Raw genomic sequence first — 121,896 nt, forward strand, 5'->3', positions numbered from 1 at the left:
AGGGTTTGAAAGAACTGTGGTTCAGCTACAGAAATCAAGGCAGAACTTAAAGACATAAAACGTATTAAAGTTGACTATAACACATCTATAATCACAGAGAAGGGCATCAACAAACCTGATCTTATTGAACTAGATGAGCTGCATGTTGATTTACCAATATTATCTTAAGAGGCATTGTTGGAGCTATAGGCATTACTGGACAAACCACCGTGTAAACAAATGGTAAGTGTATTCTGGCCACTGATAATTAGTATCAGTATTGCCTTTATACTGCATGAAATGCATCATTAATATGTTGTAATGCTACTGTGTAGAATATAAATAAACCTCAAATTGTAGAAAGCACGGAGAAAAACAAATTTCCTAATATTTTTCGGCCTGTGCAGTTACGAGATCGATGAGTTCACGTAACCAAGTTGATATTGATTTATCTCGTATCTTATCGGACACTAAATTGTAGTCAAAGACTGTTTCCTAGCTTGCCTTTAGACAGTAAAACCTTTCTACTTGCTCAACGCGAGGACATCTAAATTAAGCATTTAGCTGAAAAGGCCCCAAGTGATTTCATGACATTTGTAGTATACCTGTTGGTTTCTTTTTCCAATCTGATATTTTTATGTGAAAAGGCTCCCGCCGATAAGGATTGGAGGGTACGAAAATTGTATTTTAAATTTAAGATAGGCGTCATAGTAAGCATCACCATTGCTTTAACCCAAAATATGACCACGTCACACTAAAGATTGTATTAATTATCATAGAGTTCATGGTGTTGCTTATTGTACAATCAATCAAAAGAATCTTCAATGTATTATTTTACATTTAACATATTTTTAGATCGTAAAACTAGCGCTCATTGGCGGAAAAGATTGCAATTAGACAACCAAATGCATTGGACTGTCTTCTCAAGCCAGCTGTGGCAAGACAGTTTAATTGAACTGGGGCAAAGGAAAAGAAGGAGCTTCGAAAACTAATTTTAATGAAAGTGATAATAGGAGGTTTAGAGAAGAGCATTAAAATGGTACCCTTTTACGCCAACATTATATTGCAACAATTTCATCAGAAAAATACTTTTTGCAGGTTACAGTAACTATAGGACACAATAAATATTCACAAATAAATATTTATATACTGGGTCAAAAAACAATGTGGTCAAGTAAAATATTTTAAGACAATTTGATTTGTCCTATTTTTAACAGGAGCAATTCGAAAAAATCCTAAATTAAATGATTCCACAAATGAGGATGTAATTGAGGCAGTAAAGACATATCTGTACAATTCTAGAGAAAAGGAGGTGGCAGAAAAGACAGACAGTCAAAGCAAATTGTTGTCCTTGACCTAAGTAACATTGTAGACTAATTGTGTTTATATTTACATACACTAATGTACTTTTATTTCATATGTTCGATTTGTATATTTAAAAAAGTCATTGTGTAGGATACAGCCATTTACCTACAGAAAAAGCATACACGATGACTATGGCACAACTGGAAGAAAGATCTGAGAATACTGTACATCATACAGAAAGCAATAGACTGGCCCAAAATAAAGACAGGAGATGCTGAATTATGTGATAATATTATATATTCAATGTAATTAATACAACTCTTTAGGTTGCTGGTTAAATACTAAAAGTAAAGTGGTACAATTCTTGAAAGTACAAAACATAACATGAACATAATGACGATGACGTCATTTCTTATCAAAAGCATTCACCTTACTTCGCTCGCATCACGTCAATATGCACAAACTGTTATCGTTATAGTTGAAGATTTGAAGAATAATTATAATTGTTTGTTAATTGAACGTTTGTGTGATTGATTCTGTTGATGGCACCCTTTGCTGATTCCTAATACTTACAGGACCCATTATGGTTCTTGGGTGCAACAACAACAGAATCACAATATTTTATTTAGGAATATGGCCCTCATATGGGATTTATATGAGCTAAATGGGCTTTCCCATATGGTACCCATATGATTATTGGGTTAAAAAAAATTGGAATCATATGGTACCCACCCATAAGTTGTACCAAGTTGTACAGTACCATTTGGGCTTGGTACATGGAAGTCGTTCAAACCATGCCATTGGAGACCAATGGTCATCATTCAAACCAACAAAATTAGATCTTGCTCCACGTGCGTGTGCCTGCTGTGATGAAACATTAATAATTCATCTCCTGTGTATTCTAGATAACAGTTAAATCCAGGACATTCACGTCATCTCATGATGGTATCACTGAAATTGTAAAAGGTCTAAGAAAACCCATGCAAACAATAAAAGAATTTTTTAAGTGGAAACACCAGAATACAGTAAATTTATGAGCAGTTCATATTATAATGAATACCAACTCTGAAGAGGAACAGATGACATACCTGGATGATGATGAAAAAAAAGGGAAGCTATTACAGAGTCATTGAGTAGGATACAGCCATTTACCTACAGAAAAACATACGCGATGACTATGGCACAACTAGAAGAGAGATCTGGTGAATGTATTGCCAGTGAATACTGTACATCATACAGAAAGCAATAAACTGGCCCAAAATAAAGGAAGGAGATGCTGAAGCTTTGAATGAGAAAGAGAGAAATATTTTTAAGAGAGAAACATTTAAATTTATCAGATGAATAGATGAAACATGTATAATACCATCATCACGAACGCTAAACATATCGCACTTAAGACTTCTCCAATCAGAGAGATTATTGTCTATGCATACCAAAGTGTACATAGACTTACTTAGTCTCTTGATCATTGTCAGATTCGGATAGAGCTCTTTGCTACAGGATATCAAAGTCTAGACGAAGAAGGTTTCCACACCACGTCAAACATCTTCTCTTTAATATAACTGTGCTCCACTTTTCCTTGTTTGTGCTGTGTATTCTTATTCATTATAATCTTTATAAGCTGTGCTGCCATATTTTAATGAAATTGATTCTTTTATAATAATGCAATGTTTTTACTTGATATATTGTATAGAATTGGTTGTGCGTGTTGTAAAGTGATAATTATGTGATAATATTATATTCAATGGAATAATACAACTCTTTATAATTAGATTGCTGGTTAAATACTAAAAGTAAAGTGGTACAACTTGAGTACAAAACATGAACATAATAAATGAGACGTCATTTCTTATCAAGAGCATTCCATTACTTTGCTCGCATCACGCGAATATGCACAAACAATTATCGATATAGTTGAAGATTAAAGAATATAATTGTTTGTTAATCGTATCTTTGTTTGTGTGATTCCTGAATACTCCCATTTTAAGAACTTCAAGCAAGGGTATGTCAAACCATTCATGCATTGAAAATCATTTTTCTTATGTTTTTCAGCCATTAATATCAAAATGAGTGGGTAACAGACTTGTGTGTTAGTTGGCTTTCATTCTATTAATTCCATCCATGCCACTTTTATTAATTTCTTTAGGGTTTGAAAGAACTGTGGTTCAGCTACAGAAATCAAGGCAGAACTTAAAGACATAAAACGTATTAAAGTTGACTATAACACATCTATAATCACAGAGAAGGGCATCAACAAACCTGATCTTATTGAACTAGATGAGCTGCCTGTTGATTTACCAATATTATCTTAAGAGGCATTGTTGGAGCTATAGGCATTACTGGACAAACCACCGTGTAAACAAATGGTAAGTGTATTCTGGCCACTGATAATTAGTATCAGTATTGCCTTTATACTGCATGAAATGCATCATTAATATGTTGTAATGCTACTGTGTAGAATATAAATAAACCTCAAATTGTAGAAAGCACGGAGAAAAACAAATTTTCTAATATTTTTCGGCCTGTGCAGTTACGAGATCGATGAGTTCACGTAACCAAGTTGATATTGATTTATCTCGTATCTTATCGGACACTAAATTGTAGTCAAAGACTGTTTCCTAGCTTGCCTTTAGACAGTAAAACCTTTCTACTTGCTCAACGCGAGGACATCTAAATTAAGCATTTAGCTGAAAAGGCCCCAAGTGATTTCATGACATTTGTAGTATACCTGTTGGTTTCTTTTTCCAATCTGATATTTTTATGTGAAAAGGCTCCCGCCGATAAGGATTGGAGGGTACGAAAATTGTATTTTAAATTTAAGATAGGCGTCATAGTAAGCATCACCATTGCTTTAACCCAAAATATGACCACGTCACACTAAAGATTGTATTAATTATCATAGAGTTCATGGTGTTGCATATTGTACAATCAATCAAAAGAATCTTCAATGTATTATTTTACATTTAACATATTTTTAGATCGTAAAACTAGCGCTCATTGGCGGAAAAGATTGCAATTAGACAACCAAATGCATTAGACTGTCTTCTCAAGCCAGCTGTGGCAAGACAGTTTAATTGAACTAGGGCAAAGGAAAAGAAGGAGCTTCGAAAACTAATTTTAATGAAAGTGATAATAGGAGGTTTAGAGAAGAGCATTAAAATGGTACCCTTTTACGCCAACATTATATTGCAACAATTTCATCAGAAAAATACTTTTTGCAGGTTACAGTAACTATAGGACACAATAAATATTCACAAATAAATATTTATATACTGGGTCAAAAAACAATGTGGTCAAGTAAAATATTTTAAGACAATTTGATTTGTCCTATTTTTAACAGGAGCAATTCGAAAAAAATCCTAAATTAAATGATTCCACAAATGAGGATGTAATTGAGGCAGTAAAGACATATCTGTACAATTCTAGAGAAAAGGAGGTGGCAGAAAAGACAGACAGTCAAAGCAAATTGTTGTCCTTGACCTAAGTAACATTGTAGACTAATTGTGTTTATATTTACATACACTAATGTACTTTTATTTCATATGTTCGATTTGTATATTTAAAAAAGTCATTGTGTAGGATACAGCCATTTACCTACAGAAAAAGCATACACGATGACTATGGCACAACTGGAAGAAAGATCTGAGAATACTGTACATCATACAGAAAGCAATAGACTGGCCCAAAATAAAGACAGGAGATGCTGAATTATGTGATAATATTATATATTCAATGTAATTAATACAACTCTTTAGGTTGCTGGTTAAATACTAAAAGTAAAGTGGTACAATTCTTGAAAGTACAAAACATAACATGAACATAATGACGATGACGTCATTTCTTATCAAAAGCATTCACATTACTTCGCTCGCATCACGTCAATATGCACAAACTGTTATCGTTATAGTTGAAGATTGAAGAATAATTATAATTGTTTGTTAATTGAACGTTTGTGTGATTGATTCTGTTGATGGCACCCTTTGCTGATTCCTAATACTTACAGGACCCATTATGGTTCTTGGGTGCAACAACAACAGAATCACAATATTTTATTTAGGAATATGGCCCTCATATGGGATTTATATGAGCTAAATGGGCTTTCCCATATGGTACCCATATGATTATTGGGTTAAAAAAAATTGGAATCATATGGTACCCACCCATAAGTTGTACCAAGTTGTACAGTACCATTTGGGCTTGGTACATGGAAGTCGTTCAAACCATGCCATTGGAGACCAATGGTCATCATTCAAATCAACAAAATTAGATCTTGCTCCACGTGCGTGTGCCTGCTGTGATGAAACATTAATAATTCATCTCCTGTGTATTCTAGATAACAGTTAAATCCAGGACATTCACGTCATCTCATGATGGTATCACTGAAATTGTAAAAGGTCTAAGAAAACCCATGCAAACAATAAAAGAATTTTTTAAGTGGAAACACCAGAATACTGTAAATTTATGAGCAGTTCATATTATAATGAATACCAACTCTGAAGAGGAACAGATGACATACATTTAACATATTTTTAGATCGTAAAAAGTGATAATAGGTAGGTTTAGAGAAGAGCATTAAAATGGTACCCTTTTACGCCAACATTATATTACAACAATTTAAAAACACAATAACTATTCATAACACCGTGCTGTCCTGTTTAGAGATTATTGTCTATGCATACCAAAGTGTACATTTACTAGTCTCTTGATCCTTGTCAGATTTGAATAAAGCACCTTGCTACAGGATATCAGAGTCTAGACGAAGATTTCCACACAATGCTGTCAGTATTGTGTTTGTGCCAAAAGAGTGAGGAATATTGCTAACCAAAAATGGGTAACCAGCAATGAACGGAAAAACGTGGTGGGGCAAGAAGGAATCCACAATACAACAATCTTTCGGGCCGAATAAAGACCACATTACTAGATTTTAAAAAAAAAAGTACCTACAAGATGAACAAAATGTATTTAAGCAAGAAATTGGCAAACAGATGTTCAATATCAATACTATGGAATTTTTATCTTTCATTCGGAAATCCACGGAAAGATGTACTTGTTTGTTCCTTTTGTGTGAAGAAAAAAAGAAAAATAACAACTGGTCCATTTTGTGGGTTTAGCGGGTGGGAAAAATTGGAAAGATAACAATGGAAATTGCTGTATTTTATATGCCAGGATATGACGGTACTCGCGTGAAATTGTCCAATTGCCAGATTGGAAAGAAATAGTGGTTACTACTGAATACTACCCTGATGAGACCAGTGGCTCAAAGCCTAGAACGTCCAAGACAACCTCTGTTACCAATACCAGTTCAATCAGTACAAGCAACTTCTGTTACCAAGACCAGTTCAATCAGTACAAATTTACACTCTTTAATATCAATTAAAAGGGGTAGCAATATTCACAGAACAATTACCCAACCTATTAATTGAAGATAGGACCAGAGATGTGCAGCACATATTAAGTTGTAGCAATTCCTACAGTTTTTGACGATAGTTCGAAATCTTGGAAGAAGTGCACAAAAACTGATGTTGAACCTGCAAAGAGAGTGTCAGACACCAGCAAGTGGATTTAAAGAACTGAAAGAACAATTCAAAAATGTGTTCTCTGGTGACCCTTTATTGGATTTTTATCAGAGAATACAAATACAGGGCAAATTCTTATTCATTATAATCTTTATAAGCTGTGCTGCCATATTTAATGAAAATGATTCATTTATAATAATGCAATGTTTTTTCTTTATATATTGTATAGAATTGGTTGTGCAGGTTTTAAAGTAATTATGTGATAATATTATATTCAATGTAATTAATACAACTCTTTATAATTAGGTTGCTGGTTAAATACTAACAGTAAAGTGGTACAACTTGAGTACAAAACATAACATGAGCATAATTTTGAAACGAAATAAAAGCATTCACATTACTTCACTCGCATCACGTGGATATGCACGAACAGTTATTGAGTGAATACTGTACATCATACAGAAAGCAATAGACTGGCCCAAAATAAAGGCAGGAGATACTGAAGCTTTGAATAAGAAAGAGAGAAATATTTTCAATAGAGAAACAATTAAAATTATCACATGAATAGATAAAAAACATGATCTCTGAATATAGCGCACTCCAATCAGAGAGATTATTGTCTATGCATACCAAAGTGTACATAGACTTACTTAGTCTCTTGATCATTGTCAGATTCGGATAGAGCTCTTTGCTACAGGATATCAGAGTCTAGACGAAGAAGGTTTCCACACCATGTCAAGCGTCTTCTCTTTAATATAACTCTGCTCCACCTTTTCTTGTTTGTGTATTAATTACAAATTAAAAGGTTATGAAAAGGTAAAGATTTTAATCTGAGGTTTTCTTATTTTTCTTTTAGGCAACAAACCAAGAGGGATATGGGATTGAAGTAAGACTTTACTGTCAATATTGTGTGTTTGTGCCAAAAGAGTGAGGAATATTGCTAACCAAGAATGGGTAACCAGCAATGAACGGAAAAACGTGGTGGGGCAAGAAGGAATCCCCAATACAACAATCTTTCGGGCCGAATAAAGTCCACATTAGTAGATTTAGGGTGTAATAACTCCATACAGAAAGTACCTACAAGATGAACAAAATGTATTTAAGCAAGAAATTGGCAAATAGATGTTCAATATCAATACTATGGAATTTTTACCTTTCATTCGGAAACCCACGGAAAGATGTACTTGTATGTTCCTTTTGTGTGAATAAAAAAAGAAAAATAACAACTGGTCCATTTTGTGGGTTTAGCGGGTGGGAAAAATTGGAAAGATAACAATGGAAATTGCTGTATTTTATATGCCAGGATATGACGGTACTCGCGTGAAATTGTCCAATTGCCAGATTGGAGAGAAATAGTGGTTACTACTGTACACTACCCTGATGAGACCAGTGGCTCAAAGCCTAGAACGTCCAAGCCAAACTCTGTTACCAAGACCAGTTCAATCAGTACAAATTTACACTCTTTAATATCAATTAAAAGGGGTAGCAATATTCACAGAACAATCACCCAACCTACTGATTGAAGATTGGACCAGAGATGTGCAGCACATATTAAGTTGTAGCAATTCCTACAGTTTTTGACAATAGTTCGAAATCTTGGAAGAATTGCACAAAAACTTATGTTGAACCTGCAAAGAGAGTGTCAGACACCAGCAAGTGGATTTAAAGAACTGAAAGAACAATTCAAAAATGTGTTCTCTGGTGACCCTTATTGGATTTTTATCAGAGAATACAAATACAGGGCAAATTCTTATTCATTATAATCTTTATAAGCTGTGCTGCCATATTTAATGAAAATGATTCATTTATAATAATGCAATGTTTTTTCTTTATATATTGTATAGAATTGGTTGTGCAGGTTTTAAAGTAATTATGTGATAATATTATATTCAATGTAATTAATACAACTCTTTATAATTAGGTTGCTGGTTAAATACTAACAGTAAAGTGGTACAACTTGAGTACAAAACATAACATGAGCATAATTTTGAAACGAAATAAAAGCATTCACATTACTTCACTCGCATCACGTGGATATGCACGAACAGTTATTGAGTGAATACTGTACATCATACAGAAAGCAATAGACTGGCCCAAAATAAAGGCAGGAGATACTGAAGCTTTGAATAAGAAAGAGAGAAATATTTTCAATAGAGAAACATTTAAAATTATCACATGAATAGATAAAAAACATGATCTCTGAATATAGCGCACTCCAATCAGAGAGATTATTGTCTATGCATACCAAAGTGTACATAGACTTACTTAGTCTCTTGATCATTGTCAGATTCGGATAGAGCTCTTTGCTACAGGATATCAGAGTCTAGACGAAGAAGGTTTCCACACCATGTCAAGCGTCTTCTCTTTAATATAACTCTGCTCCACCTTTTCTTGTTTGTGTATTAATTAAAAATTAAAAGGTTATGAAAAGGTAAAGATTTTAATCTGAGGTTTTCTTATTTTTCTTTTAGGCAACAAACCAAGAGGAATATGGGATTGAAGTAAGACTTTACTGTCAATATTGTGTGTTTGTGCCAAAAGAGTGAGGAATATTGCTAACCAAGAATGGGTAACCAGCAATGAACGGAAAAACGTGGTGGGGCAAGAAGGAATCCCCAATACAACAATCTTTCGGGCCGAATAAAGTCCACATTAGTAGATTTAGGGTGTAATAACTCCATACAGAAAGTACCTACAAGATGAACAAAATGTATTTAAGCAAGAAATTGGCAAATAGATGTTCAATATCAATACTATGGAATTTTTACCTTTCATTCGGAAACCCACGGAAAGATGTACTTGTATGTTCCTTTTGTGTGAATAAAAAAAGAAAAATAACAACTGGTCCATTTTGTGGGTTTAGCGGGTGGGAAAAATTGGAAAGATAACAATGGAAATTGCTGTATTTTATATGCCAGGATATGACGGTACTCGTGTGAAATTGTCCAATTGCCAGATTGGAGAGAAATAGTGGTTACTACTGTACACTACCCTGATGAGACCAGTGGCTCAAAGCCTAGAACGTCCAAGCCAACCTCTGTTACCAAGACCAGTTCAATCAGTACAAGCAACTTCTGTTACCAAGACCAGTTCAATCAGTACAAATTTACACTCTTTAATATCAATTAAAAGGGGTAGCAATATTCACAGAACAATCACCCAACCTACTGATTGAAGATTGGACCAGAGATGTGCAGCACATATTAAGTTGTAGCAATTCCTACAGTTTTTGACAATAGTTCGAAATCTTGGAAGAATTGCACAAAAACTTATGTTGAACCTGCAAAGAGAGTGTCAAACACCAGCAAGTGGATTTAAAGAACTGAAAGAACAATTCAAAAATGTGTTCTCTGGTGACCCTTATTGGATTTTTATCACAGAATACAAATACAGGGCAAATTCTTATTCATTATAATCTTTATAAGCTGTGCTGCCATATTTAATGAAAATGATTCATTTATAATAATGCAATGTTTTTTCTTTATATATTGTATAGAATTGGTTGTGCAGGTTTTAAAGTAATTATGTGATAATATTATATTCAATGCAATTAATACAACTCTTTATAATTAGGTTGCTGGTTAAATACTAACAGTAAAGTGGTACAACTTGAGTACAAAACATAACATGAGCATAATTTTGAAACGAAATAAAAGCATTCACATTACTTCACTCGCATCACGTGGATATTGAGTGAATACTGTACATCATACAGAAAGCAATAGACTGGCCCAAAATAAAGGCAGGAGATACTGAAGCTTTGAATAAGAAAGAGAGAAATATTTTCAATAGAGAAACATTTAAAATTATCACATGAATAGATAAAAAACATGATCTCTGAATATAGCGCACTCCAATCAGAGAGATTATTGTCTATGCATACCAAAGTGTACATAGACTTACTTAGTCTCTTGATCATTGTCAGATTCGGATAGAGCTCTTTGCTACAGGATATCAGAGTCTAGACGAAGAAGGTTTCCACACCATGTCAAGCGTCTTCTCTTTAATATAACTCTGCTCCACCTTTTCTTGTTTGTGTATTAATTACAAATAAAAAGGTTATGAAAAGGTAAAGATTTTAATCTTAGGTTTTCTTATTTTTCTTTTAGGCAACAAACCAAGAGGGATATGGGATTGAAGTAAGACTTTACTGTCAATATTGTGTGTTTGTGCCAAAAGAGTGAGGAATATTGCTAACCAAGAATGGGTAACCAGCAATGAACGGAAAAACGTGGTGGGGCAAGAAGGAATCCCCAATACAACAATCTTTCGGGCCGAATAAAGTCCACATTAGTAGATTTAGGGTGTAATAACTCCATACAGAAAGTACCTACAAGATGAACAAAATGTATTTAAGCAAGAAATTGGCAAATAGATGTTCAATATCAATACTATGGAATTTTTACCTTTCATTCGGAAACCCACGGAAAGATGTACTTGTATGTTCCTTTTGTGTGAATAAAAAAAGAAAAATAACAACTGGTCCATTTTGTGGGTTTAGCGGGTGGGAAAAATTGGAAAGATAACAATGGAAATTGCTGTATTTTATATGCCAGGATATGACGGTACTCGCGTGAAATTGTCCAATTGCCAGATTGGAGAGAAATAGTGGTTACTACTGTACACACCCTGATGAGACCAGTGGCTCAAAGCCTAGAACGTCCAAGCCAACCTCTGTTACCAAGACCAGTTCAATCAGTACAAGCAACTTCTGTTACCAAGACCAGTTCAATCAGTACAAATTTACACTCTTTAATATCAATTAAAAGGGGTAGCAATATTCACAGAACAATCACCCAACCTATTGATTGAAGATTGGACCAGAGATGTGCAGCACATATTAAGTTGTAGCAATTCCTACAGTTTTTGACAATAGTTCGAAATCTTGGAAGAATTGCACAAAAACTGATGTTGAACCTGCAAAGAGAGTGTCAGACACCAGCAAGTGGATTTAAAGAACTGAAAGTACAATTCAAAAATGTGTTCTCTGGTGACCCTTTATTGGATTTTTATCAGAGAATACAAATACAGGGCAAATTCTTATTCATTATAATCTTTATAAGCTGTGCTGCCATATTTAATGAAAATGATTCATTTATAATAATGCAATATTTTTCTTTATATATTGTATAGAATTGGTTGTGCGTGTTGTAAAGTAATTATCTGATAATATAATATTCAATGTAATTAATACAACTCTTTATAATTAGGTTGCTGGTTAAATACTAAGAGTAAAGTGGTACAACTTGAGTACAAAACATAACATGAGCATAATTTTGAAACGAAATAAAAGCATTCACATTACTTTACTCGCATCACGCGGATATGCACGAACAGTTATTGAGTGAATACTGTACATCATACAGAAAGCAATAGACTGGCCCAAAATAAAGGCAGGAGATACTGAAGCTTTGAATAAGAAAGAGAGAAATATTTTCAATAGAGAAACATCAAAAATTATCAGATGAATAGATAAAAAACATGAACTCTGAATATAGCGCACTCCAATCAGAGCGATTATTGTCTATGCATACCAAAGTGTACATAGACTTACTTAGTCTCTTGATCCTTGTCAGATTCGGATAGAGCTCTTCGCTACAGGATATCAGAGTCTAGACGAAGAAGGTTTCCACACCATGTCAAGCCTCTTCTCTTTAATATAACTCTTCTCCACCTTTCCTTGTTTGTGTATTAATTACAAATTAAAAGGTTATGAAAAGGTAAAGATTTTAATCTTTGGTTTTCTTATTTTTCTTTTAGGCAACAAACCAAGAGGGATATGGGATTGAAGTAAGACTTTACTGTCAATATTGTGTCCCAGAATGAAAAAACATGGTGGGGCAAGAAGGAATCCCTTAATACAACAATCTTTTGGGCAGAATAAAGCCAACATTAGTAGATTTAGGGCGTAATAACTCCATACAGAAAGTACCTACCAGGTGAACAAAATGTACCAGCAACAAATGGGCAAATAGATGTTCAATATCAATACTATGGAATTGTTATGACATCCATGCCATCAACCTTTCATTCGGAAACCCATGGAAAGATGTACATGTATGTTCCTTTTGTGTGAAGAAAAAAAAGTAAAATTAGAACCACAGGAAACCCAGAAGTTAAACGAGAATTGACAACTGAATTAATTCATCACAAAATGAGAGCAAACAAATTATAATCTCTACTGAAGGACATTTATGATGTAACAGTGTTTACAGTGTCATTCGACTTCATGCTAAATAAGGCACTTCCGAAATATCCGATCGGTAAGCTTACTATGCAAGGCTTGGCATCATTGCTCATTGACTAGGTTAGCTTACATGACACATAAATTCTTTATCGAGGTTTCCATAACAACTAGCTCATTGTGTGGGTTTAGCGGGTGGGAAAATTGGATAGATAATTAAATTTACAATGGAAAATTTGCTGTATATAATATGACAGGATATGGCGGTACTTGTGAAATTGTCCGACCAAAAAAATCCCCATATTGGAGAGAAATAGTGGTTACTATACTCTCCTTATGAGACCAGTGTCTCAAAGTCTAGAAACTCCAAGTCAACCTCTGTTACCAAGACCAGTTCAATCAGTACAAATTTACACCCTAGCATATCAATTAAAAGGGGTACCAATATTCACAGGACAATCATCTAACCTAATGATTGAGGATTGGACAAGAGATGTGCAGCACATATTAAGTTGTATAGGAACCTACAGTTTTTGACGATAGTTTAAAATCTTGGAGGAACTGAAAAAGAACTAGTTGCTGCATCGTTGTCAAAAACCACATCGAAGCAATATACAGCTAACTGGAAATGCTTAGCTTTACACGGTTTAAAAACACCAAATCACAGCCTGTCGCTACCAGAAAACGGGCATGCCATTATTAGGCAGTACGTTACATATCTTCATACACAAGGGCTTGCGCCAAGTACCATAAGGACATACCTCAGTGCTGTATCATTCATGCACAATATCAATCTATTTGAAGACCCTACAGCATTTTGTTTAAAAATTCATTTATCAGCTCTCAAGAATATTTTAGATTAGTAATTTAGTGCATCGTTTTGTTTAAAAAAATTATTATCTGTATACCAATAACGTAAATTTGACATTATTGGTAATAATAAGCATACTCCAAGTAGGAAAAGAAAGTTTTGTGGTAACAGGTATACAAAATTATCAAATGTTCCTGTTGGATAGCCAGAGGAACTACAGCCTGCGCCATCTTCTGCATCAGCCAAAAAATTGAAGAATGCCTGAAGAATGTGACATATCAACTTAAGAAGGTTTAACAGGATTCTTATTTATAACAATAGAAATCCTAACTGTCCTTATAAACCAATGTTCATCATAGGGATTTACAATTAGACATGGCAACGATATCAAGCGCGGGCTTGCCCAACAGTTAGATGTTCAGTGTAATTCATGCTGTTACAAAGACACATTTTATAACAGTGGAAAGGTTGGCACAACAGGTGTATTTGAAGTGAACATGCGCATTGTTATGGCATTCTGCAACATTTCTAAAGGATTTGAGGCCCTGAAATCATTTTGCGGCATTATGAATATGCCAAAATGTCCTCAAGATCATAATACTACCTTGTGACAAAACTTTTAAGTGCATTTAATTACCAGGCTACTGAAAGCATAAAGGAAGCTGGCAGTGATGTCCGTAAACAAGGAAAACAAAGTGCAATATCTGTAGCTGGTACATGGCAGCGACGTGGCCGGCATCATAACAATTCTATCTATTCTTACTGGCAAGGTTCTTGATGTATATGTAATGTCAAAAAAATGTAAAAGCTGTGAAACATGGGAAAAACGGACAAGAACACAATAAAATACTAACAGTGGGCAGCTAATTACAAATGCCCAGTCAACCATAAGGGTAGCTCCGGATCGATGGAACCTGCTGGCGCCAAAGAGATGTTCCATATGTCAGAATCATTAAATGGACTGCAGTATACAGAATATATTGGAGATGGGGAGTAATTTGGCAGCGGGCAAACAAAACAGTGGAATTGGCCACAAATTGGGCAGTTTGCAACTTCAATGATGGGAGGGGGATATCGATATTAAAAATGTTAACTCCTTGAACATTATCCCTGGCAGTTACACCAACCGATTTGTCACAAAACTGGACAATAAGCGGTCAACTATGGCAAATCGCGCTTCTTCGACGCCAGTCAAAAAGCGTCGAAAGCAACTAAGGGCAATTAAAAAGGGCTTTGCTGACAAAAATGCAGAGAAAGAAGGTGTAACCTACTTAGCTGGTGCATTCTAAACCATTATTCTTAGAAGTTTTCCATACAAATTATTGATAAACTACATTTGCATCTGTATTAGACTACTTTATAAACTAAAACGTGTGATTTCTCAGTTTCATAAATACTATAGCTCCTACTTGTCTGAAATTTGCTGAGTATCTTCCCAGTATATGTATAGAGGGCTAAAATAATTCAAATTGTTCAATTCATTAAGAAATTATTGCTTTATGAATACGTAATTAGGCAGGTCAATTTTATTTTTTTTATTTATAGAAGAATAATTTTGTTCTGTTACATGTGTTTAATTCAATTTAGTTCAGGACCTGTATCTTTAAAAGAGCTTTAAAATGATATATTGTATGACCACTTTCCATTAGCCAATATTTATTTATATTAAAAAAACCAGTATGCAAATTACGGTAATTAATTATGAATATATAATTAGCTAATTTGCATATATTATAATTATTATTGTTCCATTTTACTTGTTCTTTCAATAAATCCAAAAATCTTTGAAAAAAAGTAAAAATTGTGGATTTTTTTTCTCTGTACTGTAATACCTTAACTATCTTTATTGTAATGATAGATGCAATACATGCCAAATGAATGAGAGGAAAAGCAATTGCTCAATTATTTGCTGTCCGTATTTACAGTATCTCTACACATGCTTTTACTAAATAAATGTTATATTTAAACCCGGTTTCCAAAATGAATTTTTAACATGCTGTAAAGACAGAGTTGGATAAAAGTAAACTAATAATTAATGAATGTTTATGAGTTGAATAGAACAATCTTTGATTAAATAGAACATACAATCATTCAACAAAAGAACTATTGTCGCGAGGTGTTTTCCAGATTAATCATACGATCAAAACGAAGAAGTACTGATGAAGAACTCAATCTGTGGCGACTGTAGAATGGACCAGAGACCTGACTTTCTTCAACTTTTAAATGTTGTTGATGTTGAGATACTAAACTAATGCTTTTTAATTGTAGAATTGCACTGTAAACCCTCTGTTGTCAGTGATTCATAAAATTACCTGGTGCAGACAGCCCTGTGTCTGACTGCATGTTATAGTGCTTTCTCGCTGTAGAAAACACCCCAGGTTAGGTCACCATTATCAATTATCTGCACTTTCTTTTTCCAAACATCCAACCAATCATCTACAAACGCTTGGTCAAATTCCTGAAAAAAAATGAAGTAGTATTTCAAGGTCCACCACAAGGTTGGGTCTGAGGTAAGAACATTGATGAATTTATCATGTTAGCAAATTAAAACTTACTTTTAAAAGGCTTTCTTTTTTGTTTACAAAACTGATATTTTCTTTGACAGCACACTCACGAAAAATGTCATGCTTAACCTGAACATCATTATTGACAAAACCAGCATCTTTGATCAGCTATAGAGATAAATAGATAAATGAAATTTATGATATTTGTATAAGTTTGACCACGAAGGTATCGTAGGTGGCATATGTTGGTAGAGCAGACACAAGCATGTGAATTGAGATGCCATCAGAGTGTGACTAAAGCTGCCCTCAAGAGTGTGACTTGAGGTCATGGTGTGTTACTTAGCCACAAGGTGCCAGATAAGGTGGAAGAAAAGTAACCAAAATTGGAAACAAAAACCACCAAGATAGAAGAGCGGCCAAGTTACAATAAAGGAGTTAACTGGGTTGCCTTGTTATTATATCATCTGTTAAAAGGTAAATTAGATACCAATCTTGTTCTTACTTGTCCATATGTGGGTGGTGTTATAAGAAACCAGACATTTGCCCTTTTTTCCATATAAGCTTGCATAAGGTCAGAAAATTGTTCATTCTCAGTTTTACAGTAATCAGTGATCAGCAGTTTTCCACCAGGCTTCAGCCATTTCTAGAAAAAAACATTCACACAATCGATAGATAAAGAAAAGGGTATAAACACATTAAAATACACAAACAGCGAAAATACAGTATACTCTCTTGTTTTGTTTTATATTTAGGCAAATTGCCAAGGATAACTAAAGGCGAATTCATTCACTATCCTTCTTAAAAGTGACAATCCTGTTCACAAGACAAACATACACAAGATGCTCCACATTAACAAAGTCTTATTACAAGTCTCTATGAGTGGAGTTGTAATTTGTCATTAGAAAAAATCTTGACATGACAGGACTTGAATCCATGATACTTGGAATGGTAGCCAAGCCACAACTCCACTCCGCCATTTTTTTAATGTTTGCGCGAAACAAAAGCTTGCATATTCATATTTTCAATTGTATACATACAAGAAATTTCTTGAATAGGTCTTTCTTTCTAACAATGTGAAGAATGACATCTTTGCTATAAATAGCATCAAAATATCCTTCTGGAAATTCTCGTCGTTCAATATCACACACTTCCAACTCAATCTAAAAAATTAGTAAAGCAATAAATATAATTCAATTGTCAGTTATGTGAGAGAACACAGCGAAATGTTACATGGATCAGCATACTCCTTCTGTTTTTTAGTGTACTATTATTATTAAGGTGTTTAGCATACAAACATACACCGTATGTACACAGGGTTACATCCTATTCAAATGAGAAGGCAGTGAGAGTAAAGCTCGACTAATGATACAATCAATATGACACAATTCATTCCTCAATATGATCCTGATCCAGAATTACTCTCTGAAATGTCATACAGAACATTCATTTATTTAAGCCATTCCCATATGCCTAAAAAGATGGCTTTAGGAACACTTGCACCTTCTTCCCTCACCATTTCTGCTGCCAATGCCAATCTGAAGCGTGGTTTCTAGAACTCATAGTGTTTTTATTTTTTATCACAAGAAATATTATTATAAACGAAAATGAAATCTATTTGCAAATTTTTACGGGATTTAATTCAGTAAGTGCAGAAACATTCTGCATGAGAGGCCAATATAGCAGTTTAAGGTAAACATTCTGCATGAGTGGCCTTAATAGCAGTGTAAGGTAAACATTCTGCATGAGTGGCCAATATAGCAGTTTAAGGTAAACATTCTTACATTCAAATCTTGTAGCTTTTCAGTTGCTTCTGCTGCTGCGTTAATCATGTTAGATGATATGTCAACTCCAATCATGTGCGTCTTGTATTTCTAAATAAAGCACAACAAATATTGTGAACAACATTATCAAACAATTATATATGTCATATATATATATATATATATATATATATATATATATATATATATAATAAAGGTCTGTCTACACTATCAAAATTGATGTGTCAAAAAATGTGATGTGCCTATACAGTTGAACCTCTGTAAGCAGTCACCTCCCGTAAGCAGTCACCTCCCGTAAGCAGCCACCTCCCTTAACGGCCTTACCTTTGCAGTTTGTATCAAAGGTCCACCAGCACCACATCCAACGTCCAGTACCCTTTGACCTGGCTGAAGGTTAAGCTTTTTAAGACATTCCTAAAATGAAAAAAAAAAAAACAATGCTGAAACTTGGTGAAAATAAAAGAGTTACATTTTGATGAAAATTAGATGGCAGAAGTCACAAGGCATTCCATAGGTACTAATTGCCAGTGATCATTCAACCATGAGCATAACATAAAACAAAGCTATGTAGAATTAAAAATGAATTTATCCGAAAATTAAAGTATTTAGAATAGCAATAAGTTCAAAATTATTGTAATTAAACAATAATAAAAATAGTTACATGCAAACACAAACAAAAACTAAACTCACTTCTGTTACGTCTGCTCCACCAGTGCTAATAAACCCAGGATCACCCTCACGACTAAAGACTTTATCAAAGATGCGTAAAATCTTTGTGGTGTAAGTTCTGTCGTTAAGAACATCTTGCAAACTGTCAAGACGTCTGTCTAGCTTAGGATCCAATAGAACCTTCTTGAATACGCTGCTGTAGAGCATGTGATTATCCTAAAAATAAACAAGGAGTAATATTATGAGATGCGTGTACACTATTTTTCTCGTTCCTATATTTTTTTCTGCTTTCATAGACTTTATACTTAATAATATATACCCTTCAGAATTGCCTTTGTATAATAAGGCTTAGTAAATATATAAAGTATACTGCAATTTAAACAAACAGTGATGTTTGGCAGTTTATAATACCAACTTGTAATGCCATTTTATATTTATCACAGATGATGGTGATGAAGTTGCAGTATAGAAGTCAAGGTATAAGAATAGTATGTTTATGCTACGAAATAAAAAGTTTGTAGAATGTTGGTCTAGGTGAAATCTACAAGTTTGGAGTAGGTGTCTGGTCTTGATGGTACAGTACACAATTTTATGTCGGTGATGTATTTCACAAAATAGCTTGTGAGATCAGCCAAATTTAATTTCATCATGCAAATCAAATAACAATGGGTGTTTTTCAAGGAAGACTAGAGAGATAATGATTTTGTCAGGTAGTAAGAATAACTTATAATATCAATAAATTTAACTCACCTCATATTTTTCTATTGTTCGTGATGCCACAAAAACAAATCCAAAAGACTTTACTGATGGTGTTGATTTAAGAACTTTGTCAACACTGTAGGTAGTTGGCTCAGGTTGATTCTCTAAAGCTAAAATGCAAATAGTTATTACAATTTAGATTTAGTTTCAATTGTAATCCCACCACACACACTTTTATTAAGTGATTAAAATTAATGATAAACTTTATTTCAGCAATAAAAACTCAGAAAGAAGAAAGTGACATAAACATATAGGAGATCAAATACAAATATATTCCCAATTAAGTCAATTAAGTGGAATCTAATAAGAAGTGAAAATAATTGAAAAAAACTCCACAGTACAGTTAGTATATTCAGGGTTTACAACTCCCTGGTATATTGATGTACATCTCTAAGATGTGACCAAATAGCAAATTAAATTAATTTTATCGGATTACGAATATGAATACTAATATTTCACTGAATACTATGTTGAATAGTCACATTAAATGTTAGAAACAATAAATCAGGAATTGTATGACAATTGTTCTCAAACTATATACTGTACTTTGTTTTGTGTGGTTTAATAAACAACAGTTTGCATTATGATCCATTTTTCAAGTTTATTATATGCGCCCTTATATAGATTTTACTCCAAATCTGTCATCTTTTTTTTCATTAGGGGCCTTCCATATCTACAGTATCACAAATGTAAATCCATTGTACAAAGAAAAGGTATGAAAAGTACAATAATTGGGTCAATAGGGGAAGATTTAATAATAATTATAGTATTATGCTGTTTAATGGTAAATGCTAGTACACCACAATATATCTATCTATAAATAATAGCACTAAGCCAAAATGTGTTCCTCTATCTCCTCCTAAACCGCACGTCCGATACCAGGACCGTTCGAGCTGGGGCACATTTTAATTCCCTTTTATCAATTAGTCTCTATTAGAACGGAAAATCCTCGGCCGTTTCCCCGCTAGCAAAATCAATTCAGCATGCAATATACAATTAACAATTAAAAAAAGTGTCACTCATGCAATTGGCGACCATGCTGTACTGAATTATTTTGAACATAAATCCTGAACAGGATGGAGGTATACCGTAGTTCCCCGGGTATAATCCCACCCCCCTTGTACGTGAAATTTGCCCGAATTTGGGAGGTGGGACTATACCCGGGGATTTCCCGCTGCATGAACTGAAAATGATATTTCTTCTAGCTACGATTTAGGCTATCTAAAAGCTATATTCCGATGTAGGCCTAGCAATTAGACGGCCAGGCCATCTAGGCCTAGGCGGCCTAATTGGTCTTACCTGTGCTATGCCTACCGTATAGATTTTCCCCGAGATTTCTACTTAAAAAATACCCTAAAATGTGATCTAGGCCTAGCTTCCTAAATCGACATGAACTCGATCGATACATGTTCACTCACACGCTCGAGCTCTCTGTGTAAATCGCATGTTGTTGCATGTGACACAAACTCTACTGTGCACAAGCTGGTCGGTATAGAGGGCGGTGTTTTTTTTTACGGTAATCAAGCATGCACAGTAGTGTAAACAACAAGAAAGAATGTACACGACGGCGAAAGGATGTACAGAACGTGACGATCGGGGCCTTAAGGTTGTATTCAACTTAACAATGTTTGATGAGTTTTAAGTCAGCCAAATTCAGAGAAATCACTATTTTTTTGGTGAGAAATTGACGTCGGCCTAGCTAGCTACAGTAAGCCTAGGCCCACCTCTGGCCTAAAGTAAAATTATACACTGGGACTTTGCCCGGGGATATGCTTGCGTGTGAAGGTAATCGTAAAGTCGGGGGTGGGATTATACCCGAGGTGGGATTATACCCGAGGAACTACGGTAGTAATCTCATGCCCAATTATTTATTAAAAAATACAAGATAATACCTATCAATCTATAGTAAGTACAATATTTATAAGTTTGAATAGTAAACAGACAGGCCGAGCAACAACTGGTGCTCACCAGGGTTTGGCAAGGGCGTATCCCCACACTTCGGTTTAGCTTTTTTCCTCGGTTTCTACTTTATGATCAGCGCTTAGAAAGGTTTCACAACCTACAGCGCTTTATTAATTCGTGATACTATAATGTAAATACTCTGCGTACTATTTGTTGGACTCTCACAATGACGCGCCATATACACTATCCATTTCAATGCACTTAATTTATCATGGTGCCCGTCCATTGGACGTCTACCTGCTAGTATCTAGTATTGATATTGAATAGGGCTACGTACATTCATCAATTTGAGCACATTTGGTTACAAGCATAACATAGCCATCAGGAAGAAGACAAGACAAACACACTGAAGCAAACTCAGCATCAATTACTCCATTATAGAGAACAAGCGAACAGCTACATGAAACAAAGCAACAATTAGTACAGGTTTGTGTCAAATTATAACATTAATACAGAGAAAATGCAGTGACAAGACATGGAACAAATTAGTATTTAAGGAATGTGTCAAAAGTTAAATAGATATTCCAGAGAACAGGTGAACAGCTACATGAATAAAAAAAAACAAATAGTATTTAAGGATTTGTGTCAAGGTCAAATTATAAACTACATAGAGCAGTAAAGGTATGTGTCAAAGGTTAAATTAAAGAAATAAAAAACTGTATGAAACAAAAAAGTTAAGGTACTTAAAATTATCAATTACAGAAAGATGATACACATTCATGTATTTAAATAAATCATGGATTTATAAACATGTAACTTTTTCTTTTATAATATATACCTTAGGTTATTTATGTCTTCTGTCTTTATACACTCCACTTCACAGTGCTGAATACTGTCTATAGCAGTAGTCGATGATTTGCCATTGTCAAGTACTAGCAATTTGTCAGCTCTATTACTAACCGTGCTTAAAAGATCTCTAAAAAAAGTTTAATTGTTTATTGGTCAGCTACAAGATAAGCCTACTTTACTATAGAATTAATAAGGTCATTAATTAACAGAAAATAATGACCAGAGAAAATATGAATATGAGTTAGTGTTTACAGACCGACCGAAATTGCTGAAAGTGATTTTAAAAACATTTTTAAAAACATTAATATTTGCCTCCAATATATCCAATGTCAAAATAAAGAAAGAATATGAATATGAATTGAGAAAAATGTAACCATCGACTTGAGGATGTGTGTTATCTTAAAGACCATATGTCAATTGTTTTTCTAGCCAGTACTAACTACCTATTATTTTTTAAGCTTTATTCAGTTTATTGCAATTATTCAGCAAGCTTCTTTTTTTAAACAAACGCCGCTCGACATTTTAAAATGAATCATTGTTTTTTCTTCAGATATTTTTATGATTAATAAAAAGATGTGGTTTAATCACAAAAGTACATACAAATCAAAGATAGTTCTTTAATTATGATTCACATGCCCATTTAAAAATGGTCAATTTTGAACTTTAATGTGCTGTGTGTGTGTGACCTCAACATGTTGGCATGCAACTGAATACCCTCTAGAGACAACGTGACTTCACGAAAATTCTTCCCAGTCTGTTGATTCGCGTCAACCAATCAAAGGGCGAGAATCCAAAATCGTTAACCGTGAGCCCTAATAGACTCTCTTTTCCCAGACGTATTTGGGTTCAGCAGCTGGGATCTATAAATTATAGTCGAGTTTACAAAGTCATAAAACTGTCAGCCTTAGATACTATAACTGCTGCTTGCTTTAGCTTATGAATGAGTAGTCCTCATGGGACGTAGCTGGCTAGAGCTGCAGCATGAAAAATGTTATTATGAACTTGAACTTGAAGTGAAGATAGGCCTAACTAGGCTTAAGAGGTAAACACTTACTTGTTAATTCCATCAATACAAACAATTAAAGCACTGCCACCCACGAAGTCTCCCGGCAGAAGTGAAATCAAATTTTTAGGGCTCTGTCAAAAAAAACAAAAAACATTTTTTTTAAATATGACAACACTTCATTTAAATTAAAATTATACACAAAAGCAATCAAATTGATTCCCTTCTAAAAAGTGTCCCTGAACTACTACCACTACTACTACCAGGTCTAGGCACAGTCGTCTAGGCTAGGTCAGTTAGGCTAGGCCTAGCATTGCCCTTGGGCCTTAAGTTAGCCTTTTGAGGGCAGGAATGACTCTCTCTGGGCCACTCACATCACTCACTAATAATAACACTAACAGTACCACGCCCCACCCACCTCGTGTAGGTACGTTTGGCGGCCGCCCGTTTGGCTATTACGAGTTACTTATATAGGCCTAGGACAAGTACCAAAGTTGTAAAGCCTAAAGCATTATCAAACCAAATACAATAATAACTGACCATTTTAGGTGCTACACAAGACATGTTAATTCAGAATTTAGTAGACTATAAAGACTAAACTTTTGCTACACCGTCCGTCGTCTCCACTTCGTGTACTTTTTTGTTTGTTTGTTGTTAAAATGTTAATCCTAAAGTTGGTGGCGCTGTTCCTAAATACATTCTAAGTTTTTAGTAGCGTGCTTAGTCGCTTGCAACGCGACTCTATAATATCTCCATGTCGGTCGGTCGTTATTTTCACAGTGGATATTAATACTTGGAGGCAAATATAAATGTTTTAACACATTTTTTTAACATTAATTTTTGTTAACACTTTAAGCAATTTCGGTCGATAGGCAAAACACTAAATGTCGGTAAACACTTACAAATTTGCGCACACGATTGCAGCCATGTATATGGCCTTGTTTCTAAATCCTTCTTCTGATAGGAAAAAAACAATTACGTCACATTAACAAACCATCCTGCCATAAACAGACAAAAATGGAAACAAATTGTGGAAAGCATAATGTTGGAAGACGGAAAACATTAAGAAGGAGAAAAAGATAATGAATAATTATTAGTCTATAAAACTACATTCTTATTACAAATTAAAATAAATATCAATTAAACCCAGCCCCCCCAAAAAATAACATTTCTCTGTTAACAACAACTGGTAATAAGAAAGAGTGGAGTAGACAACAGATGCAGAAAACTAAAGACTTTATTACTATTATCATTAATAATTATAACTCTTTTTTAATAGCAGTATATGTATTTCATTAAGGAGGGAAAAGATATGAAATTAGTCCCGACATAGATAAACAAATGTATGGGACTAGGTTACATTTAAAAAGATTTATAAAACTCGTAGATATTGTTCTTCTTTTTTCTGCCTTTTGACTGGTTCAATGGTTAGTTTCGTCATTTTTAAACATTAATGCGAATAGTAGGTCTATTATACCCTATTGATGATTTTATGCAATTTGCTTGTACATTCTATTCGTTATTAACTATTTTCTCTTGTTGAATAAATTCAGCTACTAGGCCTATAAAACATTTATACACACCTAAAACTGTAACTAATTTAAACAGTAAACATTCTCTAATCTGCATTAAAATATTTACACACCTACAAACGCTGAGAATCTGTAGATTATTGCCATAGTGATTATCATACAACTATCGATCGGTTAAGATACTGTATTCAAGCACATTGTACGGTGTAACTGCACGAAGTATTCGTTCTGCTAATAACCGTTTTGATTCCCAAATATTTTTTGGATTTGCTCGTTCATCGAATTGATTTTTCCAAGTTCGGTTGGAAATTTGTCTTCCAGAATATTCCATATGTATTCGGCTGCAAGAGCATGCGCATTCTGTAAACATAAAATATTTTTAACATTAATGAATGACTTTCAAATTAAGAACAATGTAATGGACGTATAAACTAGTCCACGAAAGGCAGCGCAATATAAGTGAACTATGATAAAAGGAACCGTCATAAAATAGTGTAATGAAAAATGTAGTTCATTACAAAATAAATCAGCAGTTTGTGTGAATCGGTCAGACTTAATACCAATTCGTGTTTTGAACACGATATTATATTATCCGATCGATTAAAACTATGAACACACCTGATTTGGGTGAAATCCATCCACCGGTTCGATAAGTTGCCAAGCTTCTCCTCCTTGCTTTTCCCATGTGTTGACAACTGGCATAAAAACACATTATAAACGGGTTAGAAAAAATGTAAGTGTACTAAAAATGGAATGGAATCAGGATGCATTCTTATGTGTTCTAAACTAAGATTTTTTAATTTATTACTATCATTACAATAGTATGAATGCATACTAAACAATTCAATGTACAGTAGATGGAAATTATAAAAGATTTCTCATTATCGAAGTCTGTTAAACCATATTCCCGTTTCAATTGTAATTTTATCTCCTTTTCCTTTCATGTTAAAGCTGTTGGTTGTCGTACTCGTAATTCCAAATGTAATCTTCTTTATGTGCCGTATTGTCGTGTTAATGTTACCAAGAATGGATTTATTTCACGTATTTGTCTTCTTTTTAATAATTGTGTTGTTAAAGATAATTCTATTGATCTCTTTTTTGACCGTTATAATTGTTTTTGTAATAAAATTAGTAAAATTGTATAAATTTGTATTGTTAGATTTTAAGATTTATATATATTTTTATATGGTATAGTTTATTCCATTCTGTAAGGGGCGGGTTTCCCGCTCTTGAATGAGTTTGAATAAAATAAAATAAAATAAATAAAATATTCAATTGACTATAGTTAAACCTAGTCTATACTGGCAAACTCTGGAAAAACTTTCCTGCCCAACACACATTTGCAAACTAATGTTTCCTAGAAGAACAAATTGATGTAATTTGGAACTTACTAGCATTAAAGTCGAAATCCGTATATTCTACTTTAAAATTGTGAAACGTTTGGCTTTGTGATGCTTCCTTCAGTGCCTCACTAAGTTGTTTTGCTCTCTGAAACATAGAAGTTTTATTCAATGAGAATGTATAGATACATATTAATATACAAGATACAAGTTAAGTTAAAGAAAGTAAGTAAGAATCATGTCAAAATGATTTCATTTTTAAAATAAATATATATTTTATTTAAAAATCTAAGAAGCTTTTAAGGCAGTCATTGTAAAAACAGTGCTTGTATGATTTCACCAAAAACCCGAAAACAAAATGCAGTTTTTGCAGTAACTGCAGTAGAAGTAAAACTATCTCTAAAAATGGTTCTTTAACTTTTTCTAATTAATTTCTTCGTTATCACGCTTACCTGTGAAGTATAATTTCTAAGGGTTTCATTGGTGGTCATCCAGCCGTTGCATGGTGATACTTGTAGACAAGAGAGAAATTCGTAAACATCTTTGTAACGGATGTCGCTGTTGAGTTGACCGATTGGATGAAACCTATCTGCCAATGTATTGTACAGTATTCGTCCGTCTACCATTCCCGTCATAAGAACTACACTGCCATTTGGAAGTACCTTATCCTGTAACAACATGGAAAGTTATTGGCTAAAGATGTTATGTGTGTTTGATTCTCAGGACGCAACACAAGTAATGTGACCAATCACAAGCAATGAATTATCCGAACTGTCGCTCTGTCATTGGTCAACTCGATTGCGTTGCGCTTACGTCCTTTACGTCCTGAAACTGTTGATTTGAATATTTTGTATAGACACGGTTTTACTGCAATGGCCAATCGAAAAGTACTTACTAAATACTTCAACGTCGATATTGCACTCGCTTTCATATCGGCTGGTTTTGTCATGTGATCAACAGTGTCCGGATGCCTATAACATAATAAATGGATATTTCAATCATGTAACTAAATGATAGATTCCATATAATCATACAAAATTGAAACTACTAAACTATCAAGTATTATTACTGGTTAATATAAATCAGATGGTTGTTATGCATAGATAAATCAAAATTAGTCACATGAACTCACCCGTTGCATACGTCATTTCCGATTAACGAATAAATCACAATTAATGGATTGTCTGCCTTTGGATCACGTGCAAGACTAATAACAAAAAGTAAAAAGATAAATTTCTTATGGACATTTGTCGCATCTACGTTGGTTTTAATTACCCTTTCCGTTCTCTCCACAAAACATAGAAAATGTATGTAGGCTATGTATTAAATGTTAGTGTTATTTTGATTATGTGGCGTCCCGTACATGACTTACCTATATTGGATTGATCTGTTCATTGAAATAGTATCTGCTCCTGTAGATTGAAATATAATCAATGATTCTGTTTGATTGTAATGTACTTAGCATTAAAAATTATTCTAAAAATAATTCTTCAGTTTAAAAATGTATATAATTAATTCCCAAAAGTAAGTCGTCCTTACCATTAACACCGATGTTCTGAAAATCTCTGTGATTGCATAAGTTTCGTTGCCGCATTCGTAGATACAACGAGTCTGTTGGACCTCTGTTGTAGAGATAACGGGTAATTAATTGATGCATGTTACCAAAGGGTTGGGATTTTAAAGCACCATCCTAAACCCTTAAATTCTTCTCTTCTCTATTTCTTCTAAATCATCAACATTAGGAATGGAACTCTTCAATGCAAATAGCATGTATACAGTGTATCACAATGTTTACTGTGTATCACAATGTTTACTTACTCAATAATATTCCATGCCGATGTATTCAGATGCCCTTTGAAAAATAAAAAATATTACAAAATTCTTTAACAATGTTCAAGCAAAATTTATTCCATTTTCCGCAACAAATAAAATTATAATTATATTCCCTTTTCTGAAAAAAAAAAGTTAATAATAAAATGAAATACTGTCCTCACCGGTTGAGTAGGAAACTTGTGGCCAATCAAATTCATTCTCTATTACCATAGGGGCATGATCGAAAATACTCTGCAAATAAAAACGAGCTAGTTATCATACGTATTTTCTTTGGTGTAGAGTCTGGAAGCATTTTAAAGCTTATAAGTCCCTTGTTACTTATCCAATATCTTTTTAGGACACATACTTTGAAGGGTGATTTTCCAGTGTATTTCGATTGCTGACTTATAATAATACTACGTCATTATAATACATTTATTAAATGTATCCAGGTAAAGCATTACTTTGATCAACTATATAATACATCTGTGTTCATCCCGTTGGCTATAATGCATTCCTGTTTATGTATCCAGATCATTGAGCGTTGTACGATTATCAAACGCGTTGTGAAAGTTCATTGTTTTCTAAATAAGTAATTAGTATAGTATAATAAGTATAGTAATTTTGTCTAATTTTGTATAAAATATATGGCATTGCAGGTATACTTATACAAAATACAGGCCAACTGTACCTTAGTTACTTCCGTCGGTGTTAGCCACTTTGGTGGGATGTGAAAGTGTGCAGCAGCCGAGTCGCCTAGTATTGCCAAGCCCATTGGTCTGGAATCTTTGCAAAACAATTGTTCGTAGGACTTTCCAGATTTCGGATCAACGCCCTATAGAAAACATATTTTTTAATAGTGGTTTTTAGCGTTTATTTAATTAAATGCATATGTAATTGATTCCACTTTTTCTTTCCAAAAAGGAAAATTACAGAAAAATGAAACAAAACCAATAAGCGCAATCCAATAATAATATAAATTGAATTTTATTTACAAAGAAAGATGCAGTATTTTAAAAACACTAAAATGAGAATGCAAAACCTTGAACAAAAGAAATAAAAAGCGGAAAACTAAGAGGAAATTTTTTTTTTTTTCAGAGCAATCGTACCATGATTCCATTACAATTTGAGTCTTCAACTATATCATCATCAATGGGTCTGAAAGTAAACAATAAATACAAAATTAAACTGAACTTACTTTAGTATCTTAATTTATGGTTAACATTTCTAAAGTTATACGATTTCGACCAAAGGAACGAAATTCAAAGACTACTGGATGCCCAGAGACGGTAACAATATGAAACCCTATATGTAGGACCGTAAAATGGAGAAGAACAAAAGAAATAACTAGAACAAATATTAGGAGGAAGAAGTTTTATCAAGTTTTACCGAAATACTACGGTACAGTATTCTTTTGGTAGGATGGACATCAAACCCATGATTACATCATAATTAGTAACTGTATTGAGAATCTCACCTTCGTCCGGGATAGAAGTCACTTCTAGCATCGTTACAATCTCTGCCACGCCAATGTGATCCACGTAGCGTCTGGAATGAGGATAGACTTGCAAATAAACAACTGCTTTTTATACAATATTATGGACATCTTAGGCCGTGTAAAGAACAATTAAAGTAGTCTAATAGTATTTGAGTTCTAATTTTAAGATTCCGCCTCCTTCTTTTCTGCATGCAAAACATTATGTTAGAAGTGGAGAGCCAAGGAGGGTCAAGAAGAAAGAGGAATACCACGGAATATGACCAACTTCGACTGTATTCAAATAAGTCATTTGTATGCAACAACCTAATTTGAATAAATATATCTGTGATTGTTTTCACTACATTTTCTGTGTAAATCCACGTTCCAGAAAAAGGTATATATCATAAGATGCCAACCTCAATTACTCCAAGTCAGTACTATCTCGGAGAAGACGGTTGTGCTTCTTGTGTATTTGTTTCACCTGTACCCCTTGAAAGAGGTATTAGTCGTTGCTAGTTCACCTTTGAAGTAAATACCACTTGAAATCCGTTCTTCCTTTTGCTAATATAATTTATAAACTCGTCATTCTTTTTAAACACATTACCTTTAGGTCACTGAATTTGTCGTTGTCAATGTCCTCCACTGGCAGATAATTGTCTATTTGTCTGTATAAGGCCAAGAAAGAAGTAAGCATCATATTAATAATTAGAAAACAATGCCTACTGTATTTGCATAAAATGTTAAGACACAATATTTTTTTATTCAAAGACATTACTTACGAATATATATCTTGGCACAATGCCTTTAAAACAGGAAGAGAATCGCATATATTATCTCGTAGCTTTTTAACCTGCGAAGTAGAAAAATAAATTTTTTTTTTTTAAAGTTGCATAACAATTTAGGAGTTTTTATTGGTAAATATATTAGTTCTGTTTACCAGGTAATTAACAAACTCTGTCATTTATCCTGTAACTTAAATTCCTTCAATCACTCACCGCAAAAACTATTTTAAGAAAAACAAGATAAAGCTTTTTTTCATGGTAATAATAAAATCTTTAATAAAAAAAATAGCCGTATACAGTACTACTCACACAATCAAAAGTTAGCAATAATTATTTGTATTTTTACCGTATGTGCACTGACTTTCTCCTTCCATTGATCATGTCGGCCAAGACTCTTATCAATGCTGTATGGTGTCTTTGGATATAAATGACATTCTTTCTGCCCTGGATCGGTTTTGCAGATTCCGAGGGCGTGACAAGCCACGTCGCCATCGACGTCTTTTTCAAAACTGTAAAATGCACAACGAAACATCAATAGCTATTGGCTATACGCCGTCGCGATGACTACAAAACCACCATTATCTTTGCACATAAATAATCCACTTACATTTTTATCAACGTCGGTGTTGCTATTGCTACAACAATTCGACAAGGGTTGTCAAAACTTTCTGAAAAAAAAGGTACAGCAGTCTACAATAAAACAATATTGTTTACACTGTTCATAGCGATAGCATATTATTTCTGATAGGTTTGGAGAGGGAGGTACAGACTGTGTAACACAGTAGATATGAACAATAAGTATAAGCTTTTTAAAAACCAACAAAGCATAACAAACACTATTTTATAATTTTATATTCATATTATATTCATTCACATTTTTATTTGAAACAGTCCAGGAAAAAATTCATACATTTACAGTAAGTTAAATGATAACTTAATTTTATTTTGATTTTGAACAAAAAAAACAAGCAAAGGGAACAAGCTATCCGTTTAAACGTGAAGCGGTTACATAATAAAAATAATAACTTTATTTAAAAACGGATGCAACACTTGGATCAACAGATTGGTGTTTTCACATCTCCAACTGTATTTATTTAACGGTAAATAAATATTTTTACTAGAAAGCTGTATTTCTTAATTGATTAACAAACTTACTTGGAAGTAAATCGCAAAGTTTTAATAACGAATCGACAACCGTCTCATTCTGGATCTGGGCCAACTGCTCTCCGAGAGATACCAACAAAGTACAAGCTATGAAATGGAAATTGTAAAGCGTGGTTCCCACTAGCGACGCAACACAAGGACGTAACGCAACGCAAGTGAATTGACCAATCACAAGCGATGGCTTATTCGCTTGTGATTGCTAAAGCTTGGTTCCCACTAGAACGTAACGCAAGGACGTAAACTCAACGCAAGCGAATTGACCAATCACAAACGATGGCTTATTCGCTTGTGATTGCTAACTGTCTATAACTTCGCTTGTCATTGGTTAAAACGCTTGCGTTGCGTTTACGTCCTTGCGTTACGTTCTAGTGGGAACCAAGCTTGACTGTCTATAACTTCGCTTGTCATTGGTTAAAACGCTTGCGTTGCGTTTACGTCCTTGCGGTACGTTCTAGTGGGAACCAAGCTTCAAAGTGTAAGTAATAATCTAAACTATAAGCCTACTCGACACAAATAATATCACGAAAGAGTATCATTACTATGTAATTTACTCTTCTCCTACCAAGCAGTTTCCAACACCCTATTATTCACCAGGAGGTATTTCCTTCTTGAAATTAAATCATCAAGATGGCAGTACGGAAAACATATATGATGTTTCCGGGTTAATGAAATTATTAGCGAGTCTATAAAGATATAAGAAAAACAAAGGGTATACCCCATCTGAATGTACACGTCATGCATAAAATATATTTGTTATAAATGATTTCCAACAAATTAAGTTACTTGTTTCATTATTTAGATAGATCATTTAGAAAAATATTCATCTTAAGTCTTTTCTTTTTAACAAGGAACCTAGTAAAAGTATTGTTAGGCGTTCTGTTCTTGGTAGGTTGCCATATACAAGTCAATTAATAAATACATTTTCTTTTCGTATTAGATAAAAAATAAATTAAATTAAATTAGTCGCTTTAATATTGACGTCGAGTTTGGAGTTGTATATTCGTTTTTTAACATATCCTTATTTTTACAGCAACATTTTTCGCAGAACAACCTATAGCTGAATTATTGTATGGTTTTACTGTTGTGTTGCCCTAAATCTGCTATCAGAACTCCAATGTAACGACCTATGCACTTATCTAGTTAGTCTTGATGAATTGACCCTATAGATTAAGGTAAGGGCATAAGTTAGAATACACTTACCTGCACAGTCTGTACCACCATTTACCCCACGTGTTTGTGCATGAGGAACGAATATCACAAAAATAAAGACGCAGAGTGTGAACATGAGTTGTTTCGTAGGAGACATCACATTGAACTATTCACGGCGGCGGGAGAGCTAACGATTGCAACGTGACTATTACAGTAGAGAAACTTTAATTGATTTATATATAACTTATCTGTAATGCTGTCATTTGACGTAGTTATACAAACAATCGTAATCAAAAAAGTTTATATATACTTCCTTATCGCTCCTGCTCTACAGTGTCTTTGTCATGTGTTAGACCATGACAATATTTATATAGTATTCTACAATAGCCTCTTTACGTTGCAGCTTATTGATACTACTACTACTGCTACACATCAATTGCTGTTTCTTTGTCAGTAATGTAATAATTATACTTTCAAATAATAGAAAGTGAAACCCGGAAATGTTGATGTAGGCCTACATATCGTAAACTACAAAATGTACACAATAATAATGTACAATACATGTACTTTCTATTGATAGTTTTAACTAATTAAAATTAAAATTTGTTATATATGTTATGCTTGATTGCCTGTGGATGTCTTTGTTTATATGAATGTATATGCATGAGTAAAGTAGGGTTTGTAGTACACCGTGTGAAGAAGTTTTAGTTGGCGTGTTAAGGGAACCAATCCTTCAAATTGTGATAACATTCTGAAACTTGGCACAGTTATTCATTAGGGTATCAAAAACATCGAATTTGGCCAGGAAAAGCAGCCATTTTGGATTTCAAATATGTATGCATGTTCAATTACCTTTTTAAAATAAATGTTAAATTAACTTTAGCAAGGTGCAACAATAATTACCTTTGACTTGATTAATTAAAGCATGATTCAAAGATAAACAATACAACATAAAGTTTTGTTATGCTAATTACAAAAATGAATGACACTAGGTCTATTCCATCAGCATGCTCTTGTTCGATAATATTTTAGATATTTCCTCATCTTCTTACAAGTTAATGTCTGTCTACCAGACGCAGATCCAGTGCCTGGTCGGGAGCCAAAATTATCTGTGATACTGCATCTACTTCCTTGTCAATTACCACTTGAAAGTTCCTTATTATCTACCAAAATCGAAACACATTATTAGTGATAACATATTATTAGTTTCATAAAGTCAACAGTAGAAGATCGTCTCCCAATGTGCTATTAAATCTGTGTATGCTCTGCACTGCTGACCGCCATAGCCCGCATTTTTTTTAGTTTCAATTTCAGCTTGAGGACAATAATAGATTACCTTTTTTATCTAATTGTACGTTTATTTCTTCTTCACATATTAGATATTATTGTGTATGGGAAAATTGAGAAGTAAGACAAAAAATTGACGAACACAAAAAAAAGAGAAGAAAAACGAAGCTGGCGGATCTACATGAAAATTTAGCGGGACTACTAACTTGCTTAGGTAGTCCTACTTCCTTCAAACAAACTTGCTTAAATTCCTCCCCAATTAAGTATATGCAAACATATGCATACTAAGAAAGATAATGTAAGAGGATAACTGAAACCATAATCCTAGATTTAACAGCAATTTGTATTTACTAATAATTATTATTAGAGAGGGCTATTACATTTACCATTGGTAATAATGTGTGCATTTTTTGTTCAGCCATCCGACGACCTAATGATAAAAAAAAATGTGTAAAACTTGTCATTTTAAATGTAAATTATTTATTCTAGAACCGTACGATCTTTCTTTCAACCTGTATGAGTTTATTCTAAATACAGTTTGAGAATACATATACGCACATTTATTATTATGACATTTTTTGTAAAATGTTTGAATATACAGTTTTATCAAAAGGCAGGCCCAGTACCATATTTATGCCGACCACGATGTTATAAAACTAAGCTATATCTCCTCTGGTAGGTTGAATATCTGACCAGACATCGTTGTTTTCTCTGCCGTACTTTTCAACTCTTAATTTTTTTTAATTGTTTTCTTTTCTTTTTTTTTAAATAATACTTTATAAAGTTCAGTTTTTAATTATGGATTGGTCAGTAATCAATAACTTTGTAACATAAACATTGATAATTTTCCATTAAAAAAAATAGGAGAAAAATTTGTGTCCAACGGCTTATTATAATTTACTCTTTAACGTCGGTTCGCTACTTCCCTCTATTGTTGAAATTACTTTCTGTACGATGTATTGAAAATTATACTTACCGATACAACTTCGAACACCAAATCCAAATGGTAGCATCAAGAAATGATTCAAACTCTCGCCTTTCACTCGATTAAGCCATCTTTCAGGTTTGAAGATCAATGGATCTTCAAAATATTCTGGATCACGGGACACTGAATACATATTCAACAAAATGGTCATCTAGAACATAAATATAATATGTGATGTGCCTATATATGGACATAATGATGTCGTACCACTACCATATCCAGGCATATCACTACCATATTTGGGCACATCACACTTTTTGTCAAATTAATCTCATACCGTAGTGTAGACACTTTAGTGGTGTTATTTTAATTATTTACTTATTCTGATAAATCAACTTCAATACCTGGCACTGTATTCTAGATATTTTCCCCTCATTTTTTTAAAAACGGTAATGGCTTAAAATCCCTTCCCCTCCTTTTGGTGGTGAATTGGGCAGTAGGCCTACACCAGTGTCCCTTACTCCATATATGATGTTTTGCATTTTCACAATGGCCAACGGCTTAATGTCTTATCCAGAGTGACGATGGAGTGGTATTCGAAACCTATGATATTCCACGATTAAGCGTATGCCTACAGCACAGTGACTACCACCAATTTAGCCGAATGCGCTCTTCACATTGTTTCATCGTCACATTTCAACAACCTGGACTTACCCCAGCTGGTATTATGTATCCATTGAGGTTCATATCTTCCGTTACATTTCTGGATAGTAGAGGTTGTATTGGATATAGCCTGTCAATTTAAAATAACACGGTCAATTTAAGCGAATGCAGTAAAATAAATTACCAAATTGACAACACAATAAAACCGACAGTTCATGTAGGCATTGAGATAATGAAATTGAAAATAGACAATAGTGTTGTGTGATGTCATAATATCTACTGATCAATCGTAAATTAAGATGAATACATATATTTACAAATTCAATTATGGCCTCATAGTTGTAATTCACTGGTAAAGATGCATGTCTTGATAAACAGTTTCTTTAACTGTATCTTTCAAATTCCATACATTTCAACTTATTTTGTCAAAAACGTATTACTTAAAAAATGGAGAAAGGAAATTAACCTCTGTGTTTCCTGCATGACAGCTTTTAGATAGCTCATCTGATTGTAGTGTTCCTTTGTTGGCGTGATACCTTCTGGAAGAACTCGTGTTACTTCTTCGTATAAGCGTTCCTGGCAATCTGGATTCTTTGCGAGGCAGTATAGTGTCCATAAAGTTGTAATAGAAGTCTGAAATAACATGTTATTATTTCTTAGTCTTAATAATTTTACCTTATGCAAGATGCAATTTGTTTTGAATCTACAAGAACTAATGCAGGCCTATACTTAACCTTAACTCACCGTATCTACTGCAGCCGAAAGAAGTTCGGTCATATTTCCGTATATTTCTTCCTCACTCAGCTTATTCTGTGCAACAAGGTAGGCCAAGTAACTGTCATCATCAACTTGTTCGTTGGAATTGTTAGCAGCCTTCTCGGCCAGCTCTTTTAATTTATTGTCTACGAGTTATCGGCCTTTTAAGAAACATAAATCATTGTGTAAATATCATAATTGTTACTGGTATTATAATTATTGAATTAATCATTTGAAAAATATCGACATGAAATATAAGTCCAGCGTTAAAAAGTAAAAAAATACTTACAAACTCTGAAGATCAAATTCCAAGAATCGTTGTGTAACTTAAAAGATTTTGTTTTAAGCAACTTTTGAATATAAAGGCTTAAACATGAGATCAGTAGACGCCTCCAGTACGTTTTTAAAAGCATATAAAAACTCATCAATTTCGTTATGAATCGTTGGTGAGTTTCTTTCTAAAACACCAATGCGTTTGTCGAAACAAACCATACATGCAGCTGAAAGTAAAGAATTTTTTACCCATCATAATTTGTTATTATAACATAGAAAAGAAAATTCATTAAGCCTACAGTATTTAGCTTTATAGTATTTTCATTATACTAATGGGACTATTCCAATTATGCGAATTACATACTTTTACTGAAAATTTTGCCGTAGGCCTAAAGGTTTATGATATCTTAAGAGTGGTTTCCACTAAATACGCGGATGCAACACAAGCCAGTGTTCACCGTGTGATAAGCGAAAGTTCAAATATGCTATCGCTTGTGTTTAATCAAATCACTTACGTTGTGCTTACGTCATTGCGTTGCGTCTCTAATGGGAAACAACAATTAGATGTGGTACTACATATTCACTGCAACACATGGTAAAAAATGAAGTCTATATTTTGTCGGTCAGTCCATTAATGACTTACGTACATTCAAATGCCCATCTAAACAGCTCTTCTTCGAGATTCGGTACAATGTCCTTATTTGGACCTTCTTTCGGACGTAATGATTTTAGCCTCTCAAATACATCCGTCGACACACCATGCATACTATTTAGAAAGAGTGATATTTCTTGAGGTTGAAGTAAACGTCTACTCATAGCAGAGCGACTTCTGTGCCATTGTTCACCGCTCCTAGATAAAAATAATGCATACTAATGTAATCATTTGTTGACCTAACGATAATTGGTTCCAATTAATCAATGTTTGTTTGTAATTATTTTAATGTTGTACACGAAGGATAACCAACTAAGTGACAAAATAAATTAAATGAAACCTAAGGAAAAGTCGGCCGCGGTTGAGTTGAGATGCACGTTTTGGCAGGATAATTCGCCAATTCGATAATTCGACACAAGATTCTCATATTTTTGGGATCCTGCCTTCGTCCCTTTTCTAAATTATCTCACTATTGTTTTTGTTACTTTTTGTCTTTTGGACGTAAATAAATGTTTTTGAATTGAGTTGAGTTGAAAAAAAAGAGCGCTCATTTTAAACAAATACAAATCCGACTTTAATGTAAGTGTACGTTCTACCAGCTTAAATTATATGTTAAAAATACAGTTGGTTGATGTAAATAAATGTATCTACTTACTGCAGTATGATGCCGAGTGGTTCATTGTTCGTTCTTCTATGTTCTAGCCAATATGGAAAGGGCATTCTCACGGGATACATCTTTTCTTGTCTAAAAAAGTCCTGTATGAGTTTCGGATCACTTAACACAATCATATCAAATGTTAACAGGCTGTTTCTGTACATCTTTCCGTACTTTGTAGCGTATTCACCAGTCAATTCATGATTTTTTAATAAATCTGAGCGTAACGTCAGCCAAGTTGATAATAATTTGTTGATCATTAAAGGAGCTCCTTGTATACCCACTATTGGCACATCATCGAGAGACTTTAAATTCTCGTTCAGATGTTTTGACGGTGGATTAGAAGTTGCAGACTCTGTGTATCGTCGTGAAATTGGTAAAGTTGCAGGCCTATACTTGCACAATATCGTTGAAATGACTTTAGAAACTCTGGCTAAAGCTGGCATTGTTCAAGAGGTAAGTCGTGCTTTTTTGATTGCAATTATGAAACTCATAACAATTACCGTCACAAAAAATCAATGATTTATCTGTAGCCATAATATCAACAATAAAGTGTAGACAAATATCCCAACTGTGCAAAGTTCATGAGATAAAATCGAATGATTTTGTGTAGAATATTATTATTAGTCTGGTCCTTCTTCAGGAGTGACGCCAAAGGTTGTTTGAGTGACGTAAGATGTTTGATGTTCTCGCCTGTGTCTCAGCAGGTTATTATAAAGTGTTGATGGTGGACATCTGTCTTCATGTTTTGATTTTGTTTTAAATGCTGGTGAACTTCATTATAATTATGTATATTACATAATGCGTATGTAGAGTACTAGTATAGCGTATAACATCTGCTTAATGTTCTGATATTCGTGTTCCAAACATTTCATCCTGTTTCACCATACACATGATCACAATCTGCACACTCTATCTGCTAAACACAACCACAGCAGACGCTTTCCTGTTCGATACTGCAGTATAACAATGTGGTCTGAAAGCTCATGTAATGTCATAGACCTTCTGTCCGATATTTCTTTCACCAACGAGAGAATGATTTGACCTTTCTTGAAGTTCAAATCTTTCAATATAGGTTGTCCAAGAATGGTTGATTGGTGTACATACCCTCATATAGGTGGATGTGATGCTGTACTTGATTGTAATGATTATTAGGACAATCAATCATTTTATTTCCCGCTCTTCTTTTTTTTACATTAGCTTAAATACACATCATCTACTACATCATCAGCGTAGCGTTTGCACCAAATAGGCATTTTGTTATAGATAAATGTGCTGAACTTCCGTTGGCATATTTGGTAATAGTACAATAAGCACTGATCAATACAAAAAGTTCCATGAAATCGCCTTATAATATAGACGACTCTATGTCGAACGACTTTAATTTGTGTTCTCTTAATGATGCTAAATTGAGCAATGTAAACACAATCCATCTATAAATCCACATTGTAATCATGCATTTTAACTTAATTAACGTATTCTTCTTTCTTCACGTTTATTTTTTAGTTGTACCTATAATTATTATAATTACATTACAAAAGTACTATTGTCTTATACATTTAATTTGTGCTATTCTTTGTGTTTCTATTTTTACCATTATGAACATAAACAAGGCCAACAGCCATTAAGTCGCGTGCTACAATGCATAGTGATACCGGACCGACAGACAAACAGACCGACAGACAGACAGACCGACAGACAGACGGACCGACCGACATAGTGAACTATACTGACCGAAATTACTGAACATGTTTAAAAATGTTGAAATGTTTAAAAACATTTATATTTTTTTAATTTACACGTGCGTAGCCTGTCACTTTTGACGTGCTCGTATAACGTAATTGAAAAGTAAGTCAAGAAAACAGAAATCGGGTAAAAAGAGTGCGCAATAACATTTAACGCGCAGTGCGCGCGCAAAAATCTGCGCACTCATGGCAATTTTGTAAACGCTTAAAATTGCCTGAAACGTACTCTTATTTCATCGAAAATAAATTTTGAAAATTTTAAGCGCGCGTACGCATGCGTTACATGCTCTACGCACGTAATTGTATTGCCATATGATGATTTATGCCCTGAAATTTATGAGTACCAAATTTTATTTAATTGTGATTCATGGTTGTTAAGATATGATTACAAACGTGATTTCGTTAAATCGTGCGTAGACCGCGTAATTTTTTATTGCGCACCGTGAAAACATAACCACATCGATTCCTGGCCATAAGGAATATTCTGTGAAAAATTGACTTAGCTAGATTAAACTGATATCAAGATAAGGTCATAAAGCGATAAAACGCATAGTGATACCGGACCGACAGACAGACAGACAGACCGACAGACAGACCGACAGACCGACAGACAGACAGACAGACAGACAGACAGACAGACCGACCGACCGACATAGTGAACTATAGAGTCGCTTCCACGCGACTAAAAATATATCTCATTCAATTACATATCTTTACATTGTTGAAATATGTGTCACACCATTCAACCCATTTACCATATCATTGATAATATACATAATGTGTTATCAACAGAAGATAAAGTAAGGTTGCATGAACTGTAAACCTTACTTTACTTGTGTATATTTGATATATTGATAGGATTGATGACTAAAATTATGATATATATATTACTGAGAGGGATCTTCAGACACGCTCATTTCTGTCTACCAGGCGGAGATCCAGTGGCTGGTCCGGTACCAAAAGCGTTCTTGATGCAATCTTAATTTCTTTGTCAATTTCCAACCAGAAATTTCTTATAATCTACAAAAAGAGGAAATAGACATAAAAGTATATTGGTTACAATTTCATCAATATATTTTCATTCAAAGTAGAAGTAGATATATACAAAAAAAGATAAGTAAAAGTATGCCCAAAATAGCGCGATCTCGACGTATCTAGTCTAAAATGAATAAATAGATGTTATAAATTGTCTGTAGATATTAACCTACTGACAAAGATATATCGTACAGCTAGACTATTTCTAGACAACCTGCGATAGTCAGTTAGACTCTATCTAGTGACAGCTGCAGAATCGGGTGATCGATAGAAGATTTACCATTACTAATAATGTGTGTATCTCTTGTTCAGCAAGCCGGCGACCTAATAATAAAAAAAGAAATAATTATCAGAACATATCCAATGGGGATTGTCACTTCTCTTATATCATCCACTTGAGGGGTAGGTGGATTTTCCGTACACCCCAAAACAGGTCGACGTTTTGTAAAATTAATAGCAAAATTACTTACCAATACAACTTCTAACACCAACACCAAATGGTAACATCAAGAAATTGTTTAAACTTTCGCCTTTCACTCGATGAAGCCATCGTTCAGGTTTGAAGCTCAACGGGTCGTCAAAGTATTCTGGATTACGTGTTATTGAGTACGTATCAAGGAGAACAAGTGTCTATAATCAAATAATAATTCATGTCAAATTTGTATTCCATATCATTTTGCTACAAGATATGGTTTAAAATTGTGCATTTCAATTGATAGTATTTAACCGTAAATTCAGAAATGATTTACAATGATTCAATAATGGTTTTCCATTTTATCCAGTTGATCAACCATTTTAGACACCCCTCCCGACGTTTTCGTAAATAACACACGTACCCCAGCTGGTATCCTGTACCCATTAATGTTTTTATCCTTTTGAATACGCCTTGATAGGCCTAGTCCTACTATTATTGGAAATAATCTGTAAATAAAAAATTAACAAGACAACATAAAAGACATTTGTTTGTATTATTTACTTTTGGTAAATATATAAAAAAAAATACATACAAAACTTAAGAGATGTATAGTGTCGTATGCAAGCTTTTAATTAATGTTTTATTCACATTCATATTATCTCATATTACATAAAATCGTATTATTTAACTTGTAAATGTCGTTACAGTTCATAAGTAACATTTTTACATATATGAATTCTGTATTACCTTTTTTCATTAATTTTCTTATATTTTGTTATACACTTGACAGGATCATCCTTATCATCTATCCCGTTTTAAAATAGTTCACACATTTTCATTTGTTTGTTTTTATTTTACAACCCGGATTATACAATATATTTATATACATGATAAAAAAATTTTAATTACAGTTGTTGATCAGTCACCTAAACCAAAATTCAATATTGTTTTCCTTGCCATTTAACAAAATTTTTCACTTTGTTTTATTATACCCGTTGTAGTAATTTTTTTTTTAAGGATGAAACTGAAACTTGATCTATTAGTGGTAGTTAAGATACAACGCACCAACTGGGACAATATCAGGTACATTCATTTGTGAATTCTCCTTTTTTTTTTTTTTTTACTGTTTTTCTCTTGGCAGATATGAATATCTTTTTGTAAAAAAATACGATAACAGTTGGTGACTTCAATAAAAAAAACATTGACGAGAAAGACGAATAAATGATAACCTGTGTGTTTCTTGCATGACGGCTTTTAGATAGCTCATCTGGTTGTAGCGATCTTTTGTTGGTGTGATGCCTTCTGGAATAACTCGTGTTACTTCTTCGTATAAACGTTCCTGGCAATCTGGATTCTTTGCGAGGCAGTATAGCATCCATAACATAGAGTTCGATGTCTGTAATGAAACCTTTCAATAATGAATCTTTAATTTAGTTTAGTTTTGACCTACAATCATGATGATTATACTCTACTTGTTTAAGATTTACAAGATATACTTTTACCACTCACTGTGTCTACTGCCGCCGCTAGCATTTCGGTCATATTTCCGTAAATTTCTTCATCACTCAATTTTTCCTGTGCGACAAGGTAGGCCAAGTAACTGCCATCGTCAAACTGTTTTTTGTCACTTTCAGTAACATTTTTGGCTAGCTCGTTTAGTTTCATATTGATTAGGTCACACGCTATAATAAATAATATGCTACTGTGTGTAAGATGTTAAATATAGGTCTTCAATGCTTGTCTACCTCTATAGATTTTTTTAATCGCAACTCTGAATTAGTGATTTATAATATCTCCATGCGATTAATTGACAAATTAAAAGGTTATACTACTTACAGACTCTGAAGAGCAAATCCCATGATTCTTTATGTAGATTGTAGGATTTAGTTTTCAACATCTTTTCAATATAATAAGGTTTAAACATGAGATCAGCGGTGCTCACCAATACGTTTTGAAAAGCGTTTACAAACTCATCAATGTCATCATGAATCTTCGGTGAATTATTGTCCAAAATTCCAAGACGTTTGTCGAAGAAAACTGTACAAGCAGCTAAAAGTAAGTATTGGTACACATATATTCTATGTTTAAAATAAAAGCACACGACAAAAACATCTATACTTTATATATATATATATATAAACATTTGCGATTTAATACTTTGTTAAAACTGTCACTGTCATAATCAACTGAAATAGTAAAGTAAATGTAACGATACATGCACTACAACATTTTTATTTGTTGTAATTATTAGTTAACGTTTAGAAACAACTGTCAATAAGAAAGTGTATTTGTATATAAAGTATGTGTTTAAACAGTCACAGTCAGTTAGGAAATGTGCGCTTCAAATGGCGACAAAAAATGGTTTTAAGTTTATCCTCCAAGGGTCAATACATTTACCTATTTGTGTTATACCAACCAAACTGGGAGATTGAGAGATTGGAATGTTCCATTCAGTGCCAAGCAATACGTTTGTATAAACGTATATTATTAAATCGGCTTATCTTCAAAATTATGATGCTGTACTCGAGCAGTTTAACCAATGTTCAGCTATTAAAAACAATTATCGTAGTAGAGGATAGGTAAAAGTATATCCTCGTATTATTGTTTGCGGGTATTTTTCAGCATCGACATCCATTAAACAGTGTATACCACGATCGGAAAGCACCGCTATTTGGGGCAAATTGTGGAACCTCAATTCGTTTTAATCGTCAATAACTAATTTATCTAACTCAACTTAATTAGTAAACAGGGTTAGATTATTTGGTTTACATCTGTGCCGAACGTATGAACTAACTATATAATTAAATCATCGAGTAAAACATTCAAGAACGCGCGATTTGCCGAATGTTGCACTTACGTAAATTTATATATAGATTTACAATTACATTCCAATTTCTCTAATTAACTACAACAGTAGTTTACACCATTATTTACTGTTTAGTTTGTTGGTCGTGGAAATGCATAACTATAATTAAATACGTAATTACATACTTGGAATTCAAAATAACGTACATTCAAATGACCATCTAAACAGCTCTTCTTCCAAATCCGGCACAATGTCCTTATTTGGACCGTCTTTCGGGCGTAAAGTTTTTAGTCTCTTCAGTACATCCGTCGATACACCATGCATGCCATTTAGGAAGAGTGATATTTCCTCCGGTCGAAGTAAACGTCTACTCATAGCAGATCGACTTTTCTGCCATCGTTCACCATACCTAGAATAAAGAACATACATGCAAATCAACTGATAATATCGATAAAAAATCAACTACTAAACGTGACAAGAATGGCTAGTAATTAGGCCAATTGCCTCAGAGTCAATCAAATCCACCTCACCTCTCATGCCATATCAGATCATCATACTCCTACATCTTAACGGGACATGTATAGCTAAGTAAATGTTTGTGACATTATGAGACGCGCGCGATAGGAGCCACAGACGTTTGATCAAGTCCTTTTATTCACTAATTTGCCCTGTCCATGGTTTATCCAGGTATTGTAAATGAGTGATGTAATTCCCCTATTTAAGTGAACACTGTGGGGTATACCAGGAACTTTCCAGGCGTGAAATGTGCATTGTTTGTTTTTGTTACCTAAAGGTGGACAATGCGTTGGTTATATTATGATTGGAAATATTTAAAATCAGGCTTTGGACTACAAATTAAAAATGCGATAACTTTTTAAAGAAAATAAGGCCAAAGTGGGGTTACGACTTCAAGAAGAATGTTAAGCGTGGTTTTCACTAGCGACGCAACACAAGGACGTAACGCAACGCAAGTGAATTGACCAATCACAAGCGATGGCTTATTCACTTGTGATTGCTAACTGTCTATAACTTCGCTTGTCATTGGTTAAAACGCTTGCGTTGCGTTTACGTCCTTGCGTTACGTTCTAGTGGGAACCAAGCTTTAAAGACACAAGGTGGTCTACAGTTTATACCTAAATATTACAGTACGGTATGCAATACTTACTCCAGCAATATACCAAGTGGTTTATTGTTCTCTTTTCTATATTCTATCCAAGGAATTGGTTGAAGTCTCTCGGGATATTTATCTTCAGATCTGCAGAATGTTTCTATAAGTTTAGGATCGCTTAACACAACCATATCGAATATGAACATGCTGTTTCTGTACATTTTCCCATACTTCTTTGAGTTTTCAGTAAGCATTTTATGGCTTTTTGATACATCTCCCAACAAAATCTGCGCTGTTGATATCATTTTGTTGACGATCAACGGCGCTCCTTGTATGCCTACACCGGGTAGGTCATCTATAGACTTAAGGTTGTTATCGTTAACAAGCGAAGTCGGCTTAGAAGGTGTTGTTGTATACGCGGCATAACGCAATGCGATCAAGTTAACAAATGACGTTGAAATGCGTCTACGGCAAGTGGCTATAACTCTTGCCATTGTCTCACAATTAAATCACACTTGTTGGTTGGAATTCAGGAATGTTGCTATCAAAAACACGTAAAACATATGTTTTCCTCGCCAACATAGCCTACTGGGTCGTCATTCATTCGAAAGCAAATTTATTTCTTTTCTTAATCTAATCCCTGGTTGTAACTAACGATTATGTATTATTATGGTTCTGTACGCTACGCTAAATAACCGACCTTACGTCACAATACCAGATTGACTGTTAGGTATTACAGTTTTAAATACAGTGCATGCACAATTTTAGTACAATAAAAGAAGAATAGATTTATTAGAATTTTGCTATGTCATAAAATCGGTACACTGCGTTGCTGACAATATTATAATTCAGCCGATTATTCTTCTGACTTTTCATCTGGTAATTTCTGCTGTGAAGTTTCTCAAAATTGTTCTGTCAGATGCTATGTTCTTTATTTTCTGTAGGTCCGTTGCAGTTTTAGCGGGAGTTTTAGTTATTTTTACTACTGTTGTAGTTGTATCTTATAGTATATTTGTGTCTAAACCTACTTTGGAAATGATACTCAGATCTACAAAACTTGTTCTAAGTATAGTACTTTCATCGCTTTTGATATATACTTATCACCGTAATACATGGAATGTTGATATGATTTAAGTAAACATTCACGATAGAATCTTAGGCTATATCATAAACATAAGGACGAAACCTTGACCTTATAAAGTACATTTCAAAATGTGAAAAACACATGGTTCTGAATGTTTCTTTCAACATGTTTTATAGTTGTATTATAACACATATTATTATTATAATTATATATTATATTTTCCATACTGGAAAGTAAATTTTGCCTTTTTAACGTGATAAAAACGATAAATCGAGTTCGTTTCTTTCTCTCCTATCTCCTTTTTTCTCATTCTCAGTACATACTCTTTTTATAATAAAGAGCTAATAGTGTAAAACATCACTAAATCGTCTATTTCATATTGCTGATAATAATACATATTCTATTTTTACATTATTATATATTATGTTTCAATTCATTAGTTTTTCTGTGTTGTAAAATAACTATAACCTAAATCATCAGTAAATTCGAGTCGAGTTTTTAAAATAGGCCGCTGTTACCTACCTTTTTGACCGTGATTCTGGTCACAAGTATTATCGAATAGTGACTTAAAACTGGAGGTCAAAGAGTGGCAACCGTACGATTGAGTAATAGGCTAAAATTAATTACTGACTGTTCATACAAATGTACATAATAATAGGAACACTTTATGATTGAATATTGATATTGATCTTTAGACAGCGTTATTCCTTTCGACCAGACGCAGGTTGAGTGGCTGGTCCGGAACTAAAATTGTCCTTGATACAGGTTTAATATCCTTGTCAATTTGCAACTGGAAATTTCTTATAATCTACAAAAAAAAATGCGTACATAGTAGGAGATGTATATTAATTAGGGTGGTGATACACCAAGACCTGTATATTTATTTCTCCTAAAACTATCACAGATATGATTAGCGTATTGTATAAAGTGGAAGAAAGAGTGAAAATAGGAAAATAAGACTGAAAAGCTCTAAAGTAAGTATTTAAAGATGTATTATCCCCCAAAAACATGAACAAAAATGAAGAATAATTAAATCAGACTTTGAATATAGTATTTTGTAGTTTTAATAAAGTTAATCACATTCGTAGAAAAAAAACCCTAAAAAATAAAGTTTTCACTTATAACATTACAATATAAATGGTTAAATTCTACCAAAAATCCATTGGCTGGCAGCCAATTTGACTATTTTTTGCTTTAAATTACAGTTTTATCAGGTAAATAATTTGTTTTGGATCTAATTTTTGGTCAAAGTGGATAAGTATTGTGACATTAAAATGGCATATTCAACAGAAAAATGTTTAATAATTATTTTTTAGGGGGACAATACATCTTTAATATCTAAGGAACAATAAACTAACTTATCCAGTAAAATAAAAACAATTTTACCATTGGTAACAATGTGTGCATCTCTTGTTCAGCCAGCCGACGACCTACAGTATAAAAATAGAAATTGGTTCAATGAAAATCTGAACAGTGGTAATGTTGCGCATAATAACAAAAATATAACATAGTCACTTTCGTGATATATCCTAACTTTCTATGACTAAGCTTTAATACAGAATGTAGTTAAAATGCTGGAGACGATGATGTCACATGGAGTGTGAGGATAAAGTACCAAGAATTGGGTGAAAATGTCGAAAATGGATAAATATTTTTGATAAACTTCTATGGTTTTACAGTTTTGCAGCAATTTAACTCTAATAAAGAGCTGGTAAGACTTCGTGATATTTTCCTCCATTCTCATCGGCTCTAAATCATACCAATTTACTATTAAATCGTTTAAAAATGAATTAATTTGTTACAATGTGTAAGCTGTGAAATATACAGCTTACCAATACAACTTCGAACACCCACACCAAATGGTAGCATCAAGAAACTGTTTAATCGTTCGCCTTTCACACGATCAAGCCATCGTTCAGGTTTGAAGTTTAACGGATCTTCAAAGTATTCAGGATTACGAGACACAGAGTACGTGTCCAGAATAACGGATATCTGAAGAATCAATTAATTGTTTTGAATATATTTATCAGTATCATATAAAACAAGGTTATACTGATATTGCAATCAAAACTAGTCTACAGCAGAGATTTTGACCAGCAATCCAAGTGTGAAAGTTACGTTGTCGTTCTGTTTTGGTTTAGGTCATTTCGAGTAACCAATGCACTTACCCCAGCTGGTATCATGTATCCATTAATTTCAATATCTCTTTTAACATGTCTTGATACTCCTGCTACTATAGGAAATAGCCTATAAAGTATAAAAAGTCATAACAATTATGTTTCTTGTAACATTGTTATTTAATATTACAAAGATTTTTAAATTTTAAATCAAAAACTCCCTCAGTTAGTGCGTAAAACTCTACTTATGTATATCTTTCATCTTTAAAGTTAAAGATGTATTGTCCCCAAAACATGAAAAAAAGATAAAATATAAAAAGACAAATAAACAGGTTAAACTCAACCAAAAAAGCCATTGGCTTTCAGTCAATTCGAATCTTTTTGTAAATTACAGATTTTTCAGGTAAAGATATTTTGTTAATCTAACTTCTACATAAGTAAACGTTTACAACACTGATTATAAGTTGTACTGTTTCTATCCTTCATATGTACTAAAATAACTTATTCATATGTACGAAAAATCACAATAATGTTTTTTCACATTTGTTAACTTAAGGAAAAAGATATTTAGGCGTACTTGTTACATTGCTCTGTTAATAGGGTTTTCATATTATTGGTAGAAAAAAATTAGGTATTTGAAGTTTATGTGTATGGCTAGAAGCATGATTACTTATACAAAAGAACAGGACTACCTATCTATTGTACCCTAAACGGCATATTGCTTTAAAAAATGTTATCTGAAATACATTGGAGGAAAAGACAACTACATTATTAACCTCTGTGTTTCCTGCATGACAGCTTTTAGATAGCTCATCTGGTTGTAGTGATCTTTTGTTGGTGTGATGCCTTCTGGGATAACTCGTGTCACTTCTTCGTATAAACGTTCCTGGCATTGTGGATTCTTTGCAAGGCAGTACAGAATCCATAAAGTGGAGTTGGAAGTCTGTAATTAAACATGCGTCTTCATGTAACCGTTACTTACATTTCGAGACGCCATAAAAGAAAAGTTTAATCTGCGTACGTTTAGAATTTTACGCTTACAGTAACTCACCGTGTCTACTGCTGCCGCTAGCAGTTCTGTCATATTTCCGTAGATTTCTTCGTCACTCAGTTTATCCTGTGCAACAAGGTAAGCAAGAAAACTTCCATCGTCAACTTGTTCTTTGTCACTTTTAGCAACCTTCTCGGCTAGATCGTTTAATTTCATATCGATTAGGTCACGTGCTTTAAAAAATAATAAATTGCATTTCACTCTGCTTATATTTTTCAGTCAAAATAAGGTTTCAGTAGAGATAGGTGGCCTATTGGTTAGCTTGATATACAATACTTACACACTCTGAAGAGTAAATCCCAGGATTGTTTATGTAGTGTATACATTTTAGTTTTCAACGCTTTTTGAATATGATAAGGTTTAAACAGAAGATCAGCAGATGCAGTCAATACATTTTGAAAAGCGTACACAAACTCGTCAATGTCCTCATGAATCTTTGGTGAATTCTTATCCAAAATACCAAGACGTTTGTCAAAGAAAACTGTACAAGCAGCTAAAAATAATATACCGAATAATGAATAAACAATGCAGAAAATTAAAATAAAGAGGTAATTAGTCCTAATATTACATAAGTAAATTGCTTAAAATATTACTTTTATTATTTTGAAAGCATGGACAAAGTGTCAAGCTATTTTAAAATAATTTGTTGACTCTTAATCCTAGTATTTGCCACATACTTTTAGTTAATTCAATCTAGTTAAAAAGTTTACATGACGAAAAAAACACTTATAAAGTAGGTTTGTTGTTTTTAAAAATATATATTCTACAATCACTTTCGTCCGTGTTATTGATATTTTGGTGTTGTCAGGGAAAGATCAAGGATAGCCAAATACAATGATTTAGAAAATAAGAATAATACCCGTGGATCCGATATAGTTGGCATGCATTGGTGAGGACTAAAAGTTAAATGTGACCGATTTATTTAACGTACATTCAAATGACCACCTAAACAGCTCTTCTTCCAGATCCATTACAATGTCCTTATTCGGACCTTCTTTCGTGCGTAAAGTGTTTAGCCTCTTCAGTACATCCGTTGATACACCATGCATTGGATTTAGAAAGAGAGATATTTCCTGCGGTCGAAGTAGACGTCTACTCATAGTAGAGCGACTTTTGTGCCATCGTTCACCATCCCTTAAACAAATTACACATGTTTTAATAATAATTATTTAGGCCGGGGTCATTGTATGTCGGATATATTGTTTGTTTACCGTATTATCACGTTATGCAAACATGGTTAACAACATTACATAATATATCCTTCTGATATGATAAAAGCTCTAAAAACGACGTTGAGGTGATTTGACTATTTTTGTTAATGTGTGAATATATTAGTCATAGAATCGAAACTCGACACACTAATTCAAAAAATATCTATCTCAAGTTCTACATTGTGCTTGCACAGTATACCATTATTATGGTATATATTAAAATACTTACTCCAGCAATATACCAAGTGGTTTGTTGTTTTCTTTTCTATATTCTATCCAAGGAACGAATGGAAGTCTCTCGGGATATTTATCTTCAGATCTACAAAACTTTTCTATAAATTTGGGATCGCTTAACACGACCATGTCGAATACAAAAGTGCTGTTTCTGTACATCTTCCCGTACTTCTTGACATTTTCAACATTCATTTCATGGGCTTTCGAAATATCTCCCCGTAATACCTGCGCTGTTGCTATGATTTTGTTGACGATCAAAGGCGCTCCTCGTATGCCTACTCCGGGTAGGTCATTTATTGACTTAAGGTTATCGTCAACCTGAAGAGTTGGCTTAGACGCTGTAGACGCGGCATATCGAAAAGTGTACTTAAATACTGGATTCGAAATGCTTCTACGAAAGCTGCCTAAAATTGCTGCCATTGTAAATCGTACTAGAACTACTGTATAATGCATTATGCAGGTGACAAAACACACAATATATATTTAGTCATAATGTCAACAATGCGAAGGAATATCTAAAAGTTTAAAGTTCAGTGAATACATTGTAAACAATGCATGTTTATCTAATAAAATCCATCATATATAACTACTGTATATGAAACATGGTTCGTCACAAGTTGGTAAACATTGTACATGCTTGTATTATGAAAAACACTTAAACATGTTGTTGTTGCGGTAAGGATCAGAATTAAAAGTACATCTACAGTACCATCCAGAAAACATGTACCATATCCAAGGCTCTTACTTTTAACCTCTAGAAACAAGTTTATAAATGATTCATTATTACAAAATAATAATTATGAGTTTTGATTACATTTTTTTAATTTTTTTTTTACATTAATTAAATTGTGTACACCAGTTTATTTGCGAATTTTCAGAAAAAGCAGTTCTAGATAGGTAGAAGAGAAATAGGAATATTGTTTTGTATTATGTCATTCATTCTCTTTTCAATCACAATGCAGAGAAATTAAATACTATAAGGAGAATAAAACAAAGGTAAAAAAAATGTAAAACAATTTAGAAAAAAATCGGGACAATTTTTGTATAGGTAATTATACTTATCATATTGGAGAGTTAAATTTCTTTAACCTGTTGGATGGTGAATTAGGAATGTAAACACATCCATACAAATCGACTTGATATATCGTTGATTCGCGAGTTCTTTAAATTTTTTGTTCTTCCTGTTCTCTTCTTTTTCTCGTTCTCAGTACATAATTTCTGTATAATGAACATCTTTGTATAATCGATCTGTGTTTTCTATGACTCATATACTATAGATATTCCTTTGTTACATTTTTATACACATTATTGTTTCAATTAATTGATGATGCCATAATCTTCTTCGATCGTGTGGTGATGGTGGTATAACTCTAAGTCTTATCGGATAGTGACTGGAGGTCCAGTGTATACTATAGCATTAAAAATGACAATCGTACAATTGATTAATAGGAGTATATTAATTACTGACATTGCTTTTTACACTTGTTACTTTCTCTCTACCAGACGCAGATCAAGTGGCTGGTCAGGAACCAAAATTGACCGTGACACCGGTTCAATATTCTTGTCAATTTTTAAACGGAAGTTTCGTATAATCTAAAAAAAGTGACAATCATCATTAGTGGTGAAACGTTTCGCAGAGAGAAATGAACTACCCTAAAGGTATTATTTTATGTTTTTGCAATAAATAAAAGAAATTGGAAGTAACAAAAACACAAATTCAATTCTAGAAAATGATAAGGTTTACCATTGGTAATAATGTGTGCATTTCTTGCTCAGCCAGTCGACGGCCTAAAATACAAAAATAATTATTATTGAATGAAACGATAGGCTATATAACCATAACTTTTACAATAGAGACATCAAATACGAGAGGTAAACATTTAAATCATTATGGTGATAACATGGATACATTTGTTAGCCTTTCTTTTTCATAAACAACCTGTAGCGCCATTAAAAAACATTTATTTTATGAAATTCGATATGCTTCACTGATTCAATATCCAATAAGTATAATCATCTAAGTGGTGGTACACTTCAACAATAAATTTAAGTTTCGTGTTTATGGTGTTGAAAATTAGACACATATATAGTACTTACCAATACAACTTCGAACACCAACACCAAATGGTAGCATCAAGAAACTGTTTAATCGTTCGCCTTTCACGCGATCAAGCCATCGTTCAGGTTTGAAGCTCAACGGATCATCAAAGTATTCTTCATTATGACTTATCGAGTACGTATCGAGAAAAACGGTTTTCTAAAATATATTATTAAGATGGAAGATCATTTTAAATTATTTAGTAATCAGGTCATACAGGTCACCCTCCACTTGAAGTTTACTTTTGGGACCCATGTTTGAATGGTCTATTGCTAGGGTTGGTCTCTAATTAGAATACTTTTAACAACTAGAGGGTGAGCTCGCTTCGCTCTAGGAAGTGTAGACGATGGTTCTCGGAATGATAATGACTCGGGTAAAAAGGTTTTAGGAGGAAGTTCTCCTTGTATGTTTTCTGACGGTTACCATTATTGATAATGCTTGACATTCGTAAAACTAAACCTACTCTCTTTCACAGTATCTTAGATGATTAATTAAATTTTAAAGTATAGTGTTTATTGTTTGGTAGGGTCATTATAGGGCGGAGGTGGGGAGGCGGAGTTCATTTGAGGGAGGTGCTTATTCAAGGTACAGTATATGTTTAAAGATGTATTGTTCATTGAAACACAACAAATGAAAAAAAAATATTCTAAATTTAAATTGGCCATATCAAAGTAATATTAAAGTTATTCAAAAAAAAATCGAGCCTAAAAAAACAAGTTTACGTAATTAACAGGTACATTAATTTGATTACATTTCGTCTGAAAAATCGTCACGAGCGAAAGTAAACAAAGATGTCAAACCACGAGTATGCATTATGCATGATGCTAATTAGAATTGTTTACAACTCGTCGCGGTTGAGATGGTGTTTTTACACAGACCGCGAGGAAGTTTTATGATTATGCATACAGAGTAGCCAAACAAGCGCGTTGCATTATGAGATATGCTTTGATCGAAAACTTTGACTGGAATTCAAAGTTATTTTTTGAAGAAAAAAAAGTCCGTATTTCGATTAAATTATTTTTTTTCAACTAACTAGTATAACTGTGTTTTTATAAATATAATACAATATTGTGTGTATAAATGTGGATGGGCATTTATTTGATAATTTGGGGGTTTGTGGGTGGGGTTGAGGAGATTATTATTCAAAGTTATTTATTTATTGGGGAGGCGTTTATTGAAGTAAAAACCATCCTAATAATTAATACATTATTTAATTTAACCATCTTTTGAAACTAACTTCCGCAACAGAGTGGGCCGTTTCGGCCCAAGAAGGAAAACGTTAAAGGCGGCTTGCAACCTGGGAAGACATCTATGTCCTAACGGGACACAGATAGCCTACAATTATTCCTGCCAGCTTACTCAATAAAACTCGGCTATCGGGATTTCACTGGACTTTAAACAAAATGTCTTATCATCAGATCTCCCCATGTAAATTTATAATACTATTTCCAAATAGACCAATATATTCCGATGCTTTATGACGTATATTTTTAATTTGATTTTTATTAATTTGCAGTAAAATTTTTATTTTTAACTACTGTGCGATCCGAAAATAAACAAAAAACTAAAATGGATATAGCCACTAACGGTTAAGTTAATTAAAACCAGGTAGTTGCAAGGTAAACCCGTGAACTCATTGTGAACCCGGAAATTACTTTGACCGCGTACAATTGAAATAGAGTTGAAAATCTACCGACATTTTGTGTTAAAACTCTTTATAATATTTTTCTAAGATAGAAATATGGAACAATATCGTAATAGTGAAAATTAATGTTATTACATTTTCGCGGAACATCTGAGATATATAAGGTAGGTATCAAAGGCAGAGATTTGTCCCGAAGTTTTTCCATTGTGCTCGCCTATGTCCGAATTAACAATAATTTATATATAGATGACCGGATAGAAAAGTTGCTTTTAAATTAGCTTTTTTTAGAGAAAATGTTAAAATGTTATTTTGCTCGCCGAAGGATGAGGGTAAATCTAATCATGTTGGGTTATCTGTCCTTCTATCCATTTAGTTTGTATTTAAAAAAGCCTTCTTTATTTATCTATCAATTTTGTATGGGCTCAATGTCATATTGATCGGACATTGAGCATTAAGGAAGAACAAAGCGTGGGAGTGATGGTTTCGAGTTGGACATTGTTGAAACTTGTTGAAAAGAGCTGTTTTGGTAACTATTTTCATTAAACAGAAAATTATGTTGTAATATTATAGTTGAGCCAAAATACAAATTCTGACCGTCAAATAATGTTAGGTGGTCAATTGACCTCTATGACACTTCGAACCGATGTTGTGTGTCAGGTCTTTATTGTCCTTTGATACAAGTAGGTTTCTAAACCGCCAGTGGTAAATCTGAATACTTACACCTGCTGGTATATTGTATCTATTAATTGCAATATCTTTGGTAACATTTCTTGATACCGCTGCTACTATTGGATATAGTCTGCCAAATACAAATCAAATATTTTTAACGAGACGTATTATTATTAGTGCAAAGATCAAATAAATACAATTATATAAAACTCAGTGATAGCATGGTCGAGAGCTTAGTTACTTGTAAAATGACCATTCAGACAAAATACACCACACTCCCACTCCAAACACACATTACTGGACAGAGCAGTAGCCTAGCTTGTAACTTTCAAAACGCATGAATGCAACGCTAAATTGTTACATTAATTTGAAAGAAAGAAGATAATAAGAGAAGCAGAACAAAATAACCTCTGTGTTTCCTGCATGACAGCCTTTAGATAGCTCATTTGATTGTAGTGTTCTTTTGTTGGCGTAATGCCTTCTGGAATAACTCGTGTAACTTCCTCGTATAAACGTTCCTGACAATCGGGATTCTTTGCAAGGCAGTATAGAGTCCATAAAGTAGAGTTTGAAGTCTGTCATTAAAATAATTTATTTATGAATAGAAAAAAAAATCGACGCAGCCGACGCAAAGTAAGAAAAATACTCTTCAACCAATTTCGCATACCCCTCTTAAATCCTCACTTTTGCTGCAAAACAGAAAACGGTATTCGGTTCCCACTTGTCACACAACGTTGGTTATGATCTTTCGGCACTTGAAAAGATACATTACGTCTTTACGTTGCTTTCAAGTGAGAATCAAGCTTTATAATAATAAATCCCTCTAAATAGAACAATACAATGTCTAAGATTGTTATGTGATTACTCTGGTTCTTATTATATATATATTATATCACTCACCGTGTCTACTGCCGCTGCTAGCAGTTCTGTCATACTTCCGTAGATTTCTTCATCACTCATTTTGTCCTGTGCGACGAGGTAGGCCAGAAAACTTCCATCGTCAATTTCATCTTTGTCACTTTTAGAAGCTTTCTCTTCCAGCTCATTTAATTTCATATCAATTAGGTCACGTGCTTTAAAAAATAATCAACATCACGACACTGGTTAGGCCTTATAACATAGGAATAAAATAATAAAACAATGGCAATTGCTTACTTACACACTCTGAAGAGCAAATCCCAGGATTCGTTATGTAGTTTGTAAGATTTAGTTTTCAACATCTTCTGAATAGAATATGGCTTAAACATGATATCGGCAGTTGTCGCCAATACGTTTTGAAAAGCGTACACAAACTCGTCGATTTCTTCGTGAATCTTCGGTAAGCTTCTGTCCAAAATTCCAAGCCGTTTGTCGAAGAAAACTGTACACGCAGCTGAAAATAATAACAATGGTACCAGGTTTATGTCAAATGACAGACAATGTAAATAATAATTATTGATCAAACTTTTCATCGCTTAATATTTGTAAAGTTTGAACTATTGTTATGTTACAGCGCTGAAAAGCATAACTTACTGAGGTAAACTACTACATACTGTACAAATAGCTGAAAATAAGTAGTGGTACCTAGTAAGATTAAGTCAAAAACAATTATCATTAGTTCTTCTTTTCAGTGCGTCACTGTTGTGACGATTGATTTATGCTATGGATTGATTGGTTACAGCATTGAAAGTAATAATATTTTTAATAAAAACTTGTATTTGATCAAAAATATTTGTTAAAAATAAAATTTACTGATAATATTATGTTTCAGACGTTTAGTTATCTATCCAGAGAAGAATTTACTCTTTCTTGGTTCTGAGGCTTGTTCTCCTTGGGTATTTATAAATAGTTCTACATACATACATTTTGATAGAAACTAGTATTTGAAAGATATATTTCATCGTAACGTACATTCAAATGACCATCTAAACAGCTCTTCCTCCAAATCCGGTACGATGTCCTTATTTAGTCCATTTTTCGGGCGTAAAGATTTTAGTCTCTCTAGTGTATCAGCCGATACACCGTGCATAGGATTTATAAAGAGAGAGATTTCTTTAGGTCGAAGTAAACGTCTACTCATGGCAGAGCGAATCTTATGCCACTTCTCACCATCTCTAAATGGAAGAATACATTGTTATAAGTTAATGTATTCACATTCACGTTAAATAAACAAACATATTATCAATATTGAATTTGTGATAAACTAACAGTGTTTGCTTTAACGTTACGCTTGCTGACAGCAAAGCGTCATGATTTAAGATGTTAGATTTAATATTACTTACAAACGATATTAAAAGGGTAGGTTAGTGTTGTCATGTTTGTGTAAATCTTTCCATTGAAAAAAGAAAATCAATTAAAACATTATAATTATATATAGATTTATAATTGTCTCCATAACTACCAAATAAAAAAAGATGAAAAAGGAAATGAATTTTACAAATGTATACGTTTATTGAAAAGCTAGACCTACTACGCTAACAACATTTGGCTGTTCTTCTAAGAAATTGAATTCATTAATAACATAAATTACAACATCTGAATTTATGTATAACTTAATTAGAATCTACTTACTCCAGCAATACACCGAGTGGTTTATTGTTTTCTTTTCTATATTCTATCCAAGAAATTAGTTGAAATCTTTCGGGATATTTATCTTCAGATCTGCAGAATGTTTCTATAAGTTTGGGATCGCTTAACACAACCATATCGATTACGAAAGTGCTGTTTCTGTACATCTTCCCGTACTTCTTGGCGTTTTCCATATTCATTTCATGTGCTTTCGACATATCTTGCCGTAATGCCTTCGCTGTTGATATGATTTTGTTGACGAATAAAGGCGCTCCTCGTATGCCTAATCCGGGTAGGTCATTAATAGACTTCAGCTTAGTGTCGCTAATCTGAAGAGTCGGCTTAGAAGCTGCTGCAGTAGACGCAGCATATCGTAATGTCGTGTACTTCAATAAGGATATTGACATGCGGTTTCGGAAGCTGCCACTAATTATTCCTGCCATTGTTTCAAAATTGTATTCGCACTTGTTGCCTGGAGTTTGAAATGTAAATGTTTTGATAAAAGAACACAGGCTATGTTTCCATAATGTAAACAAAACCAAAGAATACAATAGCATTGTTTGATATAAGCCAAAATCCAAAAGTTCAAAGTTCAATTTAAATACGTAACAGTTCGAATCCATATTCCATTTAAATTAGGACATATTATGCAAACAACTTGATAGATTACAAAATTAATCCTTTTCCCCTTAATGAAACATTAAAACGATATTTTAAAACTGAGCTATAAACGTCGGAACAGTTCAATTATGCAGTAACTAATAGTGTTTATGAATGCGATGGTACATCCTACAGTATAGATTACACTATGTACAGTAGCTTGAAGTAAAAATAATTAATTACTAAATGGAAAGTACGATAGTTATAAAGTACTTTACTTGCTACAACAAGTAGTTTATTGTTATTTTTCCATATTCTATACAAGGAATTTGTATCTTCAGATCTACACAATTGTTCTATAGGTACGGTTGAGATCGCTTAAAATAATCATTGATTCCACCGTTTCCGTTTGAATTCAGAAATGTAGCTACAAGTTCAAGTTAACATTTATTTACTTAAAAACAAATGTTTTATGAAATTAAAACAGACCGGAAAAGAAAAAAGTGTCTTTAAAAAATGGAAATAATTATTTTTTTAGTTTTAAAAGTTGCATGGTCCAAAATCGTAAAATCAAAAAGGAAAAACCAACAGAAACTTGTGTTGGGCAAGCCATAGATATTATCAATAATAATTTTGTTTCATATGCAGTAACACAACAAAAACAAACCGAACATTCACACAAATACTGAAACACAAGAAACAAACAGAAAAGGGCTGCAAACAAAGGCAGCTGATCGACTGCAATGAGTAGAGTATTTATTTTTCACTTTTTCTTTTTTATTTTAGTTAAATATGGCGTTTAAAATTATAGGAAAGCTTTTCTTCGTTGTGGAGATTTTGATGTTAATTGGTAAGTTATTCCAACGTTTAGGACCACTATATCTGAAATCTGAACGATTTTTTATGCTGGGGAATATGCAAGTTTGACGCGGATCTAGTAGTAAGATAGTAAGAATTTTAATTGAATAAATTACAGAATTGGGGAGGGTATAAGCCGGTGGTTGAAGAATAAATACATGCAATGTGATGGCCTCCCATTCAAGGGCATTGAATGGGGGGTTTGGGAAGGCAAATGGTGCACATTGGGATGGAACAGTTTAGGCCATCGAAAGCGATATTCACATTAAAACACTAGATGAATGCCGGTATATTTTGTTTTCATTTTTATAATTCAGAATTAGCAACGAAATCATTAAATCATCTAACACTATTGTATTAACTTAAAATGGTAATAAAACAAAACTCTTCTTTTTTATCAAAGTAGTCCTCATAATTGTTTTTATTAACGTACAATATATTATGGTTTACCTTGAATATGTCTTGCATTGTTTCTAGGCAGTTGATCGATTGCATTATATAATATGTTTGTGTGTAAGCCTACTTACACTATGAGTGCTCATTGGCTAAATCCTATGGTCATTACAGTCTGAAGGGGACCGGAGCAAAATATAATAGTATTTATGAAACGATCCGTTAAACGTTCGACTGTGCATGCTATCGTCCCACCGTGGCTGCCTTTTTGTTTAATACAATTTCATCAATGCTGACACACTAAAGTCAGAATTCGAAGTTTGGTCTCTGCGCTACGCCAAATCATTGAGGGTCGAATCAAGTCTGAATATACCACCACTAGGCGTCATAAGCATAAATTGAATAAGAACAATGCTCGATTAAATTACCGTAGTAATTTTTGTTACCCAAAGGGTTGTAAATTCATGGAATGCTTTCCCTACTAGCACAGTTGATGTTGACAACTACAAAATTTAAAAGACAATTTCAGAAGACGAGATGGGCTAATAGAGGGCCAGGACCGGCCCACCAGCCACTTGCACCACTCATCTAGAGTGGTGTACAGTGAGTTACGGTCAGTTAAGTGCTATTCAGTATAAATAAAGATTTAAAAAAGGAATATCTTACCTTAGTGATATAAGAAGGCTTTAGAGTATTTTTAAAAATAATAAATCAAACTCTCGACCAATAGTGGTTGTCGAACAATCGATTCCAGTGGACCAAGCATTCTGTACTTCAATTAAAGGTGTTTCCACACGCTAGTTTTTTTCTTATAATTGTTTTAAATGTTCTAAATTAAAGACATTATTTATGTCGAAAGTACTGTTAAAACGGCATGTATATTGTGTCAACATCGTAGATTTATAGAGTGTTGAAATTTAATTTCCAAGTCCGCACCAAACAAAACGCTCTACAATCCTAATAAACAAAAACACTATCTAGACTCGGCTTATGCTATAGTAACTCTACAATTAGAATAGTATTTTAGAACTACGTGCCATATTTAGGCCTACTCCAGTAATATGCCAAGTGGCTTGTTGCGTTCTTTTCTATATTCAATCCAAGGAGTGAATTGCATTCTCTCTCGATACTTGTCTTCAGATATACAGAATGGTTCTATTATAGTTTGGGATCGCTTAACACAATCAGATCGAATATAAACATGCTGTTTCTGTACATTCCCGTCCCGTTTTCAACATTCATGTGATGGCTTTTGGTTATATCTCCTCGTAAAAGTAGCGCTGTTGATATCATTTTGTTGAAAGGCGTTCCTTGTATGCCTATCGGGGGCCTATATATTTTTAAAGCTTCTTGTCGTTAAGCGGGGGAGTGTGCTTTTAAGCCGTAGCTGTAGACGCGGAATATCGTAATTTGGTGTACTTTAATAATATTGAAATGCGTCTTTGAAATCTGTTTAGATTTCCTGCCATTGCCATTTTAATAATTATAAGTCCTACACTTCAAAGTTCAGCGAATAAGTCACATCGTTTTCTGACGTCATGAAAAATAAAACAATATTTATTATCTAGGCCTATTTATCATGTGAAATACGTTATGCCACCCTACACATACATGGCACATTGTTTGTATAAATATGGTTCAAGGTCTTTTTAGTTTTCATTCCGGTCCTAGTGTTCCCTGTTTTTTTAAATGTTGAATGTAGAAAGGAGTGGAAGTGCATTGTTTTGATTGTATTTGCTGGTATTATTAGCAATACAAACCAAAATTGACCTATTTAATTTATTTTTGATATAACATATAACCATTGATAATATCAGATTGTTACCGTTTTTTCTTTAAATGCCGGATTTGGATAATTATTATAAACTAGATGGTATACGCATATCTAGGTCGCGCATGTCGTTTACAAGAACAAAAAACTAGACACGGTGATTTATGTGTCAACTCAAATTAAAACCCTGGGAACTACTTTCGAATGAGAAACTTTGTCACAAAATGAGTCCAAATTGTTAAGTCAAACACAATTCATGTTGTATGTAACATTATGATTGACGGATGGGGAAGAGGATGAGTGCATAGAGGAACAGTTTTTAAATATATTGTTTATCAACTTAGTAACATGTTTTATAATTAATATACCATTAAACAAACGAAAACATTAGTGATTTAATACTTTGTTGAAACTGTCACTGTCATAGGGTCTGTTTCTGCTGAAAAAATAGAAAAACCACAGAAATGATCGCGTTGCAACTTAAAATGTTCTCCGACGTTAATCGGTTATCTGGTAATCCCATTTTAAAACTCACGTCATCTATACCCACAGCGCAGTTCAAGTTTTGGAAGGCCAATGAGAGTTGGTTTGTTTACATCCTATCGCTGCCTAAAACTCTCACATGTAGGATTAAAAATTGAACTCGATAAAGCTATATTATTTGTAAAATAAACATCTAGTAGACTATGCCTACTACCGTACCATATACAAAAAAATAATGATGTTATATTAATAGTCAACTGAAATAGTAAAGTACATGTAACGACACAACACTACGACGTTTATAATTTTTAAAATTATTAACAGTAACAGTAACATTAACAGTATATGTGTTTTTATATCACACAGTAAAATGGTTTATATATTTATTGTCAAAAATATGTTATACACTACTTATAACTAACTATACAGTATTGCAATACTATATTTACCATATTTTACCTAAATGTTTTAAGTTTATCCCTAAAAACAGTGTTTAGACTCTAAACACAAAGATTGTCTCCTCTTTTTTCTGACGTGTTTAATCGCTAAACGTGTTTAGATTTAACGTGTTTAGTTATTCAAAATGTTTACCAATGGTTGCTCGACTCGCTCGAAAAATAGAATTTATGAAATTATATAAATCCGTACCAACCCACATTAAATCCTGCGTACGGTCTTTTGCGGATGGAACAACATTTTAGAAAAATAAAAACATAATCACCTCGAGGTAATAATGGTCTGCAATAATTATCATATTTCTTCGCGCAATTAATGTTTTGCAACATCTATACAATTTATTACTAGAGTAATTTTGATCACTCGTATTTTACTTTATACACGTCATATTCGGTCTAGCAGGCGTAGATTAAGTGGCTGGTCAGGAACCAAAATTGCCTTTGATACTGGGTTAACCTCCTTGTCAATTTCAAGCTGGAAGTTTTTTATAATCTACAAAATTAGAAAAGAAAGTTTTTAAACAAATTGTTTACTTTGCTTGCAAAATGTCGCATATTATAAACGATAAAGGACAGGCATATTAAACAAAGTGGAACTACTGTAAATGTGAAAAGATAAGGCAAAGAGGACTGACAGAAAAATTACCATTGGTAACAATGTGTGCAGCTCTTGTTCAGTCAAACGACGACCTAATACAGCAAAAATAATAATACTTTTTATCAATAAATGAAGTTTCACTTTGTATTACAGGGATAAATTGCTAACAATGAAAAAATCATTTGTACTCAATGTTTAAAAGCCAGTGTACGTAACGTGCGACCTGTTTCTTTAAATTGAAAAACTCAATATTATTTCAGCCTGGATTGTTACAAAAAGACATTGTGTCAATTGTGGATACATAATTTGGGTAGTTAGGTAAGTGAGATTGGGACGGCACTTCAAGTGCAGGTTGTTTTGTATTCCTTTATTGTCATTGTTATTATTGGACCTGGCAGACGAGCACACATTTTATAGGCCTACCTTATACTGCTGCTTCACCACTAGTTGTGTGTATTTCGCTCCCGATAATTTTAAACATATGGCAAGAAGTAGGAGTTTAATTTTCTAATTCGTGAGATAACTAACTTGTTGGACGAAAAAACAAAAAATATGCACTACTTAATTACAAATTGCTTCTTAGAATTCTACCAACAAATTAATATACAATTATATAAATGGAATATTAAAAACACCAAAAAAAATGTGAGTTATTTGATGTAATTGATGTAACACATGTTTTTCGAATGTAAAAGCAATGTCTTATTATGGAAAAATCAATCGAATATTTAAAAAGTTAGATAATAGTAACTGTTCTTTGAAGAACTTGTTTTTGGGTGTGAATGCAACAAAAAAAATAAGTTATACTCAATTGCTCTATATTCTATATACAAAATAAAAATAGTCAGAATTAGTAAAAACTCATGGATCATGTTTAAAAATATACTTACACAAAAGCATTCCATGAATGTATTTTATTTATTTTTTTTTGGAAGGTTACTGTAAATAAACTAATTTGTACAAAAATGTAAATAGTGCAAATAAAACAGAAAAGAAAAAAGGGAAAACACTAAAAAGAAGAGTAAACAGAAAGCACTGATAATGCTATACTCTACAAGCAACTAGTTATTGAGTTGCTTTTGATTCTCTATATTTATAGATATTGTTTCACTTTATATGTAGTGTAAATGTAAATGATTTCATGCAGAGTTTTTATAAGATGTAAGGTGAAACTTAATATTTATAAATGAAACTATTTATATATAATTATTTAAAACATATAAAACATAATAAAATTGTTTATTTATCAAAAAGATTATGTTTTGTGAGTGAACAAAAAAACTTGTTGTTGGACGTGGTACTAAAATATAAAATGAAATAATAAGAAAAGTAAAGCTTACCGATACAACTTCGAACACCAACACCAAATGGTAACATCAAGAAATTGTTTAAACTTTCGCCTTTCATTCGATTAAGCCATCGTTCAGGTTTAAAACTCAACGGATCTTCAAAGTATTCTGGATTACGGGCTGTCGTGTACGTATCGAGAAGAACGGTTTTCTATAATAAACGTAAATTGATTTATAATATACTCGAAAGCAACAATATTAAGTATTTTTTAAACCTGCAAATAAGGTCCAAAATGAGAAGAATCTCGATCGTATAAAAGCCATCCGACACTAATCAAGGAACACGAACATTCTGGTTCAGTGGCGGATCTAGGATCTGACGAGGGGGGGTGGCCACGAAAATGGCAAACGAGGTGCGTAGCACCGAGCGGGGGAGGGTTTGGGGGGGGTGTCCCCCTCCCGAGGGTCCGAAAATTTTTGAAAAAATAGATGCTTACACACTGTTTAATAGGCTAGAGAAACTGTTTCCATCACACTTAATAACAAATATTACATAATGTAAAGTTAAATACATCCTTCCTAAATACTGTACGGATCTTTTTCGACGAACTAATAATAAACTTTGATCGAAAAACCTTCAAACAAAATGAACATTTTGGTAATGCGGTACTCCGAAAATGCCTCGATAGAGTGCATGTGTTGTGTACCGTGTTTTGGTGGTGGTCTGTTAACCTCAGAGATATACAGTATACCCTACAGCCGGGTGAATAACTCAATGTAATTTGGTATACAATGATCGCAGTAATCGCCGTGTCTATAACACAAATAAAAAAAACGCCAAATACGCCACATACTTTTTTCGGCCGTCCCGTGTGTACATACAAGACATTTCATGTTTATTTTATGCCTATAAAATAATAAAAGAACACCATGTTTCTCGTTTATTTTTATCGTTTATAGTGCATACCATAATATTATACAAAAAACTTTCATGCGCGAGAAAAAAGTTCCCGATATTACACTCCACTCAGGGGTGTAAATATACCACGCCAACGCTTTGTGCACACACGGACCAGGGCGGCGGAAATTAACTGCAATGGAAAATGGTGTATTTTGGAGAGTGATGACGTCAGCATTCACACGAGGAGCGAGCTTGACAACGTGACGCTGGTAGTTTTAGGAGTGCGTGTGTTTTGAAAATGGGTATTTTCCGAAGATTGTAAATCGTGTTTTCTTTTTAAACTCTTGAATTCATAATAGTAATTAAACTCTATAGCTCTTTCACTGTGTAGGTCTATTTACACACAACTAAAATAGTAATTAAACTCTATAGCTCTTTCACTGTGTAGGCCTATTTACACACAACTATTAATGCTAACCCTAGCTCTAGTAGGGCCTAGCTAGGCCTACTCTTCTTAATTAAAAGATTAATCCACGTCTAGCGACGGTCAATCGCGATTAGGTTGCATCTTTTTTTTTTTTTTTTTTGAGAATTAAGGGGGGTGGCTAGCCACCCTATTCACCCCCCTAGATCCGCCACTGGGTCTTCATTGTAGAAAGATTATGGTTTCTCTTTTTCGCAGAATGTAAGCACTTACCCCAGCTGGGATATTGTATCCATCAATTTCTATATCTCTGTTAATTCGTCTTGATACTCCTGGTACAGTTGGATATAACCTGAAAACAATAGCAAAAAATAAAATAGTATAGTAGTAGTAGAGTATAACACTATTTAGTGAATGACCATACAATTCGAATGGTTGAGTGCATATCATTTCAGTATAGAACTGAACATTTTGAAAAACGCACCCATGTTACGACAAAGTATTGTAACACCCTGATGATGAAAGTAATTAATTATCTCATTTTTGCAACAGAAACATTTTTTTTTTGACAACGACGGCGCCCTAGGCCGAAACCTCGAACGTTCGGAAAGGCCATGCTATACGTGACTCGAATAATGATATCGATCTTCAATAATTAGATGGCCTAGAAATTAGACGAGCAAAGCTTATATTTCGGGGTAGGTGTGACCCATTTGATTATCCCGAAGCTACTTTTATAAAACTGTATCGGCTGCCAATGGTCTCTGTCATTGACACAAATAAATACATTTTGATTTAATTTAAGTTTAGAGCGAATGATTTTTGTATGTATTCTGAATTTTGTGCTCTTTTATTTCAAGTAATAAAAGCAGTAACCATAATGCGCCCTCTCTTATTGTGAGCGAAAATGCGGAGATAAAATGTTATAGCGCCGTCATCGCTAAGAGAAAAAAATCTAATGCGCACGCATAAACAAGGAGTTTTCGTCCTAAGACATAGTTTACTGCCCTCTTAAATTTAAATTTGCGCATGCGCAAAGTAAAATTTACCAAAGAAATCTACCTAATTTTTATGCCAAGACTTTTTGATAAATATTCTTATTTATTTGCTTAAGTACTTCTTAAATATTTCAGCTTAAGCAAAATTATAAGCAAATATTGATAAATGCCAACCCTGAAGTTTAATGAATTATAACCAGAACAGTTACTTCAACTCTCTTGTGTAAACGCATACTGTAAGAATAGTTAACACACAAAATACAATTCTACAACAACTTTAAATGCACAGAAATTATCATAACAACCTCAGTGTTTCCTGGATGACGGCTTTTAGATAGCTCATCTGGTTGTAGTGTTCTTTTGTTGGCGTGATGCCTTCTGGAAGAACTCGTGTCACTTCTTCGTATAAACGTTCTTGGCACTTAGGATTCTTTGCGAGGCAGTAAAGCATCCATAACATAGAGTTTGAAGTCTGTAATAAAATAGTTGATCATGATGATGATTTTATTTCTGCAAAACATGATTTTAAGAAAGTGTTTTATTATTAGCATGTTTTAGTGTGAAAGAATAGAATAGATTGTGCTCAGATTAAACTATTAGTGCATGCTGACAGACTGTCACTAACCGTGTCTACTGCCGATGCTAGCAGTTCTGTCATATTTCCGTAGATTTCTTCATCACTCAATTTATTCTGTGCGACGAGGTAAGCCAGAAAACTTCCATCGTCCACTTGTTCTATGTCACTTTTAGAAAGCTGGTTTAGTTTCATATCGATTAGGTCCCGTGCTTTTAAAATAATAAATAAGCCTAATTTCTTTATACTGCTCTACCAATAAAGAAAACCGTTACATAACTATTTTTAAACCCCCCTCTAAGTCCTGAAATAACGTTAACAGACAAAATATAATGTTAATTTAAAAATACTTCTAAATTTTACTCGTTATCTTTGGCAGTAAATTGAAAAAAAAAATGTATTCAAATAATTCAATAATAATACGCCTTTGGCAAGTTTTAAAGATTACGTATTATTTTTCTGACCAGTGTTTAATAAAAGTTTATTAGCCTTGAACCACATTATAATTCTACCTAGTTCCACATTCATTGTGTTTGCCAATAGGTTCAGGTTATCTCCACATTTGAACCCTGATGTATTATGGGCAAAGCTAATTAATTCATTTGTGTGCTTGAGTTACATATATTATTCACATATACAAGAAACAATAAAAGAGCCCAACACGAACCATTGTGGAACACCAATGCTAGTTTCCTTAATATTAGACAAAATACCATTTATAGAAACATTGTTTTCGTGATTTTACTCTTTTATCGAGAAGACGATGGTTCTGGGAATGATAATTACTCGGGTAAAAAGGTTTTAGAAGAATCGTTCTCCTTGTACGTTTCTGTCGGTTACCATTATTGAAAATGATTGACATTCGTAAAACTAACCCTACTCTGTTTCATAGTGTTTTAGATGATTAATAACATTTTAATGTATAGTGTTTATTGTTTGGTAGAGCCTTTATAGGGGAGGGGAGGCGGATTTCATTTGAGGGAGGTGCTTATTAGAGGGATATGTGGGTTTTAATAATATGGTAACATTTATAATCAAATGATCTCTAAAAGATTTGAAAAGTGGTAAAAAAGAATAACAAATGCTTGGTAAATTGTAGATAACAGTGCGATGAATTCTAATACAAATAGCATAATTGTGTTCTTATAAATATAATACAATATTGTGTGTATAAATGTGGATAGGCGTTTGTTTAGATAGTTGGGTTGGGGTGGGGGGAGAGGTGGGATTATTATTCAAAGTGATGTTTTATTGGGGAGACGTTTATTCAAATAAATACCATCATAATAACTAATACATTATTAAATTTAAACATCTTTTGAAACTAACTTCCGCGGCAGACGGCTCACAACATGGGCAGACATCCCGTTCCTAACGGGACACAGATAACCTACAGTTAATCCTGCCAGCTTATTAATAAACTCGGCTATCAGGATTTCATTCGATTTTAAACAAAATGGCTTATTATCAGATCTCCCTATGTAATTTTATAATACTATTCCCCACAATATATTTCGATGCTTTATGGCGTATATTTAATTCGATCTTTATTAATTTGCAGTATAATTTTTATTTTTTAACTAATGTACCTTCATCCGCGCGGTCCGTTCCGAAAATAAACAAAAATAACGGCTGACTTAGTTGAAACCAGGCTGTTGCAACAGGGATATATAACAATTATTTTTTAACCTCCCTGGTTGCAAGGTGAACTCATCGTGAACCCGGAAATTACTTCGACCCGCGTACAATTGAAATTGAGTTGAAAATCTACCGATTAAATCAGAAATTTTCTTTAAAAACTCTTTATAGGCTAATATCTTCCTAAGATAGAAATATGGAACAATATCGTAATAGTGAAACTAATGTTATCAAATTTACATTTCACGGTACATCTCAGATAGATCAGGTAGGTATCCAAGGCAGAGATTTGTACCGAAGTTTTTCCATTGTGCTCGCCTATAGAATTAACCATAATTTATATAGAGATGGTGGAATAGCTTGTTCAGTAATATACCGTGGTCGTTGACATCATTTTTGCCTCCACCTTAATTTACTATATCATTTATACTGTTCCAGGTTTTTTTAATTTCCTTTAGTAAAATATAATAAAACATTTTCATAATACGATTTGCATGTTTACATGTGCGTAATTTTAGAGGAGAGGTGTTTTATAAATTGTCTGTGCAACACATGCTTTCTTTTGCTAGACTTTACTAGTCCTGAGCTCATCCATGGTTATTTGAACTTACCTTTTATAATTTCCTGGTGGTTTTGTGTTTTTTAAAAATATGTTTATTATATAGGCCTAATGTGTTGATAAATGCTTTGTAAGCATCATCAGGATGATAGACATCAATCCAATCAACAGCAATTTGGATTTATATTTAAAATATACTTTACATTTTCAGTTAAAGAAGATCATTATGGCTAAAATAGCTAATCAATAAATTTTGTTCAGAAGGAATCATGTTTAATTCAAAATAATTATATCATAATGTCACCTGAAAGAAACTGGAAAAATTTTATAATTTTAAAAAGAAGTATGGTATTGTAAATTAATTATAATATTGTATTGAAGTATGCATATTGTCCACCATACTGCGACTACAAATAATGGTCAGCTAAAAATTAGAATAATAACATGATTTTAATTGAAGACATTTTACCAAAGTTTGTGTCTTTTGGTATAAAACATTGATAGTCTACTGTAGTTACTACAGTGAAAACACTGTACCTTTGTTTTTCACTCCAATAATAAAACTATTTTATTTTGTTTCAATGTGGAAGTTTATGAGTTCATAACTAATAATCTGTGTGTATCATTACCAATTTAAACAAATGAGAGGTAAGCAGTAAGAGTCATCATATAGTTTAATTATATTTTTTTTAATTTTAATTCATATTTATGAGTTACACCGCGTTTTTACGTTGATTTGTTTGTCAGACACGGAGTAGGTAATTTGGATACTGTTAAGTGATCAGATATGTCTGAGATTAGTATACCAGATTCAGAAAATGTATTTGAGAAAACGTTGTCAACTAATGAGGGTGTATTGTTTTGTATTCTAGTCGAAACTCGATGAGTAAAATGAATGCGACATCATTACTTCTAGAAAATCATTTACAAACTCGGTCGATGCGTGTAATTTAATGTTAAAATCACCCATCAATTGGTTGGCATGATTATTTAATTAAAAAGTACTATGTTTGGTATATAATACGAAAAGTTGTATTGTTACATTTTTTTTATTAAATACATTCACACGATTCAATACATAATATTGTTTCTCTCCTTTATATCTATTTTAGAAGCAACAAACATACCCACTCCCTTTTCCTTTACGATTCTATCTAATGCAAGGAAGTCATGGAACAGTAAATATTGTCTGCACGATGTATTGTTTCACCATATTTCCGATATTCCTATTATTGTAAAGGAGTGGTTGATTAAGTTTAAGTATTTAGTTCATCAATGTGTTTATGATACTTCGAATAGTATAGTGAAGGAAAGAATAACCAATATGTTTTAATTTCTTTACAGATTAATTTAAGTCATATTGCCTCATATAAGAACATGTCTCAATAGCATTTAGCCTATTTCTAACACTATATTCAATAAATGAGTCATGTTCATTATTACTGTTACCAAATATGGATTAAATAGTATATACATTGGATTAGATATTTCGTTTGCATCACCCATAGCTGTATTGTTTTTTTTTTCTCTTTTGTGGCGCAAACACCACTTTTATTCACATTCATATTATCTCATATTACATAAAATCAGTACAGTACAGTATTATTTAACTTGTAAATGTCGTTACAGTTCATAAGTAACATTTTTACATATATGAATTCTGTATTACTCCTTTTTTTTCATTAATTTTCTTATATTTTGTTATACACTTGACAGGATCATCATTATCATCTATCCCGTTTTAAAATAGTTCACACATTTTCATCTGTTTGTTTTTATTTTACAACCCGGATTATACAATATATTTATATACATGATAAAAAAACAATAATAGCTCAGTACCACCAGTAACCCGTATCACTGTAATTCTTTTTCTGTTAATCGTATCAAATTAGAAATTATATTATCATAATCGTATTTCTTAAAGCTACCCATTTTTCTATACTTGTTTCTTTATTGTTATATAACATATTGCTTTTAAATGAATTCCATAAAGATTTACCCACTGGCTTATTTAGTGCAGATAACATTTTTATTCTATAAATAGTAAATATAGCTGTATTGTTGTCAATGCTTTGATTTTGTATGTTTTTTGATTGTTTTAGTCTAAGAACTATATATTTTATTATTGTTTATATCTACTACTTAACTTTAGTTTTAACAATTGTTACAATTTGTGGTAACAAAGGAATATTGTTTTTACAATACTTACAGACTCTGAAGAGCAAATCCCATGATTCTTTATGAAGTTTGTAAGATTTAGTTTTCAGCATCTTTTGAATAAAATAAGGTTTCAACATCAGGTCAACAGTTGTCGCCAATACGTTTTGAAAAGCGTAGACAAACTCGTCAATTTCTTCATGAATCTTCGGTGAATTCTTGTCCAAAATTCCAAGACGTGTGTCGAAGAAAACTGTACAAGCAGCTGAAAGTAAGTATCAATAAAAAAAACACCACAGTACAAGTTCAATTGTCATACATTTATCAGGAGCCAAGTACAACTATTTTACCAAATTTAAAACAAATTGTCGTTGTGTTTGAATAGCCATATTATAACCTCTGACTACATTTTCAAACTTTGAAAATGTGATGAACTCATAAATGGACACGATGAATTTATATCTCTACCATATATTTGGACACATAAAAGCTTTTTTGTCAAAAAATAATAGGCCTAATAATTATATCGATTTTTATAGAGCACATACCACTCAAGAGTGCTCAAAGCGAGAAACAGTGTAGGCAAAGCTTGATAGTCATTGTGTTTTCATGTATATATGTGTGGACACAGATGTATTATTAATTCACAATAACATACATTCAAATGACCATCTAAACAGCTCTTCTTCAATATCTGGTACGATGTCCTTATTTGGACCTTCTTTCGGTCGTAAAGATGTTAGTCTCTTCAGTACATCCGTCGATACACCGTACATAGCATTTATATAAAGAGATATTTCCTGAGGTCTGAGTAAACGTCTACTCATAGCAGAACGTATCTTGTGCCATTGTTCACCATCCCTACAAGAAAAACAATTGTGTTGGCTACTGTGTGTCAGCCATAATTATTTCAGTGTGAAAAAGGAAACCGAGCATATGCATTATTAATTTTTTATCATTTTGAGACAAACTGTTGTTCCTAGTTGCTGGATGAGTTTCAGTAGACAATGTATGTCCACGTTTCTACAATTAAGATTTTTCATATTTGTTCACTCCAAATCAAATCAATCATTATGTTTAAGTGTAGAGTAGACAAGAATGTGTGGCCTACAACGTGTGGAAAACATGTCTATCAATTACGACTTAAATAAAGATTACTAAAAAATGATATACTGTATTCTATATTGTTAATGCCACGTGATTCCATCATCCTAAAATATGCCTACACTATAATTGCAATTTCATAGCCACCCTAAAAGTATAATAGTATTTATAAGGTCTACACAGACTTTACTTTACTTACTCCAGCAATATACCAAGTGGTTTGTTGCTCTCTTTTCTATATTCTATCCACGGACTGAATTGCATTCTCTGTGGATATTTATCTTCAGATCTACAAAATATTTCTATAAGTTTGGGATCGCTTATTACAATCAGATCAAATACAAACATGCTGTTTCTGTACATTTTCCCGTACTTCTTTGCGTATTCACCATTCATCTCATGTGTTTTCGTTACACCGCTCCATAATCTCAGCGTCGTTGATATGATTTTGTTGACGATTAATGGGGCTCCCCGTATGCCTACTCCGGGTAGGTCATCTATAGGCTTAAGCTTCTTGTTAATCCGAGGAATAGACGAGGAATATCTTAAAGGCGTGTACCTCAATAATGATATTGAAATGCGTCTACAGAAGTTGTCCATTCTTGATATTGCCATTTAAAAACATGAATTGTAGGCGTGAATCGTTGAACCCGTTGGTTGCGATTCCAAGTCATAGCTACGACTAAAATACGTAGGCTATGTCAACATTATTTAATAACAAAAGCGCCATCCTAGTTTTAAAGTTCAACGGCAAATCAAACACTTCCTGGAACGAATGTAGACCTATTTATCATATTATTATAAATACTTTACATAGTGCAAATAAATATACTGTACGTTTAAAATGACATTAAATGTGTAATTTATGTTTATGTGTAATCTTAGTATACAAAACAGCATAGATCAACAAACATAGCAAAGAGTAGGCAAAAATATTCTTAAACCGCCCATATACATACATACATATGGGATCCTCCTCTTCTACGTCGTAGAACTGGAGTCGAAAACCTTTTCAGCACCAAATAGCCTACTAATGTGTTCGTTAACAATTGTTATCAATTGTGTAATGACTTTGGCTTGCCTGATTTCCATACTTAAAATACATCTTTTTTGATGTATTCGGTCCTCTACAGATATGACCAACGTATCGGATATACTGACTGTATATTCAGTCCCTGAAGGAAGATGTTCCAACAATTCCACATATCCTTTTGTTGGAATATACAAGTCTGTAGATATCCTCACCTGGTTGGTCAGCCTCATTCATTGCCCTGTCAAACCCTCTCTTGACCATCTGTCTTAATATTGTATGCCAACACGATTTCAACTTCTTTATTTCATTCTCATTTTGAAACCGTGCTTGTGTACCATATAAGAGCAGGCCTCTAAAACTTTCTTTCTTTCTTTCCATATATAACATATTATGTAAGTCCGTTATATATATCATTTAAAAATGGTTCAAGAAAATGTCCGATCTGGATAATACCTATACAGGTACGAGTAACATGAACTTTCGCTAGGCCTATACTAGATGAGTTTACTATTGACTATCAGAATAAAACATAAATAAACTTAAGGTGTTTACTGGACGCACCGTATATAGATAAGATAAATGAACCTGCCTTATTACAAACAACAACATATCCAATACACATCAGTTTATTTATAAATACTACATGATTTAAAACTGATTTTTGTATTCACTTTATTTTTTAAAATGTATTGGTTTATTATATAATTAGGCAAATTGCCAAGGATAACCATAAGCGAATTCATGCACTATCCTTCATAAAGGTGGCAATCCTGTTCACAAGACAAACATACACAATATGCTCTACATAAATAAAGTCTTATTACAAGTCTTATTACAAGTCGTTGGGAGTGGAGTTGTAATTTGTTATTAGAAAAAAAATCCTGGACTTGAACCCAGGACCCTTGAATTGGTAGCCATGCATCATAATCACCAAGCCACAACTCCAACCATGTTTACGTGTCAAATGCTTTACACAGTGCCTAATTACCACCAAGACTGCTTACTAAGCGAAACATTTCATTTTTGATTAGCATTGGGACAAGTTATACCAACATATCACTTTTCCACTTTCTACGTGCAGATTGAATTTATACGTTATAATTGTAAACTAATCTATAATTAAGTTTCTTTATAACAGAATCTGTACATTGTATCAATGGCATCGATAATATTGATTATGATCGTCATATAATGGCATTTCTGTCTACTAGACGAAGATCGAGTGGCTGGTCGGGAACCAAAAATATCTTTGATACTGACTTGACTTCCTTGTCAATTTCAAGCCGGAAGTTTTTTATAATCTAAAAAAAGCAAGGAGAAGGTAATCACCTAGTGATGTTGCCAAGTTCCATACATTTATATCCAACTGATCAGTAGGCCTACATTTTGTTTTAACCTGAGAATTATTTCTCAAAATAATGGCAAAACTGAATAATGAATAGGCTATGTATGCAAATCAGTGAACACGTGTAGAAATTGAAAAATATCTTTAAAAGCCATCTTAATCCTAAATAATATTTACCATTGGTAACAATGTGTGCATCTCCTGTTCAGCAAGTCGCCGACCTAATAAAAAACATTCCATAAATTGCATTCTTTGAATTATAGCACCTAATATCAACGACGATAAATAAACGTAACGAACCGTCCTGCAAACCAATTGGCGATATGCCAATTTCGTATTGACTAATGGTCTGAATAATACAACTTTTGGGAATGAGTTTAGTTCTCGTAATCTAATTGATTAGTTGTTGATATGGGATGTGTACTAAAGGGTAAAATAAAATAACAAGGCAACTTACCAATACAACTTCGAATACCAACACCAAATGGCAACATCAAGAACTTGTTTAATCGTTCGCCTTTCACTCGATCAAGCCATCGTTCAGGTTTGAAGCTCAACGGATCTTCAAAGTATTCTGGATTACGGGTTACTGAGTACGTATCGAGAACAACTGTTTTCTATAATCAATAATGATAAATACTTCCGTTTTTTGAAGAAGATATTAGAAAGTAAACGTTAACTTTAACGCTATGTCCCTGTCACAAGTGACATAAGTTGTATATATATATATTGAGCTAGTCTATTTTCACTTTTCCTTTGTTTTCACTTTTGTTTTATGAAGCTATTGTGTGAAGCCAATGGAGCAGAGTATTGTGTTGCAGAGAAGGATGGTGCGGAGGTCTATGATTGGTGGAGAAGTATAGGAATTAATTCAGGATGTGAGTTGCTGAATGGTGGAGAAGGATAAGGTGGTTGTATGTGTGCAATTGAGGGATTTTTGAGGAAGATGGAAAATGATAGGAGACAGAGAAGAGTGTTATGTTAAGCAAGGAAAGGATAGGAGAATTGATATGGGAAACAAATGCATACAGGAGAAGAAAGTAATTGTGTTACGGTGATGTAGAGGGGAAGCATAAAGGAAATAAAGTGATATACACAAAGTAAAAGAAATAGTGAGTTGAAAGTAATACTATAAGGCTGTTCTTGAATTTTTTTGAGAACTTGTAAATTGTTGATATTATTGAAGATTAAAAATGTAATTGTATTTGGAAATTGGAGAAAGAAATAACTGGTGAAAATAGCAGAATAGTTGCATCATACTTGGAGCTTTGAGACCTTTGTTGAAATTATTGGAGATAAATTGTATGCGGAAAAAAGGAAGAAAGAAGTAATTGGTAGGAGAAGCAGATTGTTGGATTGCAGAACGATATCAAGAAACATAACTTTTATGTTTGATTTAATTATATGCCAGAAACATTATTTGCAGGAAATTAGTTGCAGGTTGGAAATATTAATTATTGGTGATAACAGCAGAACGGTACCGTAGCAAAGGAGTGGGAGTTTTAACTTTTCTAATTTGTTTATATTCCAGCATCGGAGACGGGAGAATACAAGAAGTAACGATATTGTGGACTTTTATTACTCGTTGTTGTTGGAAGTTTGAGGAGTTATAGACATTGTGTTGGGAATAGGGAAACTGTTGATTATTGCTTGAGAATTGGGTGGGTTTTTATTTTGTCGGGGACATTTTTTTTTTGGATATAGGAAGAAAAGAATTGTTTTGTCAAACTTTATTGTTATTAAATTTACTTTTACATAATGGAAGTTGTACAGTTGTGGCTATTTTATGTTGTTCACTGGTGGTTCAAATAAAACGATGTTAACGATGATGGTTTAAAAAAAAAGAAAAATAATTGTTGCAAGGATCCCCAGAACTTACCCCAGCTGGTATATTGAATCCATTAATTTCCTTATCTTCCTGAATAATTCTTGATACTCCTGGTACAATTGGAAATAATCTGTGAAAATCAAACACAAAAAAAAAAAACATATTTCTTCTCTCAGTAAGTCGATACCTCTCATAACGGAACTCATTCTACCTTCCTACTGTAATATGTAATGTTTACCTCTCGTAGACCACCACTTTTTATCCATGACTTCAACTTAAAATGTAATTATGTGTATTGGTAAAAATGATAATAATGAATGATAACCTCTGTGTTTCCTGCATGACAGCTTTCAGATAGCTCATCTGGTTGTAGTGATCTTTTGTTGGCGTGATGCCTTCTGGGAAAACTCGTTTTACTTCTTCGTATAAACGTTCCTGACATTGTGGATTCTTTGCAAGGCAGTAAAGTATCCATAGCGTAGAGTTGGAAGTCTGTAATTAAACATTTTTATCAGTTCTATGATTTCATAATATAGACGATCGATGTACTTCGCAATATGGCAAACAACACATCAAACAATGTGAACGTCTAAGCTTCGCTCACATTGAGGATGGATTAGTGTGAAAATATAATTGTGCTTCAAATCCGTTTCAAATATTAGTTATGATATATACGGTGTTTATTTCTATCACTCACCGTGTCTACTGCTGCCGCTAGCAGTTCTGTCATATTCCCATATATTTCTTCATCACTCAGTTTATCCTGTGCAACAAGGTACGCCAGGAAACTTCCATCGTCAACTTTTTCTTTATCACTTTTATCAACTTTGTCTGCCAACTCGTTTAGTTTCATATCGATTAGGTCACGGGCTTTGAGAAATAATAAATATTATGCTACTGATCAGTTATTAAATAATTTGTAACCTAAAAAACTTTAAATCGCAAGACGGAAGACTATCTTAAGCCGATTTTCCACTAGGCAAATTTGCACCACCTGCACATCACGTGTCTGTTGAGCTTCTCGATATACATAGGTGCTCATGAACGCGTCATGGCTCATTTCCTGAGCTCTAAATGGTCACGCAATTTTTTGCTTCGCAAAAAGTAATGAGTAAACAATTCGAACAACCAATTTCGCTGAAACTAAAAACTTAAGGACGATGGAATACGCATGCGTATAAGCTGACGCTTCGATTCGGTTAGTAGTGGAAAATAGGCTTCAGTGCCTAATGCCTTCTCCCTACTGTAAATCATTATTATTTGTGGTAGACAAACGGTATCTATACAAGGTCGTAATTATTGAATGTTAGCTTCTATATGTACTGTAATACTTACACACTTTAAAGAGCAAATCCCATGATTGTTTGTGTAGTGTATACGATTTAGTTTTCAACATCCTTTGGATAGAATAAGGCATCAACATAAGATCCGCAGATGTCGCCAATACCTTTTTAAAAGCATATAAGAACTCGTCGATTTCTTCATGAATCTTGTGTGATTTCTTGTCCAAAATACCAAGGCGTTTGTCGAAGAAAACTGTACAAGCAGCTGAAAATGAAAAATTATACATACAGTTAGAGGAAAAATGGCAAAATCAGCACTGTGTTCATGTTACAAGAGTAGTCAAAACAATATAGATTATCTGATAAAAATCCTAGAAAGTAGGACAAATTTTGCCATTTTTCCCTTGACTGCATAGTAAGTTTTTGTCTAAAACAATCTCCTCTGTTTGTTAGTCCCTTCGTTTATTCATCAATTGTCTTTAACAACGACACGTCATTCTGCTTTCTAATCTGTGTGAACAGATTACAAGATGGTTCCATCTTGTAAGGCGCCTCTGTGTAATATACTGAATAAAAAAAAAAAAAAAAAAAAAAAAAAAACAGAAACTTGAAATTTGAAGGAAAAAAAACGTACATTCAAATGCCCAACTAAACAACTCTTCTTCGAGGTATGGAACCTTGTCTTTATTTTGACCTTCTTTCTGGCGTAAAGTTTTTAGCCTCTTTACTATATCCGTCGATACACCATGCATAGAATTTAAAAAGAGAGATATTTCCTGTGGTCGTAGTAACCGTCTACTCATAGCAGATCGACTTTTTTGCCATTTTTCACCATCCCTAGAAGCAAAAATAAACGATACGGTTTTATTGTTTGTTTAACCTACTACCATAAAGGTTAATTTAAATAGTGTAAAGGTGCATATTTAACCAACTTTATAGTGATAATCTTGTGTATATGGTTAATTTTCCAGATCCAACTAGCAATATTACATTGTCTTAACAAGATTTTTAATTGTTCCTAATAAAGGCCAATATATGTATGATGGCTTATGTGAAAATGTTATTACAATAAAAATATATATATATAATAAATCGTATACTTACTCCAGCAATATACCAAGTGGTTTCTTGTGTTCTTTTCTATATTCAATCCAAGGACTAAATTGCATTCTCTCTGGATATTTATCTTCAGATCTACAAAATGTTTCTATAAGTTTGGGATCGCTTATTACAATCATATCGAATATAAACATGCTATTTCTGTACATCTTACCGTACTTCTTTGCATTTTCAACACTCATTTCATGGCTTTTCATTACATTTCCCCGTAACAACAGCGCTGTTGATATGATTTTGTTCATGACCAAAGGCGCTCCTCGTATCCCTACTCCGGGTAGGTCGTCTATAGATTTAAGCTTCTTGTTGTTAAGCTGAGGAGTCGTAGCTGTAGACGTGGCATATCGTAATGACATGTATTTCAATAATGAAAAGCGTCTATAACAATGGTTTACAATTCCTGCCATTGCCTCAACATGCATGTATGGCTACTCGTTGGTTAGAAATTACAAATATAGCTATGTCAAAACACATAGACTAAAGACTATATTAGTATGCGTTTTGTACCGTAACAATGTCAACAAAGGCAATATATCTTAGAGTTTAAAGTTCAGCGGATAAATCAATGGTAATTGGACGTTGAACAATATCCTAGTAGTACAGTATAATAGAAATACATTCATTACAATCAATTCAAGCTCAAATGAATAGGTAGCGCGCCATTTGGCTTATTGATTAGGCTTCCACATGTAGGCCTACCCCTTCCCGCGCGCGCAGCCCTCACACTTATGTAACAAAAAACTCGAATAAGACATGCATTTCAGTACCACTTTACTGGTAAATATTTTCTGACACGATATTTGTTGACCTACCAAAGCCAAATTAATATTAGAACACGATATTGAAAAAACGTCACTTATAACTACCGCACGTATTTTGTTCTCACTCTCAATTTGTCATTCTCTCGGTTGAACAGCTCGAGTACAGCATAATAATGTTGAAGGCAGACCGATTTTCTTTAAAAAAACACTATGTTGATAGATTTAGTTTGATAGTTTAGTTTATGATTATACTTTTGTTCTGACAGTAGTCCAGACTATACTTACGTTACATATGTTTCCTACTGACTGTTATTAATTGATAAAAAATCATTATTTCTGAAATAAACAACAATATTTCTTGTTTATAATAAAACTGGCTCAAATTGAACTACAGACTGAAACATAATACTTGTAACGATCAGTTAACTTGCAAAATAGAGTAGGGTACAATCTGATCACCAATGTACATAATTCACTTTTATAGAGTATAGGAGATTTTGTTCAGTTGAATTCAACAACTTGAGAACTTTTACCAATTATACAATCAACAAGCGGTGATGACCCAATACCACAATCAATAAGTTTTGCAAAAGGAGTTCGTGATCAATAAACAGTGCCAAATGCTTCTTCCACTGAAAATGGTTGTTAATTATAGTTTTTCTTCTTAGCCAGACTGTTTATGTCAATGTATTGGCATTTGTCACTGTTTTTCTCCTCAAACACATTTTTTCCATAACAGATTGTAACTAGCACCATCAAATTTCACTTAAATTAAAGAAAATAACTGCAGTTGTTCTTTCATTTAAGTTATTGATGTATGTATAATTCCACACATTGTTGAAATGATTACTTTTTTTCTAAAGCCAGATTGAGGATGTCGATACGTTGGCTCCTAAATTGTGATTGTCACGTGGCTTAGTTTTTTTCATGAAACATAAGCACATTTTATTAGCTATAACGTGCATTGTTTTAATAAATTCATTTCTCATTTCTTCACTTCTTCCCGCGTAAATTACCGGGTTCATCATGGAATTTGCGATTCCTAAGAAGTCACAAAACCAAGGGTACCATCCCAGCCAAGAGTACCCAGCATCGATGTATCCTTGAACGATGCTTTTAAAACTACTTGGTAAGAAACACAAAGTATAAACCAACAGAACAATGGCCGTGGTTTTGGTTACTTTCATTTCTCGCTTGTTAACTTTTTTCCCATGCCGTGTTGCCGTTTCTGATGCCTTTTTTGATGCAACAGAAAAGATGTACGCATATAGAATGAACAGACATGGTATTGTGCAGATCACGAGTGGGTTTGTGAAGTAATAATATATGGGTGCGCCATACGTATTATAATAAGTTGAACCTTCGCAGTCGTACTCAAAAGTGATATTCGGTTTTTCTACGAACAGTTCAGATACTGCAGCTGCAAGATATGAAATACTTCCGACAAAAGTACCTAGTATATTTGCATAAATACCAACTTGAATTGCTCGTGTAGGTGACATCCATACATGGTATCGGAGAGGATATTTGATTGCAAAAAAACGATCAAGTGTAATCACGATTAGGAATAGTGCAGATAGATGTATTAAAATAATGCATGGTGCAAAATACCAGATTGCACAATTAACCGAATAAACAAACTGTCTACGTAGAAGATAACCAACTATACATAGAGGAACTCCAATTAGACCATTTAAAAAGTCGGTTACTGCTAAATACAATATAAAAATCTTGTTGGGGATTTCTAAGAACTTCGGATTTCTGTAAACGCTGATAATAACGATACAATTTCCACAAATTATCAATATCATCAATGGCATAAAAAAAGAGAAAACAAAAATAATAAATTCAATAGAAACGTTCTCCTGTACCAAGAGGTCGACCGTTGCCATTGTTAATACTTTTTTTAGAAATACTGTTTCTAATTTCTCATGAGTCGCATCCAAGTTCAACAGTATTAAGTAAGTAAGTAATTCAGTATTAACAACTCGGATAGATTATACTAAATATTAAAGTTCCGTATTCAACTGGTAAATTTCAGCAAATTTGGTCGGTATTCTCAAAGTCCATTGCATTCAATACTGTATTGTTAAAAGTATGGGGTTATAGTCCCACGAATTAGTCAATCTTCCAGTTAACGGATTACACGAGCCGTCGATTGTAAAACTCAGATATGATTCGGATCGCCTTAACACGGTCTATGTAGGCCTACAGTGTGTTACAACGAAGCTTCTATTTCAACACGTCATACGCTAATGTGACGACTTTTTACAAGTAGAGTTCAATTGCAAGCTGTTATCTTTATTGATACATGTTACGTGTCACTGTCACTGTATATAGGCCTACACGTAATTTATTTTATTTTTTATTAGGATTAACGGGGTGGGTTGAGTGTGCAATTTTAGGTACATCATTTGCTTTGTGCTGGCCTCTCATATTGGTTAAACCTATCATGGTCTAGTTTGTTATGAGGATTAAATGAATAATAGTGTGTCATAATAGATGAAGTACCATATTTATTCAAAAGATTGATGAAATAACAAAAATAGTGGTCTATGATTGGTCGTCTACGTGTATCATTATCGATAAAAAAATATTGGTTATATAATAATTCATATTTTATTTATTTCCTAACATAATTTAGTTCACTTTTAGAAATTGATGTACAGAAAATTATCGGAATTAATATGAAAAGTAATAAGTTGATAAGTTTATTTTCTTATAATGTATCCCACGGGTAAATTATCAAATTATATTACGAAGCATAATTCCCATTCAAGGTTTTTAATTCAACATTATATATCACAATATACATAGACTGTTACAATGTTTCAATAGTCCACGATTGGTCGACAGCTTTTCCAAATTACAATTACGGAACAACGTTCTCCAATAATTTCTTTATAACTACGTTTAGTGTCCACCACAATATCCACTCAATTATAACTTGGTCTATTTCCACAATCGCAGTGGGTTCTTCGCCGTTTTCCACAAACGCAACGAGCTTTTCGTCGTTTACCACAATCATTTTTTTCAGTTTTTTAAACGGCGATCTTTAACAATAATTTATTTTGTATTGAACTTTTACAATAGTAAACGTATTTTAGTAAGTGTTTTCTCTTTCTGGTATTTTTTTTTTTAAATAACGAAACTGGTCCAGAATGAATTTTTAACTAAAAATGTTGATATCGAACCAAAAATACTTCAACCGAATACAAACGGTGATGCAGTTATGTAATTATTGACGTCGGTTTTACAGATATTGTTTTTACTTTGGTTCTGTTTCCATGTATTTTAAAGAATACCTTGTGGGTAATAAAATGCATCGTTTCTTTAAATTCTTGTCGCATCAACTTACTTCTACCGGCATAGATAAAGGGATTCACCATAGAATTCGCAACACTCATATAATCTGAAAACCAGGGGTACCAAACAAGCCAAGTGTACCCGTTGTCGATGTAACTCTGTACAAACGCTTTAAGTGCCGTTGGTGCTATACAAAGCGTGTACACCACAAGAATTGTAGCGGTTGTCTTGGTGACTTTCATCTCCCGGGTGATCACCTTGGTTCCGGTACGCGTGGCTGCTACCTTAGCTTGGTTCGATGCTATTAAAAATACATACACATAAACTATGAACATTGTTGGTATTGTTAATCCAGCTAATGGGTTAATCACATAAACGTAAGTTGGTGCCCCGTAATATTCATACATGGGTGATTGTCCACAGTCGTATTCGTATGTTATATTTGGCGGCGGCACAAATATACTAGCTACACCCGTCACAATGAAAGATAAACTTCCAATAATCGTACCGAACACATTTAGAAATACACAAATTCTAAATGCCACTTCAGGAGACATCCAAGTACAGTATCTAAACGGAAATTTTATTGCTAAAAAGCGATCAAATGTAATTAGAACTAAATTGAGTACAGATACTTGAACGAATACAATACATGGCGCAAAATACCAAATACCGCAATTGATCCGGTAAAGAAACTGTCTCCGAATTAAGAATCCAACAATAGCCACTGGCAGTCCAATAAAACCAGTTAGAAAGTCAAAAAGTGCTAAAGATGATATAAAAATGTTACTCGCAGTGTTTGATAATCTATGTTTTCGGTAAATGGTAATAAGGATCACTAAGTTTCCAAATGACGTAATAAGAATCATAGGTACAGTTAAGCAGATGACAAAGACACACAATCCAAGTGATATATCGCTTTGTATTGATAGATCAACAGTGGCCATAGTATGTACCAGATACAGTTTACGTTATGCTCTTTTCTTTATCGGAACCAGTCAATCAGTCGGTTTAAATTTGTTCTGAGTTCACACGTGTGTGGTACATTTACAACGTCATCGTATATATTCCTCTAAAACCAAAAAATCGGAGTTTTATCTGAGGTAGATCGGAGTTAACGACATGAATAAGTTTAACCCAATTTAATTCGATGTATACTACAACTTTTTTTCCAAGTATAGAGTTTTGTTACAAAAGCCTTTCTTTATCAGAGTTTTAACGGAGTTAATGACAAGCGAGTCAACTGATCATAATAAACACTTTCGTCAGATGTAACTCTGATATAGTTCGTATCAGCTTAAATCCGTGCGTGTGACCACAGGACGCCGTTTGCCACAACAAGATTACATGTACGTCACAAGAACGAACTAATCATCCCAACGCAATCTTCATCCACACACAAACTACCAACTGTAGCCTATAAATCAGTGCCGACAATCTTTAACCACTGAATGTGCAGGTATACATATTGTATTGGTTAATTATTCTTAGCAAAACCATATTGATTTTTTCTTTTTGCTAATTTATTCATCCTAGACATTTTAATAATTATATTGGTTAATGGTTAGTTTATTGTCGCAGCCTCACAGAACAATAATTATTGTCATTTTATAGTTCTCAATTTAATATACATTGATTGATGGACGATTTTCATTCAACTATTCATCTTGTAATTGAGTGAACTGAAATATCACCCGGTGGAAATACTAAAGAAGTACTATAGTTTAATTACAGTATGTGTATCATTCAAAATTAGTTAGTATTACACCGAACAGGCATGTGCAGAACCATCTACAATAACATGAAATGAAATAAAATAAATTGCAATACGGTGGATATAGATGCGCCCGCTATGGCTGTATAGCTATTTACCCGGGTAAAAGTTGGTTCCTAACCCGAAACGTTAGCGATAAACGAGTTACAACAAACTAAGTTACCTGGTTAAACCCAAATATTGGCCTGATTATGGCTGTATAGCTATTTACCCGAGTAAAAGTTTGTTCCTAACCAGAAACGTTAGCGATAAACGCGTTACAACAAACTAAGTTACCTGGTTAAAGCCCTAACATTGACCTGATTATGGCTGTATAGCTATTTACCCGGGTAAAAGTTGGTTCATACAAACAAACGTTAGCGATAAACCAGTTACAACAAACTAAGTTACCTAGTTTGATAAAATTAGCCATAAGATTCTGTTAAGTAAATTACATAATTTTGGTATCTGTGATCCAATGCTGGACTGGTTTAAATCCTACCTATCCTGTAGATCTCAAAGAGTTACATTTAGGGGCTCCACTTCCGAGAATATATTGGTAAAATCCGGGGTTCCTCAGGGATCAGTGATTGGGCCAATCCTCTTTAATCTCTTTGTATCCGATCTCCCCTCCTGCATTGAATCACAGATACAACAATATGCTGATGATACTCTCATATACAGAGCCATCAGAAACAAAAACAAAGATAAAGATAACCATAATGATAATGATGAAATGATCTTGCAGTTGGATCTTCATGCTATTAACAACTGGTGTGTGACGAACAAAATGCTACTAAATACTGACAAATGTTTTGTGATGCACATAACTAGATCTAACAGTCGCCTTGAACAAGCATGTGATTATTTTATTGGAGATGATAGATTGCCCGTTACAAATTCCATTAGATATCTTGGAATTCACCTGAATCGCAAACTCACTTGGGCTGATCATGTCCAAATCTAATCGCATGTTTGGTTTTGTGAGACGCATTGTCAAATGTCGTGATAAAGCTATTATATTACGACTATATATATCGTTAGTTAGACCATATATTGATTACGGTTTACCTGCCTGGATCCCCTTTCTTAAAAAAGACATCGCTGCTCTTGAAGCTGTCCAAAGGAGGGTCACCCGTACCAAGATCAGCATGTCTCTCTTACCCTGAACGTTTGAAACGCCTTAATCTGATGTCCATTAACAATCGTATTAGGTATTTATGTATTAATTTTGTTACCAAATGTATGTACAAATTATATGATGTTAAAGTTTTTAAATATTTATCTATTAATTGCAGACATGTTAATAACCTTAAGTTGCGCAATAATTTTATAGCCCGGACTGATTTTTTTCATAACTCTGTCTTTAATTTTTTTGTTAGACATTTTAGAGATCTGCCTGCGGATCTCTGCGACCAACTTTTAATTAATATAAACTGTTTTAAGCATAGCCTTAAGAAATATTTTAATAATCCGTTTTAATCTGAACATATGTATATTTTAAAGATATTTTCTTAATTCTATCTTTTTAAATTAACAATTTTTATAAAAACCCATTGCTTAATTTTATAGTTTTATCTCAATTTTAATAGAATCCATGTATTATTCATTTTATATAAGTATTTCGATGTGGAGAGCCTCTCGACGGTTATTTTTTATTTATAACTTTTAGGTTATCCGGCCTCATTGACTTACTTTTGTATTGTTTTTTTTTTTGTACTGTTCTGTATATTGGCGAAATAAATGATGATAGTTAAAGCCCCAATATTGGCCTGATTATGGCTGTATAGCTATTAACCCGGGTAAAAGTTGGTTCATACAAGCAAACGTTAGCAATAACCGAATCACAACAAAACCAAGTTACCGAAGGAAAGTATTTATCTTAATTATTATTCACAAAAAAATGCAATTACATCAAACTACGATCATGTTTATTAACAAAGCCTTGTAAACTTATGTGTGACTTTTAATCAACCAATTCAAAATTTTACCATTTTGATTAAAAACAGGTTTATGCATTTCTTAATGTAAAGTTTGTTGTCATGGTAAAAACGCAGTGACGTCAATAATGAGTGGTTGTCATTGAGGCAATGTAATCTAATAATAATTTGGTTGTAAAATCATTATAAAATATCTTATTAGGACTTCTCGATTTGGGTAGTAATCGACTGGTACACGTCCACTGATATATGCATGTTTCCAGTAAGTGGACATTGATCATGACGAGATTATTCTCTCCATGTAATGATTTTGATAAATTGTTCGTCACTCATGCCAGAGAACGAACGGCAAAATACCACTGAACAAGTTCTCAAATTTGACAGCCGACGTGCCAGTCGACTTGTGCATCTGCATATAAATAAAAATGACGTCATAGGGTATTATCGACAGTGGTGGACATGCAAATTAAAAAGTGCCTATTACTTGCGGTGCGTTTATGTCGTGTCAAATTGGGAACCAATGCAATAATCACGGTCTGCGAAAGGACAATCACCGCACTCTTTATATACCACGCGGTACTGAAATGATTTACATTAAATAATCCACATTTATTAATGATGATTCAATAAACAAAAACATTTTAACTGAAAAATGTTTAATAATTATTTAATATCAGACGTGAATATGCGACATCACACCTACCTCGTACGCAACGCAAGGACGTAACCGCAAGTAAGTTGACCAATCACGACGCGATTAATCATCCGAAATGTCGCTTGTGAATAGTCAACCCGCTTGCGTTATGGCTACGTCATTGCGTTGCGTCCTAAGTTGGAACCACAAAGCTTAAGAACAATGTCGACTATAAGAAGTAGAAAAAAAAACAAACTAAATATGTTTACCTCACCATGCAAAATACACACCAATCACATGCTAAAACATTGCGTTATACACATAACGTTATAATTCCGTTAAATTACTATCGTACCAGAATACTACTATCCGAGATTTTACCATTTTAATGATTCACTAAATAATAACGTATATTTTATATAATATACAAGATAAGTTACGTAGAGATAAACGTTATACAGACGTACAATTTACGTTTACTTATACACTCATACGTCGTACTTATAATTCACTTTACACGAAACAAACATGTACACACATTTTATGTATCACAATTATGACGTTAAAACGTAACGCAACCTGTACAAATAATTGAATTACGTCTGTGCTCTATATGAAGCCGTATACAAATTGGCCTAGGCCTACATAAAAAAAATGACAAAATCTGGCATGCATTTGTGTAGCTTCGCTCGTCTTTGATGTACTAACCTAGGCCTAGAAGTTATTAAACCATACCACACTCCATCATGTAAATAAGATGCAGTCTTAGCAGACGAATTTGTCGAACGTAACACAGGAATCATAAATATATTACAATTTCAACCTTTACCCAATTACAACACGTCTGTTTTATTTAACCTACACGATCGATCAATATAGATATTATTATCTATGATGTATAACAGATCGATTGATTATTCGATAACCAATACATTAAAAATCTAATTACTATTGACAAAGCATCCAAATTCATTTAAAAAGAAACCTTAATAAAAGCAAATCCCAGATTATAATATTGGAAAACCGTAAATACCATTACAATGTCAATTTACCGGAAGCACACGAACACTGTAAAGATAAAACAAATTTAAATTGCATTGATCGTTATATAGAAAAGTACATTCTGTCACATGACACGGTTACAATTAATTAACACAGTCCTTTTTACTAACATAACTCTGATAATCATACTAATGGATGAGTTTAGTCTTTCACAGTCAGTTGCTTTATGAAGATTTGCGCAACATTTAAAAAACAGACCACCATTACGAATTGTATCAAACTCTACATACAACCAATAACGTCATTCTGAAGTGACATTGGTAAAATGATTCAACGCAGACGTAGGGGAAAAGCAACACTTCTACCAATCACAAGTGTTGTGATCCTTCGTTTGTGATTGGTCAAATTACTTGTGTTATAGGCCGGTGCCTAAATCATTTGTGTTATTTTATTTACATATTCACGGTACTAAATACGTAATACTTCATCATTTACTTATTGAGGCTTCCAAATTTGAATTTTAGAGGTAAAATGTACAAAACAAGTTGCATATCCAATCAAATACTACTGAATGAGTAATGTTTTATATTACGAATATATCACGTATATATAATAATATATAATTATGTGTGTGTGAACGGACCCTGAGAAAAAGTACGTAAAATTATGTTTTAAAATTATATTAATTTTGTGAAAATTGTATATATGAAAATTAAAGTTCATTCGTTCTTAATTATTTCATCAACTATAAAAATGATTTACGTCATAATGGTGTATTATATGTTTATATACATATGATTTGACATTGTTAAAATAAATAGTTTTTCTTAATTTATCAATACATTTTAAACAAGGAATCTCGATTTCATATAGGTTAATTAAGATAAGATTATACGTTTAACATTCATTCATAATACTAATCCACTGTACTATATTTATTCGCGTCTAGTGCATAGTAATGCAAGAATGGGACCCCTCATTTTGGATATCCCTATCCAGAAAACACCTATTTTAAGGGGACACATTCCCGTAAAGAGAACGAGAGGAAGAATATATATACTACAAACTCCTATTCATGAGATCTAGTACTACTGTAAGATCAAGTGATCGAGAAAGCATTTCAGGAAGATAACTATTTTTTTGGCAAGGTGCGGCCGATATACTATTTGTATAAAGGTTATAAACACAATACAACCCAAGACTTGTGTATTAATGTGTAATGTTTCTAACTGTCCTAAACCAATAACCAACTTATTCTTTTGCAGAGGTGCCAACTTAAAAGCATGACCAAACCATAGAGGGCGTCACGCTTTTAAAATACAATATTCAAACAAAGAGGGCACCATTTAAAGGCTGTAGTCGTCAGAATCTACACTGTATAATTATGTCAGGCGCTTTTTAAGCAACCATAGATGGCGCTAAATAACAATACATCAAGACAAAGAGGGCTCTATTTAAAAGTTGTCACGCGTTATCTATTCGTGTGATATGCCAAGGTCTCACAATGACAGGTGCTTTTTAAGCAACTATAGAGGGCGGTAAAATACAATACATCAAGACAAAGAGGGCGCTATTTAAAAGTGTCATAATCTGATATGCCTCAATTACAGGCACTTATTAAGTATGGCATAAGTAAATTATTTTTGTATATCCAAAACAATCTGGAGACAAAATATTTGGAAACTTTCACTTACAAAAGCTTCACCATTTTGATAAGAATCATAAAACAGCTTTCCACAATCATAATTTGCAAATTGCTCATTTTTTCTTTTGTGATATACCACTTTCCTCTATTTCAGTAACATTCTATTTTTTTTATAATAATTTAATAAACAAAACATCCCTTTCTTGTTTTGAATAATATATATTCTTCATATATCAAGTTTCCCAAAAAACTTGTCCTAAAAGTTCGTAAATATGTTAAATATGAAAATTTTAAAGTTATTTTGCGTCATATATTTATAAAATGACGTGTGTGCACAGTAAGGTCTAAGAAAATTTAAGTGTGATAAAGAGTTACAACATTTAAAACATGAATGTTCTGTTCGATATGCGGATACCATTATATGATCAACGCTTTTAAATCCGATTGTATAGGATTTACATTAGTAAAACCAAACCGAATGCAATATTGTTTATATGTCAAATTATACAGTATCTGCATAATAAAATGTGTTTACAACAGTATTTAGGTTTAGCAAATATATTAAAAATAAAATACACAGAAAATAAAATCTTTACACAAAAGAAAAAAAAAGAGTAAAATATTTTCAAATAAGATAAAACACACATAAAATGAATTTAAATATAAATAAAATCAGTGTTTTTATCTGTTTTAAGAAACAGGAAATAGGAAAAAATGCAAGAAGAAATTTTGCAGTCGAGGTAAAATACTTCAATCATCTTTCTCTTCCTTGACAGCAACAAACAACTTCTGGATGTAGACAGTACAAATATCTGCAAAAAATAAAAGACAACATAAATCATATATTCTTATTTTATTTATAAATCAATTTGTAGCTTTAGTAAACAAAAATGATACAAAGATAACATACAGAAGTCAATGTTTTGGTGTAAGCTTTAACATAGAAATGTTGCTCTAAAGTATAACATGTGGAGAGATAAATTCAAAACCGTGAATCAGGAAAAACTATTATTTGAAAACCAGTTTAAAGGCCCATTTATATTAGAACGATCAATGAAAACGAGATAAATTTATGTTTTTCTTACATAAAACAATTAGTTTTCATCCTAGTACTATTTAGGATAACCATTTACGCTGACAAAAATAATATTTTCACAAGTCACATCAAATGATGTCATGATTGTAAGAGCAATAATGTGACAATACGATAATACAATAATTTTGTTGTTCTTTTTAATCATGACACTATTTGATTAATAGATTTTGTATTTATTATTTTTATCAAAGACAGCATAAATGGTTATCTTATAGACTAGAATCAAAACGTTTCTCTGCTGAATTTTGTCTCAAATCATGATCAAACTCTCCAACAGGTCTTTCTCTATCTTTCTCTTATTGTTGACAATAGAGAGCTACTGTATCTTAGGCCTAATTCAGTGAGTGTTGTAGTAGGTCAATACCTAGGTTTCTATTGTAGGTCTGCACGCCTCTGCACCGTTTAAGTCATAACAACACATTCTGCTGCCACCTATAGATTTGTGGTTCTCGTTGGAACACGAAACATACAACATTTTCTAACCCACAGACCGGGAACGGAAATGTATTGGTTGATCGAGATATCGAAAGCTCTCTAATAATCAAACTACTTACAAACAAAATCTTTCCAGAATTTTGGAAGTCCTTGGTAGTAAACAAAAAGTAAATAAACCGGTACACCGGAGAGAGTGATGATAATTCCAATGAGTGTGTCCATAGGAGCAGCCCATATACCCATGACAACCAGGAAAATACAGGCTATAAGGAACGATATGGGCAGCAAAAGGTTAACCTGAAGAAAAAGAAAAAAACATCAACATTTAAAATAATTGAATTTTAAGAAAACATTCATATTATTATACAGTTATACTATTTTCTCTTTATTATCTACTGTGCTGCCCTCTATATGCTAATATTGATTGAAATTGATTGAAATATGAATTGATTGAAATTGATTGATTGATTGAAATATATATTTATACTGGGTAACCTCTTCAGTCAAAGACTGGTCTCCCAGAGGGGTGATCAGTGGCTGTGATGTACTAATACACCGGGGTAACCCCCTACTCGAAAGATGTACTAGGTTCTTTAAAGTGCACACAAGCTAGATGTGTACACTGGACCTACGGTTTATAGTCCTTATCCGAGAAGACTCGTTCTACCACCAGAACCATGGAGTTAGTGAGCCTCGAACCCATGCCGATGTTATGCCTACGTAATTACGGTTCCACTGTCTTAACCGCTCGGCCACTCACTCACTCACAAATACACCAAAAACAAACAAGTAAATGACTGAAACCCTTATTTAACCTATTCAAATAAAACTCCTTTAAGTGGACAGTTTCCTGTGACATGAACAAGGGGAAAATTACACTATGGTCAAGCTTTAGTCAGGAGACACTCCTTATCACAGGAACACTGTACTGTGACTTGAAAAAGGGGAAATATTCACTACACAGACATGCGACACTCTGCCATATCATGGAGACACTTTCTGTCAAATAAACAGAGGAAATATACACTGCACAAGCATTATTCATGGGACAACTTTTCATGTGAATTGAACACTTTGTAGGGATTGTAGGGGTTCCTCTGAAGTAATTCATGTATTTAGCTCAACATCTGGAGAAGTCCTCATCTAAAATGGGCCAAGCAGGCCCATTAAATTTCGTCATGGATGAGTTTACATGAAAATTACTTCAAATCTGAAGTGGGCTTCCAAGCCAAGTACAGGTGGCCCTGGGGTGCACTTTTGTCAGTACATTAAACAAAAAGTACATTTGTTTTTACCTTAATTGGTCTTGTTCTGTCTGGTTCATAAACACGAAGGTACAATAGCGCTGCAATGGATATTCCTACTGACGTCCATGTCACAAAACTAAAGTAGTTGATTAGAGTTATAATGTTGGGTGACAGAAGGTACATCAGGGACAATATGCACTGTAAAATAAAACAACACACACACATTGTATTTTACATTTTATCTAATTTAATTGCATGCTTCATATACAGTTTGATACATACAGTATGTTTCAAATATTCAAGGCAATATTTCATCGGTAGACAAATTATTACATTGGAGGCCACTTGCTACAGTATTTTTTTTCAAAAAGTACATATTAGAGAGTTATTGAAAGACCCATGGTTAGCAACACTATTGTAATAATGATGGCACTTTTCCACTAGGCGAATCTGTTCATGGGAATCTTATAGCTTATACAGATGCATGTTCATGTATCCATCTTCAAAATCCCTTCCAAATGTGTTTCAGCGAAATTGGTAGTGCAATACTTTATACTCTTTCCGATGAGTTGTTACACCTTTATGAGCATTCATTTATGCAAATCGCAAATTTCAGCAGGTATGCGATAAAAATGAACATTGATGCTACTCTTGTAGTGAAAAGTAATGCATTTTTCTTTCCTGCGCCTAGTGGAAAACAGGCTTAAAAGATTTATACACATAAGAATTAAGCCACATTGACCAACAATACATAATAACCTAGTAAGATCTAAAATGACTGTAAGAGCAAATGCTTACAGTAGTTCCAACCATGACAAAACTAATGGAAACTATAACCTTAAACTTCTAATAGAGCTTCCGCACGTGTATGGTTATATTTATACAGATATGTTGTGAAAAAACAGAATTTAGACTATAGATTAAAAATCAAATTTACCGTCAGTACGAGTGATGGTGTTGGTGTCCTGTATTTTACACTGATCATAGCAATGGCATCTGGAAGATGCCCTTGACGAGCACCGACAAAATAGATTCTGTAAAAAAAAAACAAGTTCTTAAATAATTGGATAATGTCAACATTAGTACAAAACAATTCTATCAACTATATGGTCCACATATTTAGAAAATCTAAGCTGAAACCATGTTTCTTTATGACAGAGAGACAATAGTTAAACTGCATATTAGATGTCAACTATATGAACCAGTTAAGAAATGATTTAACAATACCTTGAAACAGTTAGTTAAGAGTAAACCATTTTACTTTATCTTGAACCAGTTGAAGGTAACACAATTCACTATGAACCAGTTAACTAAACTATTTTACTTTATCTTGAACCACTATTACTATACCTTAAATTAGTTACAGAAACACTACAGAACCATTTTACTTTATCTTGAACCAATTAAGCCATACCTTAAACCAGTTACAGTAACACTACAGAACCATTTTACTTTATCTTGAACCACTCTTACTATACCTTAAATTAGTTAAAAGCAAACTATTTCACTTTATCTTGAAACAGTTAATAGTAACCATTTAACTTGAACCAATTAAGAGTAAACTATTTTACTATATATTGAACCAGTTATAGAGTAAAGAATTTTATAATATCTACCTTGAACCAGTTAAAAGTAAACCATTTACTCCTCCAAATGTGGATAAAGCAACAGAAATAGGCATGATCCAAGCCATTGGTCCAAGCAACTTTTGTCCAAAAGTCTACAAAGATAAAAATGGAAAAAATACAGTATACTCTTAATAAATCAGATACATTTTAAAATCTTTATTAAATAGTATTGGATCCATATTCAGTAAAATTAAAAAAATAAAATTATGTTTATAAAAATTAATTTGTTAATACAAATAGCATGTTTCTGAAAAGTTATGTTCTTTACCATGCATGAGCAATTGAACCCATAACATTATTTATAGTTATTAAAAGGAAATTTAACAAGAAGGTGATATGGTTTTAAGATATCTATGTGGACTTGTTATGCATCTGCTTATTTTGTAATAATATTTTTACTGGAGTTTACACTTCTGGAAATCAAAAGTCTTTTATTTTGATAAAAGTTCTGTATCATAGTATAAAACCTACTCCAAAAAGCAAGAGGAGAGCCAGGATTCGATGTTTTGAAATAAATTGATCATCATCAGGAATGACAATAATTCCAAAAAACAGATAATTAAAACTATAATATAGTAATATGCATAAATATGCAAATGAGATTCTGAGTATGTATCTATTTTTACAATAAACTACCAAATGTTCAGTTGACTGCACACAATTCACAGATAATAGCTGTTGGGCTTTACACATATGGTAGTAACTGATTAATATATAATCAGTGAAACACGCTTCCTAAGGGTCGACAACCTAGAATACGAGTATTTGCATTTGTACAAATGTGAAGCGACAAGCCTGCAACAACATACTAACACAGGCACATCAAACAAGAACAAAAACCCTTAATTAGCTTAATTTCTAATTTAGAAATCATTCCATATGACTTCACATGAACTAATGTTGACCTCACTGAACCGTCCCCAGACAATAGAGGGAAATGTCAGGAGCAATGCAACCATAAGTTCTCAATTCTGTAATACTAATGCAGTTGTTAAGATGGAATAGTACTTTGAACAAGAAAAAATCCTAAAACAGTCGGTTTTACTACCAAAACCATAAAAGAAACAAACATTGCATAGAACACATCTGAATCCCAACGGAAGTAGCATTCCCATAACTAGAGAGTGTATTTGCTTTCTTTTAAGTGCTACAGTAGTTTATCTTTTTGGAAAAAAAATGTTCTGGCATAAACATAGTATAGCAACCGCATACACATAATATAATCATTGATGATTGGGCAACAAAAAAAGACGTGGCTCTTGGAAGCAAATATGAAGCGTGTGCGAAAGCTAGCAAGGAAATTGAAAAATTGAAATCGAGAACTTTTGTTGTTTTGAGAGACAAATATGGAACATACCATTGATTTTTTTGTTGATCAGACAGCTAGGGTATACGTACAGATTAAAGTATAATTTATATTTTCTCTATATTCAGTTTTTATGTCAGGTTCATATCAAATACAGTTATTAACTACCATCTAAAAACTTGTCATAAAATAGAAATACATAGTTAATGTTAAGTATCATTTTTTTTTTTTATTTATTCGGTATATAAAAATATATTACAAAACGACAGTCAAGGACTGAAATGAATTGTATTACAAATAACTAAAAATTAGTTATGCGCACATTTCAAAGCTTGCTTTATTACTGCACTATCATTCATTTTTTAAGGTAAAAACCAAATTACTAATTTTTGTTCTTTAAAATAATTGATTAACTCTTCCCACGTATTATCTTGTATCCTTTTATTTAAACATCTATGTAAACTTGATTGATTGATAAAGAAGTTTATCTTGTACAGTATATTTGTATCATTTATGTTCCAAAACACCCTTTTAATACCAACATCATTACGCAGTACACACACTGGATATTTTCTTTTCCACATACAATATGCATACAAACAGTAGTATAAACTGGCCAATTACATAAACTATATCATGCTTAATATAAACCAAGTATCATTTGGGACTTAGAGGGTGATGTTGACACAACCACATGGCACTAGGCCAGGATTGAACCCTGGACCTTTTTACTAATCCAAACTTTTTTTTAACCCAGTATTCCAGCCATTAGTCACTTTAGTATTTGGTTTGCATAATTATGAAAATGGCAAAGCTAAATTTAGTGTTTATGAAATTATGGAATTAGGTAAATATCACTCAAATTATTAGATAATGTTTAATTGCCTTATTAAAGACAAATTGTGATGATTCATCTGGTTTCTGAGAATATGAGTTTGATTTGCCAAATTTCTACTGATAACTATAATTTGAAGGCATGAAATTTCAATTATTTTCTATTACTGTACGTACTTAATTCCTTTCCATCATCCTCTAAAATTTAACAAAATTAACACTGTAGAGTTGTAACAACCAAATGAAATGATCAATGACATATAGGCTGAAATGGATAACTCCCTACTCTTTCTAAAACATGCACTCACTGGGTTATTTTAAATGTACACTGGACATAACACAAAATCAGAGAATCATTTGTTTTATCATAGGTACATCCCTAAGGTGGTCAAACTATGATTACAGGTAAAGTTCATGTCCTTTAAAATCTTAACCGAGAAGTCTTATTGGACCACTAGTTATGGAATGTATTTATTACCAATGCAATAGAGATGGATAAATACATAAACAAAAAGAAACATAAAAATGATCATTAACTAGAAGATTGAACATTTGGTCACATTAGTCCCTTGAAGTTGCTATGGTTTCCATCCAGTGCATCAGCCTAAACTGTTGGCTAATTGCCAACATTCAAGCTTTAACTTATAAATTATAGCTTTTGTTTGATTCTATTTGATGGCGTAGGATCTACTGTTCTAATGATAATTTTTCAATTTTTGTATTTCTAAAAAAAAAATGTTTGGATGGAATAAAAAATGGTTGGATTTTGGATTCGGGCCTAATCAAATGTCAATGTCATTATGTCAATGTCATTCAGTAAAATAAATAACATGTGTTCAGGAACTCGCAAATTCTATGAAAATGGATTTTTATTATGATTCATATCAAATCTTAAATCCAAATGAATTAAGGTATTGTTGTTATTGATTTATTATGACTAAGACTATAAGAGGCTATTGTTGAACGTGTTGAGCAGATCGTCGTATTAGGTAAAGGGACCAAATTAAGTTTACTGCAGTTGCTGTAGTAACTACATTTTGTTTATGCAATTATTTAGTTTGGACTGTAATACAACAATGTGAATGTATGTAGACAAATTTTAACCAAAAAAAAGTTTATATCTATTGCAATGTTTGTACAAGAGCTATATTCTGTGCATTTTTGGTGAGTAAGTCAGCCTGCATAAACACAAAGTGTGATAAACTGCACTCAAGCAGCTCTACAACCATTGGCAAAACCAATCAACCATCATTCAGGTTAATTATCAACGATATTACAATTATCTGGCTTTTCATTAAAACCAATGAAATAAAAGTACTTAGTTAGACGTCAAAGCAGGGAGATCTCCTTGGTCAGTCAGATTTGACAAAGTTCAATATTGACCATTCTTAGTATTTTGTTTGTGTTTTTGTACTGTCAATCATAGTCTTTAATTTAACTTGTTTTATATTATTGTTTTTGTTATATTTACGTGTTTAATGCAATACTTTGTAATGTTTATATTTTTTATTTTAGATTGTAAAGGATCCCAATGGAAATAAGCTGATAAGCTTTTTGGGCTATCCTGGAAAATCTTTTATAAATGTATTATTTGTAATGTCCGTAATTTATGTTATCGCTTTGTATGTATTTTTTATGATGATTTTCCAAATAAATTCAAATCAAATCAAATCAAATCACTGTATAAAGTACCATCTGCTTTATATTCCTGATTAAACAATAATGGTTAATTAATTAATCATTTAAACCATATGTGGATATGAATAATTAAGCTATGTCTATTTGTCTGGTTAGATTACAATTCACTATGCTAAATGGTAGTGGTAGTATGGTAGTACAATTTTATAGGGTATACTATCGTGTTCATGTGCTTTAAAATATCACAACCACCATGAGCAAATAAATCAAAGAGAAGTGCTTTAAAATATCACAACCACCATGAGCAAATAAATCAAAGAGAAATTAAAACGTAACATATTGGATTAAGAGCAAAAGAGGGAGATTCATGCACAGCCATCGGAAGTTGGTTCCAAAACTTTGGAGCAGTGGCATTGAAGGAACAATTGCCACAAAGTTTAAAAGGGACAATAAGGATAGTGGAAGAAGAGGTAGACCAAAGTGAGCTCATACATCCATCTGGCAATGTGCAATGTATATATACATTACACACTAAACTATTTTAATTTTCAGTTATACATATTTAACTTTTATTATTGTTGTCAATAAATTAAAAAATTATAGCCACATAATGCACACTATATGATTATGTATTCAAATTTATGATTTGTGATCTTTAAGGCTGGCAAAATAAAATCATTATGGGCTATTGAGATTTTTTGTAGCCAGCATACTAAATCTCTTGAGCTGATGTCTGCCACATAATATTAGCTCAAATTAAAACCTAATTAGTTACAACTCAATAAATAATATGAGTACTGATATTGCAGCTAATATTTATAAAGAATTTTATGATCATTTAAAAACGGAGGAAAACAAATTTGAAGCAGATATTTTTAAATAGTAAAAAAAAACTATAAATTTAGGACTCCGCTATTCAGATGACATTTTAAGGAGGCATGTTGTTGGTCCTGAATGTCCCTTTATTTCTAAGCCTTAAATTAAAAGGGTCGAGAGTGACTCTAAATAGAAAAAAAATGTATCAAAAGGGGCATTAGAGCCAAAAATTGTTATTATTACAAGTATGTTCTGCTGTATATGTATGCTTTTTTGTATGCTATCCAAAATGATCAGAAGAAATTGCACAGGTGATCAAAATATCAAGAAACGCTCATGATTATTTTGGGAGACTTGGAAGGTCTGTTGGTACTTTGTTTGAGAAGACAGTAAAACACCAAAAACTCACTTTACTGATTGGCAATTTGCGAAATCAAAACTAAACAATCTCTCTAAAAACTCTGCCACTTTCTGTGAACAGTAGACTTCAATCAATGATACCTACCACAGCTACTGCCTTAGAAATGAGGAGTTCTTCTGGTGACATTGCTGTGAAGTAAGCAATGTTTGCCAATACATAGATCAGTATAACAACTGGTACAGATAATGCAATAGCTCTTGGTAAATTTCTACAAAGACAAAAAAACAATTCTATATTTATTTATAATGTCAAGTGAAAGATTTGGAATTGTTCTAAAGATTCCAAATTCAGAAAAGAGCCTGATTAATAAAAACATTGGAATCAAACTAGGTCAGAAAGGAACCCCATAACCTGTACAGTCCCACCACATGAGAACATTTTAACACTTATATTTGACAGCATTATGCCCATCTAACTGTTTATAAATCAAACACTGAATGCACAGGTGCAATGTTATGAAATATCACAATTTTCAATTCACAGGAATGTTTTTCAATTTTCCTGGGTACAATTAAAACAAAAAACTTAAACTAGACTGGGTTCAAAATAAATATATATTATTTTTTATAGAAGGCAGACATCATGGCCCTGGAGAATATGTTGCTGTTGTATGATGTTTAAATCTAGTAATGTATGTGGTATAAGTTATAAATCGCTGGTTTGGAGGTGTTAAGACACAAGTAGAAACAATATTGTGGCTAATAAAAGTGGTTTTTTATTTGAGTAGCAAAACTGACAGCTACAGAAATGCTTCAATGATTTTATCCTTTTTTTAAACACAATTGACCAATTAGAACATCGCAAAATAAACACTCATAGGGCAACATTTTCATATCTACCAGATTTTTTATCATTCCATATTAAATGAAATAACATTTTCAAAAAAGCTTACTAGATTCTACTGAAAGGGTTTAGCCTCTTGAAATAACATTGAATTAAATAAATAAATGAATGTGTGGTTATTATAAATTTAATAGAAAGGGAAATTTTTAACAATAGATACATTGCTGGTATACCAGCTAAAATGCATGTACTGGTGGTTACGAACAAATCATCATCAAACGCATCCAAGATGGAGTTCATAATACAATGTCACAGTCCTTTGTTATTAAAACAAATATTTTATTGTACTGTATAGGTAATTCAGAAAAGCTTGGTGCAATAGTACTTATTTATCAGTGGCATGAGCACTCACTGGCTAAACCCCCTTATTGGGCCTGAGCAGAGCCCAGATGATGATGAAAAAATGTTGAAAATCGACGGCCAATGCAAAAGCTAGGGCTGCAGGCCTCTGTGTTATAAACCTACAGTAATTTTCAGCAACCAGAATATACAGAAGCAGCCTAACAATACATTTTGTATTCCCTTATTGGGAGTAATAAATAAATTGTGTTAATTAAAAAGACCGATCAATATTATACTAGTATTTTAGCTGAAACTACTGCAATATGCGAGAGAATCTTAAAATACTGCAGAGAATTGAGTATAAATATCTTCTCAGTGAATCTTTCAATCCGATGTTGATCATGTTGGTGGGCCCAGAGCAAATCCTGGCACCAGACAAAAGAGTCAAAGGTAGAGAGGTTAGCTGCCCTTTTAGGCAGACAATAATGTTGAACGTGCAGACATGAGCATTTACTTAAAATGTTAAAAGATTTTAAAGCAAAGATCTGGTAATTTACAGCAATTACCCATTGATCTGTATATCACCCTGTGAGAATTAATGTCTTTTGCTGTTTACCATAGATGTTTAATATTGATAAATATGATTTATAGGCCTGAATATTGTTCAATGTACCATAAATTTGTCAGGTAAACTCTAAATACTGGAAATACTTTCAATCAAAGATTTCCCTACTTTCTGTATCCGGTTTGCCATTGTTGATAAATGTCAGATCTAAGGGCAGTCAAAACTTTTTTAGGTAATAGGAACATGTTCCTAGGTTGTCTGTCCTCTGCCCTCCACCTGTATGTTGTTCATAATATTTTGTCATTTGGTATGGCACGCCAGGACCGACATAACTATGTCAAATTGTTGAGTTTACACATCGCTTGTGTTGAGTTGTGACACATTGCGTGTGTTGAGTTTTTTACACACATCACATACAGTATATCGAGAAGCAAATATAAAATTGACGAATTGAAAAAAAAAATTATTTACCTGAAAAAACAGTAATTTTTTATTTGTCTTTCTAGCCACACCATTGTAATTCTTTTAGAGATTTGTCTTATATAATGTTGTAACAATAACATATTCTGTCTCATAATTATTTTAAAAGAAAACATAATTATATTTAAACATTGTTTGTGTTTGTTTATAATCTAGACTACAGTTAATTTCACATTAATGTACCGAGAAAGGGGAAACTAAACAGGGCCCTTAATAGGGGTTAGTCATATTGTTAAACATATTGCAACTTGGTCGTTACACAGGAAAGTTTCCCCTGAATATGGATGTCCCAAAGGCCCAAGGGAAAGGTTCTACTGTGCCTGTAATAGAACCCCACAACCAAAACAAATCTCAGAGCACCCCACCCCCAATTGCCTTTCTTCTGAAGAACTTTACCTATTACAAAGTTTTATGTGGCAGACAGTAATGGGCTAAATACATACAATGTATATTTATATTGTAACTGAAGACATTTTAGTAGACAAATCACAGGTGTACTTTCATAACACACAGGTGGTGATACAGTACCTTGGAGAGAGAACAATCATAACCCAGGAGAAGTCTGGAAGAGGTAATAGGGTCTGGTAATATCAACAGGTGTATAAAATAAAATCCTGGGTCACTTAAATGTTAGTGATTGTATTAAGTCACCCAACCTATGAGTTCTTAGAAACCAACTGATGCATGTATAATAATCTTGCTGACGTAACTATGGTAATGATAAACAAAAACTTTACCTTGCTGGATCCTTCAACTCTTCTGTAACATAGTTTAAATAATTCCTGAAAAATTAAAAAAATTTATTACTAATTATAAATTCATTTTTAAAAGTAATACATGAGTTCAGTAGAGTAGTAATAGTGGTTTAAGAGAAAACATTATTGCTGTTTCTAGACACTACGTAAAGTTAAATCTATAACCATAACGCATGTCTTTGCCATGTGCAATGAAATAATTTTATTTTTAATGATTTGACTGCTATTTTTATCAAGAATCTTTGAAAGAAATTTAAATGAGATTGACATAATTTATAAACAGCCAATTTAACTTTATTTGTTTATTTTTAAAAACTTTATTACATTTATTGTCATATAAAATTAAAAGAAAACAGGATTAATAAACAAATGATTACGTTTCGCCTCCCCACAAGGTGAACACTGTCTAGTGGCTTACTAGGAAATTATGGGGAGATACACAGTAAAAAAGACAAAAATTAAAATGATTTTTAAAAAAGTAGTAAATAGTCCAGCCTTATATTATATTGCCAGTGCATACAAAATATTCAGTATCAAATAAATTACATTTATAATATGTACACTAAATATATTAACATTTTAATTGACATCATAAAATACATTCATAATTGTAATTTTTTTTGGGAGTCCACTTTTATAGCAATGAGAATTCCCATACTTCTATAATTTTAAACACATATTTACACAGTATTTAATAGAAAGATGAAAGATGTATTTATCTGCTACAACATTTTGCCGGTTCAAGCAAGAACATTTACCTCTTTAAATGTTATGAAGTTTGAAATACTGTAAAATTTTTTGCAAAATCATGATAAATAGGGTGTATTGTACGTTAGGAGCACGTAGCATATCATAGACACATCCTCTCCATAAGTGTTAAAGGATGTCTGTAAATTGTTAGGAAATTTAATAAACAGCGGTTCTTTAAAATGTTAAACAATGTTATTCAAAACATAATTAGAATAGTTTAAACAAAACCATCTGAAATCAAACTATAAGTACATTTAAGTACATATAAGTACATTTAATAACACATTAAATGAACCATTGGGAAAATGTTATAATGACTGATTTGCTGTGAAATGTTATCCCAAAAAATCTTTCTCAGTTGACTACGTGTTTCTTCCCTTTTTCTTATAAAACAACATAGTTGAAAACAAAAATTTAAAACTGCAATTGTGCCAAACTATAGAAACTACTAAGGGTGTGTTCACACACAAAGTGTAAGACTGGAATGGTTTACTCAAGCGGTACATGGTAATCTATGAATTACAATTGCAAGGTGTTCATTTTATGAATGGTGTTGAACACAGAATTCCTAGTATCTTTTATGTTATAGTACAGTAGTCCTAGTGTCCATTTTAGATTCGACACTGTCATGATGGCCGTTTGTTTTTCTTGAAATACGGTCATCTCAATTATTGTCAACGCTTGATTTCCAGTTTCTACTGCTACTGCTTTTAGCCAATGTTTACTTTTATTTCACCCTAAAAATGCATGTGCTTTCAGATCGCAGAGTAGAGAGCAAAAACATGAATTGGTAAATATCTTAGAATAAGGTTAAACTTTAATTAAAGCATCGCTGGAGTTAGCTCCATGGCGTACCGTAGTTAAGATAGGGTATGTACTTTCATTAATAATGTAAAGAACATGGCATAGTGAGTTTTGTTAATAACATCACTGCTTGGTTAACACGCAAAAACATACACTATGTGAACACGGTCACATAAATCTTGTGTAAATGGCTTACCATCCTCCATAGGCAAAGAGACCACCATACACTGCAAGGGCTATCTTCTTTGGATCATCTGTTGTGCCTTCAAAAGAGTTGTTGAAGTTTTCAGTATTTCCTGCAAAGAGAAAAAAGAAATGTTATTATCAGTGGTAAAATAATAATATATTGTGAAAGTAAATTACTCTTTTCTGTACTTAATACTCCAAAAAAAATACATACAAGTAAATATTTTTCATACAAAAATAAAAAGTAATTCTAAAATTCCTTGCTTTGTGTCTAAACATATAATTTACTTCATCACACATTGCAGGTTACTGTACCTTTGACATTTGGATAATTGGTATTATATTAAAAGTACTGAAGGTATAAAGTCAAATTGTACTGCAATTTAAAAAATGCATTTTGGTTTATCCTATGGTCTTGATTTACCCAAAAGCTGATAATTTCTCTTATAAAATAATAATTCTTTGTGAAATTTCTATTTTTTTGATAATTAAAATAGATAGCTACAGATCGGTAAATATATTTTGATTCAATTTTGTTGCATCCATTCATCCAAATTATACAAAATAAAATACTGTATAAATAATATAAAACTACTGTTACAATAAGAAACTAGAGACACAGTCAACAATGTTGTGTCATAAAATGAAATATATGGTGCTTAATGTATAATAATTTATTATCAATGTATATAGTGGTATACTGTGCTACTTCAATAGAGAAAGAGAGAGATATATATTTATATTCTGTATCAAATGAATGATAAATGAGTGCATGAATGAAGGAGAGTGGGTGATCATTACAAGTGATGGATAGATAAAAAAACAATTTTTAAGCTGCTGCTCTAGCCAGCTACGTCCCATGAGGACTACTCATCCAGAAGCTAAAGCAAGCAGCAGGTATTGTATCCAAGGCCGACAATTTTGCGAATTTTTAAACTCAACTATAATTTATAGATCCCAGCTGCTGGACCAAAAAAACGTCTGGAAAAAGAGAGTCTATGAGGGCTCACGGATGAACGATTTTAGATTCTCGCTCTTTGATTGGTTGACGCGAATCAACAGACTGGGAAGAATTTTCTCACTTGTACAGCGGTGAAGTCATGTTGTCTCTAGAGGGTATTTAGTTGCATTCCTACAGGTTGAGGTCACACACACACACAGCACTTTAAAATTAAAGTTCAAAATTGACCATTTTTAAATGGACATGTGATTCATGATTAAAGAACTATCTTTGATTTGTATGTATTTTTGCGATTAAAGGACATCTTTTTAATAATTAATCATAAATATATCTGAAAAAAACTTGGCGTTATAATTATAATATTTTGTTATTTGTTTCTTTTTTGGTATTTTGTTTATAAGCCAGTGAAATTTGGAATACTTGAGATGGATTGAATCCAAGATGGGTGTGGCTTATTTTTTATAGTAGAAGGCTAATATTACAGTTAAATTTTAGATGTTAAAGACTACCATCATCTTAATGATATTTTACAAACTTTCCATCATGATAATACATCTTATGAATGAACATCCTAAAAATGACCTTATCATATTCTACAGCTTGTGTCTAAAATGTTGATGGTATCAAATATAGTACTACTAATCTACTACCAGGACATGTTATACTAAAGTTAGAAAAACCGGAATTAATAATATTTTTAATATTGATTCAGCCTGAATGATATACTGTAGTGTTTCCCATAATTTCTGTATAATTTGTTGACAAATAGAGCAACTCAGTACATGGAAAAATCCTTTCTAAAAACACTAGTCCTTCAGGTGATGGACAGAGTTCTCATTCCTGGAATTTTTTTTCTGACTATGTGGTATCCAATCTCAGGCTCAATTTAAAGAAAAGATTTGATCTAAGTTGAGTTTTAAAGGCCATATTATTAGGCCTGCCCTTTACCCAGTACTATAAAGTGAGAGTTGCGCAAGATGACTTTACGTGAAAATTTAATTCATATCAAGAGTCAATTTTCTGTGGATTAAAAATGGCATGTTTCACACAAAGTTGCGCACACACGCGCATTTAAAATTTCAAAATGCGCAAAATTAATTTCTAATCAACTTCTATGTGAATCATGGCATTTTCCGCATGTCAAAAATCCTGACGTGCGCAAACTTTTTTACGCGTACGGTGCACTCGGAGTATAAAAGACATGGTTGTTCACTTGGATTATATTTTCCCAGCTATTTCTAGTAATTTTTAAAAAAAAATTAAACCATTTCAACTTGAAATGAAATCATACAAGCACGTTGAATTAAGACAATTTGCACGAGATTTAGTTACAAAATATTGTCAAAATCATGCCTATTTTTAATCAATCTATTATAGCTCCTCGGTATCACCATGACCCTAATTTTTTTTTTAACTTATAATGCAAGTAGTATACTGTATGAATTCATGCAAAATTGTTACCTCTCGGATGTTCTCAGGGCCGTAGCCAGGATCTGTCAAGGGGGGGTTCGGACGTATTTGGGACACAGCCGCCACCCCCCCCCCCCCCTTGAGGTGGCGAAGCGAATTTTGTTAAATGACACCCCTAGATGGCCGGAAATGGTACTCTCGCACATAACATTCTTGGTTCCCACTAGTAGCGACGCAACGTAACGCAACCTACGCAACGTAAGAACATTCCCTTCCAATAATTGTGTTTGCCCCCGTCTGCGTGAAATCAAACCTGCGATGTTTGCCGCACTGTTGCATTTTTGGTTCCCACTTGTGATTACGCAATACAGCACTTTGCGTCGATACGTCGCTGCGTAGCGTTCTAATGGGAACCACGCTTTACAGAGCGAAGAATGTATTGAGTTATTCAAGAACGAGTTTACGAATTTTTCAATTTACGAATAACCTTTTGTACTGTGGGGCACGTATTTGGAGGATTTTCAGAGATGGGGCGAGGTATTGGGCATGTAAGGGATGGGGGTTCGCAGTCGATTAAGGGGGGTTCGCTGTAAAGGGGGGTTCGCTGTAAAGGGGGGGTTCGCCCGAACTATAAAAACCCCCCTGGCTACGGGCCTGGTTATGACGTCATCATATGACCACCCAAATATAAAATATAGGATTTTTGTCTCTTTCGTCATAGCACATTACATTTAATAGAGCGCATCTCGCTTAATATTTATACCTCAATTTCTCCTAGATTTTGATATTTGTTTGCTCAATCAATTATCTTTTGTAAGATTTACAAATATTAATGACGTCATTACGACAAACAATTTAAATAACGTAAGTCACTCATTTTCATCCTTACATTAAATTTCAATACTGTATGCTATAGCTCCTCAGAATGAAAAGTGACACTCATGATTAAAACATTTTCTGGAACTTGAAGCTGTTGAATTCTAAATACGAATTCATGTAAAAATGTTGCGTACCGGATGTTGTGACATCATAATATGGCCAGTTGAATTATAAAAGTCGTATTTTCATCTTTTGTGTCATAGTGTACATAGTTCATCACATTTAATATAGCGCACATCTATATTCTACGTATCCAAATTTCTTCTTCAGTTAATATGTTGTTGCTCAGATAACTTCCTTCCAAAATTGAGTATCTTCATCATGATAAAAATCGAAATAAAAGGTCACAGTAATTTTACCTATGCTATGTCTGTATGTAGTATACTTAGACACAAAATAGAGAGCTCACTTTAAATTAACAACATTTTATTTTCCTAAGGTCATGATGGCATGATTATTTTATGCGCGTAATTTCTAACGTATGAAGTGCTTGTGGTGTTTGTCGTGCAGATCTAACTCGTCAAAGTGACAAGTTCAATTCTAGTTACCAATTATTTTCTTACATAATATTAACACATTTATGAATTTAGTAAAAATTACAAAAATTTACTAACTTTCTTGTCACTTGATTTTAGACATGACGAAGAAAACAAGTGTAGACATTATTGAATAATTTTAAAATAAATTGTTCATCAACTTCAATTAAATAATAACATACTTTAATTTGTGCATGACCTTGTGATGTCCAACACACTATTTCCACACCTTTATTTCTATTAAAACGTCAAGTTTTGACTAAGCTGAAAGTTGACGTAACACAAGTTTGTGTTGCAGAAAATATTGAAACTTAATTAAAAAATGAATTGTTCATCAACTTTAAAACAATATAACATTTGTTATATTATTTGTACATGACCTTGTGATGTCAAACAAAATAATGTTTAAGCAATGCTTTATTCAATTAAAACGACTGTATTAAATAGGTCTCAATCACCTTAAAGTGTTTAATTAATTTTATTGATTGTTATACAACGTAAACGGATGCATGTCTTTGATTAGTGTTATGTTACAACAATTCAACATTTACCTAAGTGATTCTGTCCTTAAGTGAAAGAAATTCTATTAGTCATAAAGTACTGGTAGCACGTCTATGAAATAAGCCGTTATTCAATAAAATCCTGTACTACTGTATGTGTAAATTAAGGCTTGTGAATTGGTTCAGTATCAACCCGGCCTGTAGCCCTACTCTATGTACAGTAGGCTAAATAAAAATCTGTTTCACATGGCAACAGAATATTAAGGGCGACGTCCAAAATATGACTGTGGTAAATTTAAGCGGAGTGAAGTGAGTAAGGACTTTAAAAACTGCTATTTATCAAAATTGACCAGGTATTTTAGTAAATTACTCTTACTAAATTACTTTGAATAAATCTATAATTATATTATAATCATGAATTATTCCGGATTCAAATGCAAAATGTGCAAAATACATCAAAAACTATACTCGTTTTGTAGTTACAAATATGATCAGCTCAGAAGTTTCAGAGAGTGTGACGTATCCGTTTCCGTTATCGTATACGTAAGGTTGCGAAACCCATCCCTACTGTAAAGTATGAGGACAATGATTGCGTAAAAATTGATGCGCAGGCATCATGTGTTAAAAGTTTGATTTAGATGAGTATCACACATCATTAAGCATCATAAATCCTCATACAATACAGTATTATAATTAACAGGATAACCTGTTTTGTAAACTCTACTACTGTACTCTCTCAGTAAAAGTGAATTAAAAATTCAAGACGGTTCTTAGCCTTATCATGGTTGGAGCAATTTTCTCATCATTCATTTCTTGTTTCTGTTGCGCCGTACCTTTAGGCAATAATAATCAAGAGAACAGAATCATTAGAAACTACTGTCTGTATATCATCGCGAAAGCATAGTACATATACAGTTGACAGTTTTGGGATTTTGTAAACTCGACTGATAATTGATAACATCCATGCTGCTCTCTAGGGTAGGTATTTTTGTTCTGTACAGCAGTAGTAGGCCAGACTATATTTACATTATTGATGCAGGCCTACTCCTTTTTAAATACCGTATATTTCGGTGTATAAGTCGCACTTGTGTATAAAGACTGAGAGTAAAATATCGTTATTTTTTATATCGTCGATGTATAAGACACACCTTATATTTCATCAAAACAATGTTTTTTTAAATTGTAATCAATATTATTGTAATAATATATTTTGTTATATCTACAACGGCATCCTTTATTTAGGCTTTTTCTTACCTAGACTCGGCCGCGCCCAGCCTCAACAAGTTCTTTCTAACTTGTTATTCATGAGTTTCGCACCCGCAACATCGAGTGCATGACCGTGCGTGTAAACACGTACGTGTGTGGGCTAGCCTCGCTCGATCATTTCGAGGGGGCGCACGTTTTCACAGACAATCGTATTCGATTAGTATCTATGTATCCGAGAAGTGTGTACGCTAGGTCCATGCTATAATCACCTGGAGAATATACTAGTCGAATACCGTACACCATGTGGCCGCCAAGAAGGACTTGCGCTGGGGGTACGGCGGTCGGCGATCGTGCATATAACTATAAATAAATACTATTCCAATCGTAAACGTTTATAAATGAAATTTTATCGGAGCGCCTAAAACAGCTCCATAATGAACAAATCTTTTCATCATATTTAGTATAACATCATGCTATAAAATGCCTTGAAAACTAGGCAGAAGCAGGTTGCCGTTACGTTAGTATACTCTAGCTAGGCCTAGCCTACTCAGGCCTAGCAAACGAGGTGACGATATGTACAATCTGTGTGGTGAGGCATTGATGTTCGGTGTATAAGACACACCCTTAATTTAGAGGTCAAATTTGCGTGTCAAAAGTGTGACTTATACACCGAATATACGGTAATAATATCCCCCAGCGGTGTACTGTAGTCATTTTCTATGTAGAGGGACAATAATGCTATATTGGTATGATCAGTCTGTCTTCCATATCTCACTGATAGAACTTTTATTGATGGAGGCCTACCCTATATTCCCCGGAGGTTTAGTGTAACTTCCTAGTTCATACTGAATTCACTTACCCATACATAAGTATACTAAGCCAGTGATTATGATAATGATGAGTGCTATCACTTTAGCAGCGGTGAACAAATCTTGTACTTTCGTTGCCATCTTTACACTGTACATGTTGATGAAGGTCAAAATCACTGAAAAAAAAAGATAATCTAATTAAAAATTGAAAGAGAACACGTATTACATTTTTCAAAATATGTTTACAAAACTTTTCCGGTGATGTTGTTTTTTAATGACTGTCAGTGTGAATTTAGCGGGCTTCGGAGGCTGAAGTTGACCTGGCAAATTGGCAGGGTGCACACTGGTCCTTCGGGACTATAGTGACCTTTTAGCTATAAATAAATGATTTTGTGAGTATTCTATGTAAATCATACTACATTTGCACAAAAAATTGTTATTCAGTGCTGTTCAGTTTTAATGGACGGCTGACTAGAATGAAGGATGTTTTCTGGTGCTAGCAGCCTGTTCCGGTGCTATACAGATTTTGTAAACACAACTTATGAAAAACAATGGAATGTGAATAGGGGAGAAAACTGACAGTGAAGTCTATTTAAGTTTGATATTGAGGTAGTCATATATTGACATTTTTCCCAAGTACTTTCATCTATTAACAGTAGTATTCCATTTAAAAACACTATAAATTATAAATGAGGATCTGAATATTACTTTCTTATTTTACGAGTATAAGAAAGACTATAATTAAACATACAAGCACAAACCATAGCCTACAGTAGGATTTTTGATTTTTAGGACATGATCACAACTATTTATTACGTCAATAGCAGCATACATAATGCACCTTTAATCCTAAAGGTCTGCCAAGTAATCGGAATGTTGATTAGGAAAGCGAAGAAGAAAAGGTAACGAAGCCTATGCATAATGGCTAGGCCTGACAAATGACATGCTTAAACAAAAGATAGAGTAATTGGTTAATGTTTAATATCTGTTTAAATGATTCTACGGGGAATCAACCGCATCTACGTGTACTATGAATCTACAATTCATATTGATTTATGATAATCAATGTGTACAAAAAATATTTTAAATTGTGGTTTTTTTTCAGTAGTCCTACTGCACTGTACTGCATGTGAATACTAAGAGAAATTTACAAAAAACAATACAAATATCTAAATTTATTATCTTGGATTTAAAACTAAAAAATATTTATAATTTGCTTATTATTATATTTATAATATTTGCGATCTTAAAATATTAATATATTTGTCTTAAAAATTTATTATTACCAATGTGTATAATTTCATGTTTTTTATCGTTTGTACTTTAACACAGGGTGTTCAAATTTGTATTTTGTGGACTTTTTAAATCTACAAAAACAGAAAAAAAACAATTAAATTAAATTCAGTATTTTACAATAAAAGATTCTTCAACATTTTCCACAGGGCTTAAAAAAGTAACAAGCCTTTAACCAATTGATCTTATACATTACGGAAATTTAGAGTCATGAAAATAAAATATCTTTATGTTTAACAGTTTGTTAAGAATGTGAAAAAGGTTTAAATAAACACAGTCTACATTCACCTATTGGTTACAGGCCAAGAAAAACAGAATGGGAATATCTCATTGGAAAAAACAAAATGAGTGTTTGCCAACAAATCATTTAAAAATAATATTGGAATAATTTCAAAGGTTTTGTTAACGGGTAATTCAATGTTTCGTTTTCACAATGCACCACGCGGCTACACATAATATCGATTGCAGAAGGCATGTTGAGCATTGTGAAAATGAATATTGAGGTTTGATTTTACTTGTCGCTTTACAGAATAACAAAACCTTTGTAAAACATGTCTCTGCTAGCTATAGAAAATTTAAATCTGAAACACTGAATGCGTACCAAACTGAATTTGGTCACAATTCTGACATGATCGCCTCTCTTCTCAACAAATCCGGAAACACCAGAGCAGTGTTTTTATCCAAATGTTCACAACAAGCAATATACCTACTACAGTACAGTATGCTTATTTGCCATTTTTAATCAAAAGCTATGCGACAGCGAGCAGTTAAATCAAATTCAAAATAGGGAAATACTACGGCTCAAAGCAGGTTTAATTATTGACTATTGAAATTTCTAATTAGAAACAGATTAATCTCATTGTAATGTGAAAAAACAAAATGCAAAAACATCATTTGAGAAAATATGGTTTTAATAGTTAGTCGATAACTTGTACTGAATTTAGTATTTTAAATTTAAAATTGCACAAACAACTGTTGGCAGATTTTATAATTCATATTTTAAGCTGTGTGTAGTAGTACAAAACAACTACTTACTGAATTTTAAATTATTGGACATTTTTTATTTTATCTTTAAACTCGGATTTAAAATTAAAACATAATACTGTACTACTATTATAAGGTCTTTAGAATCAGCATAATTGTTTTATTTTAAATTTCTTTTTTCATTCAAAGAAATCAGTACAACTGTATTGAATGCAATTTTATACGTACAGTTTGTTCTTACTAATATTCAAAAACATTATGGAAAGCTATGGAAAGCGTCGTTTTATTACAAATATAATTTAAAATTTAAATAGTAAAATTTGTATTAATCTTAAATCTTAATTTTCAAAAACAAAATCAACCTTAAATTTTCATGAAATTTTGGACAATAGTGTAAACACTTTTTTAGGCTTAATTTTTTTGTAATCTATTGTCTAGTTATTGTACTGTAATCATTTCACTTTTACTGTACAAACAAGAAATTGTTTAGTAGAATTTCTACCACGTGTAGTGCTAGACGAAACAAAAGTGATGCAATCATAGAAGCATGAGCATGGGTTGTAGCGCCAAGATTTAATCTCAACATGTGTTCTACTAGAATCACAGAATGTTGCCATACATTTTAGATGAATGAATTTATGGAATTTGATAGTAACAACTGCTTTGACCTATAGTGTTGTTTTCTTTCTGTTACTATTACTGTACTTTAGTCACATGTGCGCTAAATGTTTTCTTTAACAATAACACCCAGTTTTTAATGATTAAAAAATTATTATTAATTTCAGAAATGTATTTATTTAAAAATCACAAACTTAGAATATACATAACTGTAAAAAAATATTATTCTAATATTATTTCTTGTTTTATTACTTTTTAGTTCAGTATTAATTATAGTATTATACATGCCACCACTCCTGTATTTGTCTAATAGGAGTCTCCCAGCCTAAATCATGTTTCCACTTATTCCACATTTTCTCCTCAATTTAATACAAGATAAACTGTATTTTGATATGTTGATTTTGGTTGAAATAAATGAATTTAATTTAATTTTACTTGGCTCCGCTTCGTAAATAGAACAATCTTTCAAATATTTCTTACCATATATTCATAACTCATAAAAATATATTTTGTATCTTTAATAAGTACAGAAGTATGACATTTAATGTTGATACTGAAACCAGTAATTAGTCAGTAGAGATATCATAATAATGATTGCATTGTAGATTGAAGTTCAATGTAAATTGCTGATATTGTATCAATTGAAACCAGTCTATCAACTAAACAAATCATATAGACTTTCTATAGTCTCAAGGACCAATCAGATTATACTCGATAAAGAAATCAAAACCAAATAGCCAATCAAAATAACTATAACAATAAAATCAAAAAGACGGTACAGTTCAAACTAACTGTAAAATAGATAGTTCATTATTTCATTGCTAATCAACAATGCGAGTGGGTTTCATGCGACATTATAAAACCAAAAGAAAATGCAGCTATTGTAGGCCTATTGTGCTGATAGTCTGGTTTAATACAAAAAGTTATGAATAGTATCAGTAGTATGAGATCTAGAATTAAGGGATAATGACCATTCTCAAAGGAATCACCACTGTATGCCCTTGTTTCACCATATAACTCTACTATTATTATTAAGGTAGCCCTATCCTTGTATAAAATAATTGAATTGCGTCAACCGGCTCAGCTACAGTGTTTAAGTTCAATTTCTACAGTAGGTTGACGCTGGCCAGGTCTCCCCAATTTTTTGTTTTTTTTTGTTATGTATACTGAAATAGACCAAATAAATAATGAAATGAAATGAATTAGTAATAGTATCCTTATTTTCTCCACAAAAATTGTGGATAATTAACGCACAGTATCAATCATTCTATGAACAATCAGAAACATGTGCAAATGCACAGAATAGTGTTATTATTATTATGCGTACAAAGAACTGAAATCTACTGCAGCATTTTTCTTCTACTAAAAAATAAAATTAGTTTTTCATAGCAAGGTGAGGAGAGCTCTGTTAAAACACTCACATTTTCCAACAGAAATAATCTTTTTATTTAAATTTTCCTGCCAAGACGATTACTGCACAGTAGACGACTTACAGTATGATAAAAACATCATAGTTAAATGTATTGTGCAACTCTACATCTTATTTATTTATTTTCTGTGGAAAATGTACAAAATTTACATAATATCACTTGTGTATATAACTTTGGAAATGTTCCAAAATAACACTATTTTAATTTGCTGTATAATCAATCTATATAATATAATTCATTGTTGAGAGAGTATAACAATGTAGGATAGGAAATAACAATGAGCGGGCCTATAAATACACATCAGTAAACATGTGTGTTGTGTTGATAGAGACAAACATGTTGAATGGAATGAGAGGCTAAAAAAAGATGGCATGAAAATATGTAAATCATGTCTTCAATGCGGAACAGATAAAATATTAATAGTACAGGCTTTCATATTGGGCAACATGCCAGGCCTAATGGTAGGTAGACAGACAATTTGGCAAAGAGCCATCTATCCAATAGTAATTATATAATTTAAGAAGTTTATACAGTAGGCCTAGATCAAAACAACACATCAGAACAGAATGCTGATTATCATATTACTACTACATTTGTACATCCTCCCAAAAAATAAATGTCATCCAAACTTTAAAGAGCTGTTTCTTCAGCTGCACAAAAACAACATTCTTAAAAATTAAAAGATTTGTTTTAAAGTTCTTTTCTTAGAATAGTACTGTTACCATCATTATGCAAATAATTAATAAGGTGCCATAGGAATAATGTTGATTATTTACAGTTTCTACCTAAATCTATATATGTACTGCACAGAACCAAATATTCATTAAATTTAATGAGTCAATTAAATTAAAGTTTTCAAACCTCTCACATTTTAGTTAATCCAATTGAATTAAGAAATAAAATAGGAACTGTACAAGCCATATTAAATTAATCCGGTGTATAATCGGCACACAATGTACGGCTTACAGTATTTTAAAGAAATTTCACTAATAAAAGGCTTTGTGTCTAAATTCTGGAGTTTGGGATAACACAGCTACTGGCGGGACTTACATCATGTTCTATTGTTATAACAAGACTGGAAGTAGGTTTAGCCTTGAACTTAGAACTCCAGGGAACTTGAACAAAGGGGAGGAATCACTGCAGGAGCAAGTGCATGTTGAACTTACTGTACTATTTCACCACATTTCTCTCCATAACGGATTTCCATATCCTAAAGGCCACGTGCTACCATAAAGAAGCATCTTGACGATAAGATCCATAAACAAGAATATTTACTCAATAACAATAGTTTTAATTATTTGCCAAAAACTGTTATTGAGTTTTAATTGGTTAATTAAGGGCATAAATCAATTTGATTTATTTTATAATTTTTAATCAAAATAAAACCGGTTTCTTATTTGGTAATTGTTCATGGTTGGTTCTGTAAACAACAGAGAGTAGTCTTGGTTTGTGACACTCAGAGACCATGATAATACGTTAATAATTATTATAACATGGGTTCAAGGATGTAGCTGATCAGACGCGCTAAAATGAGTCACATGTCCGCTCTTTATTTTGTCAGTATCGTGCACGGGAGTGCAAAGAGTGCGCAGCATAACAGCACTCGGTGTGTAAATTTAAGAGTACAAACCAGGTCGTCTGCACCTCGGCCCTAATTTTTTTTAAACAACACACACCACTGGTATCTGATCAATTCTGCTACATGACTGCTTTAAAAAAGCAAATCTTGGTGATTAAGACCAGTTCTTTTTTGTGTGGTCAAGGAAAACCCATTTTTAAAATGAAAGCTTTTAAAAAATCCTGCTCAATAGAAACAGGCCCCACAGAAGGTACTTTTAAACTGTGTACAGTACATTCAGTAACTCCACCCAAATAAAACCAGCACAATGCTGGTAATGCACAGAAAACGTGGTTCATCGAATAACGCAGTAAATAATTTATATAAAAAAATGAGTGGGATGGGAATTAATTCACCCATTCAACATTTTCAACCAGCAAAAGTACAAAGTAACGTATAGTATAAATTTATGAACAGTTAACTAGATAAAAATAATGTAATGGTAAATACTATTAACTGCAATACTACTGTATTTTTTTATTTCTTTTATTCAGTATATTACACAGAGGCGCCTTACAAGATGGAACCACCTTAGCTTCAAGGTGCCTCAGATTAACAAATACAATATTTTAAAACAACTAACAGAAACATCAATCAAATCTTCCAGAATTAACAAGAAATTGTTGTACATAATAAAATAATAAAGCATTTTCACAATTCGAAAGAAGATCGGAACCAAAAATTAAAATTTCACTTAAAAATGTAAAATTAAATGTTAAAGAAAAATCCTTGGCTAAGATATCCTCAATAATTGAGTTAGCGCTTACAAGTAGAATATCTCTTTGTGTATTATAATTAGGGCAGTAACATAAGAAATGAAGCGGATTCTCAACATTATAGCCACAAGTACAATTTGGATTGTCCCGAAGTCCATGTAAGAATAAATGCGAATTGAGACAGCTGAAACCAAGTCGGATTCTAGTGTGAATTTGGTTAATCTTCTTATCACCTGTATCATAATAAGAACGTTTTTTTGTTTTAAACAAATTGGATTTCAGTAGCAATTTTTTAAACTCAATAAGAGATGAGGAATTTTTTATTTCATTATTTAACTCGTTCCAATGTGTATAATAGATGGGACAAAAGATAAACGATATGATGTGGTCTTACAAAATGGAATTATTATATTTCGGATGTTACGCGAGTTATAAACTTCAATATTGTCAGAAAAATTAAATAAGGAGTAAAGATACACTGGTGTTAACTTATGAATAATTTTACTACTGTATCTGTAGTACCAGTAATTTTAGTATTGTTATAATACCACAAGGTTCCACAAAATGTACATCAATCAATATCATCAATAACCGCAATATCTGAATATCAACCAGCAACCATGGCTAAAAATAATGTAAATCCTCTGGTTTAATCCCACCCCTCTAGAACACGAAATCCGGCTGACTTGGTGGTAGGACTATACCCGGTGGTGGGACTATACCCGGTGGTGGGACTATACCCGGTGGTGGGACTATACCCGGTGGTGGGACTATACCCGGTGGTGGGACTATACCCGGTGGTGGGACTATACCCGGTGGTGGGACTATACCCGGTGGTGGGACTATACCCGGTGGTGGGACTATACCCGGTGGTGGGACTATACCCGGTGGTGGGACTATACCCGGTGGTGGGACTATACCCGGTGGTGGGACTATACCCGGTGGTGGGACTATACCCGGTGGTGGGACTATACCCGGTGGTGGGACTATACCCGGTGGTGGGACTATACCCGGTGGTGGGACTATACCCGGTGGTGGGACTATACCCGGTGGTGGGACTATACCCGGTGGTGGGACTATACCCGGTGGTGGGACTATACCCGGTGGTGGGACTATACCCGGTGGTGGGACTATACCCGGTGGTGGGACTATACCCGGTGGTGGGACTATACCCGGGGAAACCCTGAAAAAAAATGATTGGTACAGTACTTTCTTGAATATATTGTTTGAACGTTTGCGTGGCGAAATCAAATGTTGATATAAAGTTGAGTAACTCAACAGTTCTTCTCAGAACTAATACACGTGGTGTACCGCAAACTTTATATCAACAATACTTTCTTGAACTCATGAACTGGCTAGAGAGACGGAGGCCTACATCCAGACTAATAAGTCAATACTGGTACTTTATACCTGGGGATATGCCTAGTTTGTGAAATCAAACATAAAGTAGGGGATGAGATTAGACCTCAAGTGGACCTGATGGTTGTTGGTCCTTGGTCGGCGCAAAGTGGAAGCTCCCTATAAATCTGCCAATGTGTACTGTCTGTAGGCAACAATACTTTAACAGCTCCTGTTGTCATGGGTGTTTTTCATTCAATGTTTGAATTTCTTTATAATATTTTATTTTTTAGAAAAATACAGTAGGACAGCTTCTATTCAGGGACACAAAGGGGAATTTTCCATGAAAAGGAGAAATATGTTTTATAGTTAACCTTTTTTAGGGGCCATCCCTAACTTAATAAGGAGACACTATTGATTCCTGGAGGAGTTCTCAAGGATTTCAATAAAAAAGTACTTTGATTTATACTTACAAATGCAAAGTGCTGCCAGTAATCGAACAACACTTTCAGGTGTTTCACAATGACTTCCGAAGAATGGTTCCAATAGATATTGTCCAAAGGTAATGGCCACGATTGCTTGAGCAGTAGGGCGTATGATCAGGATAGTCACCCACAGTAAGAGGAAGGCTGGCAGTTGACCAAACGCAAGCAAGAAGTATGCGTAGTCTCCACCAGACATCTGAATAGCGGTTCCGAGTTCACCATAGCACAAAGCTCCTACTAAAGAGAACACCCCACAAAATGTCCACACCAAAAGCGACAACCCGACTGATCCGGTATTTGACAAGACGACTTGCGGAGAGATGAAAATACCGGATCCGATAATGATTCCGACGATGATTGTGACGCCGTTGAGAAGAGACATGGTTGGTTCAAGTTTGATAGTGTCTTTTGATGCGGGGACTCCGTTCGGAACGTCGTCGGGAAGTGGTGCTTTCTCTGGGTTTGGTATGGCAGCAGGTTGGTTGTCGCCCTCACCTTTACCGGGCTGAATCACTTTTGTTTCTGTATTGTCTGCCATCTTATCTTATTTTATTGCCTAAAACTTTAATAATATACCCTAAAAAGAAAGAAGTATTTAAAGACAATTATAATTAAATAATAATGTACAGTACATACTATTCTAACCCATCACCATAAAGATAAATCTTATATTTGACGACACATACTGACATTATCATTATTTTTTGTATTTTACAATTTATATTTATGGATAAATTTAAAAAGAAAATCACACACACATAGGCCAACAGTAGCTCTACTAGCATTTATTAAAGATACTATAGGAAAGCATATTCACTATATTATTTTTAATCTACTGTATGGTAGACCTTTTCAAAGCAGTGCAAAGACTAAGGCTACCAATACCATGTATGATAAAGGCTGCACATACAACCACCGAAACCAATAACAAAGACTGCATACATTTTATTTAATATAATAATTAATCATTTTACAAATATTATTACGTTATCATTAAAAAACATACCTAATTTAGAAGGGTTTATTAATATTATTATAAAATAATGTTCAATTATTAATGACTAATAATAATTAATATAGGCCTGGGCCTAGCCCTACTGTTTATTGTTAAATAATTTTTTTTTTCATTGGCTAGCCTATATTATTAAAGGCCTAAATATATGTATATTATATTTGTAATATGTATTTAACTAGAAGGCTAGAATTACTGGAGGACTATATAGCCTTAGGCCTGCCCTAGCTAGGCTAGGGGCTAGGGCCTAGGAGGTAGGCGCCGGCTAGCCTAGCTAGGCTAGAGAGACACATTTTTTTGGTTGTAATTTCAATAAAACCAAAAACAAAGGCAAAACATTTTTAAAACTCGAAAAAGAATTACCGAATATCTAAAGTACATCTCATTAAAAACATTCATAATTAAGGTAAAGTTAAAAGGGGTGTCTAAAACCAAACAATAAAATACCATATGTTTAGGCCGGCCGCCTAAGCAAACATATACTCTTTCTTAATCCCATTTTTCAACTGCCGCGATAGAGTCACGGTCCGTTTGTGTACGACGTTCAAGTTCAAGTAGGCCTACGTCGTACGCACAAATTTATTCTCCCTTGCAATTCTAGAAGCAGATACTGTATTTAATATTTAACCGGACAGAAAATTACAGAATAATTACAATGAAATATTTACCTCCAGATTGCTCTGTCCTTTTTCAAAATAGTAATTCAGAAAATTATAAAAACATGTGCTTCTATCCACCACACCAGACACGATCAAAAAGATGTTCATCAATGAAAATGTTGTTGTTATTATTGACACGTACGCATGCGTATAGTGTAAATTGTGTATCTATTATCCTATTGGATAAGATTACTGATTGCATCATCATAGAGCGCGGATTGGCTAGTCTTTATTTATTGACAACCAATCACTGTTGTTGTGTACAACAACTTCCAAATTGTATCTTGTCTGTATACATGGTGATAACGTCCCTATAGATTTAAAATAAAAATAAAATGTCAAGAATGTATTGATTTAACGTTTTTATTTTACAGTATTGTTCGTAATGCGCCAATTGCATTAAAAATTATTCTATAATTCACGTAGGCTTACATTCAGGGAGAAGAGAAGTTTCAGGGAGAAGTTTATTTTCATTTCATTTCTTTTTTCATTTCATTTATTTCAATATCATTATCGCAGCCTTAGCTGAATTACAAAGATATTTACATTTGTTCAATATTAAAATTTGTATAAAAGTATAAAACCAATGATAATAATATATAAAAAAGGAGGCAATTTACACAAGCAATACAATACAGGAACATTCAAAAAGTTTAGCTTAAAATATTAAAATAGAAAAAAAACACCTAAAAGCATCAATAAGAATCGCAAAGCTGTACTGGGTGATATATACTGATTATTCATTTAGAAGCGAGATAAGGTATGGTATTGCACTTTTTCTATATCTTTCAACTCTGCATTTGGGTTGTTGATACTTTACACGTCTTAGTTTCATGTTACTTACATTCTTCACTGGAAACCATTTTCCAAAATGAATACTTTTTGAACAATTCAGAGCAAACTTATAGCATAGATTACGCCTTCTATCAGATAAAGTGTCTAAAGAAAGATCATTGAGTGCTTGGTCATAACATATGTAGTCATTACACAATATTATTCTGCAAGCCCTTTTTTGGACAGATTCTATCATATCACTTTGTTTCTTAGTGAGACTAGAATGCCATACTGGGACAGCATATTCAACACTTGGTCTTATGTAACATCTACAAGATCAAATTACATTAGGCCATTTTGAGTGTTTCATCATAATTATTGTAATATCTTATACTTATATAGTGGTATATTGTATCATAGTATTAGTAATAGTAGTCTACATATTCTCCAACAGGCCTATGCTCGAGACAATGTTATTATTAAGCCCTATTGCATCATTAACGAAAAAAATACATATCAAAGTAATACGAACATGTCCGATAGGCCATGCATAAACCACCAGACCACGTGGTATGCACGCGTCGACGTCGACAAATTATGAATGGGTGTTCGCTGCTGCAGTGGTTGTTGACACAAC

At 33.2% G+C, this 121,896-nt stretch overlaps 10 protein-coding genes across 10 annotated transcripts; all 10 read right to left on the reverse strand.

Annotated features, from left to right (window-relative positions):
* Positions 1-15,546: 15,546 nt before the first annotated feature.
* Positions 15,547-22,669, reverse strand: LOC140057659 (phosphoethanolamine N-methyltransferase-like). The gene is made up of 11 exons (XM_072103378.1): positions 22,641-22,669; positions 22,249-22,386; positions 21,748-21,866; positions 19,500-19,618; positions 18,771-18,965; positions 18,405-18,494; positions 18,081-18,170; positions 17,337-17,459; positions 16,802-16,942; positions 16,351-16,467; positions 15,547-16,253 (listed from the first exon to the last, which is right to left on the reverse strand). The coding sequence occupies exons 1-11, from the start codon at positions 22,667-22,669 to the stop codon at positions 16,140-16,142; spliced, it is 1,275 nt and encodes a 424-aa protein (XP_071959479.1). The 3' UTR covers positions 15,547-16,139.
* Positions 22,670-24,512: 1,843 nt separating this feature from the next.
* On the reverse strand, positions 24,513-32,920 carry LOC140056375 (acyloxyacyl hydrolase-like). The gene is made up of 19 exons (XM_072101733.1): positions 32,570-32,920; positions 31,361-31,456; positions 30,813-30,873; positions 30,552-30,714; positions 30,203-30,273; positions 30,028-30,088; positions 29,424-29,494; positions 29,056-29,104; positions 28,638-28,781; positions 28,129-28,198; positions 27,953-27,986; positions 27,674-27,756; positions 27,507-27,546; positions 27,267-27,341; positions 27,030-27,105; positions 26,587-26,802; positions 26,186-26,282; positions 25,413-25,489; positions 24,513-25,154 (listed from the first exon to the last, which is right to left on the reverse strand). Exons 1-19 carry the CDS (start codon positions 32,673-32,675, stop codon positions 25,026-25,028), a joined length of 1,719 nt encoding a protein of 572 aa, XP_071957834.1. The 5' UTR covers positions 32,676-32,920; the 3' UTR covers positions 24,513-25,025.
* Positions 32,921-33,573: 653 nt separating this feature from the next.
* On the reverse strand, positions 33,574-38,175 carry LOC140057660 (sterol 26-hydroxylase, mitochondrial-like). The gene is made up of 9 exons (XM_072103380.1): positions 37,730-38,175; positions 37,070-37,272; positions 36,138-36,295; positions 35,860-36,026; positions 35,445-35,523; positions 34,782-34,941; positions 34,192-34,235; positions 34,012-34,089; positions 33,574-33,681 (listed from the first exon to the last, which is right to left on the reverse strand). The coding sequence occupies exons 1-9, from the start codon at positions 38,173-38,175 to the stop codon at positions 33,574-33,576; spliced, it is 1,443 nt and encodes a 480-aa protein (XP_071959481.1).
* A 2,202-nt stretch (positions 38,176-40,377) lies between these two features.
* On the reverse strand, positions 40,378-45,332 carry LOC140057661 (1,25-dihydroxyvitamin D(3) 24-hydroxylase, mitochondrial-like). Its single transcript, XM_072103381.1, has 9 exons — positions 44,896-45,332; positions 43,937-44,139; positions 42,761-42,973; positions 42,434-42,606; positions 42,154-42,320; positions 41,346-41,430; positions 40,980-41,139; positions 40,790-40,833; positions 40,378-40,494 (listed from the first exon to the last, which is right to left on the reverse strand). The coding sequence occupies exons 1-9, from the start codon at positions 45,330-45,332 to the stop codon at positions 40,378-40,380; spliced, it is 1,599 nt and encodes a 532-aa protein (XP_071959482.1).
* Positions 45,333-45,481: 149 nt separating this feature from the next.
* LOC140056570 (1,25-dihydroxyvitamin D(3) 24-hydroxylase, mitochondrial-like) lies at positions 45,482-51,250 on the reverse strand. The gene is made up of 9 exons (XM_072101986.1): positions 50,531-51,250; positions 50,022-50,224; positions 49,371-49,583; positions 49,091-49,263; positions 48,816-48,982; positions 48,091-48,169; positions 47,755-47,914; positions 47,309-47,352; positions 45,482-46,730 (listed from the first exon to the last, which is right to left on the reverse strand). Exons 1-9 carry the CDS (start codon positions 50,986-50,988, stop codon positions 46,614-46,616), a joined length of 1,614 nt encoding a protein of 537 aa, XP_071958087.1. The 5' UTR covers positions 50,989-51,250; the 3' UTR covers positions 45,482-46,613.
* Positions 51,251-54,884: 3,634 nt separating this feature from the next.
* LOC140057662 (1,25-dihydroxyvitamin D(3) 24-hydroxylase, mitochondrial-like) lies at positions 54,885-57,937 on the reverse strand. Its single transcript, XM_072103382.1, has 6 exons — positions 57,498-57,937; positions 56,838-57,040; positions 56,107-56,319; positions 55,848-56,020; positions 55,356-55,522; positions 54,885-55,077 (listed from the first exon to the last, which is right to left on the reverse strand). Exons 1-6 carry the CDS (start codon positions 57,935-57,937, stop codon positions 54,885-54,887), a joined length of 1,389 nt encoding a protein of 462 aa, XP_071959483.1.
* Positions 57,938-62,054: 4,117 nt separating this feature from the next.
* On the reverse strand, positions 62,055-72,968 carry LOC140057760 (1,25-dihydroxyvitamin D(3) 24-hydroxylase, mitochondrial-like). The gene is made up of 9 exons (XM_072103482.1): positions 72,499-72,968; positions 71,854-72,056; positions 71,248-71,460; positions 66,890-67,050; positions 66,570-66,736; positions 65,540-65,618; positions 63,993-64,152; positions 62,701-62,744; positions 62,055-62,547 (listed from the first exon to the last, which is right to left on the reverse strand). The coding sequence occupies exons 1-9, from the start codon at positions 72,912-72,914 to the stop codon at positions 62,440-62,442; spliced, it is 1,551 nt and encodes a 516-aa protein (XP_071959583.1). The 5' UTR covers positions 72,915-72,968; the 3' UTR covers positions 62,055-62,439.
* An 809-nt stretch (positions 72,969-73,777) lies between these two features.
* On the reverse strand, positions 73,778-78,975 carry LOC140057763 (1,25-dihydroxyvitamin D(3) 24-hydroxylase, mitochondrial-like). Its single transcript, XM_072103484.1, has 9 exons — positions 78,893-78,975; positions 78,423-78,625; positions 77,841-78,053; positions 77,203-77,375; positions 76,831-76,997; positions 76,557-76,635; positions 75,135-75,294; positions 74,855-74,898; positions 73,778-74,633 (listed from the first exon to the last, which is right to left on the reverse strand). Exons 1-9 carry the CDS (start codon positions 78,955-78,957, stop codon positions 74,517-74,519), a joined length of 1,221 nt encoding a protein of 406 aa, XP_071959585.1. The 5' UTR covers positions 78,958-78,975; the 3' UTR covers positions 73,778-74,516.
* Positions 78,976-82,895: 3,920 nt separating this feature from the next.
* LOC140057663 (adenosine receptor A2a-like) lies at positions 82,896-83,918 on the reverse strand. Its single transcript, XM_072103383.1, has one exon. The coding sequence runs from the start codon at positions 83,916-83,918 to the stop codon at positions 82,896-82,898; it is 1,023 nt and encodes a 340-aa protein (XP_071959484.1).
* A 3,385-nt stretch (positions 83,919-87,303) lies between these two features.
* Positions 87,304-120,584, reverse strand: LOC140056057 (Y+L amino acid transporter 2-like). Its single transcript, XM_072101292.1, has 11 exons — positions 120,495-120,584; positions 118,803-119,391; positions 110,383-110,508; positions 104,042-104,141; positions 102,274-102,318; positions 99,451-99,574; positions 94,340-94,443; positions 93,661-93,757; positions 92,772-92,921; positions 91,596-91,773; positions 87,304-90,757 (listed from the first exon to the last, which is right to left on the reverse strand). Exons 2-11 carry the CDS (start codon positions 119,350-119,352, stop codon positions 90,696-90,698), a joined length of 1,536 nt encoding a protein of 511 aa, XP_071957393.1. The 5' UTR covers positions 119,353-119,391; positions 120,495-120,584; the 3' UTR covers positions 87,304-90,695.
* Between the last annotated feature and the right edge of the window lie 1,312 nt (positions 120,585-121,896).

The sequence above is a fragment of the Antedon mediterranea genome, chromosome 8 (genome assembly GCF_964355755.1).
Source record: "Antedon mediterranea chromosome 8, ecAntMedi1.1, whole genome shotgun sequence".
Taxonomy (NCBI): Eukaryota; Metazoa; Echinodermata; class Crinoidea; order Comatulida; family Antedonidae; genus Antedon; species Antedon mediterranea.

What these genes read in the sequence shown, in the direction of transcription:
- LOC140057760 (XM_072103482.1), bottom strand. Translation starts at nt 72,914, where the DNA reads ATGGCAATATCAAGAATGGACAACTTCTGTAGACGCATTTCAATATCA. An exon ending in TAGCATCGGCAGTAGACACG is followed by an intron (nt 66,737 to 66,889) that starts GTTAGTGACAGT and finishes ATTTTATTACAG; the next exon opens with ACTTCAAACTCTATGTTATG. An exon ending in GTCATCCAGGAAACACTGAG is followed by an intron (nt 65,619 to 66,569) that starts GTTGTTATGATA and finishes TATTGTTTTCAG; the next exon opens with GTTATATCCAACTGTACCAG.
- LOC140057661 (XM_072103381.1), bottom strand. Translation starts at nt 45,332, where the DNA reads ATGGCAAGAGTTATAGCCACTTGCCGTAGACGCATTTCAACGTCATTT. An exon ending in GGATTTGCTCTTCAGAGTCT is followed by an intron (nt 42,607 to 42,760) that starts GTAAGTAGTATA and finishes TATTTATTATAG; the next exon opens with CGTGTGACCTAATCAATATG. An exon ending in TACACACATTATTAGTAATG is followed by an intron (nt 40,495 to 40,789) that starts GTAAATCTTCTA and finishes CTCTTTTTGTAG; the next exon opens with ATTATAAGAAATTTCTGGTT.
- LOC140057763 (XM_072103484.1), bottom strand. Translation starts at nt 78,957, where the DNA reads ATGCAATTTAGTCCTTGGATTGAATATAGAAAAGAACACAAGAAACCA. An exon ending in CCACTTGGTATATTGCTGGA is followed by an intron (nt 78,626 to 78,892) that starts GTAAGTATACGA and finishes TTTTGCTTCTAG; the next exon opens with GGATGGTGAAAAATGGCAAA. An exon ending in GTTTAGTTGGGCATTTGAAT is followed by an intron (nt 78,054 to 78,422) that starts GTACGTTTTTTT and finishes TTTCATTTTCAG; the next exon opens with CTGCTTGTACAGTTTTCTTC.
- LOC140057660 (XM_072103380.1), bottom strand. Translation starts at nt 38,175, where the DNA reads ATGCCAGCTTTAGCCAGAGTTTCTAAAGTCATTTCAACGATATTGTGC. An exon ending in TTTCGGCTGCAGTAGATACG is followed by an intron (nt 36,027 to 36,137) that starts GTGAGTTAAGGT and finishes ATGTTATTTCAG; the next exon opens with ACTTCTATTACAACTTTATG. An exon ending in GTCATGCAGGAAACACAGAG is followed by an intron (nt 35,524 to 35,859) that starts GTTAATTTCCTT and finishes TTAAATTGACAG; the next exon opens with GCTATATCCAATACAACCTC.
- LOC140056057 (XM_072101292.1), bottom strand. Translation starts at nt 119,352, where the DNA reads ATGGCAGACAATACAGAAACAAAAGTGATTCAGCCCGGTAAAGGTGAG. An exon ending in ACTGGCAGCACTTTGCATTT is followed by an intron (nt 110,509 to 118,802) that starts GTAAGTATAAAT and finishes TTTTTTTTTCAG; the next exon opens with TGATTTTGACCTTCATCAAC. An exon ending in ACAGAACAAGACCAATTAAG is followed by an intron (nt 91,774 to 92,771) that starts GTAAAAACAAAT and finishes CTTTTTCTTCAG; the next exon opens with GTTAACCTTTTGCTGCCCAT.
- LOC140056570 (XM_072101986.1), bottom strand. Translation starts at nt 50,988, where the DNA reads ATGCATTATACAGTAGTTCTAGTACGATTTACAATGGCAGCAATTTTA. An exon ending in GTCATGCAGGAAACACAGAG is followed by an intron (nt 48,170 to 48,815) that starts GTTAATAATGTA and finishes TATACTTTATAG; the next exon opens with GCTATTTCCTATAGTAGCAG. An exon ending in GGGTGTTCGAAGTTGTATTG is followed by an intron (nt 47,353 to 47,754) that starts GTAAGCTGTATA and finishes TTTATACTGTAG; the next exon opens with GTCGTCGGCTGGCTGAACAA.
- LOC140057659 (XM_072103378.1), bottom strand. Translation starts at nt 22,669, where the DNA reads ATGGTCTTTAAGATAACACACATCCTCAA. An exon ending in GAACAATAGAAAAATATGAG is followed by an intron (nt 18,966 to 19,499) that starts GTGAGTTAAATT and finishes GTTTATTTTTAG; the next exon opens with GATAATCACATGCTCTACAG. An exon ending in CTTTGATACAAACTGCAAAG is followed by an intron (nt 18,171 to 18,404) that starts GTAAGGCCGTTA and finishes TGCTTTATTTAG; the next exon opens with AAATACAAGACGCACATGAT.
- LOC140057662 (XM_072103382.1), bottom strand. Translation starts at nt 57,937, where the DNA reads ATGGCAGGAATAATTAGTGGCAGCTTCCGAAACCGCATGTCAATATCC. An exon ending in GTTTAGATGGTCATTTGAAT is followed by an intron (nt 56,320 to 56,837) that starts GTACGTTACGAT and finishes TATTATTTTCAG; the next exon opens with CTGCGTGTACAGTTTTCTTC. An exon ending in GGATTTGCTCTTCAGAGTGT is followed by an intron (nt 56,021 to 56,106) that starts GTAAGTAAGCAA and finishes TATTTTTTAAAG; the next exon opens with CACGTGACCTAATTGATATG.
- LOC140056375 (XM_072101733.1), bottom strand. Translation starts at nt 32,675, where the DNA reads ATGTCTCCTACGAAACAACTCATGTTCACACTCTGCGTCTTTATTTTT. An exon ending in ACAAGTTTCCTACTCAACCG is followed by an intron (nt 27,987 to 28,128) that starts GTGAGGACAGTA and finishes TATTTTTCAAAG; the next exon opens with GGCATCTGAATACATCGGCA. An exon ending in TTAGAAATTATACTTCACAG is followed by an intron (nt 26,283 to 26,586) that starts GTAAGCGTGATA and finishes TCTATGTTTCAG; the next exon opens with AGAGCAAAACAACTTAGTGA.
- LOC140057663 (XM_072103383.1), bottom strand. Translation starts at nt 83,918, where the DNA reads ATGGCCACTGTTGATCTATCAATACAAAGCGATATATCACTTGGATTG.